This window comes from Astatotilapia calliptera, chromosome 5 (genome assembly GCF_964374335.1).
Source record: "Astatotilapia calliptera chromosome 5, fAstCal68.1, whole genome shotgun sequence".
Classification (NCBI taxonomy): Eukaryota; Metazoa; Chordata; class Actinopteri; order Cichliformes; family Cichlidae; genus Astatotilapia; species Astatotilapia calliptera.
In genome coordinates this window covers 26194715-26338893 of record NC_137426.1, presented here as the reverse complement: position 1 = coordinate 26338893, position 144179 = coordinate 26194715, and the positions used below count along the sequence as shown (strand labels likewise).

The following is a 144179-nucleotide window of genomic DNA, read 5'->3' as shown; positions in this document are numbered from 1 at the left end:
TATGATAAAAGCAGATTGTGATAAAACAACCATTTTCAGCAGTCTATTACACACACTGATTCTTTGACCAGATGTATAAATCCAGTTCATCAGTTTCATTCGACAGGCGTTAAGAAACTGTGGCTAATTTATTGCTTTCTCATTTATAGGGGGCGGCTTTGAAACACGTTTTCCCATGCCTCTCTGCTTTGATTTCTCTGACCTCTGACAGACTCACACCTTCCCTAAATGCACACATGCGCACACAGCCACACACACACGTACAAATAAAACACCCTTGCTTACCTTTGTTTATATGTACTACTTCTGTAATTCTCTCTCACACACGCATACACACACAGGGCCTGGAAGCAGCCTTATCGCCAGACTCTCATGCGCCCCCAGACTCCACTAATCAAGACAAACTCCAGCCATGCCCCCACCTCCCCCCGCCAAAACCCGCCCTATCATATCCTCCTCTCATTTCTGCCGCCACCCGCCTCTCCCCATCCGTCCTACTTGGCCCTCTGCGACTGCTGGGCCGCACAGGGTCCCACTGTAATTGGTTTAGACATAATTTACTGGCCACTTGGTAATGTAGCATTTCAGCATCTGATAAAAATCATATCAAGTCACAGCAATGGCCGCTACGGCTTGAAAGGGTCTCATTGTAATCATTTAGATACCAGAAGAGGTTCCTGCTCTCTCTCACTCCGCTCCGTTCTGTTACTCCCCCTGGTCTCTGTAGTCCTGTTTCTCCCTAGAATGATAAATACATAAAGTGATATATTTACATGCATGTGTATATTTTACACACATGTAAAAATCCCTCCCTTGGCATTTACCTCCCTCCTCCCCCACTTTTCCTTTTACTGCAAACCATTTTCAAGCCAAGGCACTGTAATCATTATAGTTCAAAAAACGTGGCTGCTGTTACTCGCTTGACTACTTGTGATAATATTCTTGTTTCCACTTATTCTTTTGAAAGAAGACAGAGCGAGGAAAAGAAACAGAGAGAGAGAGAGAGAGTGGGGAAAAAAGAAGAAAATTATTTCTGAGATGTAAAAGGCAAATCCAAACACTTGTTGAGTGAAACGGTGAAAGGTTGATTTAATTTGGGGCTTCATATGGATATGCAGGAAGCACAGCTGTCTTTTCTCTTCCTTCTTTCAATAATCTATCAAATGAGTTCTTGAGCTACTGTTGAACTATTGCACATGCATACAGAAATAATTACTCGATCTGCTGCTAAATTAAGAAATTAACATTGTCTGATTTTTTTATGGTGGTTTCATTTTAATGGAAAGTGATAGAATATCAACCAATAATCCAGAAAAAGAAAGTTATTCATTGATTTGCATGCCACTGAGTGAAATATGTATTTGATGCCCAAACAACGCATGACTTGGTACTTGGAAGACCTTGTTAGTGAGCACAGCAGTGCGATGTTTCTTGTAGTTTGTCACAAAGTTTGCACACATCTCAGGAGGGATTTTGATCGGCTTCTCTGCAGAAACTCTCTAAACCCTTTAATTTTCTTGATTGCTGCTTGGCAACTTAAAGCTTCAGAAAATCCACAGATTTTCTATGGGCCTGAATTCTGGAGACTGGCTAGGCCGCTCCATGACCTTAATATGCTTCTTTTTCAGCCATTCCTATGTTTTAGGTCACTGCCATGCTGGAAGACCCATCCATAACTCATCATCAGTTTTCTGAAGGAAGGTGGTTCTCATCCAGTATTTTACAGCATGTGTCTCCATCCATTGGCCCCCCAATGTGGTGAAGTCGTCCTGCACCCTTAACAGAAAACAGCTCCACAGCATAATGTTTCCACCTCTGTGCTTTGACTGTGGGTATGTTGTTCTTTGGGTCATACCCAGCATTTCTCATGACAGGCTGATGCCAAAACACTCAATTTTGGTTTCATCTGACCACAGCGCTTTCTCCCAAACCTTCTCTCAATCATTTAGATGTCTGCTGGCAAACTTGACAGGCCTGTATATGTGACTTCTTGAACAGGTGGGGCTTTTGGGGACTGCAATATTTCAGTCTATTGTAGGGATATTTTTAACTATTTAACTTTTCTTAAAAGGAGAAAGTAACTATTCATACTACTCATTAAATTACTTTCTTATTACTCTGAAACGTTGCTGAAACACACTGTCTCATAGTTACTATTTAACAATATAAACCTAAGGCTACAGCCAAGCACACCAACACAAATGCCTATCCTACTGAGGACATGAACACAAAGCCAGCAACATAAAGCAAAGATGAAAACCAGCGCAGAGAGACTTTGAAGCGATCGCCACAGTGATTCTACTGTAGAAACATGAACAGATACGCTGAAGCCTGACTGCTCGTCAGTTTGTTATCTTTTGCGGTTTATGGTGGGCTGCCGGGCTGCATTCACTCAGCCTTCACTCTGGGTTCTTGGTTAGTTTAGCATTAGCATGTCATCTGTGTAGATGCTTGCAAAGAGCTGAAGTTGTGTTAATGCATCTCTTTCTGTCATAGATGCAGTTTTCTCTTTGTCCTTGCACTCTTGTCTATTTGTGCTATAAAAATAAAGGTACTGACCATATCATGCTGTAGATTATGCTGATAGTTTTTCACCTCCAACACACAAACTGAAATCTCGCAAGTAGGTGTGAAACCAATAAGCAGGACTGGTAGACAAGCAGACGAAACCTTCGATTCCCATCCCTGGTTACCAATGGTGTTCTTGGTGACTGTGGTCCCAGCTGCCTTCAGCTGCCACTAACAAGCTCCTCCTGTGCAGTTCTGGGCTGATCCACCACCTTTCTCATAACCGCAGACCAAAGGCAATTGAGGCTCATTTTATGCTCATTTTACCAAAACTCGGTCCTTGACCACCTTCTCACCAAGGTTCTTGTAGGTGGTCTTGAACCCCATTCCAGGCTTGTGCAGGTCAACAATCTTCGACTGCTAAATAAGTAGAATATGAATTATAGTGTCGATTTTTTTAATTGATCTTTATGAAATTGTCACATTTTATTAACCTGCCTGCCACAGTTAACCTTTAGGATATGTAAATAACCTTTCACATAATTTCATGCTATAACTTTATTTTTAACAATTGTAGATTCAGATTTTTCCATTATGTAAAAGTTTTAATGCTGCATATAACCAGATATTGACATAACTGGTGTAATGCATAAGGATATGAACTTGAGGTTAAATTGTGTGTGAAAGGACTTTTTTTTCCAGACCTATGAAAGCGGAAAGCAGACTTATGAGCCAGCTAATCCAATGATAACACTTATTACTGCTTAGCTTGCAGATTTTGATCTTAAAGTATGTCAGTGTATTAAAGCCAATGGGGAATTTTTTTTAATAACAGAGATAATGTGGGACTCCTACAAAGATCAACATTATATTTTCAGTATTTTAAAAATGCACCAATAATAGAACTCTTTATGAGTCTATTTTCTTCTACAAACAAATACATTTAAAAAAGAGCTTAATATAGTTTATTGAGTAGAAGAATACGAAACTTCCTTCCACCTACATAATTAAAAGGGTAAAAAAATAAATCTCTGCTGGCACCGGTGTTTATGAAATTTATTTTCTATTACCAGGTTTTTAAGCAGATTGCTGTATGTTCACAATTTGCCTTGTGTTTTACAAGCAGCGTTAAACCTGTGTTAGAGTATTGAGGAATATTCTGATGTGCTTTGCAGGATTCATCAACATTTGGAGGATTCCCTAAAGTCGTCTCGATGTTTTACTTTTTTTCCTTTTACCATTCTGCTCTGTGCTCGGCCACGTGAAGGCAGAAGCACCTAACGCTAAACAGACGCCTCAAGCCAGATAAGTAAACAGGTGATCAGGCTGTGATCAAAGGCTCAAAGTTACTTTCAAAGAGATTCTTTTCTTCAAAATAACATAATGGATTGTGCTAATTATTGACTGGCAACTGCCATTCCACATGATAAGCACCTATTGGTATCTGCATGTTTGTGAGGGGAGGCAGAGAGTCGTCAGATGCCATCTACAGTGATTGGTAGTGACTATACAAACTGTAGCTACGCCACTTTCTGCAGACCTTAAATTCGTCATAACATAAGCTGATTTATGTTGAAATAGATTTGTCACTTAATAGGGTCGAGTACCATCTCTTTATTCAAATGTCTGTGGCATGAGTAGCATTTGCGCCAAGCTCAAAAATGTATATTTTGTTTGCTGAGTTTGTCCAATTTTTTTACTTGATCCATCACATAACCTTCGACTGTTTCTTTTAAGGCTCTGATTAGTCAGTTTCATGTCTCTGCACACTAAGCTTAAGCCATACTAGAAGTGACCGCAAACCACTACTTGGTTTACTGTTTAAAAGTTACCGTTAGGCTTGGTTGGGCGTTACAGTGGCCACCAGTGGCACATAAACAGCAGATGCAACAAGGAAAGGCCATTGTGCTTTGAGCTGAATCTGTGTCATCTGAGGTTGGCTGACTTGTCTGTTTGGCATTTGCGTGCAGCAAAGGAGGCCATCACAATGTAATTAATCTTACACCCCACAGGCTGCCATCCAAGGGAGAACCATTAGTACTTATTGTGAAAAGTGAGTTGTCGAATTGCTTACTAAATTAAAGGCAGACTTAAACCTTCTAGAGAAGAAGGGCTTGGAAGTAAATAGGTGGTTTTCCTGTTCGTTCCAAAGTAAATAAGATAGAAAACTGTTTCCATCCACTTTGGAGCTCAGTTGCCTGGCTCCTATTTACACCATAAGCTATTTAGTCATCATGCACCAGCACATTCATGACCATATGCACAGATGAAAGGTATTGTATGCATAAGGAAAAACCTTGAGAGGGCAAATCTTGTCTAGTTGAAATAACAAAAAAAAAAAAGGTTTAACAATGCGTGTGGCTATCCGGTTAAATGCCCAACCTCTGACTTGATAGCTTTAACAACTTAATAATATGTACAAAAGGGCAAAAGTGAGGTTCCAATTATGGTGGGACTGGAGAAAAATACAATCTGTTTGCAGGATTGTTACACGACTGGAAACAATTCCAGAAACCAAACAGCGAGTTAAGTGTTTGATTTTGCTTTGGTTCATTTAATGTGGCGCTTTGAAATCAGCTCAGGTGTCTCTGGCAGACGGAGTAATTGCATATTAATTCCACGTAATATCTTGCAAAACTGTGTAATGAAACAACGAATCCATGACGCTGCCTCTTAGTTCCTGCGCCTGCAAACTTTCATAATCCTCTCTCCGCAAATGAAAATGCACAAGAAACTGAAACCTTATATCACTTGGCACCATGATCCTGCCATCATCGTTTCACTTGTGTGTGGACTCACACTCGCGCACTCGACACGACTTGAGACCACTTAGCAAGCTTTTTAGTGGTTTTCAGCCCCTGTCAGGAGTCAAGTGCACTCCTTTGGTTTTGTAACCATGAAAGCTCCTCTCATTGAGCCAATCTTTAGCTGGTGCAGAACCACATAGCACAAATCTGCCAAAACTCACCCCAGTGTCAAGCCATGGGGGATTAACTTCCAACCAATAACATGCAATTAGATTTATTTTAGCCTCTTAAGCCTATTAAGCAACAGTCGAGCAGTCAGTGGTCTTTCTTTAACTGATTTTAATTGTGTTTCTTATGCCTAATGAAGTGTGTACTGCAGGGGGCGGAGGAGTCAAGGAGGCATTCGTGTTACACAAGCCACACCGTAAGGGCTGGGGTGATCTCAGCTCTAGGGCAGAGCTGAGCTTCCTCGCCTAGATTTAGGAACTCCTCAAAGTGAACTGACACTGCCCATAATCCGGCCACTTTGTGTGCCTTTCATGGGCTTGCTAATCCTGTTACGCAGAAATAAAGACATGGCCGTATCTTATACTCTGAGCCTTTGCGCTGTTCATTTACAGGCCTTTTTGTCTGTATAATCATGTAAGTTTATCCCCCACTGAGTGGCTCCCCTGCTGCACTAAACCAGAGAAAAGACAGAAATTTGAAGGTATAAGCTTACTTTCATCGTGAATATGGTACATTTTGCTATAGAGGATGGCACAGGAAATAGTTGTTGAGGCCAGATTGTGAGCTTTTTTATTTCATTTTATTTATTTGTTTATTAAATCTGCCGGGAAAATGCTTGGTCATGCTTAGAATTTGTTAACTTACATTATAGTACCAGTGTTGTGTTTTTACAAATTACAGACATCAACACACACGTTCCAAATGTTGTGCAGTACAGACATTTATTTCCATTTGAAAGTGCAATGCCATCATCAAACAGAACAGATGCTCTCATTTCTCACTAATGTGCTTGATACCACTGAGATTAAACCACTTTTCTGTGACTTTGTATGACTGTCTCTCTCTCAAATGTCGGAGAAAAACTTGCAGATTAACCCCTCACCTGTAAACTCGGGCTTCACATAAAGCCTAGATCTCTTTCAACATTTTCCGCCCACAAACAGTTCGACGTTCAGCTGCAAACCTTTAATGTGTAACTGTGCACTTTTGTGTAAATCTTCTTTATCCATGCAAAACTTTTTCATTTATTCAGCCAGAAGAAGATGTCATACGCAGGTAAAGATCATGTAGGCTCAAAAATGAAATCTAATTGTTCTGATGTGTTTATTTGATCATTTAATAAGTAGATACACCCAAACATTCAGAGCTAAATGGTCCCAGGTTGCTCTGATAAACCCTTAACTCTGAGACAAATATGCACTTATTAAATGACATTAACTTGTTAGATGACACATAGCTGCCCATTCATTTCAGTGTTTAGACATGTGTTTAATAACTTTTTAGCCCTCGCAGTGTGAATACTGTGTGTTAAATTAGCTACATCATAAATATGTCTACTAGCAGCTGTGATAGGCTCCAGACCCGCCACCACACTGAACTGAAGCGGAAGAAAATGGATCTAAGGACATACATGATTGAATGTGCTGAAGCAAACAGCTTGAAGAACAATAATACATTAGTGTCAAAATACTTAAATTCAACTGTACGACAGATCAATAGAGCAAATGAATAAAACACACATTTAATTTTTTGAATCATTTTTATGAAGGTGCAAATGCGTCGTGAAAGCAGAGTTAATGATTTCAGAGAGAGTGGGGCTCTTGGTGACAAAGAGACAAATCTTTTTCCACAAGACAATAGGCAGTGGTACCTATTCTTCTGATCATATTCACATTGAAACCAGGAGCTAAATCACCCTCAAAGAGCACTCTCTGTACGTAATTCCTCTTCTATTCCCCTGCCCCTTGCTCTCTCTTCAGTTACATATGTGATGACTGACTCCCACACAATTACAGAATTTGACAAATGAAATATCCATCCCTCTTTGTCAGGTGGATGAAACATCTTTGCCAGAAAATTTGAATGAACCCATAAGAAGAGCACTTAATCACCTCCTCATACATGTGAAAAGAGCGGCAGAGGCACCTCGGAGCAGAAAATCGCAACCGGAGAAAGGGAGAACAATCGCACACAAAGGCTCACGAGAGAGGAGACGTGACCTAGAGTTTACCACAAAGCTGGCAAAACACGGTTAATGTGCTACTTTGTTCAAAACTAAGCGTCTCTTTGTGATGCAGTGTACAGTCCATGACATCAGTCCTGGTAGACCCAACAAATTGCTGCCATTAAAAGTAGATTGCTACACCCAAGATGAAACCAGCGAGCACTCAAAGACACATCAAGCCTCACGCAATCCAATCAGAACAAAAACAAACATCTGAAGCTGCAAACTCTCATTATGCCATCCTCCCTCCTGACCTCTCCTTCAGTTTGAAACACTTCTTGATGACTGAACAAACAAATCCCATCATTTTGAGTGTTCAGTGTCTGGTGTGTGTGTGTGTGTGTGTGTGGGGGCAGATTAGTAATCATATCTCTGTCCTGTTATTCTATGTCTCAGCAGGGAGCACGAGGTGTGGGATGGGGGCCGGGATGAAAAGGGAAGGGGTTGGTGGGCTTTTGCTGAAAACATAATTGGCATGGCCTCGGTGACACTGTCCGTCAGATTGTGCCGTGCCTCTCTGTGTGCATTCACAGAGGCCCCTGCAATGTTTCATTAAACAAGGAGCCGAGGCCTCTGAGAAGATGTTTGTGCAGCCTCTGTGGCTCCGCCACACAGCAAGTAGCTAACCTCACCATCACAGCCCAGCACAGATATAATTAGCTGTGGAACCTCAGCTCATAATGAGCCTCCATTCATACGTCAAGTTTGTGTTTGCGTAATCCTTAAGATTTTCATAACAGGACTTCTTCTGGAGTATATATTTGGTCTAAATACATTTAGTATTTAGATTTTTATGGATCTGTAGTTAATGAAGGGTCCACTATGCCCGTGCTGTCCACATTGACTCAACCAGATCAGAGTTTTGTTAAAAGTAGGCCAAAATTAATCAAGCATGTTTCCAGTGCTATTTATCCAAACTGAGTGTTTTTGGTTTTATTTGGTTACTTTTAGAGTTACCAGCTGTATAGATGCCTACTTTTTCTTGTCTCGTTGTGCCAAAAAAACGGTACATTATAATCTGATCTCTCTGTAAATGAAAACAGTCAAATAAATCCATAATCTTTGCTGTGAACAATTTCATTAACCATTTTCTTTTTGCCAACCTTCACCAAATTGTTTTACCTGTACCAAAGACCGTATGAATGATGGACATAGTCACCGTGATATCACCCACTCTTTTTTTTAGCATAAGTTAAAATTAGCAACTGAGCTCATGCCCCCTTTCGAAAACTGTTTACTGAGAACATAGAGAAAGGGAGCTGAGAGATACATGATTTCCTGTTGGGGTCTGTAGTTCCAGCCATTGCTTATATACAGTCTATGCCCACAACTGCTTTTGTAGCATGACAGGAAGTGAACATTTATAGCATCCTCCACAGATGAGCTGTAGTGCTAATTAGCTAGAACTAGAAACAGATGACACATGCATTTTCTGACCCAACAGCTATTTGTAAAGTCACTGAATCGCTGATATTTCTGTGCACAAAAACATTTGGGTGGATTTAGGAGATGGTTAAGGTAAGGGAAATACAAACTTTTTTTTTTTTTTGTGTACGCTTTTGCTCAATTTGTCTGTAGTATTAGATTGTCAGTAACCACTGGTATAACAAATAGAAGGGAAATTAGAGAGAAGAGAGCAGACTTAATCCAATAAATTTTCTGGGTCAGAGCACTTGTGCTTGCTAACACCTATTAAAATGAACTCAAGGCCACGTGAGCTGCTTTCTATGATACTGGACTAAAAGCAGTTAACATATAAATGATTTTCATTGTCATCAACAGTCTTAATCTTGAAAACATGTCTTCCTGTAAAACATCTGCACTTGCTGAAAGAAAAATACAATAAATTGAACTAAATCTGTTTCCAAACAATCACTTCAGAGTCTGTAATGTTTCACAGCAACAGTGGACAACCATCTGTTGGAAACAAAACCAGTTACACAACTGTTACAGTATGACACACAAAAAGAACGAACCGTGATCCAGTTGTGCATAAAAGGGCCGAGGCTCCTGCACGGTCGTGGGCCTCAGCTTCACCAGAGATAATCATCAGAGATATTGAATAAGGGGGATGTGAAGATAATATGAAGCATACAAGCCAGAGGAATCTACGCTGCCTTATAAGGTCTCAACTGGTGCAGAGAGGGCAAAAGGGGTTAGTGAGGGCAAAACAATTGTGGACAGCACCAGCTAATCCATGAGGAAAACACTTCATCTGCACACGTGGAACAAAGTGAAAATTAATAAATAATATTACAGTCAAAACAAATTCCTTTGTTAGTAGATCACTGCTGTCTTAATGGATTTAATGACTCACCTTGGAGTTTTCTCCAACTTTTCCACCTTTTCTTTTTCTTTTTTTCTTTCTTCTTTTTTTGTAAAAAATGGCTCAGTAACCTCTGGCGAATGGTAAATGGCTCATTTTCCCACAAGACCATCCAGCTCTGTCCTTCTTCACTGTATTTAACAGTGAAGAAGTGATCCATCACTAAATACCACACATGTACTTCTCGCTGTGCTCATCTGTCCATCAAGTGAAATTTAATAATTACATTTGTACAACTCAACCTCATAATTTGCATACACTCAACAGAAGCTGAATATATATATATATATATATATATATATATATATATATATATATATATATATATATATATATATATATATATATATATATATAGCAGATCCCGGGAACAACATCGGAGATCTCTGTCCAGAAGAGCGCAGTGATACTGCGCAGGACCCTCAAGCTCCCAGGCCTCTGGTAGAGGACCCGAGCTTGAAGAATAAACCGCCCGCAGGGGCGTGCTGGGTGTTTTTTTTATATATACATATATATATATATATATATATATATATATATATATATATATACACACACACACAGAGAGAGAGAGATAGGTAAGTAGGCATGTGGAGCCATACATATATATATATATATATATATATATATATATATATATATATATATATATATATATATATGTATATATATGGCTCCACATGCCTACTTATATCTGCTAGCAATTAGTAGATCGGTTTGTGCAAGTCCATTGTTTGGACTGCTCGCCATTTAAAAAGATAATGATCCATAATCGCTGAGTGACGCTATAATTGCCAAGGTGTATGGTGACACGACAGCCGACGCAATTACCTTACTTTTGACATCAGTGCTCTCATTAAATGATGTCATTGAAACATGATGCTTTGCATACACACACACGCACAACCAGCCAGGACAGCTCTTTTTTTCACACATTTGCACACAGATATCAGAGTCTATGCAAAGGTTTACAGGTATGTTGCACTTGCAACAAAAGATTGTAGGTTATGTATTATTTTTTAATAATTTTGTTGTGCTTTGTGCACACATCATCATTGCAGTAAAGCTATAATCAGCAGTTATTTTTTGTGTGAAGTACAATCATGATTACTGCATATGCACATTTAAAATATTTCTGCAAACCATTAATATTTTTTCCAAAACTGTTAAAGGAGGGCCTGAAACTGTCTGGTTTGTTGTTGTATTTTGGGGTAGTAATAATTTATTATGATCATTACAGATTTTTTAAAAATTATTATTTTATTTATTGTATTTACCTAATTCGCAATGATCACAAAGTTTCTTTCGGCACTGCGAACAAAGGTTGACCTTTACTTCTTCACTGAGCTGTGTGAACCTTTACCCTTACAGAGTGACTGCAATATTCATTTCTGTTTTCACTTAAATATGGCTTAGAACTGCATTTACAAGGTGCCCGTGCAAAGCGTGCAAAAGCATTTCTTTATTAAGTGTTAGAAGCTACTGGCGTTTTATTCACCACTTAAATATACGCTGTAAAAATGTGTCAAGCAAATAGCTTGTTACAATTTTTATTGTCACACCTAACACCATTCATCCAACTCACTTTTCTCCACTGCACTCAAACAATATGAGAGGCACTAATAATCCCAGAGCCCTTCAATACATCCAACAGAAAAGATTATTTAATGATTAAAAGCATTTTCTTACATATGCTCACATATGCTGTGTCACTTTCACGCACACCTAGACCTCTTTGGAAACCTAAACTTACTCTTGTTTTCTTAGACCCCACCCACCCACACACACACACACACACACACACACACACACACACACACACACACACACACACACACACACACACACACACACACACACACACAAATACACAACCCTGCCTATAAAGTCCAAAAAGAACACAAATAAAAGGCCAAGACCATAAATAAACACAAGAATTTGTAAGGTTGACTTTTGCAATTAGGACTGCAAGGGAAAATATATCTCAGAGAAACATTTTAATGAGCTTCAGCTAAGTAGCTGTGCTTTCTGAAAAAAAAAAAGCAACCCAGTAATGCATCATCACTCAAAAGCTGGTGCAGAGAACATTCTTTAGAATGTGAGATATTTCTCCCGTGTCCAGTGATGGCTCAGTAAAAGAGCCTTGGGCGTCATAAAACCTGAAGGCAATTAAAAGCGGTGATTTTTCACCACCGTTTCTAAATTCTGTAGCAATTAATCTGCCCAATTTGATTAGGAAAGGCACAAATTAAACAATAAAGACCTGTCTAATGAGGGATTAATTATGGGTAGCAGGAGGGGAGTGAAACCGAAGCACCAGCCATGTGTCAGTGTCTCCTGCAGACAGCGCAGGGCCATAAGGAAGACAAAGAGGCTCCTCGTCCATGTGGTCCTGCACTGATAGGGCCCCCCTCATCACAGATCAGTAGATCCACAGCCCATGAAGCCCGTAAATGGCTGGGCCATAATTGAAAGTGCCAAAATCAATGTGTTGACAGGCCTTGATTAAATTAAATATGTCTCCCATAGGAGAGGGGTGGGCCTGTGGAAGGAGGTGGGTGCAAGCGCTGCCGCTCGAATGAGCTCACTCACTGAGAAGCTGTGACTCCAGGGGCATCATGGAGTATGTGACAACCTTATTTAGAAAGCTAACATGGTTTGACATCATAAAACAGACAGAAAGGCAGAGGCAATGGTGGTGCTCTGGTGGAGATGTCTTTTTTTTATAAACACCTTTTTAAAAAAAATCCTTTCAGAGCTCAATTTCCAAACATTAAAAAAAGAAAAATCTTAATATCCTTGATCTGTAATTTTTAAAAAATCACACAATGTTTGCAGTTATGCTACAATAATTGAACAGGATGAGCCATCTTTAAGACCTTTAGGAGGGATTTACTGTGTATTGCTGGTGTCAGTTATTCAGTATTTTACTGTAAAAAAAGCAACTTAATCTTAAATCTTCAGTGTGATTTTGGTGGCTTTAAAACACTGCTGAAGTTCAACATCTCAACAACAACTTGAACATACTATATTAAACTGTCTTGTATAGTTTATTCAAATATTTCCAACCAATCAGACCGCACTCTTGTACTTTTCTAAGTGTCCTTCATCCTTTTGCTTGCTTGTGACCTTATAGTGTGTTCAGTGTGAACAAGTCTGCCTAAAACTTCTGATTTGTCCATTCTTTTTCCTCCCTCGGGTCCATATTAGCTGAATTTGTAAAACATCCTCCTGCATTCCTGCAGCTCACATGGTCTTTTTGCTCCCCGCTACAACACACGGATCTGTTGTGTCTTTTGTTCTTTAATTTGAGCCTGCCGGCCACAGGAGAAGTCAGAGGCAAAGGACATCACCTGTATATAAAAAAAGCCAAACTCCTCATCATTTCAGGCTTTGCCCAAATTTAAAGGATTAGGCAGCCAGAGTCAGTAAAGGGTCACTGACAGTGTGTTCCTCTGGGTGGAGGCAAGCGGAAGGCTGGGGTGGGTTAGATGTGATGGTGATGGGGAGCTCCGAGAGGCTCAACCCCCTCTGGATAAACTTGAGTTTCAGACTGTTGAGACTTGTGAGATTAGGATGGAGCCAAGTCTGCTACGCTGTGATCTGAAGGACAGGGCACACAGCGGCTCGCCATCTACAGCACAACTTCCCAGACAAACCCCCTGCTCCTGCCCCCTCCTTTATTTGTTTAGGTTTGCTTTTCTTTGGTCAGCTCTATAAAGCGGCAGAGAACAACCCAAAATGATGGGCTTAAGGTTTTTGTGAGCATTGGTTTATGTACGTGGTGTCACTGGAAGGACAAGGCAGAGATTTTTGCAGTGATATTTTTAAAAAGGCCGAGCCACACACACCACTGTCTAAATCCCATGATTGCATTTCAAAACTGATTTGTATCTCATGTCAGTTCCCACAGAATTAATTTTCAAAACAAATAACTATGACCACTTTTCTTCCTTATTGTAACAGCGTAGCCCTTAGCGGCTGGAAACACAGTGAGACAGACCAAGGAAAGTGTAGTGGAACAAAGTATTTATTTGCTCTATGGCTCTCCTTACAACAATTAACTTGTCGAGCTTCTTCACAGCACAAAAAATCCCCCTCTAATGACAACTGGCAGCCTTAAATATGTTCAGCTGTCACAGACTTAACCATTATTCCACTCTCAGGTAAATTCTTAAATCCCAACCTTCCACCACAGTATACAATATATCAATAAGAATAAATAAATACATAAATACATTTTCACATTTACATATTAATAAATACTTCACACTTTAATGTTACACTAAACCCAATATTATAAAAACCCAGAAACCCAAGCACAAAAAGATTCACCACACTCTTTACCCATGGTCTCTCCCGGAACCTTTAAATGGTGTCTGGACCCCCGGGGAAACATTTGCCCAAACACCTTGAAGAGGACACAGGCAAGAAAGGTGAGTAATCATTAACTTACAAACACTTATTTGCACCACTTTTATCCCTAGATTTCACACACACATTTGCCTTAGTTTTCCTTATTGGTAAACCTTAATCACAATCTCAATCACCATTCTTCTCTCCTGACAGACAACCACCACATTCCTTGACGAGGAGCAGCTGTGCAGGATCTGAAATAAGGCCACCAACTGATTTTAAAATTCCCAATAAATAGTCAATAAATATTTAAACTTCTTGTGTGCAAATCCATGCTTAAAGTGCAATGCTACATAAAGTGCTTGATAAGGTGCTTTTAATAAAGTGAAAGGTGTGCTCCAAAGTGCTATACAGACAATACAATATAAATAAATGCAGTAAGGGAGTCCTCTTCCTTACACTTATCTTGATGAAAATTGAAAATGATTGTGATGTGATATGTGTTGGAGGAGCAAATTAGTGATGATGTCCACAGAGGAGATAATAATAAGTGCCATTAAAACAAAAACAGGAGTAAGTGAAACGAGTGATTAGATAATGATCACAGTGAGACAATTTGTTTATTTAAAATAGTGTAAAAAGATTACTAAAGATCATGTGTGGTTACCAAAAATAAATTACAAAAACAATTACTGTATTTATATTCTAGTATTATTATAATAAAAAGTGTAATAATAATAATAATAATAATAATAATAATAAATCAGTTTGTTTTGAGCGTTGTGAATTAAGGGTGACAGTGTTTAAATGCTCTACATCATTTACTTCATTATAAAGGTTTTTTTTTTCTTCATTTCCGATTACAGGAACGATTTGTTGCTTAAACTACTGCTTGTTATGCGCTTATTAAGCATTTCATTTAAGACTCTATTCACTTTCTAATCAACAAGAGGCTCGGCGTTTGAAAAGCCCAAATGACGGACTTATCAAAACAAATCCCACGATTTGCCATTAGTTAATCAATCCATATAGATATCATATTACCCAGGCCAGTGATTTGCAAATGATTTTTAGTATGCTTCCTGTTTAATGGCGTGAAAGAAATAAAGGGGCGATAATTCAATTTCACACCAGTACCTCGGGTAATTGAGATGTCTTTGACTGAACGATGAAACGCTGTAAATTTAAAAAGCCGCAGTTTTATCTAAGTTTTACAGAGCGATGAACGCCATGGACGGTCACTGATAGCGCCGTGCTATCAGTGTGATTTTAAAGTCATGCGGAGGTCATGGTGTGAGACACAGAGAGGCTATCTGCCCCAAGGCGTATGTATCAGTAATTGTCAGTGTGTGTGTATATATATATGATTATACTTATTATAAACGTTATAATATTTATAATATTTATAATATTATAGTTTATAATATTATAAACTAATAATAATAATAATGATAATGATACACATAGGCCCATGTTGGAATTTATCCCTTAAACTTCAGTATTGATTTTTTTAAAGAACAATCAAAAGTACTTAAAAATAAAAGTCAAACTCACTAAACAGTTCCAGAAGTAGGCTACGGTGAAATTAAGTCGATATTGCTGTCTGATAATCATCAATCAAAAGTTATCGTATTTAAATGTTAGCCCTAAATTCTGATACTCCATCACTGAAAAAAGTGTCCTAAGTCTAGTACCGTTCATTTTTTACAATCAAACTCATTAGTAAGCGTGTTACTCTAAACTGTGTTCTTCCCTGTGGGGCCCGCAGGTCTTAAATAACCTCAGTGACAGCGCCGTAGCGGTGCTGGTTTTTGATTAGCGCATGAATATTTTAACAGATCGTGACGCGGTCACAGGTGCGTTTAACTTAGTGCTGCTGCTGTGGTTTTAACACAAATAGGGCCGTTTGAGCCAAACACCCAAGCTGTTTTACAATCCACTGATATGCCTGTATGAGAAAAACAAGTGCCGAGCGAAGCGTGCCGTTTTTTTCTACATCATACGATCATATGAGAGGGAGGGGTGCGACTGTCATTTGCAGTAGGCTACTTGCAGTTTGGTTGCGGGGGTATCAGTGCTAAGCAGACAAGCTTGAATCATCATAAATCCTGATATTTCTTTTTAGAGAGTCTCCTTTAACAACATGCTTCCTCCTCCTCCCCGGGGATGGAGGCGACAACCGGGACTGAAAACCCCACTCTCCCTTTTTTTTGCCCCGAACCGCAAGAAGGTTTTCATCAACACCGCGGGGACGCATTCATCCTGCCTGTCAGCCGGGGAAAGGTGAGGGAGATGAATGGGGAAGAGAGTTCAGTAAGCTGTGCATCTGATGGACTCGGAGAAACAGGCATGTAACAGAAACAACAATTGTCTTTATTTCTTCTCCGTAACCCGCACGCAGTCGTTGAAATCGCTGCCAAGCTGCAAACGCACCTATCGCCGTCAGCTCGGCACGGCTTCACATTTGGATCTGATCTGATTTCTCTGTGCTCTCTTTTCCACGCTATTCCACGGGGCATGGCTGCTTTAAAGACGAGCCCTTTGTGATTCTCTGAGACACCAGCGCACGATGATTACAGGATATATAATCATCCTGTTTATTGTTTAATTTTTCACCCTGACTAACACTGTAAACACACACACACACACACACACACACACACTGAAATAACTAAAATACAATGACACGAAATGCATGACTATTCAACGTTCATGTTTTCCAAAATGCTGAATTTGCGTAATTTTTCCAAATGCATGTTTTGATGGGGACCACACTCTTCTTCTTACTTTTATTCAATTTTACTTTTTTAAAATCATGATCGAGACAGTCTTTGTTATGTTATTTATTTCCTGTTCAAAGTTATATAAGCTTACATGTTTAAGCTTAAAACATGTAAGCTTTAAGATTTAATCAGACTATTATGTTAGAAGCCTCGGCTTGGATGGGTGAGCGAGGTTTGACAGAATTAAAAACCGTCTTCAGAAAAAGGAGACTTGCAAACTTTGGATGAGTACACCTGCTAAAGCGACTGAACCACCAGTCTGCAGAGTGTCAATTGCATCTTAAGCTTAAATGGCCGTGAGGCATTGTTACTTAGCGGCAGCAAAGTGCCCCGATCCGCCTGATTGCGCTAATTGCTTTGAAATGGGATACATTACGTATCATTACGGAGACCTTGGGCGGGACTGCCGGCTGTTCCTTTCATCTCTCTTAGGTGCATCACGAAGTCGCCATCCAATTAACTCAAAGCCACTTAATGTTACAGGTCAGGCGTTCTGATAATATTTATCCGGACTTCATCGTCGCTGATGGAACCTGTTCGTTTCCAAAAAAATCAAGATTTTAGCAGTTATACTCACGCGCGCGATGTCACGATCCCCAGATGAAGGTCGAGCAAACTTTTTTTTGCCTCGAAATGCCTTTTGACGTGGACTCTGTCTTTTATGTCTTTACAGTCTAAACGGACAGACCTTGCATGAAAAGGGTTAAGACAACTTTCAGAGCGGGCAACAATAGGCCTTTGTCGGGAGTCCCTGCCTCCTCACTAGGAATCAGAGGTAGTTTATTAAGTTAAATAAAGGCCCGATGAGCCTTACAGTTTTTTGTAACTCAACGCGGCCCTCATTTGTTGCCTCGGGATTTAAATGAAACGCTATGGTAATCGTCTTCTCCACGGCATATCGGTCTTTCTTTCTTTTTTTCTTTTTTTAAGGTCACTGTTTGGGATGCTAATTGCATCAACATTGTTTGCCAGCACCGCCGGCCCTCTGTTCACAAGGCAAATTAATCGGAAACAATGACACTGCAGCGTTCAGGCACCGCGGGGGTTAATTGTGACTTTATTAAAATCATAGTTTTCTGAGATATGTGAGGAAATAGTGTCTGGTGTGCGAAGCGCGCAATTAGGCCCAATAGCTGATGGATATCAGAAGATCGTTATTATCGCGTGATTGTGGTCACTAAAGCAAAAAAACACACTCCCTGATCACAGACCTGTGTTATTAAAAGTAAAACAAAACATCCGTTACTTTCATAGTGGACATCACCGGGAAAAAAGCAGGTTGAACCTCAATGCTGTTCACTTTAACTTTATTGTGTGCCTATTTGTGTTTGCGCACACTCATTTGAGGACTCGCTGTTTAAGAGTGCGGGTTAAGTGTTTGAGCCCCAAGCAGAGGGGACCTCAGTCGGATATAGGAGACCCCGGTGTGACTTCAAAAGCTTCCAGAAACGATGCCACTCGCTTCAGGTGTGAGGTTTGAAGTGTTTCCAAACACACAACAGCTCCACGTGGAGACTCCTACCTGCACAGACACGCACACACTGACTGACACACAGGATGTGCAGCTGAGGTGATGATAAATGGTGACGTGCGCGTTACGCGTTTCCATTTTATATGCTCTAAACCCCAAAACAGCAACCAGGCTTTAAAAATGAAAGTGACAACCGGAAATCAGTCGAGACAGACCTGAAGTTTAACTGATCATTTGAATGATTTTATATTGTTTTTCAGGATCCATCATTTCTCTGAAACTATCATTCACACACAGCGTGGGCTCCTTGATATGTACTGACGGCAAGCCTCAGTGAACAGCAAATTATTAACTCATCGGCTTTACTTTGTCGTTAACAGCTGGCAAATCGCTGATGAATGTTATTTGCACCGTTCATGCGAAGGAAACATTTGCATTTTTAACCATGACTACAGCACAACATGGATTTTCCGGATTTCCCTCCCTGAGACTGTTTCGAGGTCTCAGCACCCTACACAGTCCCGCACCGAGTCATGACAACTCGTCTCCTCAGGGATCCGCGGTCTGACGCGTATCTTGGGAAACACTTGCACCATGGAATCCCTTTCAGCGAGGATACGCGCTCACAAGTAACCTTCCGTGGGCGCTGACCTTTTCTTCTGAGAAGCCTGCTATTACACGACTATAGCTCTCATTTGAATGGATGGAAATAGCGTGCGATCGGCTGAGAGAAAACTAATTTTTCAGGCTGAATGGCTCAGTGTCCCCGGGCTATAGGGCGGATAGAAGGAGGAGGCGGTGCCGCGCTCTCGGTGCGGGTTCAACTTTTTCAATAGTCTCCCTAAAACGTGGGGCGCTTTGATCCGCGCCGCTGCTGGCGCCTAAAAACAACATAAGTTGTCTGCCCATTAGGAAGACTGACAAATCGTGACAGATTGTTAATGCCTGGCAGTTAGCAACGCAGGAGCCATCACGAGAACTGACTGCGCTCAAAATCAATCACTAAATACATCAATTAAAAAAGGTAATCTCTTGCCTGTCTTTACTCCAAAGGTTTGTGAATTTCTGGGATTTCTTTTTGAATATTATATTTACAAATGCGTGCATCCAGTGAGGCAGGGCTGTGCTCCCCCCCCCCCCCCCCCTTTTTTTTTTTTTAAATGCAGGGGGAATAGATAGCTTTAGTGGGTTTATATAAAACCCCCTCTTCGTGGAGTGGCCAGAAAATGAGAGGGTATGCGAGCTACAGCTAGGCAAATCAATGACAGTTTAAAATATCTCTCCCTGGCTCCCACTGATCATCAGTTTTCAGGGTTTTTTTTTTTTTTACTTTAAGGGATGGAGTCAAAGATGGGGAAAAATCCCACTGACACCCCCCCTCAAGCCCGATAATTACCCCTAAATGACTGCGAAGGCCTGTGTGTTTCAATCTGATTAGAGCCCCCGCAGCCATCAATAAACTGCGCACTCCAAAAGGGGTGCGTGGCACAGAGGGAGGAAATTGTTGTGCAACAGTCAGGACTTACCTAAAGCACTGCGAGGCCAAAGTGGAAAATGGGTCGACCCAGTCAAAATGTTTGAGACTGTATATTTGTGTTATCAAACATGGCAAACGAGTAGGGGCAATAATAGAAGGAACCCACACGCCTTTAAACCACCCTTGGCTTTTCATGGTTGGAGCTTTACTCACTAGAATGGTAGTGGTGGTGGAGTGATTGGGGGCGAGGGGGTGGGGTGTGGGGTTGATGAAACCACACTCCATCAAGAGTTTTGTCGTGTTTATGTTTATCTGACATTGGTTGTTGCAAAAAAAAGAAGAAGAAAAAAAGAAACTTTCTTCAGCCCCCTTTCACTCCGGGTCCAGCCCACGTCTTCCCTGATTGGCTGCCTCTCTGTCCACGTCTGCCTTATTATAGGAGCTGCGCTCCAATTTGGCCACACAAACATGAGGATACCGTCACATTAGGGCAGCACCGCACCAACTCAATAGCATCTCTTCCCCACGACACTGCTTTGTAACGAGTCGTTTCAGCGGTGCCGGTCGGCCTTGTATGGCCCCATCGATATCCATGTCCGCTCTGGCTGCTGGTTTGAAGGCTGAAGATATTTCTCCCCGCTCGGTTCTCGTCAGCAGAGGCGAAATGCAGACCAGCTTGAGTCCCACGGGGGAGACCGGGAAGCCAAAAGTCCCTATTCTGCCCTTCAGCGTAGAGGCGCTGATGGCTGACAGGAAACCCAGCAAAGAGGTGCCATCGCCGGATCCTGCTTCTGTAGCCGGGACGTCCCAAGTGCTGGGAAAGGGGGCGCGGATGGGTTCTTTTGGTAGCCTGGATACACCAGTCTCGACTTTACCTATGAGCTCTACATTTTCAGTGGGCGAGATCATGAACATGCCCGAAGACGTGCTGATTAAACCCGAGAGCCCGGACAGTAAAGACAGGACTTCGTGGATACAGAGTCCACGCTTTTCTCCCACATCTCCAAGTAAGTTTAAGTTTCAGTTAAGTTACTAAATTAGAATTTAAAAATGTCTCTTAGCGATATAAGCATATGTAAGCGAGAATATCTAGTTTTTTTCTCTTGGTATTGTGTTTTACATGTCTGTAATACTTTCTGTTGGTCTTGTGTTGATCTGGCATTGCGCGTCGACACCAGAGTTTTGAATTAAATCGTTCTGTCTTCCCATAGGAAGGTTGAGTCCTCCTGCCTGTCCACTGCGAAAACACAAGACGAACAGAAAGCCCCGGACCCCCTTCACCACATCCCAGCTGCTCGCCCTAGAGAGGAAGTTCCGCCAGAAGCAGTACCTTTCTATCGCCGAGCGCGCAGAGTTCTCCAGTTCTCTCAACCTGACGGAGACCCAGGTTAAAATCTGGTTTCAGAACAGAAGAGCTAAGGCCAAACGCCTGCAAGAGGCAGAACTTGAAAAACTGAAAATGGCAGCAAAGCCTATGCTGCCTCCAGCTTTCGGGATTTCCTTTCCTCTCGGTACGCACGTCCCCGCGTCCTATGCAGGGTCGCATCCGTTCCAGAGGCACTCGCTGCCGGTTTCTCCGGTTGGACTGTACGCCGCTCACGTCGGATACAGTATGTATCACCTCGCTTGACAAGGACGGAGGACGAGCGCAACGAGCAGCGGGACGCAAAGGGGGGGTTAAGGATGTTTTGTGAGGGCCCCTATTCAGAGGGGACCCCTTTGGACCAGTGAGGTGACACTGCACCACATAAAGAAGCATCCTGGTGCCGAGGTCAGTGTCACACCTTGTCAGGTGAGGGCGAGGCTTCTTCACAGACCCCCCCCCCCCCCCCCCCCCTTCTGAGGCTCTTGAAGTTTAGGCACTTCTCTAGACCTCGCCAGTAAGTTCCCACACTGCACAAATAATCCAACTTTAATTCGTCATTTAATGTCAACTGTGTTGTACCGAAATGAATTTGAACGAAGGAGAACATAAACAATGTAAAATCTTATTTGAATAAATAGGATGAGACTTTAAATGACTTTAAGGTGGACATTTTTGCGGCGCGGAGGTAGAAAACAGCTTAAACCTGTAGCCCTATGGTATATCACTAATGGACTTTTAAGTATGGACTGTAGTGCTGTGGCCACACAGCTCACTCCTTCGCGAGTGCTTACAGCCAGGTGAAAAGGCGAAAGGGCTGCACATCAGAGACTATGCACCAAAAAAAACTTTAGGCTGGGCTTTTTTTAAATTGCATCTGTAGGCTGCTGCCACACCACAACATCCATACTTTTCATTTTCTTTCTTTCTTTTTATTGCATTCATATCAATGCGTAACTATAGTGGGTTACTAAATCCAGTATAGGTGAGTGCTCTTTTGTGAATTTTGAAAACCACAGCATTTTTTTTTATTGTTATTTTTATTATTTTCTTATGACAGCACTGTCTGTTGTCGGATTGATTCCCTTCGGAAGGGATAATTGTACTGTAAAATAATGTATATTTGAAGAATATCCTCATTTATATTATGAATATATTTGTGACATAACTTAACAATAAATTGTTTATTCTTTTTTCACTGAGAGGTTGCTCGTTTTGACTGACAGGATGCACACTGTTGCGCCGACGGTGAGGCAAATTACTGTAAGGAACTTTAGTCAGTATTTAATCTTTTTAACGCCTTAATGAACAGAAAAAAATATTTCTTCTACTTCAAAAAAATCTATCAGGTCTATTAAGGAGTAGAAATAAAAAAACAGGCTTCTAATGAGCTCGATGACTTCAACATTTAATTATTATTTTTATTTTAAAACGTCACAGGGACGATTAAAGGCTTCACGTGACCCATACTGACAGAGTGACAATAGAAAGTCCCACATTTGCTTTAGTTTTCCTTGCAGTTGAGCCTGTCACACTCACTGTGCGCTCCGGCTGGTGTGCGCTGTGAATTTAAACTTGTCACATGGTATTTGGTGGAATGTATTGCTACAGCTGTCGCCTCTCGCTTTGAAACAACTAACCTAGATTTTGTTGGCGCCAGAAGAGTTTAGAGGGGGTGGAGATTGCGGGAGAGGAAGAAAGAGAAAGAGAAGGGGGTGAGACAACCAGTTGTGCTGACTTCAAAACACGCCGATAAATATTGGGAGATTGCTTCTCCGGGGCTAAACTCCTCGTAAACTATCCGCTTGAGTGTCATTATGTGCATTTAGGGTGTAAAACGAGCCAGGTGACACCTCGTTTTGAGGGGGAAGACAGGGTGTCAGGAGCCATGTGGCACATAAAGAAAACATCTTAACCTGAATTTGAACACCGGAGTCATTTTCTGCCATTTTCTGCGGATCAGATAAAGGAGGAGGAGGTGGAGAAGGGGTGGGGGGGATTACAGGCCACTCCACAGCAGTTTTAAAGGCTTTCTTTTGACTTCCCTGCCATTCAAGCAGGGGTTAAACTCGAGTAAAATAATTGCTGTAATGAGCAAAGGCAATCTGCCACAGACAGAGGCCGGCTCCAGCGTGGCTGTAGCTCCAGGCAAGGCGGAACTTTTATCATTCCTAAAATGTCAACGGGGGACTGGGACGGGCAACACTCCTCAGTGCGCCGTGATTTCCTCCTCCTCAGCTCTGAAAGGTTTCTGTCCTGGAAAGTGTTCCCAAAGAGTTTCCCATTTATTCAGGCACTCTCAAAGACACGTTTCTCCTTCGGCTTCGAAGTTTTTGCAATATTACAGCTTTCAGTCTGAGTTTAAGGTAAAGTGTTTTTTTCTTTCGATTTGATTTATACCCGTTTTTTAAATTTCATCTATTTTTCTCAGATAATCTCCAGTCCGTCCATGAGGGATGAATTTATACATAATCCCCGACAATAGGTTCAAATCACACGGATGAACGCTCCATCTGAAAAAGAAGAGAAACTTGACACAAAAGAGCCTAAGGGGATCGGCCGATTCTTTGAAACTCTTTCATTCTTTTGTCTCCAGCACTCTATCTTGCCAGGAGCCAAACAGAAAACAAAAGTCACTTGTTTAGATCATCCAAAAGATCACAGGAGGCTGTTTGACTCCGTAGTAAAACCTCTTGATCCTCACGAAAGAAAAATGGGTTATTAGATGCCGTCAAAGCAGCCTGGATAAATGATTAAGGAATGGGCCCTTTACTCTGCATTACTTTTTCATGTGGGATAGGCCTGCGTTATGTGGCTCTTTGGGCTGAATTATTAAATGAAGTATCTCAGAAAAAAAAATTCATATCACACAATTCGTGTTAGTCCCGATCAATTACGACGATCAGTGTGAATTTGTAGTTTTAGGAAACAGCGAACTGAGAAAACGCCGACTGGCCTTTCGTTGAAGCGTATTAAGCCATGAATATGGGTTAAACTGGTTGTTCTCTTTATTTTCAAAACGATACAATTCATTATTTTACCCGTATGCTACTTGATCATTAAAGAAGCTTAGAGAATAAAACCAAGTAGAGATTATGAAAGCACTTACATTTGAGTTAAAGAAAGTTCGGAAATTTGTTACTGTAATTTGATGTTGTTTTCTAAATAAATACAATTATGGTACAACTGTGTAAATGATTTGAAAATGTCTGCACATTAAGGGTATCGATTTTTATTTTAAAAAAAGACCATATATTTTTAAATACAAAAAGTTAGAGTGTTACCAAGATATGCAATATTGCAAATGTTATAAACAACAAGTGTAAAGAACGATGCTCACAATAGGCTATTGTTATTACTTAAAAAATAAATAAATACGGAGACATTTTGACCTTACACCTTTTTAAAGCCAAAATCCATAAAATCTGAAACCCCCCCAACTTTTTTCAGGTACCACAACACCATCTACTGTTCGCAGAGTAACATAACACAGCCTGGTTTGTTCCAGTAATAATAATAATAACTGCAAAGTTTGACCTAACCAAAACCATCCATTTAAAACGCATGAATTACTACTTAATACACAATGCGATTATTCATATTTTGTTTCGTGGTAAGCCTTTGGTTCTTTTCAACTTAAACGTTTATTTTCTTAGTGAGCAAAATAAATTATTATTATTATTATTATTATTATTATTATTATTATTATTATTATTATTATGAATAACAATAATATATTAAAGCTATTTTCGAAATACTTCTGTTAAAACTGTTAAAAGAAACATTTCGTGGGCGCTTGTTGAGGATTGATTGTAGTAACAGATAAACTTTTAACGCATTTAACTCCCATATTAATAAGTTAATGTTATGTGATTTTTTTTTCTTAAAAATAATTAATTGAACTCCGAGTAATGTCAAATACGCATCCATGCTCTGTAACTAAAGGCAGGATTTAAAGTGGAATGTAACATGAAAGGAGATGGAACCCTAACATCCGCTCTGATGTGAGCGCCAGTAGATTTTTGTTTTTCTTTGTGCACAGACTGTGTTCAACTGTTTTCATGGATTTAGCCAACTGGAGTCTGCGATATATTAGCACCTATTATATGAGCTATCATACGATCATGACTGGGTTCCATTCCTTAACCAGTTTCAGTTCAGTATAAAGGCGGAATTTGGCAATAGAAACTATACAGAGCATCATCAGATTGCTACCTTCAACCTAATCTAATAGTGACCATGGACACCGCAGCCTGTCCTGCACCAGGAAAAATCACTGTAAACGGTACTGTAACTTAGCATGCTTTTCCTACTTTAAGTTAAAGTATTTAATTTCTTTAAAAAAAACAAAAACAAAAATAACTACAAATCCAGTGTCAAATAGGAAAAACAGAGAAAATAAATTTCATCTTTGGCAAATATCACTTGCTGATAAGTTCTTACATTTTGAAAACACTTTCTCTCTCCTGCCCTGTCTTTTTTTAACCTATTTCCCCATTAGAGTGAAGCTAACAAACATATAGCTATTAATTAACCCACGAATAAAGGCCTCAGCAATAGTGTGAAACCCTTCAGTGAAAACTAAAAGATTAGGACAATATTAATGTTAGAAAGCTCGTAAAAAAGACGACTATTCAACCCAAATTTGCGGGAATTTATGGGAATAAAATGAATTTACAAAAGAGAATATTTTTTTTAAAAGTTCAATAATCTCTCAGTAGTAGTTTGGCATATATGACGGTGGGCGTATATGCGCTCACAGGATCAGATTTTATATCAGTTTCATTTAAATATATTTATTTTAAACCAATAGTTTATCAATTAGTTTATCCACTGTCATCTGTTTGTCAAATATATATATGGTATTACAAATGTTGCATGCAGAATGTGTAGATTACTGGATTACTGTCCTTCTCGCGCTTACGTGGACGGTAAGGCCCACCGGAGGGGGCAGTACCGTTTTGGCTCCGTTACGTGTCACACAGGCCCTCAATGGCCTGTGCCCGTGACCTGACTTTGCACGTGGCTCAGGTCGTTAACCACGGGGACAACAAAGAGGCCATCAGGAGTGGAACTGTTAAATGATTCGTTTACAACCACGTTTGTTGAACTGCATCGGTGCCCTGCTGACCCGAGCGAGCGAGCTCATAATCTGAACTGTGCGTTTAAAAGGTGCCTTTACTGCAGGCGTGGGAGAAACGTGGCTCTGCAGTATGAGAGTTTTGAATCGCCATGCAGCCCGAACACTACACAGCCACATTTGCCAAACAGCGTAATTATTGTAACTATCGCGTTGAGTGCGCCAGTCATCTAGTGGAAAACAAGGGGGAAACATTTTCTTATGCGCTCTAATGAGGCAGCGTTTTCTTTTAAAGTGCAATAAAAGTGCTAAATGTGATGGAAAATTGCCTGAAAACCCCGTAAACCAAACGAAATCACAAACTGCATCAGAGATCCTTTCATGTAAATAAGTTTATGATCTGTCATTTATAAGGACATTTATTTTAGCAAGGCAGACAATGATTTCTGTCACCCTTCGGCAAAGTTGTGCTTTTATTGTGCAGCATTTAACATTTTTGGTGCAGTGTCACAGGACATAAAATTGTTTAATAACTTGGCCGCATGTGGTTTAAATGATCTGTTCTCGTTTGCCTTAAAAGAAGGTGGATTCTGAGGCCCTAGAATGATGATTAACAAGCTCAGCAATTAAGCTTTATTAGCGCACTGCAGGCGGATTTCTTAAAGAGCCGTTTGCTAACTTTTTCGCCTCTGCAGGGTAGGTTAATTAGCTGTGAAGAGTTCAGACCTGATGATTCCGAATGCAGAAAATTGATCAAATAAAATGCTTATGCAACATGATCCAAACTATAAAATATATAAATGTACGAGTCATTTATATATTTATTAAAAAGAGACTGAGTATTTTTGTTAGACCCAATATTTATGATGCACAGTATTCTAGCATTTTTCAATTTTTTTTGCTTAAATTGCTTATTGCTTATTGTGTATATATATGTGTGTGTGTGTGTGTGTGTGTGTGTGTGTGTGTGTGTGTGTGTGTGTGTGTGTGTGTGTGTGTGTGTGTGTGCACTGAACTTCAAATGGTCCAGCTGTACTATACTTGTGAAAGAGTTTAACCCGAGTTGGGTTAGGTGGATAAAGACATGTCTTTATCCACCTAATCCACCTAACCCACCTAACTTTTGTCCTGCAGGACAAAGACACACTGTGGAAGAGAACCAGAGATTAATAATAAAAAATAATTAAATGTAGAGAGGTGTATAAACACATAGCCAGTGACTGAGTGACTGAAGAAGAAACATTCAATGCAACATAGGAATCCCCCAGCAGCCTACACCTATTGCAGCGCAACTAAGGGTGTATTCAGGGTCACCTGATCCAACCCTATCAACATACCGTATCAAAAAGGAAAGTTTTAAGCCTAATCTTAAAAGCGGAAACAGAAGAAGAAGAGTGGCCTGAAATCTGAAGGCTCTGTCTCTCATTCTACTTTTAAATACTCTAGGAACCACAAGTAAACTTGCAGTCTGAGAGTGAAGAACTCTAATGGGGTGATGTGGTACTCTGATGTCATTAAGATACAATGAGACTGATTATTAAAGAACTTGTATTTGAGGAGCAGGATTTTAATTTCAATTCTAGATTTAATAGGGATCCAATCAAGGGAAGCCAATACAGGAGTAATATGCTCTATTTCTAGTCCCTGTCAGCACTCTTGCTGCAGCATTTTAGATTAACTGAAGGGTTTTCAGGGAGTTTTTAGTCCAGCCTAGAAGTAATAAATGCTGCACTGAACTAGTTTTTCAGCGCCACTCTAAAAGAATTTTATAGATATTGTGCAAATGGAAGAAAGCAGTCCTAGATATTTGTTCAAAATGTGCATTTAAGGACATGTCCTCATCAAAAAGGACTCTAAGATTCCTAACAGTGTTACTGGAGGCCAGAGTAATGCCATCCAGAGAAAGCATTTGGCTAGAAACTGCATTTCTAAGATTTTCAGGGCCTCAGTTTTATCTTAATTTAAAAGCAGAAAATTTGAGGTAATCCAGGTCTTTAAGACATTACTGTAGTTAACTAATTGGTGTGTGTTATCTGACTTCATGGACAGATAAAGTTGGGTGTCATCTGCATAGTTAATACTGATACTGCCTAAGGGAAGCATGTATAATGTAAACAGAGCTGGTCCTCGCACAGAACCCTGTGGAACTCCATAATTAATCTTAGTGTGTGAAGAGGACTCTCCGTTTACATGAGCAAACTGGAGTCTACTAAATAGATATGATTCAGACCACTGCAGCACAGTACCTTTAATATCTACAGCATGTTCTAATCGCAGTAATAAAATGTTATTGTCAACAGTATTGAACGCTGCACTGAAATCTACCAGGACAAGCACAGAGATGAGTCCACTGTCAGAGGCTGAAAGAAGATCACTTGTAACCTTCACTAAAGCTCTGAAACCAGATTGAAACTCTTCAAATAAACAATTCCACCGCATATGTTCAGTTAGCTGTTTTACAACTACTCTTTCAAGAATTTTTTAAATAAAAGCATGGATGGAAAAAGGCTTATAATTACCTAAGACGGATAGGTCAAGTGATGGCTTCTGAACAAAATGAATCAGAGGGTGATGATTGCTTAAAAAATACTGCAATTGAAAGATAAACAGTGTAAGACCCTTTAAAAGTGTTTTTTCTAGTATTACTTTCATTCAAAGGTTAGGTTTAAAATGCATTTCTGTTGCAGATGTACAACATGTAGAATGATATAAGATGTAGAATTATAGGTCAATCAGCACCACCTTGTGACAGATCAGAGCACTGTCAAAATCCTTCTAAAGCTGAGACTTGACTATGAAACAAATGAGAACTACCTATCAAGGATAAATCCAGTATCTGAATATTAAAACCAAAGTCCCTCCAAGTCTTAATGAATAGATTGACACTGTTAGGGGAATCTTTATAATGGAGAGGTTGACTTTCTTGCCAAACTCTAAAGGAGACACCTTTCTAAAGAAGTTGAAGAAATGGGTCGCCTTTATGTAAGCTGAGGAGCAAGCTACCTTTTTGTAAGAATGCAGTGCAATGCAGTATCCCACCTGTTCTGTTTTTCTTGATTTAAATTGCTGAATAAAAAGTGAAAAAAAAGAGAGAGACAACACAGTCTAGATGTACTTATGACCAGCTGTTTTAGAGCTCAACAATACACTGAACACATTAGGTAATCTCAGTCTGTAATGTTTAAAAATGCAAATCTAACAACAAGCTGGGGTGGCATCAGGCATCGGTAAACTTGGGACAAATTTAAAACATAATACTTTACACTTGCAACATCAGATACATCAATTACTCTAAAAAATAAACAAAAAAGCAAACCTAGATCAGAATTTCAGACTACTTTTGAATAGTATTGATGTATTGATGTCAAATGAAAAATTCAAGAGCTAAATAATTCACTAGAATTTTCAACTGGTTTCTTTCATGAAGCATGTTCCTGTTTTGGCCATTCTTTCTGTGACTTGACAGTGAAAGAAAAGAGCAACTTTGTCATGTAAAAATAATTAAGCCTCTTGTCTTTTGTCAAAAAATTTAAATGAGAATGTCTAATAGGTAATGCTGTACCTTACAGGTAATTTCAAGCACTCCATTTTATTTTTACACTGATATGAACGGAAACCAAGGACTTGCATCGCCACAGAGGCCGGCATTCAAAACACCATGACCTCATCCAAAATGACTCATAAAGCAGATCTATTCATAATTGTTTGAATGACATCCAAGCAGTAATATAGGGCGCTGAGAAAAGTGCTGTATACATAAAAAGCAAAATTTCAGCCTGTGATGAGAAAACAGTTTCACACTTTGAAAAATGTATGTGAAAAGAGGACAACTTTTTCTTGTACATTTTAGTTTTGAAAGGTCAACAAATCCCAGAATTCTTTTCTGTCTGTATAAATTAACAAAAGTAGGAGATTTTCCGTAGGTTGGTTGTGTGGTTTCAGCAACAGAGGGCAGCAAAGGCCACAACTCACATCTGGGAAGAACAGTCTTGAAAATCCAAGATTTCAGCATAATTATTTGTCCAAGTAACCTTGTGTGGCCAAAACGCCAAAATGAAATAAAAAGTCATTTTGTCTGTGGATTTCTTTCAGTCACAGTTAATGGGTCACATTTCAAAACACATTCACCGCTTACTGAAGAGACAAATGACACAGTGGTAACTCAATACAGAACAGCTTTAAATAAAAAACAAAAAGCTTTCTAATTAAGTTAAATTAATCAATAAGAGCTGAATGAAAAATAAGTTAAGAGTATGAATAATGTTTTCAGGGAGGGCTCCTCTGCTGACTCACCCTCCAGTTCTTTTCTTTTTGTTTTTATAATCCCTTCTTTCCAAAAACAACTGGTAGACATTTTTTTAATAACTCTGAAGAACAAATCAACAAGGGCATGAACTCTGACACATAAAGAGAGGGTTTATTGCATATGTGGGTAATCATGGGTAAGTACTCATAAAAGGCAGTGAGTTTCTCTCTCTGACAGTGATACATCTGTTATTTTACATTCAGTCTGCTTAATGCCGTTGATCCATGATATTCATTCAGCATGAGTACAAGCAGCAGAACTGACACAACTCTTTCAAACCCTATCAGAAGGAACATACTGTACAAGCATGGCTTAGATATCTATTTCTTGCATAACACTTTCCCCACCATGTTCAGGTCTTCAGATGTTTACAAAATGGGTTACAGTGCTCCCTCAAATACATGTTTGTCAGGCTACAGGTTGCGACAACAACGATATATTTCTCTTAATGACACGCGGAGCTTTGATCAGCCCTGGTAAGTAAGCAGCGGTTAAGGCTGGCTCCCTTGGTTTGTTATTTCAAGGTTTTCATCGGCATGGTTGGCATTCAGCAAATTTCCTGTGGAAAGTTCTGCACTCCTTGCTGGAATGTAGCCATGCATGTCCAATAACATGAGTGTGTACCCAACTGGGTACAGTGTGAAGCAGCACTGCGTGCACTACCAAAGCCTTATGATGTGTTTATGCTGCATCTGATACACTTTAGTATGTGGTGTTTATGGTGCATGTTCTACCATTCTACGTGTTGTTACTGTGGTATTTATATGAATGTAACAGCAGCGTATGCCCGGATATCTGTGTTTTTGTTGATCATCTGTCCTCTTGGAGCAGCTGAAGCCTGTCCTCTGCATAGTAAGGACTGGTGTTTCCAGTATCAATAGCCTGGCAGTCGTCTGTGAAAAACACCAAGTCCTGCCAAGAAACAAGAAACAAGAAACATGTGGTGTAGCTGCTCTACTTGAAAACATAAAAGCTCAAAAAGAAACCCACACACACTGCGGAGTGCTTACCCGATAACAGATTCTGGTGATGATGCTGTAAAGGTTCTGGATTTTGCGCTTCAGCAGAACCATTCTGGGTTTCTCTCTGCAGTACTGGTTGGGATGGTTCAACACCACGTAAAGAAAGTCACGGAGCTTGGTAGTGATGCAGGAGTTCTGGAGTCATGAAACAAGTATTTACATTCAATCTCCAAGAGAAATACTTTTTTTTTTCTCTTTTGCACAGCGCAGCTGTCAAACTGCAAACATTTGCACATCAGGTCAAATCAAAGCTTAAGATTTTGTGCCTCGGGCATTCTCAATGCACATATCCAAACTGTACAAATTTGCCACAGGAAATATTTGTCGTCTGCCAGTTTAACAGCTAAATTAGTCAGTTGATTTTGTATTAAATTGATACATTTAGCGCTTCATTTACTGGGAAATTATACAGTAAGAGAAAATTGAACATTTAAAAAATTAACAACTTACATGCACGTCCAGGAAGATGGCAGGCAGAATCTCAGCACATGTTTTCTGCAACCCAGCAAACATGAGCGTTGAGTTAAATAACTGGTGGCATCAAGATGCCAAAAGCGCCACAAACGTAGACTCTCTTACCGTGCGATGAGAAGTGTGTATTTTATCCAGCAGCATCATGATTTCTTTGCTCAGGTCGAGAGCTCTGGAGTAGCAGGTCGGAGGTGTGCACTCCGACAGCCACACGAGGCTGGAGAGGCACAGGAGAGCTGCGAGTCCCAGCTTCATGTCGGATAACGCTCTGCAGGACTGGACTGGTAGAGGCTGTCAAGTAGTACAGAGGAGGGCCGGCTGCTGTTTTAAGGATGGAGTGGAAGAAAAAAAACACGTAGGATGACGTGGAGGAGCAGCACAGCTCACACAAAAAAACCCCAAAAAGACATTTGGGATCTTCTGCGTTGTGGAGAGCAAATCAGCCATGTCTAAATAGCAGCGGTGACTGATTTCTCCCTGCTGACAATGGGCGGACGGATTTTGCGGTGTTTTCTGTCCTACTGCCCGTCATTACATAAAAGCAAGATATTAAGGAGAGCTATTAATCAAAGACTAAAGTCAGCCACTTTGTACGTTAAATCATCTGACCTGCAGTCACGAAGTTCATTAGTAGAAATCACAGGTGTGAGCGTGTTTGGAAACTTTGTATCCGTTTGTCCAATGTAGGGCTTTTAACACAGATGTTTGAAAGTAGCAGCTTTCTCATTAACACACAGCTACAAGGTTTCACTTTGGCATGTTTCTTTCTCCTATTATTGATTAGTGAAGTTTTGCCTTTTGGGAAGATGTTTAGGACAACATAACAATTTATTACTCAACCAGTCATTTCTGACCAGCTTATTAGCAATCTGAATTATTGAGAAGACAGGGAGAAATGACTGGAAACAACTTAAGCCAGCTGATTTTATTAAAAAATAAAACAAAGTCAGATCATATAAACACTTTGAAGTACCAGATTTTTTGGAGCATGATCATATATAAAATACCATCCTCATTAAAAAAAATAATACAAAAGGCAAGACAAATTTCAAGGTAGGTTTGTTGGGGCCACTGAACCTTTCTTCAGATTGAGGAAATTCCTCTTCCTTTTTCTATTTGGGACATCTACACTGTTACATGATTCAGGTGGATCCCGGAAAACAAACAGCTTTTCCCCGGTTGCTGGGCTCCCCGGCGCACAGCAAGCAGAGGCTGAAGGCGTGTGTTCCTCTGCTTCCTTTACCGTGTCCACAACTTCTTCTCTTCCACTGTCGCTCTGCTGCTCTTTAACAGGCAGCCCAGATTTATAAAGTGGCTGCTGTGCTTTGCTACAGCTGTTCTTCTTTCCCTTCTCCTTAGTCAGCAGCGGTGCAGTATCCCCTTGAAGCACAAGACCGGACCTGGGGAGCAGTTTTTCCATCAGACTTTGCCTCTTTTCCTGGAGTCTGTGAGATTTGGAGGACAAAGGAGCTTTTGTTAGCAGGACTAGAGTGTTAACGCGCTTACCTCATGCGTGTGGTCACCGCAGCCAAACCATGCAATCCGACAGGCACATTTCACTTCAATTTAAGGATCTGACAGTAATATCTGGTGACCACTAAACTACAAATTAGCCTTGGCTGTGGTGTAACATGAAGTCTTTATATGGTGGTTGGTAGAAGAACAAAGAAATGTGTTTAACTCACCCCTCTTTATCCAAAGCACAACTTGGAATATTCAGCATATTTTTATGCACCACATCTTCTCTCAGTTTCACAGGAAGAACTCTGTTCAGCTCCTCAGCACACCTAAACAAAAAGTCACCAACAGAATACAAAACTGTCAGCTGCTTTACAAAGTCTGCAGACAACTGGTTTAATAAAACAATTCCTAACTATTCACACACTGCAACAATTCATCAGTTTTGTAATCTCACATTTAGAGAAAAATGATTAAATATTTTATCTCCTTCGTAGTAGGGTACAACATGTTAAGCTGGGAAGTTTAATTAATAAATCCGGATAAGTCTAACTGAAAAAACCTTTAGGAGAATTACTATATTTTTAAGATTGCCTTCAAAACACAGAGTCGGTCTTAGGTAGGCAGTCTTTATTTTTATTTTTTTTGGCCTGTCCCGTTTGGCTCTTTTGCCATCAGAATTGTTGTCTAAAGGCAAAGAAAGATGCCCAACGGATTTACTTTACCAAACTGAATTGGAATGTTTACGTTTTGTTTCTGTTTTTTTTTTCTTCTCGTTTTTTTTTTTTCCTCCTCTCTTTTCCCCCTCTTGGTTTTATGCTGCTCACCCCTGTCCTTGGTTTCTTTCTTTATTCCTTTCACTGCCTCGATCACCTGCTTCGACACTCATCCACAAACATCCTTTATTTCGACACATACGCACCATGCGCTCAACGGCAGCACATTTACATCAGTCAGACAGCGCACACAGTCATATAAGATACACACACACTTAAGCCAAGCCTACTCATATTAGTAACTATGCATACACAAAGTCAGACTCAGGGAGCATCTCGCCACACATTTTTTCTCTCTCTCCTTCTCTTTATTTATGAACAAGTGACGTATTCTCTCCACCTGTCTAAGCAACGCACACAGCATACATCCCTAGTTATACACAAACATCTATGGGTACACTGAGGTTCATTACATGGAATATAAATGGAGCTGGCTCCAGAGAAAAGAGGTTAAAAATATTTAACCAACTCAAAAAACTACAGGCAGATGTTGTCCTATTACAAGAGACCCACAGACCTCTTAGAGGTTCGAATGAACTTAAAACACCTGAGTTTCCTAATGTGTTCTCAGCTTGTTATAATTCTAGACAAAGGGGAGCAGCAATTTTAATACATAAAAATATTAATTTCACAGTACTCGATACAGTTATAGATCCAGAGGGCAGATTCTTAATCATTAAACTATCTATACGTGATAAAAAGCTATGTATTGCAAGTGTATATGGTCCAAATGTTGATGATCCCTCATTCTTTCACGGTTTTTTCAGTGCACTCTCTGAACACTTAGATGGCAACACTTGTTCTTGGAGGTGACCTCAACCTTGGACTAAATGAAGACATGGATAGGCTCAATACAGCGGGAACTCAGCGTAATTGGCAGTCCACAAATATAATCAAACAGTATATGAGCGACTTTGGTCTTTGCGATGCATGGCGCTCTCTTCACCCCACCAGTAAGGAATATACTTTTTTCTCACATGTCCATCACTCTTACTCTCGTCTGGATTATTTTTTGGTCAGCAGCTCACTGCTGAACGACATTTCAGACACTGAGATTCATCCTATAGTTGTCAGCGATCATGGTCCTGTATCTTTAACACTAATGCACAAGAATAATACTACGCCAAGAAAAAACTGGAGATTTAATATATCACTACTTAAAGATGAAGACTTTATTAAATATTTTAAAAAAGAGTGGACTTCATATTTGAACTATAATGACACTCCCGAAACATCAGCTTCTGTTCTATGGGAAGCAGGGAAAGCTGTGATGAGAGGTAAAATAATTTCTTTCTCATCACATAAAAAGAAAAAAGAAAACAAAAATATTCAGGAATTAGAAAAAAACATCAAATCACTAGAAGAAGCCTACGCGTCCCACCAAGATCAGGAAACATTGAACAAAATACGCAAAACAAAACTAGAATTAAATGAGATAATTGATAAAAAAACAAAATTCTTAGTACAAAGACTACGCCTACAAAATTATGAACATGGTAATAAATCCGGTCAATTTCTAGCAAACCAGCTAAAAATAAATAAAGAAAAAACAACTATATGTGCTGTTCAAGATTCATCTGGGAACACAATATATGATCCGATACAAATAAACAACATTTTCAGGGATTTCTATAAAACGTTGTATTCACCACAAATAAACCCATCTAAAAAAGAAATTGATCAGTTTTTGGACAACATAACTCTTCCAAAATTATTGGACACTCAAGCAATGGCACTGGATTCACCACTGACACCAGGTGAACTCCAGGAAGCCCTGATAAGTATGCCCAATAATAAGGCTCCAGGTCCAGATGGCTTTCCTGCAGAATTCTACAAAGAATTCTGGTCGATTCTAGCACCAGTTTTCTACAGAACGTTGTTGGAAATTAAAGAAAAGGGCAGACTTCCATCAAATATGAATTCTGCAAACATTAATCTCCTGCTAAAACCAGGCAAAGACCCTGTATATCCCTCAGGCAGTCTTTATTTTGACAGTAAACAGTGCAAGTCTTCTGGTTTCTCTGTACTTGTGACACTTCATAGACAATATCTGTCAAAATGCAAATGAGTCATCAACAGGGTTTTGTAATGGGGGGACTATATGTGGTACATTAGCTATGCAGCGAGCAGATGGCATGGACAGAACCTCTGAACACCTACCTATGGATTTAATACAGCATGCTATGACAAGTCCTCAAATAATTCTCCTACACTGTAGGTATATTATGATGAATAAGGTGATTTTCAAGTTGCCAAAACTGCTGTTTCAACATGAAAGTCTAAAATCAACATGAACAGTGAAAAGCCAAGAAAACTCAAGACAGCCATTGAACCAAGCTGCCTCAGTATTTTGAGTTTTGTCAACATTTGCTTTTTTGCAGTGTATTAAAGCAAACTGTGGTATTGGATAGAGGGGAATTTAAAGCCTGACCACTTTGGAGCAACCTGATTGCTTTATATTAGTGTCCAAATTAGCAAAGGACACTGACAAATCAAGGGAGACATTTGTCCTCAGAACAGCAGACATAACTACCAACTCTTCAAAACAGGAGTTCACAGACTATATGTGTGTATAAATAATATTTAAATATGAGTCAAAAAATCAGATTTCAGATCATTTTTGGTACTCTGAATTATGTTAGTGCGAGCATATATTTCTAATATGGCTCTCAAGAACACAGTTTTGGCTTGGAGCACACAAGTCCCGCCTATCTGCCGTGTTTATGAGGGGCAGCCAATGGAAAGAGCGCTGGCTTCTTGGATGATGGTCTTAAAGGGAGAAGAGCTGAAAGGGCTCCTTTCAGACAGAGGGGCAGCACTAAAGGCCCAGCAAGAATTATTTTGAACTGTAAATCACGCAAAGCTACTGTAGCACAGTCCAGCGAATAAAATAGGGAGCTAAAAATGAATATAATAGTCACTGTTAAAATTAAACAATACTATATACATGAATTCTCTTTTCAATAAAACTAAAACAGCTGTTAAGAATTGGTGAACTCCATTCTCCAAACAAAAAGCAGAAACAAAAGAACTAATGAAAAGAAAAACACATGTCTTGCATATTGTTCCAAACTTTTCACTCCCTTGTCCTTTGGCCAGAAGCTCAGATCCAAAGCATGAGGCATCATTCATCAGTAAAACAATCCAGACTCAGCGGGGTGCACACAAAACTGTTCCAGTGCACCAGGACAAGAGGGGAAATTAAATGATGAGTAAAATCATTTATCTCTTTATCTTGGCTCAGGGAAAACAGCTTCTGTTATTTACATTTAAGACAATACGCAGAGATGGTTGTGTTTCACCTGGCTGCTGGGGAAACACAGAGTTTTGTTTCTTCTCAAATAAGAGACTTCAAATATATTTTCTTAAAAAAACAGAACTTGAACTGTTGAGACTGGCTGTGTACTAGCAGAAAGAAAAAAAGAAAAACAAAACATTATCATTTCCTTAGCAAGACTAGACCAACTTGTTGTTGCATGCAGGTTATGTATGCTGGAGACCCAACTTAAAAATGATGAGAAGTAATTTCATCTAACTTCATTTAACTTCATTAAATCACTCAGCTAAACAAGGAACAAACAATCTTTAGAGTTTCAGTAAAAGAGCATGACACACATTAAATACTGCACAGCTATAATAGATTAAGCCAAGAGTCAAACTAATAGCATTATGCTCCAATATGTCCAATTTAAATTTCCTCAAAGAACTTCACCGTCTAATGTTATTGCCCTGATAAAAAATTTATAAGTTTTATTGCTCAATCAAGATTAGTGGCTGCACTTGATATTCTGTTGCTTTCTTGTGAGTCATCTACTCCATTGGCCCTTGTGCTGGACTGAACCAGTGTCCCAGCCTCATGTGTGAATCAGACTGAATCTGTAATTTACTCACCTGCTTAAGAGAGCCCCCAGGCTCTTAGGATGTACTCATTATAGGTATCCTACAAAGCCTGAGCACGTTTGACCTCCAAAGTCCAGCTGTGTGCAGTGATTGCTGTGTACAGTGCCTGATAATGGTTAAGAGTAGCATGCCCTGATGCAGTATACCCATAGTGTGATCACTAACCATGCCCAGGCACAGAACTGCAACAAGTCAGTGAAGTATGACTTCATGAAAAATCGTATGAAGTAATGAATAAATCTATAAGGTTGCTGGAAAGACACCATTTCCAAAATCAATGAAAACACAAAAGTTCTTTCATTGTGTTTTCTGCTCCGTTTGTTCTTAGCATATGTATTAATTTCACTCATTAAAGATTGCAATTTTGTTGTCAACCATTTCTACCGGCTCATTTACATTACTTCCCTTTTCCCTAGCAAACTGTAGTGGTTATGTTATTCTGTTCAGATATTCCTTCAGGAAAAAAAAGTTGATTATCTCTTTGACAGAACTCTATTTACTGTTACAATATAATAAGATTCACTCTCATAAGTCAAACGCACTGAACACTGTTGACAGATGACGTATGAACCTCCAGATTCTTATAAAAGGATAGAAACTCAGAACCTGGTTCTTACCCTGGGTGTTCCTGTTCTGCAGACCCTGAGGGAGGGTGCTGCTTGGGGCACAGGGCATCACTGATTGAAAGGAGTTCACTTTCAGGCAGGGTTGGGAGAAGGAGACGTAGGGCCTCCAGGAGAACCTCGGTAGACACATGACACCGCTTGACCAGCTGAGATGCAAAGTCCAGATCCTGTAACGAAGAGCAGTGCAGAGTATTCGTTAGCCCACATTTTGTCTGAACTAACTGGTACAAAGTTTTGATTGCTTTTATTACACATATTATCCAAACACTTATCATGGGAAAAAAAACCTGAGACCTGGTCACAGTTTGCATACAGTCTCTTGAGCTCCATTTGTTCTTTTAAATCTTCCATGCTTTGACTCTTGGCAGTCATTAAGTGAAACCTGAAAACATCAGAATGGCTTATATCAATACCCCCAAAGTCCTCATTGCTCTCTAAATAATGCTGAATAATAGCTTACCTCTCAGCCATCAGTGAAGTAACCTGCTCACGCTTATAAAGTGCATCCTGAAGGATGGCCCCCATCCTGCAATCTGTCTGCAACTGAAACACGGTTTCTTGCTCACAGTTCTCATCTCCCACACCAGAGTCGTCCTGATGTGTTTTACTTGACTTTATAGTGGGCTGAGACATTTGCAGGCTGTCCAACGTTGTTCTTTCCTCCTGAAGCTGTTGCTCTGCTTCCTCTAGGCCCTGTGGCAAAAGTCAAAGTGACCTTCAAATAACCAAGTCTCAGAAGAAACCCAATAATTAAAGATAAAAATGAAAAATTTCACAGAATGAAAATTTATAGGCTTCAGGAGAGAAGCAGCTACCGCACACAAGTCAGATACTACCTACCAAGCAGTGGCTTTGTATACTCTGAGCCATGTCTTGTCTCTCCAAATGCTTCCTTTCTTTGAGCTGTTGAACAAGCAGGCTATGGAGAGTCAGCATTGCTCTGCAGGTCTCCAAAACTTTGGCTCGCCTCTCAGCCTTCTGGTAATGGACGATAGCCATTTGCACAGCCAGGCTGTCTGCCTGAGAGTGCAGATCATCTTCTCTCTCATGCTTCATCTCCTCCAACACCTGCCATATTGAGAATGGATGATTTTCAGTCATCTGGTATAAACTCAAAACCTACTGATGCACAATTGTGATGTTAAACTCAAACTGTCTTCAAGACTTCTGGTTTTCTTTGCTCTGTGAATTTCCTGGATCACTTTAACATGCTGTAAAAATACAGGATGATAATAAATAAACTTAAAAATAAATTATCAAGGTTTTAGGAAACAGCTATACCTTGCTCATTATACTGCTCTCCATCTCCTTCTCCCTCTCATATAGTTGAATCCTATCCTTAAGCTTTTTCTGGAAAAGTTGCAGGTCGGATGTGTCTGCTTTCTGTCTGGCCTCACTGGTTTTCCCCTTGGATTGTGGATTCATCTGCAAAAAGCCACAGTATCCGGAAGGTGGTTGGGAAAGAACTCCAAGCTAAATGTCATGACGTGATCAGAAATGAAGCCACTCTGTGGATCCCCTTTATAATTTCTCAATAACAATGTACACTCATCCAGCAGCCACACAATTGAGGATTACAGCAGTGTGGTTTTCCACTGGTCAGTTTCTTACTTTGAGTTACCTTAAGAATATTATAAAGAGATTCAAAAACAAGAAGATATTAATGCATACTGAATAAACATGGGAAAAAAATTTCCCATGGGAAAAATGCCACGAACTGACTCAAAAGAACTTATCAATACCAAAATGCATAAAGGCCTGGTGATGAAAATGAGATGAGTACTTGCTTTACCACCACATTACATGCCTCCATAAAACGATGCATGCTTTGATCAGCGTTTCCCAGGGAAATTTAATTCAGAGCATTGCCAGCAGTTGAAAAACTGCAGTGCAAAGAAGCTAAATTGTTTAGCCATACTGCTTTAGCTAATGCCTTTTAAAAGAAGAGGGGGAGAAATCTATGACGGCATTGTTGATTTAATTTTAAGTTTAGTGAATAAGGCAGGAAAAAGCCCCCCACCCAATCCATCCACTTTCCAATTCAGGGTAGCACGAACTTTTTTTCAAACTATGAAATGAATGACAATCAGTACAATATGCAATTCTATACAGCAACATTTTAAGAGCATTTAAAATGAGTAACATGTGATTATATATGCACCATCTGTTTCTCGCTCTCCTTCCTCCAAGCTGCCAGAGCACACAGAAGTTTAGTTCTGGCGACAGCGTGTGGCATCACCAGACAGCGATCTATCACAGAAAGACATTTCTGAAACTCCAGTTTCATCTTTAGCCTGTCATCTTCAGACAGAGTTAGCTGGGACAAACACAAACACCTATGATAGAAAGGAAAAGAGAAATGTGACAGGTGAACCAGCTTGACTCTTCTAAACTTACTGGGTAGCATTATCCAATGTATATATTATTTATAAAAGATAAAAAGTTCCTTGGAAGTAAACAGTGTGTGGCATCTGCTACCATTGCAGCTGCTTTAAGAATTCCCACCTGCTATCATCCTAAACCTGTGGAACCAGTTTGTTGTTTCTTTCTTTGATTTTCCATCTTCTACTGGGACCGCATAAACAATCTTTAGTTTCTGAAATCAGTAAAATTGCCTCACTGACCTGAAGAAATCTTTGCAGCGTGTCCTAAGTGCCTTCTGCTCCTGTAGCTCTTTCTCCATGTCTTCCTTCAGAGCCTCCCTGGTGGAGCTGAGGATACGCAAGGCTGCCTTGCCTTCCTGGTGCAGTCTTTCCTGACCCACCAGGAGAGCACTCGCTCCCTGTCCTGATCCTTGCCCTGGTTCCATCTGCAGTGGAAAGTCTTGCTCTCCTGGAGGCAAGAGGGCTAATACAGCCTGAGCTGCAGAAGGCTGGATGGCTTTGATGTCTGCTATGGCACCCTGGATCACACGCATGGTGACCTAAAGAACAGGTATGAGACCAACCTCACTTCATATTTATGCAACTTCATGTCTCACAGGAGAAAATTGACACACAAAGTGATGTGAAGTCTGAGTGTGGCACCTTGCGGATGTCTGCAGCAGCTTCCTCATCCAGGTTGTTGATAAGCTCTGCTAGCTCCAAGCTGTGAGCTGTCAGTAAATTCTGCCAACAGTGCAGATGCTGTCCTACCTCTATCCCTCCCTCCAGACCCTTGCACATGTTCGACAGGTCCTTCTGTCTCTGTTTGTGGACCGTCATCTGGACAAGGCAAAAAAAAGGATTTCATTTTTCAAACGGAAATACCTTGCAAAACATATTTTTGACATCAGTTACAATGAATAAATGCAGAGACCTGTGTATATCCACTTTTGCTCACCATGTCAGATATGAGCTCCCTCCTCTTCTTAATCAGTCCACAATGCATGGCTCTCCTCTCCTGCTTCAGTGCCTCATCCAGTCTCTGTCTCAGCATCACCAGCTCTTTCTGAGCCTTCTCCTGTAGGTGGTCGACCTGCACTGCAGGCAGTTTGCTCCCTCTGGTGGAGAAGGGAGCAGAGTACCACAGTGAAACAACTCTAGCATAGTGTACTTGTATTTGTAGATATCAACAAGATTTTTAAAAACACTAGAGCATTTATGTCCCTGAACTTTTAGATACTGCATATTTTGTTTTGTATATATCACATGATTACCAGACATGTTTCAGTTATTTTTTTATTAAGACGCAGGAACATTTGTGTTTTTTTTAAATTGGCACCAACCCCCTGATGTAAGTGAACCAGCTGTCCAAGTTGCTGGAGGTGCTGGAGAAAGTGTCAGAAATCAGGCTGTTAAGGCTGTGGAGGCTGTGCACCAGAAACTTCCTCTGTGCGCTGCGTTCAGCTAGCACATAGCGCAGATTGGCAAGGACTACATCCAGCACCTCCTCTAGCTGATCCTGGATAAAAACAAACAAAAACAAAACAACAACTTTATGAAGTCATCACTATTTACGTCCTTTGTGTTTCATGTTAATGTTTCACCACAAGTGTAGATGTATGCATATCACAACATTTTTCTTTAAACAGGCATGACAATTAAATGATAACCCAACTCAAAAGGCTCTGACTGTTCACCTGACAAGTAAAGTATTTGTGCTGAAGATTCTTGGCTGTGCTCTTCTCCAACTCTCCCATCCTGGTGGCCTCCTCCAGTTCCTCTGAGAAAATCTTGTGCAGCTCCACCCGTCGCCACTCAATGATCTGCCTCTGGAGCTTCGCTGAGGCCTCTTCATGACGAACCAATAAGATGCGTTGAAGCTGACTCTGGCTCAACTTGTGCAGCTTCTCCAGGAGGACACTACACTGAAGAAGTTCCTGAGATTTCAAGATTTCAAAATGAATCTTAAAGTTGTGAAAATGAAATCTTTCTTCTAACACATGTTTATATTTATTTTATTCATAGAAACCTTCATATTCCAAAACAGCTGTTGTACTTGCGGTGCCTCTGCCATAGTGGTTTAACGATTACATTTCAGTCAGCCCTTGATGGCTGGGGTCCCCCATCACAGCAGATAGCTCTACATGTTTAAGTTGGCAGTTTTACGGTAGATGCCCTACACCCTACTACACCACCAGCTGCCAGTGTGACTGAACTGTTAAAAACAAAACTAGTATACACACCTTGATTCAGAACAGATTTCTTCCTTTGTCCAATATCATAAACACTGACCTAGTAGTTTTTGTGTAATCCCATAATGCTAACATCCTTGGCAGAGTTAACAATGCAAAAACAGATTGTTACTACCTGTTGATCTGCATGTTGACACAGAAGCTCAGCCTGGGCCTTCTCAGCAGCCTCTCTGCAGTGCTCTGTTTCCATTTCTTCCCGAGTCTCCAGGTTACACTGACCAGCCAAGGCAACCATGCGAGCCCCTCGCTCCTCCTTGAGCCGTCCCTCCATGCCTAGCAGCTGCCCGTGAAGCACACTAAGCAGCCTCTCCTGGGCTTGAGCACTGGCCTGGCCCTGAAATTGAAGTCTGGCAAGCAAGGAGGACATCACGCCCTTGTAAATCTGAATCCGGATGGCTTCCAGGTTATTGGTGGCATGTAGCAGTGAAGACATTTCAAGACTAAAGAGATAAAACACACAATAAACAGAATAAGGTGCAGGTATTGATTTTGACATAATGTAGAAAAAGGAACAACTTTACAGTAACACAATTAACGATTCATTTTTGTACTAATTGTTTTTTGGTATTGTTCCATTAATGGAAATTAAGTCATGCTGGGCTGATCTACTCACTTTTCCAAAGCCCTGTACATGTTCTGTGGATCCTCCAGAACCATGGTGTCCACAATCTTGTCTTCAAATGTTGCCTCATCCTTGACTGTCTCACTCAAGTTGGAGTCTGCAAACTCAGGGTCTGAATCACTTCTGTTTCTCTGAAGCAAAAGAAACACCATACGGCAGAATGAAGATGAAGAACAAAACAAAAGAACATATACAGACATTACTATGCAAATGAAATATATTGCAATAAGCATTAAGCACTGTTATAGCAACTGCATTTAAATTGTTCATGGTCAATATTACACTTTATCCTTAGGTTTAAGAGATGAACTTGTGATACCCTTTTTTGAAGAAGATTCAGTCTAGTTCTGAGTCCTATCACGTTTATGGCCAGAAACCCCAGCAGCAGCAGCACCATGGTGACAAAGAACCCAGCAACAAATCCAGCAAAATGAACACCGTGGTTAGGATAGATCTAAAAGAGAGACCTATATGTCACACTTACAATTAAGTCCCTTTTATGAACATGCTAAATATAACACTGAAGAAATGACAACAATAAACAACTTATGCTGTCATGTAGATTTTGTTACAAATTAAGGTGCTGCCCCAAACTTACCCTGTCTGTGGAATTCATCCTCAGCGTTAGATTAGCCCTTAATGGGCCAAACATGCTGACATCATTCTGTGGAACCAAGAAAGAAATAAACAACCAGGCTAACAGGACTGGAAATGACCTTATTATCCTGCAAATTAGGATCTAGAAAGCTTTGGTTTGACAGTGTTGCCAATTAGGAAGATTGAAAAAAGTACCTGTGAGGCATTAGAGAAGGTGAGAAAAGCTGGAAGGTCAAGGACTTCGCTCTTTTGACTCCTTACGTGAGCAGTATAATTGAGAACAACTTGAGATCCAGCTAAGTGAGCAAAATAAACATATCAACTGCCGAAGCAGCATGCAGACATAGTCTGGCTAAAAATAATCTTCTTAAACATCCTCATTCCCAAACATACCCAACAACGACTCAATGGCAAATGTCTGGTAGCCTCTTTCCACAACCCTGCCTTCAGATTTTAGAGGTACTAATCCTGAAATCGAGTCCCGGATAGCCACCTGAGATAGGTTGGTGCCACCCACAGGGCCCACGTTGCGAACCAGCAGAAAGAACGTCAACTGAGGGGGATCAGTGTCAAGCTTCACCTTGGTCACATGATTGAAAAATAAATTTATATCAGGTTAATTGGTTCATTAAATGTGCATTTATTTTTAAATTCTTTCAATATTGTTGATGTACCTGTGCACACTTGTGAAATTTTACTCCAAATGCAGCTGGAGGCACTACACTCTGAACCTGCAGGATTATAAAAAAGAAAAAAAAACCCAAAACAATATATATTTAGTTTCTTCCAACACAATTTTTTTGGAATAGTTTAGTAATAATCATGTAGAAACATACCTGAGGCAGCGAGTGGCCCAGGTTATATCGGGTGAGGGTGCTTCTGCTGTTCCTGAGGTGCAAGCCATTTGATACATAGGAAAATGAAGAGTAAAAAGAGTGTCCCCACGGACCAGCAGGAGCTGAAGATGCGAGAGGTCCCCTCCCGAAAAAGGCTTTAGCCTCACCAATTTCCACTGTACCTGTCAGGTAAATGTGTACACATGGTGCTTGAACAGCTTGAAAAAAGCAGCTACAAAAGCTGAAAGAGAGCCTGTATATCACACATTCCCCAAGCAAAACTATTACAGCGTTCATTATGGAAATTTACACTCAAATGAACAACACAAGTGGGCAAAAAAAGCACAACCAAACATTATTTTTCACATCATGGAGTAATGTACAGTTGAATCAGCATATTATTTCATTATTTTAAAAGTTATTTTCTGTGTTATTGGCTAAGAAAAAGCACAAACCATCCTTTCTAAGTAATGGGTCTGCTGATTGTCTGCCTGGGTCATGTTGTATTGAATCCATACTGGCAAGGATCTGATGGGATAAGAGCATTAAGAGGTACACATCTATTATATTAAATATGTAATTATGTTATGGCCAGCAGTTATGGTCAGAGGTTGACATGCACTCATCATGATAGTGATTGTCATGGTAATTTTGAATTATTTATTTTCACCGCTCTTTTTAAAGGGTGGAATACTTGCATACATATTTAATGATTTGGTAGAATTCTCCTTTTCAGATCTTCACTGAGTTCCTTGGACTTTCCCATTGTTCTGAGCACTGATCAATCCATGAGTGGTATCAAACAAATCCTTTTTATGGTGTTAAAAAGAAACTAACAGTTGTAGTCAGTCATGATCACCAAGGAGAAGGATTAGAGAAAATCCAACATAAATTCAAACTTGTGCACACAGTTCTTGTTTTTTTAGAGCCATTGAAGATGGAGCGGTACCATCATTCCACCAGTTCATAGAAATCATTAAAAGCCCCCAAATTACCATGAAAGTCAAGCTCGTGATGAGTGGATGTAAACTTATGACTGCAACTGTAAAAACAACAACAACAAACAAACAAAAACAAGAGTTTGTTACGAAAGAACGGTTAATTTATTTAGATGATGTGAATCAATCTATTGGTTGCTAAATTTAATTTCTAGCTGACAGCTAAACAAATACCATTGGCTTTTTTTTTTTTTTACCACTGAGCAACTCACCCTATGTTTCACAGGGAAAGAAGATGTTGTGTGCCATGATGTACTCAGGGCAGTGCCGTTATAACAAGACTGGTTTCCAGTTGTGTCCTCCAAAACACCGGTGCGCCTTGTTACATCGGGACCGCAACGTGAATATAAAAAGGCTGGAGCAAAACACGATACTTCGATATTTAAGAAATATATACATATTGCGACCCTCTCCACGGTAAAGTGTACCCGAAGCATTCGTGACTTGGTGTGCTACCACCGAGGGAAGCCGCTAGCTAACTGTCTGCATTGTGTCTGCACTTCACTGTGCTGTGGCGACGAAAACATTTCTCTAGATTTTCTTGAGAAACACCTAATGTAACAGCGTCTCCGGTGCTCAAGACCGTCGTCCTTGAACTTTAACATATACGGAGAAACGGCTTACGCCGTTTCAACGATTTATAGACCTAAACAAAGTCAAGCTTCATAATAACCGCTACTGCGGAAAAACTTCGGAAAACATCTCCAAAACTTGGGAAGAACTGTTTAACTCCAAGAAAGTCAAGAGGAACAAAGTGCACTGGATAGTTTCCGGTCTGTGGTTTCAAAATAAAATATCAGCCTAAAATCAAATACTTTTATAGCGCTAGAAAAAACCCACATATGTTAAGAAACTCTAAGTTTGCTGGAAATCTTTTTTTCTCTTACTTGTGTCAGTGTTCTTATAGACATTGACTCCCTTATTTTTATGCAGAGATAATTCATCGTGCTTTAACATTGAAAGCAAACGTATTTCATTTCCGATCTAGCAGCACGGTATTGACTCACTCTGAAAATCTCCTTCCAGCCCTCTTTTTTTTTTAGTTAGTCGTTTTAGGACAAGGTTTTGGCTCAAATAAGTTGCTGGAAATCGTAGCTTGCTCAAGTTTAGAACCGTATTTTTTAACGAAACACGAAAACCTTTGAAATCATTCTCGAGCAGATAAGTTTGGTGTAGAGATTGTTTTTTTTTTTTGTTTTTTTTTAGCTAGCGTCAGATGTTATTGTTTACTCGATGAGTCCTACAAAATGCTCCGTATTATTTCTACAGTTTGAAGCAAAGCAAAGATGGAAGAGAGGGAAATGATGGCGGAATGCGCCACCGACGTTTTGGTCAGTTTCCCCGAGTCGCTGCATCTGTACACAGGACTGCTGACAGTAACTACAGTGTGCGGAGGGCTGTCGGGAATATTAGCTGCTGCTCTTTTGTATGTCTTCTGTCTGAAGCCTTTGCTGTTGACGAGACAAGTAAGCATAAATAGTCTCTTCCACATCCGCTGAATCCACTGTATTGATTCCTTACACTTTACATTCCATATTTGAGATGTTTGTTTTCTCTTTTGTCCCATCAGGGTTACAATGCAAGTAGACTGCTTGAACCTGATGATGCTGAATTAGACAACAACCAAAGGGACTATGTCAGCAAATGCAAGGAGGAGGCTCCAAGTGGAACCACTCATGACAAAGTATTACTCTAAGACTCAATTACTGAAAGTTAGTGTTGTTTTGCACAGGTACATGAATGAGGTAAATCAAGTCCAAAATTACCACAACATTCATGCCCATGATGACTGCTTGTAAACTTCTGACCAAAACTGTGCATACATAAACTTGGATTTTTATTCAGTGTCACAAAGTTTTTGATGGTTAAGACTTCTCTTTAATAGTTTACTCTGTTTACTTATTGAGCAGGAGAAGAAGCAGCCACCCGTGAACAGCGATGTGGCTGCTTTTGCATCCAGAGCAAAAGTGGTTTATCCCATCAACCAAAAATACAGAGTAAGTCCACCATCTCTAGAACATGTGGCAGAATTACACGTACACAACTAAACAGTGTTTTATTCCAGATATGCTAAAGTCTTTCCTTTTTTGGGGGGCTGAAGCTGTTAATTTTGTCTGTTTACCACAAATATCAGTAGAATGTGAATGAATTTACGTATGCAGACGAATCCATGTGATTAACTAACACTGCAGTTGAAAAATATTTTGCCAAATATACCCACAGTATTGTTAAGTGCATGTGATCAAAGTGGATTGAATATTAACTTGATGCAAATTAACTGATGGAAGTTTGGCTTCGATTGACATACACTAATAAGTAGTAGTTGCATTCTTCCATTAACTGCATATTTCATTAACTACAATATGCACAATGCTAGTTAGAAATACAATTGATATAAAGAATATGTACAAGTTGTGTTTTACAATGACAAGAAGGAAACATGGCCTACTTGGCTACTGATTCCGCTTTATGTTTCACTGTTCCTGTCAGCCTTTAGCAGATGGAGCATCCAATCCGTCTCTACATGAGCACTCAAAGTTGCCAGTGATGCCTAATGAAGAGTCGTCCTCCTTCATGGATGGAGAGTCTGTGAGCCAAGAGCAGGACAACGATGGCAGCAGTCAGTTCATTTTCTCTTCGCTGTTCCCCAAGAGCTTACAGAACCAGAGATTTAACAGGGTTTCCCACTATCCTCACACACTGACACAAACGGGGTAAAAAATAACTGTACACACACATTATAACCACCAATTAATCATGGCACATTGCACAGATCCAAGTAACAACACTCACCCATTTGTTTACACAGTTTTGGAAGTAGGATCAGCCTTTACTGTTTGGCCCTGCAGGACATACAACATCACTGCTCTCAGCTTCAAGACGAAAAATATCTGGTGAGCTTTAATCATCTGTCTTATAATGTACTAGATTTCTTGTAGATATCCTTTAAAGAATGTTGTCATACTAATATATATTTTTTATTCATATTTTAGATTTTTCTACAGATGGTGAAAATAATATTGAACTATCGGTTTCCAAAAGACAAAAATGATGCTTCCTTTTCCAAGAATATTCTTCAGATGCAAGAAAAGGTAGGAGTCAATTACTAGTACTCTATTTAGAATCACTGACTTTTAAAACTTTTAATGTAAGCATCAGTTTTTATCGTTTAAGGAACTGAATGAGTTGAGGAAACAGTTAACTGCAGGCCAAGCTGTGAGTGAGAAGAGTCAAGATGATCCGTGCACATTGGAAGAAATTGAGAGAAGTCAGAAAGATCTTCTTGAACGTGGCCTTCAAATGGTAAAAGTCGAGAGGAACAGCTGTTTCACATCTTTTAGACTCCATCTATTTATGCTGTCCTTCCATGAATAAACATGGCTGCACAATGTTTGTTTCTCTTCATAGTCCAAAAGTTTCAGCAAACAGGTGGAGGACTTGTGCAAACAGCTACTTAAGAAGACCAGCTCTTTCTCTCCAGATGAAGCTCAGAATGTGATTCAGACTCTGATTCAGACACTTCTGTTAGTAGAGAAGCATCTGCTGAAGGCTCAAGAAGTAGATCTAAAGGTTAACCAACACTCGTCATTTGGAGTAGCGTTTATTTTTATTCTCATCACTTTTGTCATCATTTTAAGACTGAAAAAATGCTTCTGAGTATTTCTGTTATTTTCCATTTCTTAGAAAATGCAACAGAAGTTGTTGTGGTGGGAGGAGCTGACAGGTCTCATTCAATCCCAGCCTGCCTTGCTAAGACAGGAGGTGACTCTAAGGCAAGGCTTGATGGCTACAACTCTGGAACAGCTGACAAGCGATAACATGTTGAAATTTAGCCAAATGGAAAAGATACTTTCAAAAATTCAGGCTACACTGATTGAAGGCCTTCAGCAGTGCACTGACGGTAAGACGAATAAACTGAAATAGTTTTAGTTGAATCTCATGAAATTATTGTGTGGTTCTACCAAATAAGAGAATTATATTTGACAGTAAGATGTATGTTTCTTAAGGCATATATTTACTAAACAGGAAAAAAAAATGTAATGACAGTTTTGCAGTGATTGACCAAATGTGTGTGGAGTTATCTTCTAATATACTCAAATGGTTCCCAGAGACAAATGGCAATCTGTAATATCTAGCCTAGTTCTTAAATTTAAGTGGTGGACTCTGAAAATAGGCCATTTTCTGGGAATCCTCTTTAGCTCCTTAAATAAGGTCAAGTTCTTTCAGGACAGCAGAGAGTATCATACTGTATGTATTAGTGCATCCCAGACTCTCAGCCTCTTTCTACATATCCCTCACTGTTGTCATAGACAACAAAAACAGGACAATGCTGTTTAGACGTTAACTGTGCCTACAATTTTCAGCCAAAGAATCTTTTCTTTTTGGACTTATTGGTACTTTTATTTCCTTTTGTGCTCGAGATTTTAATAATTGTGAGAAACCTAAGTAGACTATGGAGCTATGCAGTTAGGAGACATTGTTCTGTCACGACTACTTGCTAAATACACCAAGTAAAGCATATTACTTAACTTTTATTCTATATTCATCAAACTATCTTTGCACTGCAATAAAACAAATGCAGTTGTCTTGATAATCCTGAGCTTGACAGATTCCTCTATGCTGCAGATTGCATGAAAAAGACAAATGAGCTGGTGAATGAGAAGTGCAGCAAAAAGGTGTCCAAGAGGAAGAAGCTTCAGAGGAGTCACACCAAGGAGAAGAGCCGTGCCTTAGAACTGAAACAGAGTCCCAGTGACCTACAGGAGCTTACCAAGGTCAGGTCCAATACCTTAAGGATTACTGTTGAAATGGGATTGTGTGAAAGAGCTTTAAAGAATATGATTTTCTGTTGGTACTTGAGGAATTTTCCTCTTGTCAGTTTTAGTCACTGTAGTTACAATAACTAGGCAAAAGAGACCATGGAAAGTGTGCAAGTAAGTCTGAGCTTATGTGCCCTCCAGGTATATCATGAGTTGCTGATGAAGCACAGGCAACAGATTTGGGACTTGGAGCAGCAGCAGGACAGAAGGGTGGTTGACGGCCTCTGTGACCTCTGGAAGGTAAATGATCAATCGCTAAATTCTGTCTGCTTACAGAGCTCGTCTGTTTTTCTTATGTAGTTTCTGTGTCTTCAGAAACTTCGTACCTCTTGGTCCAAGAGGCTCGGGGAGCTGGCCAAGGATGTTTTTCTCTCCTCTGTTCCTGCTCAGACAAAGCTCTCTGCTGAACACTGTGAGAAACTGTGGCTGGATCTGGAGCAGGAGCTGTCTGCTCAGCTACAGCAGGTGGAGTGCACTACCAGGCAGCAACTGGATGACATTAGGGCTGAGCTGGATACATATGAACAGGTAGAAAACTTGTGTTGAATCTGTGTCATTGTTTCATTTCACATTTCAAATTTAATGAATTTTTTTTCCCTGTACCGTTTTTTCCACACTATAAGGCGCACTGTTGAAGAGTGGGTCTGTTTTCATACATAAGGCGCACCATATTATAAGGCGCATTAAGACAAACAAAACAGTCAGATAACTCGACCTTTATTAAGCTCATTCACAGTAACTCTTAACGTTGTTAAGCTGTAACACTACGCTGTAACTTTTTCAGTCCATTCAACTTCCACAATTCCATCAGATTCTTCACCTTCCATGTCTGAGTTAAACATCTGGGCAATTTCGGCATTAAGCATGCCCGGATCCCTCTCATCATTATCCGAATCAGTCTCGTTGCTGTTACTTAGCTGTTCAGTGATTATTCCAGCCTTTGTGAAAGCTCGGACAACACTTGACTGATACCTTAGCCCAAGCATCCACGATCCATTGACAGATAGTGGCGTAACTTGCTCGGCGTTGCCTCCCTGTCTTGGTGAATGTGTGTTCGCCTTCTGTCATCCAATGCTCCCACGCAGCTCATAATTTAACTTTGAACGACCTGTTGACACCAGTATCTACAGGGAGTGCAGAATTATTAGGCAAGTTGTATTTTTGAGGAATAATTTTATTATTGAACAACAACCATGTTCTCAATGAACCCAAAAAACTCATTAATATCAAAGCTGAATGTTTTTGGAAGTAGTTTTTAGTTTTAGCTATTTTAGGGGGATATCTGTGTGTGCAGGTGACTATTACTGTGCATAATTATTAGGCAACTTAACAAAAAACAAATATATACCCATTACAATTATTTATTTTTACCAGTGACACCAATATAACATCTCCACATTCACAAATATACATTTCTGACATTCAAAAACAAAACAAAAACAAATCCGCGACCAATATAGCCACCTTTCTTTGTAAGGACACTCAAAAGCCTGCCATCCATGGATTCTGTCAGTGTTTTGATCTGTTCACCATCAACATTGCGTGCAGCAGCAACCACAGCCTCCCAGACACTGTTCAGAGAGGTGTACTGTTTTCCCTCCTTGTAAATCTCACATTTGATGATGGACCACAGGTTCTCAATGGGGTTCAGATCAGGTGAACAAGGAGGCCATGTCATTAGTTTTTCTTCTTTTATACCCTTTCTTGCCAGCCACGCTGTGGAGTACTTGGACGCGTGTGATGGAGCATTGTCCTGCATGAAGATCATGTTTTTCTTGAAGGATGCAGACTTCTTCCTGTACCACTGCTTGAAGAAGGAGTCTTCCAGAAACTGGCAGTAGGACTGGGAGTTGAGCTTGACTCCATCCTCAACCCGAAAAGGCCCCACAAGCTCATCTTTGATGATACCAGCCCAAACCAGTACTCCACCTCCACCTTGCTGGCGTCTGAGTCGGACTGGAGCTCTCTGCCCTTTACCAATCCAGCCACGGGCCCATCCATCTGGCCCATCAAGACTCACTCTCATTTCATCAGTCCATAAAACCTTAGAAAAACCAGTCTTGAGATATTTCTTGGCCCAGTCTTGACGTTTCAGCTTGTGTGTCTTGTTCAGTGGTGGTCGTCTTTCAGCCTTTCTTACCTTGGCCATGTCTCTGAGTATTGCACACCTTGTGCTTTTGGGCGCTCCAGTGATGTTGCAGCTCTGAAATATGGCCAAACTGGTGGCAAGTGGCATCTTGGCAGCTGCACGCTTGACTTTTCTCAGTTCATGGGCAGTTATTTGGCACCTTGGTTTTTCCACACACTTCTTGCGACCCTGTTGACTATTTTGAATGAAACGCTTGATTGTTTGCAAAGCTTCTGAAGCGTGATCATCAATCTTGAGACTGCTGCATCCCTCTGCAAGATATCTCACTATTTTTGACTTTTCTGAGCCTGTCAAGTCCTTCTTTTGACCCATTTTGCCAAAGGAAAGGAAGTTGTCTAATAATTATGCACACCTGATATAGGGTGTTGATGTCATTAGACCACACCCCTTCTCATTACAGAGATGCACATCACCTAATATGCTTAATTGGTAGTAGGCTTTCGAGCCTATACAGCTTGGAGTAAGACAACATGCATGAAGAGGATGATGTGGACAAAATACTCATTTGCCTAATAATTCTGCACTCCCTGTAGTGGTGAGACGGGCACGCATGGAGTTGTAGATCAAAAGAGACAGAGATTTGTGGAAAAAGCCATCCGGTCTCTTGACATAAACTTCCCTCAGCCACTCGCTCATCTTCTCGTCCATCCATCCCTTTGAGTTAGCCTTGACGATGACGCCGGCCGGAAACTTTTCTTTTGGCAAAGTCTTCCTCTTGAAAATGACCATGGGTGGTAGTTTCTGGCCATTAGCTTGGCAGCCCAGAACTACAGTAAAGGATGACTTCTCCTTCTCTGCGGTGCATATAGATACCGTACTGGTCCCTGTTTTCTCGACAGTGCGGTTCACAGGGATGTCAAAGGTGAGGTGGACCTCGTCCATGTTAGTGATGAGTTCTGGCCGGGTCTTCTTTTCAGTGATCTTATTCTGGCAGTAGGTGCGGAAAATGGCCAGCTTTTCTTTGTAATCGTTTGGTAGTTGCTGTGAGATAGTAGTTCTTGTGCGGATTGAGAGATTATGCCTTTTCATAAAACGGAAGCACCAAGAGGGTCCCCCTCGAAAGTCGTTGATCTGCATGTCACGTGCTACCGCTGTTGCCTTGAGTCGAATAGAGACTGTAGAGACACTTCTACCTACTGTTCTCTGTTCAATAACTGTTCAATTTTGTCCTCTAACTGCGGCAATCGCGCCTTGTTCCCTTCGGAAACTCCTTTTGGTCTTCTTTATTAGTTTTAGGTCATCTTCTTGCTTCCTCCTCTTGCGCACCATGGACTCATTAATACCGAATTGTCTCGTAGCTGCTCTATTTCCATTTTTTACTGCATAACTGATTGCTCAGAGTTTAAAATCCACTTTGTAAGCATGTCTCTTCGAGGGGTGCCATTTTGGAGTCGTTATACACACACAACACGGTAATGTTATGTTGAAGCACAGTACGTATTACTCCGCGAGGCTCCTGGCAACGGTAACCGTAATGCTCCGAAAAGTGGTACTAAAAAATGTTTTTGACAGATTTTTGAGCATCGTGTACCACATAAAATCAGTTTGAGGTCAGTAAACACAAACCAAAATTCATACATAAGGCGCACTAGATTATAAGGCGCACTGTTGATTTTTGTGAAGATTTCAGGATTTTACATGCGTCTTATAGTGCGGAAAATACAGTAATTTCTTCCGATTTTTAAACCCTGCCCAGTGATCTAATTAAATGAGAATCTTACAAAATTGCTTTTCCTTGTTTTAAACTGAGCTTCTCTTTGTGTAGGTATGGACTGAAGGGATTGCTTTAGGGCAGTCCTGTCTGCAACACCTGAGGGAACAACAGATGAAGCTCATCCAAGACATGGTAGCCAAACAGAGCTACACACTCAACAGGTAAAATCGTAAAAAATATTTATGACATATTGAGTGTATAAAAAAACTAGGTCTGCACTGTGGCCAAATCCACTTATGAGTTAATAGGAAGTAATGGAATGTAATATTTCTCTTAGTGAAATGGGGAAGCTGATACAGAAGAAACATGAGCACTTTCTGCTGGTTGTGCAGAGGCACTTTGTGGTCAGGCACTTTTGTCTACATATGCTGAAAGAGATGAGGCTGTCCAAGCTGAAGGCACTATCTCAGACTGATTTCAGAGCTCTACTAATAGAAGATCCCAGTAAAAACCCGCTGTGTGTCAATTTAACTCTCAAGGTGGGAAAATTCACACATATAAACACAGTTGTTTTTAATTTGTTCAGTGTTTTAATAATTCTTCTGTTGAACACTGTTATCTGCTAACGGTCACAGAATGGCAGGCCCAGCCTAGCAGAGAGACATCTGGGCCCAGAGAGTCAGCTCTTGGGGAATAGCTTCCAGCAGGAGTTCCTGTCTGAACTGGAAACGGGAACAGAGCTCCTTCAGAGCCATGCACAGCTGGTACTAGGCAACACCCTAAGCTATGCCATTCAACAAATGAGGGAAGACCCGCCTACAGAGTTACAGACCGCTTCTAGCCTGAAGGTAAGACCTGGGTGAAAGTTATTTAATTTCACTTATTTTAATAAACTGAGAATTAGCTTCCAGTGGTTGGTTTTCATTAGGTTGCAGGCTAAAACCTTTTTATTCCACTAGCACCACATGACGGAAGCTGCTGCAGAGAGCGTTTACTTGACCAAAGATTCTCTTACTTCGCTGGTCCGAAGCTACTATTCCCACCTACAGGATATCACCAGAAAACTGCGCCAGGATGATTCAAAAATAAACCAGGGTGAGACAGACCCAGCACGAGTTTAGTTTTTAAACTAAAGTAACCAGAGTAACCCTGTATTCATTACTGAGTACTCAGAAATCTTGAAGGAGCTGCCTTCTTATTTGTAAAATAATTTTCTCATTTGTTACAAATGTCCCCTTCCAAATAATCCCAAAGGAGTTCTTTCGGTTTGAAATCTGGTGACTGGAGGACAATTAAGTACAATGAACTTATTGTCAACAAACCACTTTGAGCTATTTGATGTAAAATGGTTGAAGAGGAAGGATGGATTGGTGCCTTCATGTTGGTTACACTCGATTTGTATTTCCAATGTTTTGGTGAGCCTAGCCTCAGTTTCCTGTTCTTAGCTGACAGGTGTGCCACTCATTGTGGTCTTCTGCTGCTGTAGCCAATCTACTTCAAGGTTGATGTGTTGTGTGCTCAGAGATGCTCTTTGGTATACCTTAGTTGTAACAAGGTATGAAGAATAGGACTTGTTACCTATAAACTACTTCAAGGTGATAGGTAACTCATATATAAAGTGGTTATTTGATTTCCCTCAAAAGGAGGCAATACTCTAGGCATTTTCTCCCAGTACACAGCACTGACTGTGAACACTTAGCGAGTGTTACTGTAAGAGCTGTGATAGTACAGGGTTGAGATAAACTGTTAACAGAAGAGAGCAGATGATGCTAGTCAGATGTGTTGTTATTGCTTAAGCTATGAATGATTTCCTGTAAGGAGGAAGGAGAAGCTGAAATGACTTGCTTCAGAAGTGCTTGATCGAATAGAGTTCACCATTTTCCAATGTGAGATAACTGAAGCTTCTTTTGATCTGTGAATCAAGAAGAGGTGTTCTATTAGAGTCAGAAAATAACATAATAGAGCTGAAATGAGCATAATAAATGGCAAGTTTTACATTTAAAATTGTACGGCAGCTAGTAGTCAGTAGACAGAAAATCCACCTTACTCTATTTACTCTTGTAAACATTTCCTTCAATCCTTCAGAGGTGAATGAGGGGCAAGAGAGCAGCAGGGCCTTGCTGAGAGAGCTAATGAACTGGAGCAAGAAACCCGGATCTGCTGAATTCCAACAGAGGTACATAAAACTGGTAGAGCTGGTAATTTTTTTTTTTAAGTGGTACTTTATTGTAAATTAATTCTTACAAAACATGTACAGTGGTCCCTTGGTATAATACGGTTCACCTTTCGTACCCTCACTGTTTCGACGATTTTTTTTGGTGTGCAATCTTGCATGCTTTTTTAAATTTATTTATTTTTTTACAGCACATTGTGTTCTGTGTCCTGATCAGCTGGAGACCATTGTCAATCAATCTCCTCCGTGCTGTGTCTCCTGTACATTACAGAATTACAGATCGCTAGCATTGTGACTCGAAGTGCTGTACTGTATGTTTGTAAGTTTTCTCCCCAACAAACACAACAATGTCGACGAAACATTTTGCACTGTAAAAGGTACCTGCCCTAGCACCCAAAAGGCAGAGGAAGATGCTAACCATCGCACAAAAAGTTGGACTTCTGGACATGCTAAAGGAAGGCAGAAGTTACCGGGGGGGTTTTCAGACCATATGGCACAACGGATTATACAGGGTGGGCCATTTATATGGATACATCATAATAACATGGGAATGGTTGGTGATATTAAAGTCCTTATTGTGGCACATTAGTATATGTGAGGGGGCAAACTCCTCAACATGGGTGGTGACCATGGTGGCCATTTAGAAGTCGGCCATCTTAGATACAACTTTTGTTTTTTCAATAGGAAGAGGGCCATGTGACACATCAAACTTATTGGTAATGTCACAAGAAAAACAATGGTGTGCTTGGTTTCAACGTAACTTTATTCTTTTATGAGTTATTTACAAGTTTCTCACCACTTAAAAAATGTGTTCAATGTGCTGCCCATTGTGTTGGATTGTCAATGCAACCCTCTTCTCCCACTCTTCAAACACTGATAGCAACACCGCAGGAGAAATGCCAGCACAGCCATCCAGTATCCGTAGTTTCAGGTGCTGCACATCTCGTATCTTCACACCATAGACAATTGCCTTCAGATGACCCCAAAGATAAAAGTCTAAGGGGGTCAGACCGGGAGACCTTGGGGGCCATTCAACTGGCCCACGACGACCAATCCACTTTCCAGGAAACTGTTCATCTAGGAATGCTCGGACCTGGCACCCATAATGTGGTGGTGCACCATCTTGCTGGAAAAACTCAGGGAACGTGCCAGCTTCAGTGCATGAAGAGGGAAACACATCATCATGTAGCAATTTCAAATATCCAGTCGCCTTGAGGTTTCCATTGATAAAGAATGGACCCACTATCGTTGTAACCCATATACCACACCAAACCATCACTTTTGTTGTTCCAACAACTGTGTCACATGGCCCTCTTCCTATTGAAAAAGTTGTATCCAAGATAGCCGACTTCTCAATGGCCACCATGGTCACCACCCATCTTGAGGAGTTTGCCCCCTCACATATACTAATGTGCCACAAACAGGACTTTAATATTACCAACCATTCCGATGTTATTATGATGTATCCATATAAATGGCCCAGCGCGCTACTTCGCGGGTTATTTTTAGAACGTAACTCGCTCGATAAACGAGGGACCACTGTATATAATTTTCAATTTATCTTTGTTTTCAAATGTATTAGGGTTGAACTTCACAAAAGAAAGGTGCTGGAGCAATATGATCTGGATCAGGAGATGACTTGCGAGCAGCTTAGGCAAAAGAAAATAGCCCAGGATCAAACCATGCAAAGGGTCAAAGAAGAGTTACTGGTTAGTATGCTTCGTCTGCACTGTACTTTTTGCTAGTAGGTGTATTTACATCCTTTAGATGTGTTGTGTTAACATTGTGATGCTTTGTCCATTAGGAGGCAGAAGAAAGCTTCATAACTGAGCTTGCAGCTTTGGCCCGGATTTCTGTCCAGAGCCATGATCCAGAACACAGCAGTGAAGAGGACGACATTGGTAACCACCCTTACCCCAGACAATTAAATTGTGTATATTCCCATTTCACTCTTTCATGTCCTTTTTAATTTGTTTGCGTTTGAACAGGTGATCAGAGTGCCCCGATACTGGACCTGCTGGCCCTTAATCCAGCATTAGATCCAGCTTTGAACCCTTCACTCACCCCGACTGTAGTAACACCAGTGAAGAGTTCAAAACAGAAGAAGGAAAGAAAACGAGAATCTCATCAGAGTTGACATCATTTCACAGCGTTTACATTTTCCTGCAGTAATATTCTGTAAAAGGTTGACTCTTTTGTTGTTGTTATAGTTTTCCTCTTATAAAGCCAAAATGTCTCTGTTGATACTAGTATTGTCATAAAAAGGTTTTAAGTCAGAGTTTAAATACTGTTATTCTGAAATGTTTCCCTCAGTTTTTCTGTATTTTTAAGTGTATCATGACATAACAACTCACTGAAAGTGATGAATTGTGTCTTTCTTTCATACCCGACTATGAGAGCTGCTACTCAACTGGCCCTGTCAGTAAAGCATTTACTGCCTACACCCACACTGCTTTTCATACCACTGCTCATTCTCTGTATTGATTCCTGAGTACACAGGATGATGGATGCTTTTCTAGTGAGTTGTTGGATGAATTAGAGATGTCCATCCTCATTGTAGCAGAGTGCTACTACTCAGCGATGAAAGCCTCGCATCTCTCTTGGTCTAATGGGGTTTTAAGTACAACCCTTTATGGATGATAATGCAGAGTAATGGTGAAAACTCTGGGAGGGCTGGAGTCTGGCAGACACTTTTGTGTGTGCACAGCAATCCAGCAGGCAATTTAGCCTGCACCTTATGGTTCACTGTCGGTTTGAAGTTTAAGGAGTGTCAATTAGCAAACATCAATTTTTAATCTGCCCTTTATTTTCATGCTCATCTTGCACACATAGCCAATTATTGCCATGGCAGCCTGAGAAAATATGCTCCAGGTCCTGACCCACTCTTGCACATCACAGTGCCCTGCCAAGAGTGTTTCTCCTGCACTGTGTCAGTTAGAAATGTCGGTGTACTGTTGACTTTACAAGTGTCGTCGCTGATCTGTGGTGAGGGGAAACCGTTTGGATGTATTTTGAGGTCCCTTAGGGGACTGCAGGGACTTGTGGGAAGATGACCTGATTTCTAATTTTCTCCTCTCCTGCCTGGGCTGTGGGCTCGACACTGATTCAAACGCAGAGAAGCCCGTGAGAAGAATGACTAAAACGATGCTACACCAGACCTATTTGGAATACGGTTTCTCTGTCAGTGTAAATCTGGATGTTTGGTTGATGGATACAGGCGTGGCTGTAATTCTGCACTGGTAGATTCAGGTAAGTGGAAATACACTTAGGTTTGCCTTGGGATATGCTTCACTGTTACCGACGTGTTTACAACCTAAATTGCATATTTGCAGCATTTTTCTGTAATTGGTTTTATCCCATCTGACACACTAATCCAAAAGAGGTCATGGTCTTTTTTTTCTCTTTAAAAACAAAAGAAAGACAGCGGTCCATACTGTTTGTATATTTAGATCATTTACAAATGCAACAATTGGAGTTTCCAAATGCACGTCAGTATGTTCATCCATATGGTCTTCATTTGTTCAGTAAATGCCCTGAAGCTGTTAATAGAAAAGGTGGATTAAAAATGTCCAGTGAGGTAAGTGTGCGCAGTGTGACGCCGTCATCAGATCAGATGATCGTTTATTTTAGGACCCCAGAATAAGGTCGCTTTCCAAAACTGAAAAAAGTATCCTCTGTACAGGAAGGTGTCTGAATCACTTCTGTAACTAACAGAAACTTGTAAGCTAATATAAGAACCTCAGCATAATAAATGTGACTGTAAAATGAGTAAGACATCATTTAGAACCGGTAAACTATATTTTTATAATAATAATACAAAAGAAATGTGTAGTAGTAGTAATGCCTAGGCTACAATAACTTCACTTACATCACTATTGTTTTTTGTTATTTATACACAGCATGTGCATTATTCTGATTTAAGTAATTCAACAAACATGCTTTCCTGGGGAAACTATTTTATCTTCACTCACTTTTTGACTGGTCAAATATAGGACTTCAATTCCCTTTGCAATCATGTTTAAGTGGCTTTAATACTTAGTAGTTTTGTGGCATTGTCTTGCATTTGAGAATTGCTATATTTAAATTGTAGCAAACTTTGCCTATCCTAACTGCTTTCTTCTGCTTGTCAGGTGAGCAACCATGGCTAACCTGCAGCAGGAATACCCTGGAGTTCTTCTGGGGATCCTGGAGGAACTGGCCAATATGCGCCAGTGGCTTACGTTCCAGGATCTTTGTCGTATGGTCAGCAGCCGCTTTGACCTCGAGCACCTTATTGAGCTCAGGAGTTTGCTCTTTGCTGCAGCTAGCAGGGATCCCTGTTTCCCAGCCACTCTGTTCAGGGACAGAGTTTCTACCAGAGGCCAGGGGCTATCACCCATAGGTGTCGCTGCTGACATAGTAACTATCTTCAATCTTATTCAGATGACGGGTGGGGTCTCTGAAGGGAGCCAACCAATGAGAGCTCCCACTGTCCTGCCTGTTGACCAGTCCCCAGGCCCCAGTCTGCCTGGGATCCACCAGCTGAATATCCCTGGTCGAGAACGAGTACGCACCCACTCTGACTCCAGTGGCCAGCCAATTGACCAGCACTTGCTTTTTCCAAAATCAAATTACTCAGCGCGGAAACGAGCAAGTCTTCCCCCAGATCCTATCTCACTTGTGTCCTCCCCCCCAATAAGAGCGAGGGCTGTGTCTTTCGACTTGCCTCACACCACCCTTCTGTATCCTAGCAGTCAAATCTCTGACAACGCAATGAAGAATATCTACCTACCTTTGGAAACAGACAGTGAGTCTAGTGGAGATTCTGCCACCGTGGAGGTGTTTGAAGCTGAACAGGGAACATCGGTTGACCAGAAGAGAACCATCTTCAGGAAAGACTTCCACAACCAGCCACCTTTAATACCCCAGGTCACTGTTAGCAGTGAGTCTCCCAGTCCCAACAAAGGGCAGAAAGGATTCGACAATCTCAGCTTTGATATGATCCCTAATCCTTACCCATCACCAACAGCAGTTTACCAGACTCCAGAGCAGCGAGTTAAACATGAAAGCTTGGATGACCTACAGGACTCAACGTATTTCGGACCCGGCTCTATCCCGGAGCCATCCCCACGGCACCTTCAACCTCCTAGGACAAAAAAGCATGCATGGAGCAGTAAAAGTCACAGTCTAGAGGATCGGCTAGGCCTAGACAGCATTGGGATGGGCATAGAATCACAAGGGGGGCAACTTCCAAGACGTTCAACCCCTGCTATCAGTAGGGGCTTTGGGGGGTCTTCAGGAGGAGAGAGTGGAGATAGTGGATTGCCAGGTGGAGCTGATGGATTCAAAGCTCAGGCAACACAGACAGACCCACCGGACCCTCGGCGACTCCGTAGCCTTGTTCATGCTGATCGCCTCTCTTTTATGACCTCATTAGATGACCCTGAGTTTGGGGAAGATGACATCAGTGCAATCTTTCGTTTCTTAGATGACATTAGTATGTGTGGTTCCACAGGAGTCCTGCACCCCAGTGATAGCACCGCTAACCAGGACACCCCTGAGGCTAGACGTGGCCGGCTAGGTCAACTCCAGAGGCTCTTTCACTCTCTAGAAAGCAGTGACGATGGGCTGAAAGCCAGTGTCTGTAAGTTACTGCTTCGTATGAGCCAGATAGAAAGACAACTAGAATCGCTGAATGATGTGAAGTCTGAGATTTCCCAGGTACTTTCTGCTTTACAGCGATTAGATGAAAAGATCCAGCAGCCACCCGGAGGTGGCGGACAAGTTACAGGTGGGAGATGGCTTGAACCTCTTAGTGGTGTCTCCTCTTTCATGAGCCACCCTTTAACTCCTTCCGAATCATCAGAACCTCAACCTTTGTCTGCATCTGGACATCTGTTTCCCGCTACCAGCTCCAGTAGTCTGGACTGGAGCCGTTGGAATACTCCAGGAGATCAAACAGAAAGCAGCAAAGGTCAGGCAGATTCAAAGGGCGTGAAAGAAGGGAAGAAGGATGCATCATCTAGTCGTGCCTCTAAAACCCAGCCTGAAGAGAAAAGTGTCTCTGACTCCAAACAACTGAATGTGTCTAACTCTGCAAGAGACTGGACTGTGTCATTCTCGAAAAGTAAAGATGGCAAAGCTTCACAAAGAAAAACCGGGCAGGTAGAGTAATTCCACATAGTATTTGATCCTATATTTTCTATGATACAAAAAATAAATGTTAGATTAGAGATTAGTTCATAAGCATATAATTAATCGCCCTTAAATGTACACAACAGTTTCAGCCATGAGTATAAACATGATGTTCAGCCTCAAAAAGGCATGTTTTTAACTCTGTATTTTGCCGACTAGACATCTGTGATTATGTGGTTGTTTGACAAGTGAGCTATTGGTTTAAACTTTTAGGATGACTAAGATTTGGTCAAGACTGAAAAGAAGTATATTGAAATGTGTATACATTGTGGTATTTAGCATAACTAACATTGTCGACTTACGGAATTTTAAATACTTTAAAGATGTGTTGTCATCTAAACAGCATACATAAAATCTGTGTTTGGTGCATATTTATTCTAGGCAGATCAGTCGGGCAGCACCACTAACCTACTCTCCCAAAAGCCTGCCAGCCTGGTGGAACAAGTGTTTAACTCATCCCTGTTCCACCACAAAGACAGCAGTCTCACAGGGGGGCTAAGCTCTGGAAAGGTCCTGGACCCCAGATTGGCCGAGGGAAGGGGAAGACCAATATGGACTGTAGATGACAGAGAAGCACGAATCTCACCATTGGACTTACAGGCAAGAATTTCTGACTTTTAAAGCGACACAAGCAGTGTGGAAATGACACAAGCAAATATGTTGTATGATTTTTTTTTTTTTTGATTGCCTAATATCAGTGCCTAATGCAGAGTCAGCTGACATCCATATCGATCAGTCAAACTTTATTTATATTTATGTGTTGCACATTTAATGTCTTAGTGCAAAAGGAAATGAATGGTCAGCCAATAAAAACATGGAACAAGTGTGAAATAATAAATATATATCTACTTGGTATAGAAACTAAATGGAATTATGTCCCTCAGGCTCCCGAGTCTCTGAACCCGAACAACATGGAGTTCTGGATGGACGACATCTACAATCCAGGCTACGATGCTCTACTCAGGCGTAAAGAAGCTGATCTCCGCCGGGCCAAGATCTGCAAGCTGATTGCACTTATAGCCACTGCAGTGACTATCATTCTCATCATCGTCATTCCCATTTGCACCATGGGCCAGTGAAGCCTCTTCCAGAAAACTCACTTTCTTGCCTGATTTCATTTAATTTGTTAATATATTTATTTTCAGCAGCTATGAGCTGTGCCTAGGACCATATATGGGATTCTTATTGAGATTAGTGGAGGAGAGACTGTGACTCTTGAGCGGGTTTGATGATCTGCGAATGATCAATACCTCCTTTTATTTCTCTGCATGCACCATCATTATTTATTACTTCAGAAATACAGGAGGATTTTAACTGTTACTGGAAATTACATATAGCCATTCCCTCGTACAGTTACATACACACTGTAAATCATCTCCCGTGCCATTTTTTTCTCCCATTTGCTATGATTTATTTCATGACTTATGTTCCTACTAAACTGAAGCGACTGCAAAGGAAGTAACTAACTTTAAAGGTTTTAAACAGTTCTACAGTAACTGATAGCATATGTTGAAACTAGTAATACTGAGCCAATGCAAAAGGGACTTTTTTTTTTCCCCTCCTTTCGTCTGCACTTTTCTGAGAAACAGCACTGTTAAAAAATGCATTGTGAATATGCTTGAGCACTGAACACTGCCTGACTTGTTCTTGCTGTTCGCCTGAGAACAAACTAGGGCTTATTTCACCTCTATGTAAGATAATTGTTTCATTAGTAAATCAGAGTTTAACATCTGTAATTTATAAATAGAGTTGGATTTCTTTTTATAATTAAGTTTAGTTTCAACATTTCTTCTTGTACTTTAAAAGATATACTGCTCATAAAATGTTAAGTTATTAAAAAAATAATATTTTTATAGAGTTTTCGCCCATTTTCAAACTGTCTAATCCATTTTTGAATGTGTCTGACTTGTGGAGCAGAGTGTTTACCAAGCGTCAGGTTTCACGAAATGAAAGTTGTTGTTGTTTTTGTTGTCGTTCGTGATGCTTTGGCTCTGGAGCAGTGAAAAAAGGAGGGAGCCCTTTCCAGTAACCACTCTCTGAGTGGATGATTCCACTTGTAATTTAATTGATGGGATGTTTTGGAGTCCACCTATGCACATTATCTTTTCACAGTACTCACTTGCCAATAGCTTTTCCACATTTTTGCAGACTCACTTAGCAGATTCCTCTGCTGTCCTTTGAAAACGTCCTGTGAACTAAGTATGCTAACTTTTTGTCCCTGACTAAAGAATACATTGCGGCTGATGTCAAATCTGTTCATCTATAGTGGGATACAACAATATATCTCTGCAACAAAACTACCTGTGTAAAGCTTCTATCTTTCAGCTTTTGCTGTCAGAGTGCTGTTGCTTGAACTCCAAAGTAAGGCTGTGATGTAATGTGCAGAGTTCCCTTTATTGTGGTTAAAATATAAAGCACACTTACAGTAGACTGTAATCTAATACATCCTCATCGGAAACCACAGCCTTTCAATGACCAGATAATTGAATTAAATACACCACCTCAACAAAAATGTAACATTGTAAGCTGCTCAACTTCAGTATTTTTCAGGACTAATTGGATTGCATTGCATCTTTTAGGTGCACATCTTCCTCTGATGTGGATTGGACAGTTGTCATGCCATAAAAACTTCACTTTACACAGGATGTATAGAGAGAGTGGGTCGTGCTTCAGTGTATGGGCCTAAGTAGATGCACTATATACCTGCCAAGTGCTCCCCATGAGGCTGTTTGTGGATCCATTACCTTTCCAATGGTGCCAGTGAGAAGACTTAACTCAGCACAATCTGCAGGGTGCTTCCTTTCAAACTTCTGTGCATTAGACCATCCTCATACTTTTTTAGTCTTGAAATGCACATAACACTTTTGTTTGTAATGTCGATCTTGTTTTTGTAGTATCCACGCAACTTTTAGACAGACAGAGGAAATCTGTAAACTTGTTATTCGAGTAAACAATGCCTAAAAAAGAAAACTTGATCGCGAATGTAAGAAAAACATGTCACCATACAGTTTTCTGGTGTGCAATGCTTCAATGATGCAAGGATGTTTGTTGACTTGCCTGTCTGCATAAACTCATTAAAAGGGGTGTGTGCCTTTTACAGCAGTTTGTCTGATTTAATAAACTCTAAATGCAAACCTAAATGTAATATATCATAATCATGCACTTATAGCAACACAGAGAATGGGGGAAATCCTGCAGAAAAGAACTGCACTGCAAATTTAATTATGTCTCATTTTTCCTCAAGTGTGTGGTTACACTTGCAGACAGAACAAGTCCATCCATTTTAAGAAAGAGCTGCTGATTAGAGGGGAAAAGAGATATTCTGGCAGTCAAATGATCCATGACTAGAGGAAATGTACAAATAAAGATGAATAATTGATAAAGACATAAAGGACGCATCGACTGACAAATCTGATTATCTCAAATCAGCTATAGTGGACTTGAAGTACTCAGACAGTTCTGAAGTAATGCTCATTTAAAAAAATAAACCAGCTAAAACCTTTTTTTGAATTGTAAACTGTTCTAATATGGACACTTACATGTAAGTTCTGCAGTTGAAAGCGTGTGTGTGTGTTGTTGTCATTAAATCTTGCACAAAGAGCTCCTGCTACACCCAGATATGCCATCCGCTGCTGATTAATGATGCTGTTGGTTGCATCCCAGTTGGCACGATGATGGCAACGAGACACAAGGCACAATTACTCACTGTTTCACAACTTTATAATTTCACACATAATTTCCCATTGCTGTATTGCATTCAATAATATACACAGAAAGAGCAGGAAGTATATATATTGTGGTGGCTTACTCTGAATAAAACTTATAGTGAAAACTGCATAGTCTATATATAAAAGTTACTGATATCACTGACTAATATTTACTCACAGTCAGTAAGGTAGGCATGTCAAACTAAGTGGCCTCATGTGAAAATCTTAAAAAAAATAAAAACATTTAATACTTTTGTTCTATACATTTCAGGAATATTAAAAATGCCCATGATGATTATTTGTTTGTTTAAATAAATAGATAGATAGATAAATATATACTTTATTGATACCACAAGTGAAACTGTTGTGTTGCAACAGCATGATAAAGAATAAAAAATAGTACAGTCTACAATAAATAACAAAGAAACAGCACTTTGTAGTGCCACAGCCGCCTTATACTCAGGGGCGGATCAACAAGGGTGTTATGTGCCACCCTAAAATAATCTCTTGCCACCCGTAGTGCCACCCTAGGTTTTTGCATATGCCAATGTTGTTTTTTAAAATAAGCTAGCATTAACACTTTGAGCCTAGCTACAGTTAACACTGAATACCTAAAACTGAGTATATTGCATACTGTTACCCTCCCTCCCCACTACTAAAAAATGGTTATTTCTTGTTGTCAGTAGTAACCAATGCCTTTGATTGTGCCGAGCAATGATATTTTTAAAAGTGATGAAAATCCTAGGCAAGACTCCACTCTGTGAGGAAACATCTGAACCGTTATCTGTGTAAGTATGTTTTTCTAACATAATATGTAAAGTTGGTAACAGTATGTTTTTAGAGGCTTGGTGGAGGACAAGAGGTGGTTGCTGTGGTGATGGGTGAAGTGGCGTGTCCACAGAAGGAGATGCTCAGAAAGCTGCAGAAGAAGACGTGTGCTGAAGTGCTGAATCTCAGCCAAATACAGACAACTGTGTGTATGCTCAATCATCTAGTGGGCTGGTTTCAGTCATTGTGCGAATGTACTGTTTATAAGTTTGGGGAAACCTGCAGTCAGCTGAGACTAAAGAAGTCACTTGGTTGAGTGACGAAACGTTTCTCCCACTACGTCCAGATGGACAGAATCAACCTTTTGGGAAGGACAACTGTGGCTTTTCTCCAACTTTTGGCCAATCATGTTAGTGTCCTGTTTATCACACATAATAAAAAGCATTTACTCTCTGTGTGTGATGTTAATGTGCAAATGTCATTTGTTACTATAGAGAATATGCACAGGACTACTGATATAGGGCTGTGTTTTTGTGGCACTTAAGTTTAAATTGGTCATGGACAGACATTCTTCCATAGCATGAAGAACAGCAAAGGTCTAAGGCAGTTTTGAACTAGTAATATTCGTTTTCGAAATGATTCTTAGTTTAGCCACAGGTTTGCTTTATGTGTTATTACAGGACATGTTTTTTTGAAACGCATCTCCAAGCTTGAAAGCTGTGCAGGCACAAGTCCATTTATTTTGTTATGAGTTTGAGTAAATGAATGAATGAATTTGTTCGCAGCTGGAAGAGGGTGCTGTTAAAACAACCCTATTATTTTTTTCTGTTGACTGCTTCTCTTAGCTTCCACCAACATTATTACCAAACATACTCATGGGCAAATAAATAAATCGCTCTTGTACAAATGATCGGTGAAAGCCTCAGACTATCGTCGGTGGTCGATATATTCGTCCAATCGCCTAACCTTATCCTATATCATATTGTTGGGGTCCACAGAACACTTTTTTTTACATTTTACTTTGTAATTATTAAATGTTTGCAGGTGTAAGCAGAGTTTGCCTGCACCACCACTGTCCCACTGACATCCAAATTCATGCAGCAGCTAGATCACCATTCCTTGCTGCTAATGAAAGTCTTCCAAAGGAAAGGAGGAGCTCTGCGATAAAAAACAATTAAGAACATAATTTTGAGTTGTTTTTGCAGCACATTTTGGGTCCTTATGGAGTTCCACTGTTAAAAGCAGTCCAATCAACCGACGTCAGACAAATTTGAGGAGAGATTATAGTACTGCACTGCGCAGTTATGAATTCATCCTGCTGCTTCTATCAGCAGTGGCATTATCTGAAGGGAACCAGTGTCCTGATTCCACTGCCCTGAGAATGGAGGCTTGACCCAGCAGGGAGCACCATCATACCAGCTGGTGAGTCTGGTGAGGCGGTGGAATGGTGTTCTCCCTCGGACTCTGCAGCACGTAAAAGGTGTCGTCAGCTGCAGTGGGTCTGGGGTCAATGAATCCCCTGAATGCAATATAAGGAAACTCCTTGGACCCTGTAACCAGGTCATGGTATAGCAAGAGGATTCTGGTACATCTTGGTGTTTTTGGTTAATGTCACAGCTGTATCGATTTTATGAGGCTATACTGTGTAAAAAAGGCTGGTGCGGTGTAGAGATTTACTTTAATTTGCCAGTTTTATTTGACTTTACAACATTTACGGAGAGATATTTTCAATAAAAAATGACAAATGCAGCAGCTTATTTAGTTTAAATTCTAACCTTCATAGGCTATTGTAAAAGCGTAACGGATAGCTATTTTTTAAATTTGAAATTTGCGTTTGTAAAATAGTTTAAAGTTAAAAGTTGGGCATAAATCATTATAAACAGGCGTTTGTTATACATTTCAGGTAAATTTTATTCTGTAGGGAAAAAGGGCGAAACGTCTTTATCAAAGGCGCAGTTAAACGCTCGGACAATATTTCACAGTACACCAATTTTATTGTACACGGGTTTTTTTTGTTTATTTTATTTATTTTTTCCGCACGAAGATGATTTATTTTCTTTAAATATTTTGTGATGAATCGATGATTAAAATACATTACATATTGCAATATTACAATTATTAAAATACTTATCGAAACTGTGAAACTAAATGAGATTTTTTTTTTTTTTAAATATGATAACTATGGGAAACTTATTCTGAATAAATAAAGCCGACATGTTTATCCCTTCACCTCGCTTGGGTGACACTGGGAGTCAAGGTGCTAAGGTTTACGTGTTGAGGGGGCAGGAGCCAACAATCGAATTTGGTTTTCACGTGTGAGCGCTACCAGGAGCTTTTTCTACAAGTGCTGTGAAAACTGTACATCTAATGAACAAATTATTTTTAACTAATGTTGAGGGAGATGTGGCCAAATTTGATCTTTTAAGCATAGTGTGCAAAATAAGTTATGGCTACTGCGAGATGCTGATCTAAATAAATATATCATAATTATGTGAGATTTACTTTACAGGTGTCCAGATGTATGTTATGGGTGATAAATTTAAATTGTGTGCATACAATAAGCAGGCTTGAGGTTTCTCACCTGACTTTAGCTGTTTTATTTTCAATAGACTGATATTTAACCGAAATACAAATATGAAAACCTAAGTCCTGAACACGAATTCATTATTAAACATCACTGAAACTCTATGCAAGCTTAATGGCAATGTGTTCATGATTCACAAATATTATAGATTGCATTCATTTATCACAAAACTTTGTTCACAGTCACCAAGAACATGCAAAGTTGTTCTTTACTATGATCTGTACATGTCTTGAGATTTAAACCCTTAATTTCTCTGATTATGTCATGATTAACATAGGTGACCTTTTTGTTTTCTTGTAGCTGAGTTGGTCAGTCCAGTCAGTTTATGTCAAATGATCATCACAAACCTGAGGAACCGTCCTGATTGATTCAATTTCTTTCATCACATCTCCTCCTGTTTCATGCAGGCGTCTTTCGTACACCATCATCACTTTCTCCACTTCAGCTTGAGGTAAACTTGTTTATTTGCAAAGAGAAGCAGAGGCATGGCAGTATATGGATTGTTGTTGACTAAAAACACACAGTGGTAAGAACTAAATTTGAACAGGTTTTCTGCATTTTTGTTTGTGAGCTTGTTTTTTTTTTTTTTTTGCAAAGGATAACAATGTTTCCATACACATAGTGAATTTTTCATAGAAAAACTGGATCTTCTTAGTTCTGCCTGTATTTTCTTCACATTGCTACACTGATATGAATGCACAATTTTAAGGGTTTAACCAGACATAGAGGGAATGGGTCAAGGTTGGAAGGAAATCAGACATAGAGGGAATGTGCCACTCCATCTTGGAAGATGAGGGCCAGTTCAAACTATTTTGTGTTTATTGGTTCTTGGAACATTCATAGAACACCCAGACCACATTATTAAGGTTTACAGATAGAACAGCATGCATTTTTGCAGTATTTTCACTATACACATTTACAATGAGATACAGAGGAAATTGAGGTTTAGCTGTGACTTCATGGCTTGATTTTTGTCCATATGCAATGTGACATCTGTATGTGTGGATGTGGTCCAGTGCAGTTATGTGGAGCTTCAGCAAAGATGAATACTGTCAGAAACCCCAGTTTTATTGTTTCACTGTATTTTTTATTTATGTATTTAACACAACTAAAAATGAACGGGAAACCTATAACAGATGATGCAACACATTAACACATAGAGTAATAATAACATAATAAACAATCGTACTGGCAACGATTGCTTGCACTAAGTCAGTAAAAATCCATCAAGAATGCAGTGTTTATTTAAGGTTTTGTTTCTTTCATTACACTCTGAGTTGGCATGTGCTTTTCAAACATTACCTTTAAACTGTTTAATATAGCGGTCATTCAATCCACTCACCTTTAATCTTTAATAGTTTTTGAGATGTTGGTGAAAAATGTGTTCATGACTGCAGATTTCTGGCATTTTGTGTAAATTTAAGCATGTAAGCATTGATTGTTTTTGTTTTTGTTTTTCTAAGAAAATAAGGGTGTGAAACTAAGTTAGACTTGTGTTTGTAAATGAACCCCCCCTATGTTGTGTAGCTTTCTGGATTTTATACCTATTGGACTACATACTTATTATATAGGCTATACAGTACATAAAATCAAAATTTGCATGTTTTATGTAACTGAAATGTTTAATTATGTGGGCTAAAGAAAATAAGAAATTTATAGAGTATATTTATATGAAACATGTGTCTATGTACTGCATTTGATGTATTTTAACGATATATATAATGGATATTACAGATTGTAACACCTGCATATGTGTATCGGACATAAAGAGCCGCACATTTATGGTGCAGTTACAACTCCGGTTCCATGGGGGTGCCAGGGCGCACAAACTTCCGGTTTCAATAGACGAGTAAGAAAAGCGGCGCTGATTTTGAACTTTGGAGAAGAATGTGTAAACTTAATCGGGCAGGTGTGGCTTTGTTGTTACTGTGGGGATAAGCGTCCCTCTTAGCATCGGATTGTGTTACATTACATTGCCCGTCACACTGTTACAACATCTTTATTGCATAGGTACGTTGTTTTTGTTGTTTCAGTGTTCTTTCGGTTACTTTAACGATAGGCTGCACAGTCAGCTGACCTCAAGCCTGCTAAAGTTAGCGCTAGCATGCCAGTGACTTCATCGTAATGATAAACCTAGCATGGAGTTAGCTTAGCCGCTTGCGAGTGTTTGAATAAACTGACGATAATGCCAATATTAGTGCTTAAACAACAAGGAAACAAACTTAGTATTTATTTGTCATACGATAAACCTTTTGTCTAACGTGACTGCCCATTTTGACTTGATTCATTACTGAGAGTGTGAAGTGTAATTAAAGTGAAAGGAACATTGTCTCACTAATCTTCAGCTAACACATCTACAGAAAGACACCATGGAGCTGTCAGCATTGAACCTGTACAACCAGTTTGAGAGTCTCAGAGCCCAGGTCGACGGCCTGAATGAGAGCATTGAACCACGTAAGTTAATTTCTTACGTAGCTTTGGTATTAGTCACCTTTGTAGAAGCCTTTCAGTGAAACTGCAGTGTTTGTAAGCATTAAGTAACAGCATTAAGCGCGTCTGCTCTGGAATTGTGTTATATTTGGTAGCTGTACTAAGGTGGATGTATTTCAGCCAACTTATTAACACCAACCTGCTCCTCCCATCCGAGTACTTGTTAGAGGGTGTGATGAATTGTATGGACACAGAAGCAGCACTGATTATAGAGCCTCTGCATTAGTAATTTAAAGGTTCACTCAGTCAGGGTTATAGAAAGCTAGTGAATATTGATAACGCACCTGATGATACAAATAGAAATTGAAATAACTATTTGGAGTCTAGTAAAATAAATAGAAAGTCACAATCATCTCCATTTATTTTTTATTTATTCACTTACTACAAACAATCTTATGTTTTTGTCCTCTTTCTAAATAGTATAGATTATAAATAACAGATCTAAATCTCAATTAGGAGCCATCATTAGAAGCAATTGAACATGATTTATTGTAACAGAGAATTCAGTTATGCTATTTGACGATTACAATCCAATGATCCATCACAACAGAACAAAATCCCAGCAGTGATGGGAATTAAGACATGATCCCCTTGAGTGTAGATGCTGATTGTGGCGTTGAAGATAAGATGGAGGCTTGGATGAAGCAAGGATGGGGAGGAGGTGGGTTGCACAAAGGAGTCTGGAAGAGAGAATGAAAGATAAGCAGTACTATTTAAAGAAGAGTTGAGGGTAATTGGTTTGAAGAAAGATGATTGGACTACAGCAATGGTGTTAGCATTGAGCTTTGCAGCGTGGGAAAGTAGAAGTGATGTAATAAATAGACTAACAGCCAAACACTGTAAAAATGGACAGATGAGGAGATACAGATCTTCCTTGTTGAACTTATACATAAATTTTGTAATAAAAATAATGAACTGTATAGTGTGCACAGCAGCAATACAGCAATCCCCTTGTCTTGTTTTCCAGAGTTCCTCCAGATGGCAGTGAACTTTGAGGATTGCCGCAAGAAATGGCTGCAGGCAGGCGAGGAGTTAGTTTCCAGTAAGGAGATGCTGGCTAAAGCAGAGACGGAGAGGGGAGCCTTGGAGGTCAAACTAAAACACGCTCGAAACCAGGTGGACGTGGAGATCCGCCGGCGGCAGAAAGCTGAGGCCGTATATGAGAAGCTAGTCAGTGCTACTCTGGTTTTTTTTTCTTTCTACTCTTTCTTTATGTAACCAGCAGGATTGCTGATGTGAAATTAGATGGAGAAAGAATAGATGAAGATTCATATTCAGATAATGACGATGCCCATTTCACTGTGAAGATTACAATATTAATTTGTTGCTGACTGACAGTTATGTTTCTTTCAACCTTGCGTATAAAAGGAGCGGCAGCTACAGCTGATCCGAGAGCTGCTGGTTTCAGAGAACAACGGTGGCAGCGTCCTCCTCAGTGAGGAACAACGTTCAGCCCTGGCCTTCCTCAGTGCCCACTCCCAGGCAGCACAAGCTGCAAATAGCAACCTCAACTCCAGCCGAAGGTCAGAAGGAGACACTTCTGTTTCTTTCTTCTTCTTCTTCTCCTTTTTTTCTTTGCATGGGAGAGGGACAAAAACAAGCTGAGAAGAAATGGCTATACTCTGAGCAAAGACAAGCTAAACTTTTATTGCGTGTAGCAGGTTAGCACATATGCATGAACATTTTAAGGGAGAGAATTTCATATGCGTGATTAAAACCGTGTTATTCTTAAACTTGGCATATACACAGACAACTAACTTGATCTGTCTTACAGACTGACTACTATTGATGAATCAGCTTCTTTGGTGTCAGACATCAGCTACGACCATACGGATGACTCTTTGGTAAAATGATCCTTAAAGGTTTATCTTATGAGAACTGCTGATCAAATGGTGTGACAGCATAGTTGTTTTTTTTTTTTCTTTGTTTGTTTTTGAGAAACATTGATAGTAAATTGGCCAAGTGAATGTAAAATGCTGTGGTTTTCTGCAGGACTGGGATTCATCTGTGATGAAGAATGTTAGATTGCGCAGACGACAGAAACGAGTGAGTCATGCCTTAAATCACATTTTGCACACATGAATCTTTTCTTGCATTGATTTTTTTTATTTTCTGTCATCTTGACATGTTTCAGTGTCAGAAGGGACATCAGATGTCTCTTGATATTTACTTTGGTTCTGAAAATTCAATTTCAATCCACAGCGTTCCTCCAGAAAACCTTCAGAAGGTCACTTGCAGGCAGTGAAGAAGCCTCGCTCTACTGGATGCCCATCAGATAGGGTAATACTGACCTCTGCAGCTGGATGTGCTAAATAACATTAAAAAAAGTCTGGATCTGAAAGCCTAAGTTTAGGTGATTGTATCTATGAATTAGTATGAAATATCTCCTTCCTTACACTTCAGATGAATGAATCCATTGTGGCCAAAACAACCATCACTGTACCTGTAAATGGTGGCGCTGTTGAGGCCGTCTCCACCATTGAGACCGTGCCCTACTGGACGCGCAGCAGAAAGAAGAGCGGTAAGAATTTTCTTCATCTTTTATTTATAGCCTCTTACGAACACACTTGAAAGCAACATGATCATACCAAACAACCAATGTACGCTTGAAATAAGTGATTTGGACTGGTGAGTTTCCTCAGTGTTTTGGGGTTTGATTTACATGTGCAGTTGCTCCATCTTGGATTGATACACCAACTACTGACAACTCTGAAACTGTCAGCGAGGCTCCCAGAACACCTGTCTCAGAATTTCCAGCCCAACTCCAGACTCCCAAAACTAATGAAGGAGGAAAGAAACATCACTTCATCTCCAAAACAGTACGGCTAAATTCTTGACTAAAATGAATTCACTGTAAATAACTGAGATTATATTTCTATCTTCTTAATCCCTACTGGCCTGTTTAATTGAGTTGTGTTCCCTCTATCACTAAGGTGATCCGGTCAGAGTTTTGTGTGTCATGTGGAAGAAGAACAAAGTTTGGCAAGCTGTATCTTCGCTGCCAGGATTGCAGGGCTGTGGCCCATCCTGAGTGTCGTGACCTGTGTCCCATGCCCTGTAATCCTACTGCTCTTAATACTCCTGTCAAGAACACAGAGGTACATTGTTCTTATTGGTCTCATCGCTTCTATTCCATATATTTTGCATGATTTGTTTTTTTTTTCACACCTACATAGTAATTAATTGATATAATTCTTGTGTAGTCTACTCTGGCTGACTTTGCTCCACTCACTGCTCCAATGATCCCTGCTTTGGTTATCTACTGCATTAAGGAGATTGAAAAAAGAGGCCTACATGAGGTGGGAAAGGCATTATTGAAGCCCTGTTTACTTGTTGTTTGCATGTTAACAGTTCAATCCTTTCCGTTAAGTGATTACAGTAGATTGTTTCCATCTAATTAGGTATTTTACTTCAAAGTAAAGCAGAGTCACAGTAAGGCTGGACAGTGAGAGCTGAGCTCTAGTTTCTTTTTTCCTCCTTACCCCAGGTTGGCCTGTACAGAGTCTCTGGCCATGAGCGTGTGGTGAAAGAGCTGAAGGAAAAGCTCATTAGAGGAAAGACTCTACCTCCTCTTAACAAAGTCGAAGACATCAATGTCATTGCAGGCGTCCTCAAAGACTTCCTCAGAAACCTTCCAGAGCCACTGCTCACCTTCCACCTCAACAAAGCCTTCATGGAAGCAGCGGGTGAGTTCGTGAGACTGCAGGACCTGCAGGAATTCGTATGTGTTTGAATGTTTGACGCTTTTATTTTAAGAGAGCTGAATTTGCACTGAGTGGTTGAATTTCCTGCCTGGGATAAGAGGGAAGAGTATCCATGAATATAAAATATCTTATGTACTTATTATTTATTAATTTATTTTTTTGGATGTTGTAGAAATCCAGGATGATGACAACAGTCTTGCTATGTTGTATCAGACGATGAGTGAGCTGCCTCAACCAAACCGAGACACACTGGCATGTGTGATGATCCATCTGCAGAAGTAATTTTCATTCCTTTCTTTAGTCGTGTTAAGAATCCTTTTATCTTATTTTTTAATTTACTCTGCTTAACACACAAGATTTACAGTTTGTAATTATGAAATATCTTGAATCTGCATTATAAGGTCAGCTCAAGAAGACTGAATTTCTTTCTATTATCAGGGTGTCTCGAAGTGTGGACACCAAGATGGATGTAAATAACCTGGCCAGGGTGTTTGGCCCCACCCTTGTAGGTCATGCTGTTCCTAACCCAGACCCTATGACCATCCTGCACGACACCAACAGGCAACCAAGGGTAAAGTGAAGAATAAGGACTGGCTTCTCAGAATAGGCATTATGTTTAGAACTCTAATGCATGTCTTATAAAGTAGCACATAGTGTGTGTTTGTGGGTGTATATGGTTGTACCTCAGTGATCAGTGTTTGTCCTTCAGTGTGTTCGACTATAAATAATGGATTTATTTCCTGTCTTCTTAGGTTATAGAGCGCTTGCTCAGTATTCCAGACAGCTATTGGAGCCAGTTTGCTTATCCAGATAATGCAAGCATTGACAATGCTCACAACACTGACACTCCAAACCACAAAGGTAAATCAATGAAAGGTACATTAAGGCTCCTCTAAAATGAATACCCCGATAAAAGTGGGTTTGATTAGATTTTAGAACTGGTGGAGCAAATGGGCATACGATAAAAATCGAATCAAATCAACCAACCTTAATCCTTTTTTTCAGCATTTATACTCAACAGATTTGATAATATTGTCTTGTTAAATTGAGGTTCTGTTGATTTATGGGTTTATCTGTAGTGAGCATACTGGGGCCAGTAACTACTCCAGAGCACCAGATGATGGCCAAAACACCTTCCTCCAGTTCACTGTCTCAGCGCATGAAGCACACCCTCTCCAGTACCACCTTGTGAGTTCACTCTCTTTTTCCAATTCTTTTCACAGTAAACAAGATCGAACATACATCTTATCCAGACTGAAATGTTATCAGTTTAAATCAGTCAAATTTACATCTGATGGTTTAGTTTTTTCACATCTCTGCCCTTAACATAACAAGCTTCAGGAAGTTCCAAAACACACACTTTAATTCTGAGCTAAAGACAGACAAATTTTACATTTCCAGTTTATTTTTCTGTATACTATTACAAAGACCCTGAGGTGGATAAGCAATCAAGAAAATACATAAGTAAAAAGATTCTGGCTATAATTTATTTGGTACTGTATATGATGCATCAACTGGCAAAACGACAGAATATTGGACATATTTGACCTCACATCTCATCCTGTGAGCAACATCATGTAGAGACTTCAGGATTTTGGAACTTCAGCATTCAAAATCCACATACTTGTCTAAAAAAAGTGAAGCTGTTTCTTCCCTCATAGGTTCCAAGAGACATGACACATTTCAATTTGTCACATTGTAAAAAGTACGACAACATGCTGTGCCACTAGCAGTACTTACTGAGACTCTGGACTAGAGCAGATCCATTGCTGTTCTTGTCATTTAATCAGCGGGAAATAAAACATCTTGTGGATATTCCTATGCATTTATGATATTAACTAAAGGCTTCAGATTGGATATGCAGAAATTTGTCTCTCAATATTTTAGGTAGAGAGAATTGGAAAATGTTGGATTGTGAAAGTTTTTCAGGGCGCTAAAAGCCACGTGTAGGTAACATGACTGCCTGCATAGAGAGCAGTCAATAATCAAATTAAGTTAACTCAGTTGTCCACATATAAAGAATTGATTCCTGGTTTTCCCTGAAAACAATAATCTTAATAGTGATTCAGTTGTTTGTCTGAAATGACTTTTACTAACCTTGTAATTCTGTGTGCTCCCTTCAACCCCGACCTCTTCATCCTTAGATTTGGGAGCAAGAGCAAAGCGACATCTGCCTGTAATCGCCAAGGAAGCTTCTTTGCTTCCCCCCAGCTGAAGTAATGGTAACGAAAGAAAAACCCCTCACTACATTATGCTTCTAGGTTACTTACTGCAGTAAATGAATATATATGTATATTTATATAATCATGTTGGAATATGACTATGCAAATTTAGCACAATAACTTTACCAATTTAATTACTGAAGATATTTTTTAAGAAAGCTTTCTAACAAGATTTTTGTTCTTTTTAAAAGATGAGAGAATGTAGGATTTGTGGTTTGTTTTTTTGTATCTTTAATCACTAATGTTTTATTATCGGCTCCGTCTCTGATTATAAGAGTTTTTAATGACCGAGCAACCATACTCACACTAATTTAGGGATTGAGATTTCCTACTTCATGTGATGTTTAATGCTGTTTTCAATGCTGCCCCCCCCTCCCTGAACATGTGGTTGTAACCACAGTTACATGGATGCATCATAGACCATAAGAAAGTCATTGGTATGCATCAGCACACATGAAAAGCACAAAGAGCTAGAATGAACAAAGAGGTGAGAATCACTAATATTGGCTTGTTGAGAGCATTGGTTGCCGTATCATTTAAACATTTGTTTTAATGATTTTATGTTTTGTTTTATATATTCATGTTGACACGCTCTGATCTTTACCAATCATGGCATTTTTTTGAGAAAAACTTTCAAATACTTAAAAAATATATTCTGTGTAAACACTGATACCCACTGGGAAATTAGAATGCTTTTTGCACACTGTAAAAACCAAAGTGTATTTTCTACATGGTAACATTTACCACTAGAGGCTGCTGTTGCACCACTTTCCATATGCAATCGTAACCTATAAAGACACCATACTGTATACTATGTACGTAATCAGTCAGAAATCCTGGCACTCCTTTCATTTAATATATCAGCAGATATTTAGAAGTTACTCTATTAATGTGGGATGGTTAAGTCAAGAGATCTGTGACTCACATTTATGCGGTCATAACAAAATAAAGCTTCAGCTGTTTTATTGTATTACTGTGAAAACTCATTTGCATGTATGCACAGTGAAGTATTTGTAGTTTTCTTGCACCATTAGACTAACGATAAGAAAAGTCAGTCTTCTGCTCTCATCATCACCTGTAGCAAATCTCTGTGTGATGGTACCGGTTCAAATAAAGGCATTTGGGGATATTCATTTGGATAAAAACTGAAACATTTTGACTTATGAAAACTACATCCTGCTGTTTGTGGTTGTAAGAATCCTGTAATACTGCATTATTTTATGCATATTTGATACATCCTTGTACATGTATTCCTTCATGTGGTTCTTTTTCTCTAATGAAATAACGTGTAAACGATTGTCATTCATCAGAGAGCCTGTGAATCTTAACATTTATCCCTTTGTCTTTGCTCATATAACGTGGAAGTCAATGCCTGAACTAAAAATAAAACGCAAAGAGTGTTTCTTTTGTGTTGGTAGGTGGTATTTGTGCAAGAGGTTAGACATGTGGGTTGAGGAACCCGGCTGAAAGAAGACTGTAGAGCATGTAAGACCAGACGTGTAGGATATGATTTTGTTACTGGTAATTCAGTCTAAACAAAACCCTCTTATACTTGAACATGGATTAGTATTACCCTATTAAATCAGCAGGTTATTAATGCACAGCCTAAAACCTTTCATGTTTAATGCTTAATTTTTCCTGGTGTAAATTGAATGCTGGCCATTGCTATTGAAGATCTTCAGTGAAAGTGCAAAAGCACCGTACCAGCTATTCCAAAGCTGACGTGGCACTGAATGATAATGCAATTTGGCTCATTGTTCCAATAGTCATTACAGCTATTTCCATAATCTGTTGGGCTGAATGGGCAGGCGATGAGGTCCAACATTATTATGAATTAAAGCAGTGATCATTTATACATCTTATAGTTATTCCATTAACAGTTGCTGTGGAGAGTGCTAAGCCAGGCTGAACCCATTGACATAGATTTTCTATGGCCTCATTTAATACAGAGCTTCAGCAACGCATCAGCCCCTCAGAGATCTAAGCCCAGCTGTGTCGAGTGTGTGTGTGCGTGCGTGTGAAAATAGTGTGCGCATAGTTCATCCAAATTGGTTTGTTCTCTCTTCCTTTCATTCTCTGTCTCACACACAGCGAGCCTCGAATGACTGCAAAAAAAAAAGACCCTCCAAAAATGTTTGAATTTCAAATCAGCATTAATAGTTCATTAGCCTGAAATAAGGTCTCCTGTGTGTCGATCTGTCCTCTCATCGGGGGATTGTGTGTTTATTTATGCTGTACGGTGCAGCATACGCTCTACAGTTGCAGACATCAAACAGCTGGCTGTGTGCAGTGTGTCTCTGTAGCTCCATATTCCAGCATGCCCCAGTGTGCAGTGATAGAGCTCCGTTCTGCTATGGGACCAGCGAGGGCCAAATGAGTAAGTAGTCCAATTAAGAGCTCTTAAATAAATTACAGTGTAAGCTGGTAAACACATAACAACAACACTGTTTAATTCCTCTATTTATACAGTGAATTGCAGGCAGTGATGGCAAAGGGAACAACAATACTACCACCACCGTCTCTGGAAACTGAATGTAATCAATAAATTACCCAATTCACAAGGTTTACTTATTGCCATTATTGAGTGAAAATAAAGTGTACGTGTCAACCTTTCGGCCGTGTGGCATGTACACGCCGTCTACACCATTTTCTGCTTAAGGTCAGGTTGATGTCAAAGAAATGGATGACTGTCAAATCCGAACATCTAATAACGCATCTAATCAATACATCTCTGAAGGAAAAAAAGTCAATTAAAGCACCAGAGAAATGCTCTGTACACGTTAATTCTGTGTTTTGAGAACTTGATCTTCAGAGTGGAAAACCTGTTTGTGAATTAGGCAAGGCATCATTGAGGTATACTTTTAAAATCATATCAAGAAAAGGAGCTGGGCTGAACCAGCTGTTAATTCAGGTTTTTTGCCGAGCAAAGGTACGGTCGTGCATATTCGTAAACGGGGCCAATAAACTGCTTCTTTAGCAGGCTAAGCATGTGCTTGAAAAGTGGTCCTCCAGATTTGTTTTTGACACTCTTTTCAATGAATTATGTGACAGATTGTGTGATCAATATGCTTTCCATTTGGCGGATTAAATGCACAGCACTGCGAACAGCTGAAATACCAAACTATGTTCTGCCTTTAAAAAGCCTGAAAACAGGACAAGAATCATTGTCCAATTTACACCCACCCGTGTTTGCTTAACTGCAAATAATTGTGTGGCTTTTTGACTTTCAGAACTCTTGCGCTCTCGTCTTCAGCTCCATCCCTTGTTCTCTCTTTTTTTTTTAAACTCCACTCCCTCTCCACCCCTCCTTTGAATCGAACCGCTGTCTTAGCTGGCTACCATTTGTGGTCGATACCTTGTTACCACAGAGAAATCAATTATCTCAACCAAGCAGCAGGGGAAAGAGGCAATAATGAAAGAATGCACCTCCTTCCCAGACGATGGCAATGGTCATTAAATATGAATTTATCATTGGTTGAGGAGATTTATGTTGCGTGATGTGGGCACAGAGTTCGTGCTCGCTTTGCCGCAGAAGTTCTGGTTACAAGTGTTAATGGAAACGTTCGCAGACTGATGTTCAACCAAATATTTGATTATTATAAGCCGGCCTGCGCGTTTTGATGACATTTTTCAACGAAATAAGCGGGAGACGTGCTGGAAAATGAAACACAAGTATTATATAGCATTTGCATGCCGCAATATTATCATGGCATTCATGAAAACTCCAGGTTCTTTCCAGTGATGTCTCAGTGCTACTCACTCAGGTGACAGTGGAGATGGTGGTGATGGCTGACTTATGGGTGGGCATGCCTACAATACCTGCCTGTTTGGGTCTGTAATGAGCCGTTCTGACTTGTCTGACAGGTGGTGCAAGAATTGGAGGCACTGCCATCACCACAGCCGGAGAAAAAAAGTGCAAATGAGAGAGAAAGAAGAACGAAGCAGAGAGGGAAAAATGTGTAATTCGGGCTTGCTCTTAAGGCAGCAATAAATTCCATTTTAATGGGGCACCACAAGCAGTAGCAAGCACTCAGCAGTCTGTTGTGTTTGATGCCAAATTGTGCAGAATAAACAGATTTGCTGTGCAGCTGGTCCAAACACACACTTTCTCTCTGTCTCTGTCTCTCTGACTCGCTCTGTGCCCATCTTTTCCACCTTACATTCTCACAAATCTCCATGCCACACGCACACACACCACCTCTTCTTCCTCATTCCCTTGCTACCTCTCCATCTCTTCTCCTCCCCTCCCCTGCGTGGACGCACAAGAATTAGACAAATCATCACAAAAAGATGGCAACTGTGCTTTGATTTATTTTCTTCCACTTAACTGAGTACTCATCTCCAGCTGTCACGCACATGTTCAAGGCAGAATATTTGTTTTAAGAGGGAAAGGAGTGAGCTGCACGCCACTAATGAGAAACAACATGTCACATCAGGCTCGTTTCTTTCGCAGAAGACGAATTGTCGGTCATCCTGACCGATTTTATGGTAGACAAAGTTGCACATGATATACGCACACTCTGTATTTGAAGTCTGCATTGCACACTAACCAAATTGTAGGCGATGGTTTGCAAAAAATAGAGCTGGTTGCCAAGAGTGCTTTGAAAACCCTGAGAAACATTTTACGCTAAATAATATTAAATATACTGAGGCATCTGTTTAGTATGCTGGCTAAAAGCAGTCCCTCAAATACCTGCTACGTTGATATATGTGGTTCCTGCCAGCTGAATGACAGTGTAAGCACTAGTGGATACATCCAGACACACACACCTGCACACCTATGACTTCTGTTTCTATTGTTTCCACGATAAATGTATTGTTTTTCAAAAACCAGCTCTGTGTGCAAACACACACTAAAATAACTGTACGTGTGCTGCTGGATCCTTCTGCGTGCCCTCCTGCACCAGTGCATCTGAATACATTTAACTGAATGTGAAAGTGTGTGTGCACAGGTGCATGATATGAAATATTGGGAGACGGCGGTATGCATGAAAGGCTCAGTGTTTGCTAGTGAATGTGTGCAGTGACCATGTGTGCAGTGTGTGTGCCTCTGCCTCTGATTTTGGGATTGTTTTTTTCTGCATGGATGGACACAGCTATAAATACCGTATGATATACTTGTATCTTTCAAAGCCACACAGCCCAAAATCATCTTTTATTTATTTTTTTGGTAGTGCTCTCACTCTAGTCATGAGTGAGAGCACTACCAATCACCAATTGGTTTTGCCAGGTTAGTTAAAGTTGAGCCTTAGCAGCATGACGGTATGATTTTTTGATTAAAAAGGAAACCTGTAAACATGTAATATCAAAAATACAAAGACATTGGATCACTGTTTTAGTCATTTGAAAAGCGTCTTTTCCCCAAAATTCTGGCACTAACTACAACCCAATGCAACTTATGTTCCTCTTGGCCACTAGAATGCACTGTTGCCTCCTGTAATCCACTTGCATGTCACGAAGCAGTGCTGCTCTGTCTGAACACACCCATTAATTTCACCCATCTCCACATCTCTATCATGTAGGACTCCCATGTGGTTGTTAGGAGGATATGGGAGTGGTACAGCATTGTCAGTATTTGTATCATTTGCAGCACTCAAGCTTTAATTTGAAATGATAAAGTATTGCTTTGACAGTGGCAGTCTACTCAGGTGACATATATTAGCATTTTCCTCCCAAGCATTTCACCTCTGGGGAAAATTAAATTGGCTGGATCAGAGTTCATACATAAATGTAAGCTTAACAGGCGTCAATGTATGTAGGAGCCCCATCACATGTGTAATTCACATGTACCTTGTTACAGCTTCGCCCTGAGGTTGACAGGCGGTGGCTGATCCTGCATATGATGACACAAGTTTTTGCATACCACTACATTTTGGGTAGAAGGTTATGCCAGTCAAATGTGCAATCTTTGTTATGTAAGCTTAAAAACACTGAGATAGCATTTCCACATTTTGAAAGACAAAATATAAGAGTGCTATGATTAGTCATGGTTAGATGACAACATGGATAATGCTATACTCAGCCACATCTTTTCCACTGGTATACCTGGAGGTTTGATATGAACTAAGTTTGTACAATAGGACACCAGATGTGCTTTTACTTACAAAAGTGTTACCTGTCTAACGCCTACTTAGTTTTTTTACCGTTAAAAAATTAACTGTCAGCAATTAAAATCGGAGACATCACAGACTTTAACAGCAGAACAGGTTGTGTCTAATGTAATCGTGTTTTCCTCTTTGGCTCCCTGTATTTTCTTGCTGCTGAGGCAGTTCAGTAGTACAAACCCGTACAAAACTGTACACTCAACTTATCTCCATTGGTGCTGATACTAGCTTGTTCATCCCAAACTGCAGCATGTATGACAAAGAATACCAAACAGACTGCTTTGGAGCCTCGGGGCTTATAGAGAGACAGACAGTAAAGTCAGTGCTTGTTAGCTTGTTAACTGGTTAGTCTGTGGATATTACTGTGGATGTTGCATGGGTGAGTCACACACTCTTTAGGGCCTGTTAGTGCCAATAATGGTTTCGAATTTTCAGCATTTTAATGATGTAAAACATACTGTATACAAGTCAGTGCGTAGTTTGTTTTATACAGTTATTTAAACAGTATAGAATAGATCATACAACCTATAGACCATAGGTGTCAAACTCTGGCCCGTGGGCCAAATTTGGCCCGCAGCCTAATTACATTTGGCCCGCGAAGCCATACCAAATTACTATTAGAGCTGGCCTACTGGTATTATACAGCTAATATATATATTGTTTAGTATAAAGCTTTGCTTGTTCCATATTCAGTTTTCCAGCAAAACGTATTTGAGTCCATAAGAAAAGATTCATTCTTATATCTGGAGGAAAAATTTTTTTTTCAATAAATATTAATGTTAGCCCGCGACTTTGTTCCAGTTTTGAATTTTGACCCACTGTGTATTTGAGTTTGACACCCCTGCTGTAGACTCACTACGATAGCCAGGTGCCCTGACTCTGGTAGCTCTGAAGATGCTGATTGGTCAGAAGCTGCCTTCTCCTTTTAAACAAAATAAACTTTGGGTGGAAAAATGATTGAAAATTCTTTAAAGCTGCATATTCAACAGACAGTTGTCTATTGTCAGTTTTTTGTGGGATTTCCTGTGTGTGTGTTTTACACAGACTATTCTATGTTGTAACACTCAACAAATGCATAATTCCTTTTAATTAAAACATATCTATGAAATGCATCTTCGATTTAGTTTCAGCTTGTAGTAATATGTTAGCACGTATTTAATTTCATTTCACAGTCCCTAATTTCCAAGAGCTGTTACTGTTGCCACAGCTTTATTTCATTTTACTATTACATTATAACAGGCTTATTCTTCTCTGTGTAAAGGACTTAGGTAAAATATGTCTCATGGGAAATTTATCTTTCTATCCATTATTTAGTGCTGTTTGTGATTTTTTAAAAAAAAGTTTTCCATATTCACCTGGTGTTGTTAGGAAACTGTATACTGTACGTTCAAAGAGAATGACCGTGAAACACCAGCTACACTGTCTGTCAGCTGTGCAGCCTAACACTGGGTGTTGAAACACAATGAACAAAACACTTCTGTGCTCCATCTCTTCTCTCAAAGAGTTTCATGTGTTTACATGGAAATCACTGCCATTGAGAATGCAACCCATCAGTTGGTTTCTCACATGGGCAAACATCTGTTGCTTTTCAATTGGCAATCAAGTCTTTGGGAATAAAAGCACCAGTTCAATTTTTTTTCTTTTCCATACCCTTTTCATTTTTTCTTTATTTTAACTGTACATGCGATGGATGGAGGTGTATTTGGTGACAAAGCTGCTGAAGGATATCAAGGCTGGGTTCTTAATGCCAGGTGATACTGCATACTGCTCTGCAAAAACTTTTGCCTGAATCTTGCCATCGCATTGCAGACAGATTATAACAATAGGATGGGCAAAGTCTATATTCCCTCTTTCTACTACCCACTATGAAGCATGCGCACCCTCTTCAAATTGTTGACTTATGTAGCGAGTGTGTTTACCTCAGTGACAGGACAAGATTTTTTTCATTGAAGACATTTTTTTGTTGCAAAAAGTGCTGGTTTCGGTTTGATATTGTATATTTATATAGAGCAGTAATACTACTGCATTACTCTGCTACAGTCACACGTTATTTATTCAAAGGTAAGTCAGTTGTCTTTAAAGCCATGAAGGAGTCTTTTGAACACAACTAGCTTTGAATGCAGTAATGAAGATATGTCTGGATTTGCATGCAAGCATACTTTTAAGAATTGCATGCAAGTGATTGCAGAAGGAAAACAAAAATCCCTTAAGGCTGCAGCATTATAGCTGTATTAGTATAAAACTAATTTTGTATTTTTAGAGCTTTTCAAAACTGTGAAATATTAAATCTGTTCCATCAGTGATATAAATGGCAACATTTCAATAATAAAATGAAAATGACATCTTGGCTTGAGGCTGGAACTTGGAGAAAGTATATTGAGTACTCAAATTAAAAGGATTTGTGCTGTAGGGGAGTATAAGTAAATGTGCTCAATAAATCTGTTGAATTCTTTTGATCAAGATCATTCTTGCGTGATGTGTTTCTTTTTTCTTCTTTTCGCTGATGGTTCCAGTAGATGAGAAGTAGGTGATCAGTCAAATCATTATGACTCTTCCCCATGGCCCTTGGCTTTCCATTCCCAATTTCATTGCTGAGATATGTGGGTATTTGTTGATAAAGTCTTAGTTTGGATCACAGTCCAGAAGGAGAAGCTGACCAAATGACTGAACGGCAAAAGTCTCTGCAACCAGAACAGTGTGTCATGGATCGCTGTGTGGCAGGCAGGAGGACCCAAATTGCAAAACTCACAGACTCGGGGATGAACTCAAAAATCACAGCTTTAATGCTGGAGAGGCAGAACGTAGGAAATACAAAACTAAACTGGGAAAACTAAATACAAAGCTCGCCAAGGAACAGGGAGGAACACACACACAACATGAGGGAGAATGTGACACAGAACCGAGGGAGACGCAGACATAAATACACAGAGGGTTAACGAGGGAAGTGGGAGCACACGGGGAACACAGGTGACACTGATAGTCATAACAAGACACGGCAGGAGTGAACGCAACACTGACGGGAGACGGGCAAAGTAAAACAGGAAGTACAGAGGTTCAGACAGGAGGAGAGAGAGCACGGGGAAAACACAGACATAACGGGCTGGGGAAAACAGAATAAAACACAAGGAGAGACGAGGGCTCACAGATACACAGGGGCACACAGGAGGTAACCAAATAAGGAACATTTTAACTAAATAATCCTAGGAACCAAGGCATAACTAGGGAATAAAATACAAACCACACAAAAACTGAGAATACTGGGCCCACATGGCCCAGGACCATGACATGACCCCCCCCCCCCCCCCCCCCCCCCCCCAAGGGCTGGCAGCCCGACAGCCCAAACCCGCGAACAAAACAAGAAAAACAGAAAACAACCCACCCGGGGCGGGACCAGGACGGAGGGACCAGAACAGGGAACAAAACAATCGACAGAAAACACAGGAGCACAAGACAATAGTCCAAAGAAAGTTCAGGGGGTCGGCCTGGAGGGCGGCAACACAACAGGCCACGTCCTCTCGTATCTGGAGGCCGGTCGTGCAGAAGGCAGCAGTGGTGCAGTTCAGGAGGCCGACCCGGAGCCTGCGGGCACAAGAGTTCAAGGGTCACACGGTCGGGGGGCCAACCAGGCGGGCGACACAGGTGATAGAGCCGGTCAGGAGGCCAGCCGTGCGAAAGGCAACTGCGGCGGCGAAGGAGACGACGGAGCAGTTCAGGGGGCCGACCGCGCGGAAGGCAGTGGCGGCGGCGAAGGAGACGGAGCAGTTCAGGGGGCCGGCCGCGCGGAAGGCAGCGGCGGCTCTCCAGTGTCAGGCGTACTGGCCGAGGCCCGGTGGGCACAGGACCAGACGAGGTGGGACCAGGCGAAGGCGATGCGGGGACCGGACCAGGCGTAGCAGAAGCAGATGCAGAGGCTGGACCAGGCGTAGCAGAAGCAGATGCTAGAGCTGGACCAGGCGAAGACGAGGCTGAGGCTGAGGCTGAGGCTGGACCAGGCGAAGGCGATGCCGAAGCCGGACCAGGCGATGGCAAGGATGCAGCAGAGGCCGGACCAGGCGACGGCGAGGATGCAGACTCTGATGAAGCTGGACTAGGCAACTGCGTGGGCGGAGACACGGCGGCCGCAGCTGGTGTGGATGAGGCTGCTGGTGGCTGAACGGGCCCCTCGGACCCTCCAGCGGAGACAGGCGGCTGGACGGGCCCCTCGGACCCTCCAGCGGAGACGGAGACAGGCGGCTCTGGACGGGCCCCTCGGACCCTCCAGCGGAGACAGGCGGCTGGACGGGCCCCTCGGACCCTCCAGCGGAGACGAGGAGGTGCTGGCCGGGCTGACCAGAGCCGCCAGCGGAGACGAGGAAAGGCTGGAGAGGTTCTCCTGAACCCCCAGCGGAAACTGATGCAGAGCCAGCAGGTGCGGGGACCTCTGGCTCAGCGGATGCTAACTGTAGCGGCACAGGGCACGCAGTCGGCTTAGGATGCAACGGCTGGGGCTGTGCAGGGCAAACAGTCTGTCCAAAGTGTGTCAGCACCACGCAGTCCCCAGCTGGCGGAGAAAGCTCACCAAAGCTTCCAGCTGAGGTGGGCAGTGTCTGAACGGGTTGCTGAGCAATGAACTGAGCTGATGACTGTGCTATCGATTGAAGTGCAAGTTGTAGTTGTGGTTGTAGTGATGGTGGGACAGCAGGTAGTTGAACCGGTGACTGAACAGGTGACTGACTCTTGGCTGCTCTCCTCCGAGGAACAGGAACGGGTGCTGGGCCTGGCCGAACACCAGTCATCCCCACCCGAGAAACAGATACGGGTGCAGGGACAAGCTGGGCTCTGGCTGCCTTTACCCTGGGGGCCGGTGTAGGTGCAGGAGCTAGCTGGACCTCTGCTGCTCCCACCCGAGGGACTGAGACGGGTGCAGGAGTCGGCAGGGTCACAGTAGACCTCGCCCAGGGAACCGGAACTGGCGCAGGCATAGGCTGGGCGTCCATCAACCCCACCCGAGGGGCAGGTACGGGTGCCGGGATGAACGGCGCCTCTGCCAGGCTGGGGACAGAAGCAGGGACCAGCTGGACCTCAGCCACCCTCTCCAGAGGAACTGATACGGGAGCAAGGGAAAGCCGGGCCCGCGCTGCTCTGGTTACAGGAACTGGAGGCGGAGAGCGAAGCACAGGAACAGTAACAGTCACTGGGTGAACCAAGTTAGTGGAGCCAAACACAGTTTCAGTAAACAGAGACTTATGGTGGGCTGGTTCTAGCAACTCTGCTGTACTTAAGTTGTCCATGTCATAATTAGCAGTCTTAGAAAGAGTGAGTTTAGGAGCAGCCACAGGTACAGGAGAACTCACACAAGCAGCGTCTAGATAAGCTGGATGTGAAACAACACTACACACAGTCGTACAGGATGTAGTCCGAGACGTAGTGCACACAGAGTCCATGAAACCTGGCCGAAAAGCATGGCGCACAGAGTTAAACTGACATGACCGGGGACACAGTGTGAGATCATAACATCACAAGTATGTGTAAGTGATATTACCTGTGTAACGGCGGATATGTAAAGCTAGCGCATATTCACGTAATATAACATTTGTGCTTTTATTTTGGTAACTTCTTGTGTGACCGGAAGTGAATGGTTTAATGGTAAACAACTTGATGTACAAAAAGACGGAAGAAAACGGAAAACTAATGCTAACGGAGAAAAGGGAGAGAAGAATATGGTTAAATTGTACAAAGACGAATGGTTCTAGCTACAGTCGACAGGGGAACAAGGTTTGTAATGTATATGATTTAATTTGAGCAATCTGAAATGCATAATATGTATTATATAGTTTAATAGAAAACGGTTAGACCAGCGTAATGAGCAGTTTAGATGGTGCTACATGAATAATATGGTAATTGTTTTATTTGTTTGTCTAGCTCTTACGTTGGTTCGTTGTCTGATACACGGCAAGGAATAATAAAGGTCATTCAACAACCATCAGTTCTGGCCTTCTCAGTTCGACTGGATGCTACAACCTTAATATCAAAATTCTTGCAATAAACATTTTTACCTTTGTCCTTTACAAAATCACAACTGTAGACTGAAATCTGCTGACAACATTGATTGACAAACAAAATGAACTTCTTGCTGTTGCAGATCAATTTATAGCAAATTTGACCAGCCTGGTTCAAGACCTTAACAAATTGGTTCTCTGTTGAGTTTGTGACCATTTTAAACTGCATAAAGAATGAAGTCTTTAAAAGGCGGGTGGGTATTTATGCAAATGGATTATAAATTAAGTAAAAAGATAAATGTGATTAATCAACTATGTACAGAAACATATTTCAAAACTAAAATTAAATCTGAATTTAATCTTTCCAGAGGCTGACTCATCAACATAAAACCACAATGAAAACACTTCCTCAAATCAAGAGCAGCTTTTTCTTTAGAAAATAACGTCAAGGCAACTCGTCACATTTGAGAAACAACAGATGCCAGGGCACAGAAACTGAGGCACGACTAACCCATCTCACTGTAAGTTAACCTCATGGCAGAAGAATTAGAGCTTTCTGAGTATTCCACCATACATGACCTTGGGGGGAAAAAGGTCAAAACTGGAACAAGCAGCATCAACTCTGCTCAATCAGGTAAGAATATGAGAAAAATGCAAACTAAAAGAGAAACAGTCACGATTTTGAAGTAATCAGAAAGCTGTCTCACTATTGTGAATGTACTATGTATTTATCTGTTTTTGTGTTTACAGAAAGAAGACTCCTGAGGATGGGGATTGTAACTTTAGGAGTATTGTGTATCTTACAAGCCATCCTCAATATCTCCCTGCACCTTGCCGGTAAGTTGTGAACACAAATATATATTTATAATGGAAAATAAATGTATCATAAGTACTGTAACATGTTTTCTGATGGAAAGTATAAAACAAATATGACCCCAAAATTATGTTTATTTCCAGTTTATTCAAAAGAGGATATCAATCAGTTTCCTTGCAACACCTCTGTGATAGAAGACATGTGCCAGACCGAGCAATTTCAGTCGAATTCAACCCACTTATGTTCCTGCTGCAACAACCTGCTGCAAAGCCTACTGAGAGAAAGAGACCTCTTGCAAGACAAAATCAGTCAGTTTAGCAGAGGTAAACCTGGAGATGTTGACGATATGCAGATCTTTGGATCTGGTTCCAATTCTTTAGATTTCTTGTTAGTTTGAAGATGAACGCAGACAACATTCAGGAATTTGAAACAAGTCATTTAAGTCAGACGACTGCATCCATTTACACACTTTGAAATCTCTGGTACAAAAACAACAGCCAACCACATTTTAATTAGATATATATTTTGAAAGAGTCAAGCAGTGATTAACAGTTGCACTCAGGTAAATACTTTTATTATATTGTTGCATATTTAATGCAAAATTTATTATGTACATATATTAATACTTTGCTAATGGATAAAAAAAATGACATGCCATTTTAGTAATATGATAAAATGTATTGAATGGTTGTGTATGTGAAAGATGACGTTTTTAGTGACAACATGTGCTCAGTTTAGGTTTTGGCTGGTGGTGTATTCAGAAACCCAAAGAACAGATGCTTCTACCAGTAGGTGGTAGAGACCCGACCCAAGCTGTGTTAAAGAATATTGGATTTGCATGTATGTGTGGCCAACAAACACACTAAATAACAGCAAAAAACAATGTTGACTATTTTGTACTAGCAGAATTTAGAAAGTGTTTTTAATGGAACTTGCTATATCAACTTTAAATGTTATTGTTACTCTGAATGATGATAATTAATTTTTTTTTGTTTTCACATAACTGAAATTTTGTATAATAATGAGTTTTCAATGGCCGCTCAATTGACAACAGTCTTATATTTGATATAATTTAGCTTATATTTAGCTTGATTTTATGTTTATCTCTGAGACATGGCAGCATGAAGTCTCACATCTTTTAGAGCTATGCACTGCAGACTGTTCATTTTTCTGTGAACTTCAGATCTCTGGACGAGAAGGTGGAACAGCTGTGATTTTTAAAAAGACATTTTTATGCCAGATGATCTCTTCGAGCTGTTACAGCTCTTTTGAGATAATTATGATCAAAACTGGAAGAGATCAACCGATGTATGGTATTTCAATTTATGGTCCACCTGGGTCTGCAGCATCTTTTCTGTCAGACTTCTGCTATTAAGTTGGGCAAGGTCATCATTGTTGGGGACTTCAACATTCGTGCAGAGGACCCATCAAATAGTACCACTAGGAATTTCCTGAGCATTATGGACTCTTAAACTTTTAAACTTTTTCCCAAGTTTGTATTAGGTACAGGCGCTTTATTGATAGCTATCGTTTCTAAGTTTTCTTTTTAATTTCATAACTTTTTGTGACCATGTTGAGCTCCTTGTTAAGTCTTGTATTGAACCCTGATAGCCACTTTTATTCAGATCGCTCCTCACAAAACCAGAGTAGTCATTGCTCTGTCAGTTCCTGCACACCCTGGTTAGATAATCAAACTTGTGATCTTCGACATTCCCGTCAAAGAGCAGAACATTTGTGGAAGCACGGGTCTAAGTTTCCATCACAAATACTTTGTAGAGCTTCTTCACATATATAATGAGTCAGTGAAAGAGGCTAGATCCTCTTATTTCAATAATCTCATACATTTCCATAAGAATAATCCAAGGGTATTATTTGAGACTATCAACAGGATTGTTTCCCCTCCAACACAGCATGCTATGTTCTTTTCTGACGATGATTGCAATACATTTCTCAATCACTTTGTAAATAAGGTGATGGGCTTAAGATCCAAAATCTCCTCAAGTAGCTTCCCTTATGATGGTCCTCAGTGCCCTGGGTCATTTACTTTTCTTTCCCTCCAATTACACTTAATGACTTAACTACAGTAATAGGTAAAATGAAATTCTTGTCATGCTCCTTAGATACATTACCTGCTTTTCTCCTGTCTGGGACTCACCAGCATTGGTCCCACATTGCTGTCTATCATGTGGAACTGAGGCAAAGTTATGTTCCATCATATTTTAAATATGTCGAATGTTCATCCCAACTTTACTGGTAATTATTGGCCTATTTTCAAAATTGTCACTTATAAGCAAATTATTAGAAAAACTTGTAGAAAATCAGTTCAGATCTTTACTATGCAAATTAAAGATTTGTTACCTTTTTCAATCTGGCTTTCAAAAGCAGCGCTCCACTGAGATCGCCCTCTTGAAGGTTTATAATAATCTTTTAATGGCTTCTGATGCAGGGAATTGTTCTGTAATCATATTGCTTGATCTCAGTGCAGCCTTTGATACAATTGATCATAAAATCCTACTTAATATGCTGAATGTTCTGGCTGGTGTATCTGGCTCTGCCTTAGACTGGTTTTCTTCTTACTTATCTGACAGGACCTTCTCTGTTAGAACAAACAAGTTCACCTCTATCATAGCCTCCCTAACCTGCAGGGTTCCACAGGGTTCAGGTTTGCATACATTATTTTCTTTCTAGGTGCTTCTTCTTTCTCGCTGGCATTTTTCAATCTTTTAGTGACATTTCTTATCATTTCTGTGCCGATGACAGTCTTTTAAGCCTCATTAGCTGGATAGGCTGTCGAGCTTAGTCCACTGGGTAACTCAGGTTACTGATTGGCTCTCTAGCAATTACCTTGTTTCAAACACTAACAAACCTTAGACCATGATTATAGCTCCTCCTGAACTACATTCTTAAATCAGTCGGGTTCTTGCTTCTTTTTGTTCAACTACTAACACCAACATTCAAAATCTTGGAGTAATATTTGAGTCTTCTTTGGGCCTTGACTTGCATATAAAATCTTTGTCTTGTTCCTGTTTCTTTCATTTAAGGAACATTTCAAAATTGCGACATATTGTCGCCTCAGCTGAGCTGGAAAAAATAGTTCTTGCATTTGTGTCATCGCATTTAGATTATTTTAATGCTCTGTTTACCAGCTTGGACAGATCCTCTCTGTCATGAGATTTTTAACATATATAAGTTTATTTACTACTGTTTACTATAAGCTCATATTGATGTGTTCATATATTTCACAAATATGCTGTACTTTTCATTTTTGTGCACACTGACATTTTAACTCTGTATGTTGATGAAGGCCAGAGACAGCGACCTAACCACAAGAGATTAAATCTCTAACAGCAGTTCCCGAAATTAGAGTACACTCATATGACCCCATACAAACGTACACACACTCAGTCACAGGAAGTTTTTAACAGAACATGTATTAAAGGAAGATGAAGGTATTTGCATATGCGATGTGTCTTATAAATAAAGAGCTATCGCCTGCACTCGGTGTGAGTGTCTCCTGAGAGCCGCTCACCCGTGCACGTTGCTATTTTAACAGAACTTGTCTGAGTGTCATTATTTCACCTGAATAATGTCTTGTTAATAAATAAAGTTAACCACGGACACTCTCTTTCACACCTCAAAGCTATTCAAAATGCTGCAGTCAGACTACTAACAAGTTCTAGCTAACAAGTTCAAATTACTCCTATTTTATATTCTTTATTGGCTCCCAGTAGATTTTAGGATTCGTTTAAAAATTCTTGTTTTAACATACAGAGCACTAAATGGCCAGGTCACAGATTATTTATCTCAGATTTTTACAAAATACACTGCTTCTTGTCGTCTCCATTCACAGACTCTGAATTTGTTGTTCCCCATACCTGACTAAAAACTAAGGGTGACAGACCCTTTGAGCTTGTGGCACCAAAGCTGTGGCACACTTTACCATCAAAACTACAATTAGTTGACTCTGTGCATTATTTTAAAAAGCAGTTAAAACTTTTTTCAAACAGGCCTTTTCCTGAGAATTTTTTATTGAATTATGTTTTACTTATTTTGAAACTAACAGTTTATTTTATTATATCTTATTTCATTTTTTTCACACTTAACCTCCTAAGACCCAAACTCTTTCATGGCATGCATTTTTAATTTTCTTGGCTATTTGGGCTGATTAGGACCTGATGAATGTAAAAACCAAAAATTACATGTTTGTTTTTTTTAACCTGATTTTTGTTTCCATATATGAGGACATTCGCTTTACATTTTGATAGAACAGTGGAAGTACAACACCCTCGTAAGTGGATATCAGGCCCTTGTAGAGCAAAATTAGTATTTTGGTCTAGACAACCCAAAATGTGATGTCCACATATGTGGACGCCAGGTCCTGGGAGTTTAATGTTCATGTTTATTTTAGCCTTTTGTGTACACCACTTTGTGATTGCTTGTCTGATTGCTTGCGCTTAATAAACACACTTTACATACTTGTGAAGTATGTAAAGTGTGTTTTTGATGGGTTTTTTGTGAATAAAATTTGGGGTTGTGAGATTTGCAAATCTTTAAATTCAGCTTTTATTTACATTTTACTCGGCATCCCTTTTTTTCAGAATAGGGTTGATAATCTTCTTTTGTGTTGCCAACAAACCTTGAAATCATCAAGTCTTTCTTTGATGATAATTTGGTCAAAGTTAAACTGACAGCAATGAGAACTACAGAGCATTCACTAATCACTTTTCATTAACACTGTTGGCTTTGTTTTAATTAGCTGTTCTGAATGACACCAGTGTTTCTGTCACACTGTGTTCCTGGCTTACACTATCCAACTGTTGTGTTTACCTTATACTGTACATCTGTTTTACATTTAGTTGTTAAGAATATTTTAAATGAGGACTTTTTTTTGCACAGGGTTATGTTAAAAGTTTTACATTTATTTATAAAACATATTTAGAGTATGTTAATTTGAATCATTTGCATATGTAAATACAATTTGCATGCATGTATACCTTTAAGAATTGCATGCAATCATGAGAGAAATCTGTGTTATGGCTATAAAAAGAATAAAAGAATATTGAAAAAAATAGTATGAAACTAATTTTTTTTAGAGCTTTTCAAAACTATGAAATGTTAAATCTGTTCCATCAGTGATATAAATGGCAACATTTCAATGATAAAATGACATCTTGGCTTGAGGCTGGAACTTGGAGAAAGTATATTGAGTACTCAAATTAAAAGGATTTGTGCTGTAGGGGAGTATAAGTAAATGTGCTCAATAAATCTGTTGAATTCTTTTGATCAAGATCATTCTTGCGTGATGCGTTTCTTTTCTTTCTTCTTTTCGCTGATGGTTCCAGTAGATGAGAAGTAGGTGATCAGTCAAATCATTATGACTCTTCCCCATGGCCCTTGGCTTTCCATTCCCAATTTCATTGCTGAGATATGTGGGTATTTGTTGATAAAGTCTTAGTTTGGATCACAGTCCAGAAGGAGAAGCTGACCAAATGACTGAACGGCAAAAGTCTCTGCAACCAGAACAGTGTGAGATCATAACATCACAAGTATGTGTAAGTCTCTGTGACCGTCTCACAAGGTTCTCATCCTGGTCACATGCTGTCGGTGCCATAGCACGTCTCAAACGTTTCCTACTCAGAGACAAATCAAAGTCACTCAGCACTGTAACTGAAAGACAAAATGCTGAAATGATGATTATCAAAAACTTACAAGGACTAACATTTTCAGATGAGATAAAGAGATTAAGCAAAGGAAAGGCACTACATGAGAGCAACAAAATGTACAACTTGGATCCTTTCTTGGACGAAGACAATGTGCTCAAGGTGGGAGGAAGGCTACAACACTCATTGCTTCCTAACACATTCAAACATCCAACTGTCATTCCAAGAGACCATCATATTACAAAACTCATAATCGCTCACTGTCACGAAAGAATAAATCATCAAGGAAAGAGCTTCACAATGAACGAAATACGGTCCAGCGGTTATTGGATTCCCAAGCTAAGTCAAACAGTATCAGACTACATCCGTCAGTGTGTGACATGTCGGAGACTAAGGAGAGCTGTGGAAGGACAAAAAATGAAAGATCTCCCCACAGAAAGAGTCGAACGCTCTCCGCCTTTCACATACTGTGGTATGGATGTTTTCGGCCCGTTCCTAACCAAACAAGCAAGAAAAGAAAAGAAAAGCCACGCAGGTGGAGTATGGGAACGACAAATTCGGACTGTGAGAAACGTCCTCAACGCCACACTTGCTCTCGCAAAGAGACGACTCACCGATTCATCACTCAGAACCTTTCTCTATGAAGCAGCTGCAATAGTAAACAGCCGCCCGTTGACGACAGACAATCTCAATGATCCAAACAGTTTGAAACCAATAACTCCAAATCATCTCCTAACTATGAAAACCACAACAGCTTTGCCTCCTCCAGGACAGTTTGTTAAAGAGGATCTGTACGCTCGGAAGCAATGGCGTCAGGTACAATACCTAACGGAGCAATTTTGGAGCAGATGGAAGAGAGAATATCTTCACAACATCAGGGTTCGGCAGAGATGGCATGCTGCTAAAAGGAATATGCAAGTAGGTGACATAGTGATGGACAAGGAAGAAATACTGCCACGATCCCAATGGAGACTTGGTAGGGTTGTGGACACCATAACAGACGAAGATGGACTTGTGAGAAAGGTCAAAGTAACCTTTGCAGACAGAAACCTTAGTAAAAGGGGTGAACGTTTGCATAAGATGTCTACAGTGGAACGCCCAGTTCATAAGTTGGTTCTACTGTTAGAAAGTTGTGAAAAGCAAGATGCACTAAGCAGTTAAAATGCAATGAAAATTTGTTGTTGCATATACAAAGGTATTATCATTGTTACGTTACCTGTTTAGAAATTATTTGTGTTTTATTTTGTTTGTAACAGCAAATAATTTGGTGGGAGTGTAACGGCGGATATGTAAAGCTAGCGCATATTCACGTAATATAACATTTGTGCTTTTATTTTGGTAACTTCCTGTGTGACCGAAAGTGAATGGTTTAATGGTAAACAACTTGATGTACAAAAAGACGGAAGAAAACGGAAAACTAATGCTAACGGAGAAAAGGGAGAGAAGAATATGGTTAAATTGTACAAAGACGAATGGTTCTAGCTACAGTCGACAGGGGAACAAGGTTTGTAATGTATATGATTTAATTTGAGCAATCTGAAATGCATAATATGTATTATATAGTTTAATAGAAAACGGTTAGACCAGCGTAATGAGCAGTTTAGATGGTGTTACATGAATAATATGGCAATTGTTTTATTTGTTTGTCTAGCTCTTACGTTGGTTCGTTGTCTGATACACGGCAAGGAATAATAAAGGTCATTCAACAACCATCAGTTCTGGCCTTCTCAGTTCGACTGGATGCTACAACCTGAATATCAAAATTCTTGCAATAAACATTTTTACCTTTGTCCTTTACAAAATCACAACTGTAGACTGAAATCTGCTGACAACATTGATTGACAAACAAAATGAACTGCTTGCTGTTGCAGATCAATTTATAGCAAATTTGACCAGCCTGGTTCAAGACCTTAACAAATTGGTTCTCTGTTGAGTTTGTGACCATTTTAAACTGCATAAAGAATGAAGTCTTTAAAAGGCGGGTGGGTATTTATGCAAATGGATTATAAATTAAGTAAAAAGATAAATGTGATTAATCAACTATGTACAGAAACATATTTCAAAACTAAAATTAAATCTGAATTTAATCTTTCCAGAGGCTGACTCATCAACATAAAACCACAATGAAAACACTTCCTCAAATCAAGAGCAGCTTTTTCTTTAGAAAATAACGTCAAGGCAACTCGTCACATTTGAGAAACAACAGATGCCAGGGCACAGAAACTGAGGCACGACTAACCCATCTCACTGTAAGTTAACCTCATGGCGGAAGAATTAGAGCTTTCTGAGTATTCCACCATACATGACCTTGGGGGGAAAAAGGTCAAAACTGGAACAAGCAGCATCAACTCTGCTCAATCAGGTAAGAATATGAGAAAAATGCAAACTAAAAAAGAAACAGTCACGATTTTGAAGTAATCAGAAAGCTGTCTCACTATTGTGAATGTACTATGTACAGGGAGTGCAGAATTATTAGGCAAGTTGTATTTTTGAGGAATAATTTTATTATTGAACAACAACCATGTTCTCAATGAACCCAAAAAACTCATTAATATCAAAGCTGAATGTTTTTGGAAGTAGTTTTTAGTTTGTTTTTAGTTTTAGCTATTTTAGGGGGATATCTGTGTGTGCAGGTGACTATTACTGTGCATAATTATTAGGAAACTTAACAAAAAACAAATATATACCCATTTCAATTATTTATTTTTACCAGTGACACCAATATAACATCTCCACATTCACAAATATACATTTCTGACATTCAAAAACAAAACAAAAACAAATCAGCGACCAATATAGCCACCTTTCTTTGCAAGGACACTCAAAAGCCTGCCATCCATGGATTCTGTCAGTGTTTTGATCTGTTCACCATCAACATTGCGTGCAGCAGCGACCACAGCCTCCCAGACACTGTTCAGAGAGGTGTACTGTTTTCCCTCCTTGTAAATCTCACATTTGATGATGGACCACAGGTTCTCAATGGGGTTCAGATCAGGTGAACAAGGAGGCCATGTCATTAGTTTTTCTTCTTTTATACCCTTTCTTGCCAGCCACGCTGTGGAGTACTTGGACGCGTGTGATGGAGCATTGTCCTGCATGAAAATCATGTTTTTCTTGAAGGATGCAGACTTCTTCCTGTACCACTGCTTGAAGAAGGTGTCTTCCAGAAACTGGCAGTAGGACTGGGAGTTGAGCTCGACTCCATCCTCAACCCGAAAAGGCCCCACAAGCTCATCTTTGATGATACCAGCCCAAACCAGTACTCCACCTCCACCTTGCTGGCGTCTGAGTCGGACTGGAGCTCTCTGCCCTTTACCAATCCAGCCACGGGCCCATCCATCTGGCCCATCAAGACTCACTCTCATTTCATCAGTCCATAAAACCTTAGAAAAACCAGTCTTGAGATATTTCTTGGCCCAGTCTTGACGTTTCAGCTTGTGTGTCTTGTTCAGTGGTGGTCGTCTTTCAGCCTTTCTTACCTTGGCCATGTCTCTGAGTATTGCACACCTTGTGCTTTTGGGCACTCCAGTGATGTTGCAGCTCTGAAATATGGCCGAACTGGTGGCAAGTGGCATCTTGGCAGCTGCACGCTTGACTTTTCTCAGTTCATGGGCAGTTATTTTGCGCCTTGGTTTTTCCACACGCTTCTTGCGACCCTGTTGACTATTTTGAATGAAACGCTTGATTGTTCGATGATCACGCTTCAGAAGCTTTGCAATCTTGAGACTGCTGCATCCCTCTGCAAGATATCTCACTATTTTTGACTTTTCTGAGCCTGTCAAGTCCTTCTTTTGACCCATTTTGCCAAAGGAAAGGATGTTGCCTAATAATTATGCACACCTGATATAGGGTGTTGATGTCATTAGACCACACCCCTTCTCATTACAGAGATGCACATCACCTAATATGCTTAATTGGTAGTAGGCTTTCGGGCCTATACAGCTTGGAGTAAGACAACATGCATGAAGAGGATGATGTGGACAAAATACTCATTTGCCTAATAATTCTGCACTCCCTGTATTTATCTGTATGTTTACAGAAAGAAGACTCCTGAGGATGGGGATTGTAACTTTAGGAGTATTATGTATCTTACAAGCCATCCTCAATATCTCCCTGCACCTTGCTGGTAAGTTGTGAACACAAATATATATTTATAATGGAAAATAAATGTATCATAAGTACTGTAACATGTTTTCTGATGGAAAGTTAAAAACAAATATGACCCCAAAATTATGTTTATTTCCAGTTTATTCAAAAGAGGATATCAATCAGTTTCCTTGCAACACCTCTGTGATAGAAGACATGTGCCAGACCGAGCAATTTCAGTCGAATTCAACCCACTTATGTTCCTGCTGCAACAACCTGCTGCAAAGCCTACTGAGAGAAAGAGACCTCTTGCAAGACAAAATCAGTCAGTTTAGCAGAGGTTTTGAAGATATGGAGATCTCTGGATCTGGTTCCTTTTTCTAAGAGGAAAATACATAAAAATTCTGCTAATTTTGACATGTTACCTGATATGATAAAACGTATTGAATGACTGTGTATGTGAAAGATGACACTTTTAGTGACAACAGGTGCTATCTATCTATCTATATACAAATACATATGCTTTATATACATACAAGAAATATATCTATTTATTTATACTATGTATTAAAAGGAATTCATAAAAAGTCGTACAAAATTTGTTTTTGTTTCATTTATGAGAAATATTGGGCCATGTCTTTACCACAACCCGAAGAGACAGAAAAAAAAGCTAGCTAAGATATTTTCTGGTGTTTTCGGTTGACTCACATCCTCTTATTTCAGTGGCTTTAATCCAACATGTTGTATGCGTAGGTTTTAGAAATGTTCTACTGTCAATGGTACAATGTATATTTATGGGCTTCCTATATTTCCTTTCATTGCATGTGAGAGTCTAATCCATAATAGTTTCTAAGTTTCTATAAGCCATGCTCTTCCTGCTAGCTCCTGCATAAACAATTGAAAGAGAATTTGTTACTGTGCTTTAATTGCTTAATTTGAATTATAAAATGAGGGTTTGTGCTTCTGTTCATATATTAAAGGCAACCTGAACACTTGGGAAATAGCATGAGTGGAGTGGAGAGAAACTTTAATTTTAAAAAAGCACGTCCTTTGTTGTTGTCCAAGCCAAATACATGCATATAAATGAGGAGGGAAATAAAAATCATGACTTTTTAAATTATTATTTTTTTATTTTTAGGTAAACTGGCCACTCTGTAGACAATAGTCGGAATAAGAATGAGAATACTTTCTTTTATGATGCAATTTTAAACCCAATTTGCAAAAATATATAACTAAACAAATTACATTTACAGTTTCTCAATTTAAACATCTGAATATATTTTACTGTTTTATTGTGAATAACATATGAGGTTATGCAAACATTCTGTTTTTGTTTACATTTTACTGAGCTTTTCAAATTCGGGTTGGCAAGCCTCTTTCGTCAACAAACTTTCTCGAGATCATCAAGTCTTTCTTTGATGATAACTTTGTCAAAGTTAAACTGACAGGAATGAGAGCTGCCGAGCATTCACCAATCATTTCTCATTAACACTGCTGGCTTTGTTTTAATTAGCTGTTCTGAATGACACCAGTCTTCCTGTGACGCTGTATTCCAGGCTTACATTATCCTCCCTTCCAGCTGCTACTTGTCAGTCATCCCAAAGTTGTCTCTTGTCTCTGTCTCAAAATAGAACCACATGTATAAAGCGTTGCATGTGGTAGCAAGCAACACATGTTTTATTTTCTTTTTTTCCCAGCATTTTTTTTCACCTTTGAATGCACTTCATTGACAACAAACACTGAAAATTATTACTTAAGGAAGCAATACTTTGTCCCTGTGTTATTTAAATGATGACAGTTCCGGTATATTTAAATTTCAGGGTAACAAACATAAAATTAGCTGGGAATCGCAAAATGTTGTTTCCAACTTAAATCGATATCTAAAAGTGAATGTGAGAATACCTAAAAGACTTTTTAAATGTAGCTCATCAATTAAAACAAACAAACAAGTAACTTCATGTGGGAATTGCAAAATATTAATTACCAGTTAGTTCATGTTGTATAGGCCCCATTTTCTGTGTGCCTGAAATTAAAATGATTTATTCATTTTAAGAGTTCCTTTTGTGCTTGAATGGTTTCTGTCAGCTTCTTAGATTTGAAGTGTGGGCAAAATGAGACACTGTGTGGTGTGAGGTTTGATAGCTGTACCACCTGCTCACACAGCAGTTGTTTTTGGTCCAGTAAACACCTGACTCACCTTCACTTATGTGACTGCAAGAAAAATATTTCCTAAAGTATTTAACATGCAGCTATATAGCATTACTGTTAGATATATCGATTTAATATTGGAAATTTGGGTATAAACATCATTTTGAAGAAGTTAAGTGATTTTTTTTTCCATTGCGTCTTTTTCTTTTTCTTTTTAAATTACTAACCAATAATTTATGTTTTTATCTTAATTTCCATCTCATTATCTCATCTAATTGATATTCATCTTATTATTAATTATTAATTTTCATCTTAATGTGAACTGAATTTCCATATTATGTTTTTGTTTTGTATGAGGACAAATTAAAATAACTAAGGGAAAACGACGAAGTATAAACAGAGAGCATGAAAGATTTCGAACAGTTTACCTGTGCAAACACAGCAGACTGACTGTTAGCCACTGCCATGCTGTACGAGTCCCACTTGTGTTGTTGAGAATTCCTGCAGATGGCTAAAATATTTGAAAATGACGCAACCAGTTCAAATTTAAAAGCCTCTGCTGCATATGTGAGCTGTTAAGAGCAGAATTAAACACAAAATAAAGATATGTGTAGGCAAGGAGAAGGTGCAGAAGGGGAACGACATTTCAGTGTCAAAAGTATACTATATGGACAAACGTACTGGGCCACCTACAGGAGCTGCGCTGCCAAGGAAAGTAAAGTCATGAAGTTTTGAGCACACAGTTTTTGTGCTGATGTTAATGCCAGTAAAGGTTTGTAAGTGCCCGTTACTGAGTCAGTAGAACGTTGGCGACTTTTACATACTGTGCTCTGTACCATTACATGGTCTGCTACTTTGTGGCCGAGTTGCTGTGGTTTCCAACACAGAAGAAAGAAGAACACAGAAGAAATGTCATAAACTGACTTGCTGCAATAACAGTTTCCTATTACAGTAGCAGTAGAGTTTTTTTAGAATGACTTATTGTTCTGTAAAGTGAGTCTGCATGGGTAGGTGCTTGATTTTATACACCTATGGCAATAGGACTGAAAACATCTTAATTTAATTCAATTTTGATTAAATTTGATTTTATTTATATATATATGAACAGCACCAAATCACAACAAAAGTTGGTTTAATGTGCTTTGCATTGTAAGGTAAAGACCCTACAATATACAAAGAAAAAAGAACCTTTGTCGATATAGCATATGTTTGACCCCTTTTCATCAATCTGTTGTACAACCAATGATATTTCATCAAATAACTTGACTCTAATAACAGGGAATCCAGCTAATCATGTATTTTTATGTCTATTACATGGATTATTTGCTGGTGATTATTCAGCTGCCTTGTTGTGCCTTCTTCAAATAGAACATTTGGTGTTAACTTTACGTGGTTTAGCCACCCTTCCTGAGATTAGATGACTTGTCTGCTAACACTGTACATGCTCATCAAACGGTCATCCTGCTGAACCAAAACCCTGCTGGCTTTGTCCACTGACATTGTCAATAAACCAAGGCTATATTTAGGGGAAACAGACACTTGCATGAGATTCACAGTGATTCCAAATTTCCGTGCACATCAGCAAATTCGGACAGGGCTGTCTTTTTTTTCTCACTTTGAGACAGATGGACTTTTTTTTTTAAGTGGGTTTTAGTTTCAATTCCCCATCTCCTTTCTGATGTTAAAGAGAAGAATTTGAAGGTAGGGGACGGTAAAAGTTTTCCTCATTTTCAAAGTTTGCATTCTAATAAAATAACATCATTCTTCCTGACTTCCTGTCTTCTTGTTCACTCTGAAAAACTCACAGCAATAGCTTCTGCAAATTTACCTGAATCTCCAAGTCAGAGCATAATAATTTAGCTAAGGCCATACTACAAAAACAAGCAGTGATCAATAAAACAGTCCATGTATCGGTAGCACATTATAAAAATGTTAAACTATTAACTCATTCACTGCCAGCCATTGGCAGTGAATGAGTTAAACCCATTGACTCATACACTGCAATTGACGGCTATAGACGTCAATGGCAGTGAATGAGTTAAGAATTAGTAAGGCATTACTAAGGTATTAGCAAGTGCTTAATTCATCATTTATATATATATATATATCATTACTTCTCCTTTTATAAATATAGATATGCTTATCCATCTGTTACTGTTGCACCATGTACAGCTATCACTGTTGCTACATCACTGCTAGTAATAATCGTAGTCTGTATTCATACATTTCTTTCTGATAGGCCTAGGAATAATGTTATATAAATAATGAAGTAAGCATTTGCTAATACCTTACTAATACCTTAAGCCTAGTGGTCAGTACAGTGGACAGCTATTCAAAGACTGTTTTCTTGTATTTGTGTCAGTGTTGATGGTATACTTGCACATAACCACTAAATTGGACACTGATGTGTCACTCCATACCCTGCCACCCACTGGTTGTTTAATGTTACTATAGATGTACAATGTGTTTCATCATAAATATTGTTATTTAACCCTGTCATGCATGAATTATGACAACCTCAATCAGGATTTTTTTCTCAAGTATTTTTTTTATTAATCTTTTCATGCGTAAAGATGAATAAAAAATACTTATATTAAATAATTCATGCATGAAAGGGTTAATAATGCTTAATAGTGTGACATTATTATAAAGTGGAGTATAAGACACCTTCTGTGCATACCTAGAGCGGTTATGTTGCTATTATGTTACAGTTAAGCTGTGATTAAGGCATGTATAGAAAGTTAGAAAGTCTATATACTTTGTTTTTGGGGTTACCTGCAGTTCTACACAGCTATAACACAAACCCATCAACTGACAAGCTGAATTCAAGTCAATTTTAGCGAAACAATATGCTAAAAAAAAACTGTTCCCAAATCACAAAATCCCATATTCTCCAAAAACAAAACAAAACAAAACTGTAAATTCTGCAACATATCAATGTCATGATGACTAAGTGCAGATAGACCTTGCCCTGCCTCTGATTCTTGTGTAATTGTAAGCTGTAGAATGAAGAGAATATACCACACCCGGCTTAATGAACAAAATGAGATGTCTCTGCAGAATAAAACTACAGCAATCAGGGTCAGAGTTCAACTCCAGCCTTTCAGCTGCTAATTGGCTGAGCTTGTGATCTCATGTCCAGTCAGTGTCTTTCTTTTAGCCCTCTCATTTTGACAGCTCAGAGGCAGCAGCTGACCCCGATCAACAGTTCTGTACAGCTGGTAAAAAGTGAACTTTACGCCGAACTTATTTCCCTGTCTTGTATTTTTTATTAGAGTCTGACATCAGGAATCCAAGTTGAATCTACATTTAGGAGGGCCCGATCATCATCTGAACAGAAAGCAGGTGTATAGAAAAGTAGCACATATTCCCAAGAAAGCTTTCCGTCTAGTCTCTATGTAATTACCTGGTGAAAGTGAAGGCTTAAACTAAACAGTTTTAACCTTTAAACTACCCACCTGAGCTCTGAAAGACTCACAGGAAAACACAGTTAGCACACCCATAGTACCAGCTTAATCTTGGCTTATGTTGGGTTCTTTTCTGTTTTCTCTGAAGAAAAAATCGGGAGCTGACAAGAGGCAAGGAGCTAATCTTCCTACAGTCAGGTTGCAGGGACAAGTTCGAGATAAGACGGGGCTACCGATAAGACAGGAGACCCCTGCAGCAGAACTACCAGCTCTGAGGGGGAAGATACTTGGACCTGATATAAAACGAGAGAAAGCGGCTCTGGAGCTCAGGGGCCAAGGCTCCCAGGAAATTAATTATACTGATGCCCTCATACACCCGTCTTCAACACATGTTGACTTTCTGCTCGCCTTTGTTGGCTGCCTTGGTTGGAAACCAAAACAAGCTGTGGTAAAGGATTGTGTGTCAACAGCCAGAGTTAAGTAGAAATCATATGCATGCGGACTTAAGTCACTGGAAACTTGCACAGCAGGATGTAGAAGCAAATTGCACCTCAGTGACTCAGCTTTCTCACGGCTCTTCTTCTAAAGACAACTTTGTTCCTGGCATTCTGTGATTCATCAATTATACTTGAATAATAATTTAATGCTAAAAATAAAAAGGCACTCAATCTCAGCAACACGCCGTACATGCAATATACCAGGAGACTAAAGTCAGTCATTGATGAAACCTCTGATGAAGTGGACTGCTCTGTCAAGCCAGTGGAAAAGTTGTCTTAAATCCTTTTTAACTTAAATTAGAGAACATTTCCCCAGCAGCTGAATGAAGCTTTGCACTAGACCAGCATCTTCCCTAATATTACCACATTAGACATTCAAATCTCCTCACTCCAGCTATTGTGGAAGGCAACATTTTATACTGCACTGAGTGCTGAACCATCATCGAATCTGACATCTTATTGTAACCTCGCTGCGTTTGGCTATAACCTGTCAGAGAGCAGAGAGTGATATTAGGTCATTATTCTATAAGCGTGAATGTTCACACTTGCCTCGCTAAGCGTCCCCCTAAAAGTAGCTGGTGTTCTCACTTCACAGACGGCTCGCACGTACTTGCAGCTGTGTTCCTGTAGGTCCCAGGGGGGCTTATTAGAGGGAATGGTAGGGCTTTTCACAACCTCTGCACACGCTCACTGCTTCCCCTCACAACAGCCAGCAGAGAGAAGAGAAGAGAGGTTCACAATTACCAAACTCCCATCACCCAGACTTCAGACACTTACTGCATTGGCTCTGCAGCATTAAGCAGAAAGGTCACTAGCGTGCTTGAAATTCTGCTTTTAGAGATTCTAATCATACAGCAGGTACACATTCATGGCCTCCATTCTCTTAACTGTGTAAGGCTATATGGAGAGAGAACTATCTGTCAGTCACAACTAAAAACTATGGATGTCTGTCATGGTTAAAAAAGGAGATCAGTAATAGAACAGATTTCAAGGGAATTTTGGCATCAAATGACAATAAAGACTGACAGGAAATGGCTGACAGGGTGAGACTAGACAAGTGGGATGACATGAAAAAAGGTCCCACAAAGAAAGGCCACAGGGATGGTAAAAGTATTGGCTTATAGCCCTAATGTGTAAAATTGATCTCTGTCAGCAAACATTAAAAGAACAATTACTTGTCATTGGCCCTTTTTGTGTGAAACACTTGTTTTCAGTACATTATAAACATTTTCTGAAAAAGAAAATTTATACAAGACTCTCTGCAGTCCTGCAAAAAACTAAGCACACTAATCTAAGCACACATGTACTGCTTCTGTAGGACTTAAGAGGGTAAGTAACAGCTAATAACTTGATGAATTCATCATCAAGTTATTGATGATGCGAGCACTCCTTTGGAACCAGTAGCTTTAGCAGTTTTCTGGTCCGGAGCATTCGTGCTAACACAATAACACAATCTTTCCAAGAATGGGCATCCCAAATTCTTAGTGCTCACAGAAACAATTCTTAGAAAAACCACAGAAAACTCAAGACACACTCAACAGGCCTCACTTACCATGTTAAATGTGAAATTTTACAGTACAGTGAAAAAAAGACAGATAGTATAGGATGTTTGGCTGAGTTTTCAGGAGAAAGCCTCTTCTCTATAAAAGCATCAATAACATGCCTTAGATTTGTAAAGTCGCATCTGAACAAACCACAAGACTTCTGGATCAAGAATTTCGGTCAATGGAACTGTGTGACCATATCACACAGCGCCACCTTTAGAGAAAACAAACCACAGCATATCAGCACGAATACCTCATACCAGCTGTCAACAATGGTAGTTGAGCGGAGGTGATGATTTCGGCATGTTTTGCATTCACAGGATGTGGGCAACTCACGATCATTGAATCGACCATGAACACCTCGGTATAAGAAAAGTATTCTACAGGGAGTGCAGAATTATTAGGCAAATGAGTATTTTGTCCACATCATCCTCTTCATGCATGTTGTCTTACTCCAAGCTGTATAGGCTCGAAAGCCTACTACCAATTAAGCATATTAGGTGATGTGCATCTCTGTAATGAGAAGGGGTGTGGTCTAATGACATCAACACCCTATATCAGGTGTGCATAATTATTAGGCAACATCCTTTCCTTTGGCAAAATGGGTCAAAAGAAGGACTTGACAGGCTCAGAAAAGTGAAAAATAGTGAGATATCTTGCAGAGGGATGCAGCAGTCTCAAAATTGCAAAGCTTCTGAAGCGTGATCATCGAACAATCAAGCGTTTCATTCAAAATAGTCAACAGGGTCGCAAGAAGCGTGTGGAAAAACCAAGGCGCAAAATAACTGCCCATGAACTGAGAAAAGTCAAGCGTGCAGCTGCCAAGATGCCACTTGCCACCAGTTTGGCCATATTTCAGAGCTGCAACATCACTGGAGTGCCCAAAAGCACAAGGTGTGCAATACTCAGAGACATGGCCAAGGTAAGAAAGGCTGAAAGACGACCACCACTGAACAAGACACACAAGCTGAAACGTCAAGACTGGGCCAAGAAATATCTCAAGACTGATTTTTCTAAGGTTTTATGGACTGATGAAATGAGAGTGAGTCTTGATGGGCCAGATGGATGGGCCCGTGGCTGGATTGGTAAAGGGCAGAGAGCTCCAGTCCGACTCAGACGCCAGCAAGGTGGAGGTGGAGTACTGGTTTGGGCTGGTATCATCAAAGATGAGCTTGTGGGACCTTGTCAGGTTGAGGATGGAGTCAAGCTCAACTCCCAGTCCTACTGCCAGTTTCTGGAAGACACCTTCTTCAAGCAGTGGTACAGGAAGAAGTCTGCATCCTTCAAGAAAAACATGATTTCCATGCAGGACAATGCTCCATCACACGCGTCCAAGTACTCCACAGCGTGGCTGGCAAGAAAGGGTATAAAAGAAGAAAAACTAATGACATGGCCTCCTTGTTCACATGATCTGAACCCCATTGAGAACCTGTGGTCCATCATCAAATGTGAGATTTACAAGGAGGGAAAACAGTACACCTCTCTGAACAGTGTCTGGGAGGCTGTGGTTGCTGCTGCACGCAATGTTGATGGTGAACAGATCAAAACACTGACAGAATCCATGGATGGCAGGCTTTTGAGTGTCCTTGCAAAGAAAGGTGGCTATATTGGTCGCTGATTTGTTTTTGTTTTGTTTTTGAATGTCAGAAATGTATATTTGTGAATGTGGAGATGTTATATTGGTTTCACTGGTGAAAATAAATAATTGAAATGGGTATATATTTGTTTTTTGTTAAGTTTCCTAATAATTATGCACAGTAATAGTCACCTGCACACACAGATATCCCCCTAAAATAGCTAAAACTAAAAACTACTTCCAAAAACATTCAGCTTTGATATTAATGAGTTTTTTGGGTTCATTGAGAACATGGTTGTTGTTCAATAATGAAATTATTCCTCAAAAATACAACTTGCCTAATAATTCTGCACTCCCTATAAATGTGAGGTCATCTGGCTGAAATCTGGCTGAAACTGAGTCATGCGACACAACAATGATCTCAAGCACAGAAGCATATCTGGAACAGAATGATTGAAAAAGAAAAGAAAAGAAACAAGGTTGCAACTGCCCAGTTGAAGTCCAGACCTCAACCCGATTTAACTGCTTTGATTTGACCTCAAGAGTGCTGTGCATAAAGAATGCCTGTGAACCACAATGACTTGAAGCAATCAGGAAAAGTTGGTCAAAATTGTTCCACAACAAGACTGATGATGTTTCTCAAGGTTCACAAGGTTGTATGCATAGCTCATGAAACATGTTTGTTAAATTTTCTTTCTTTGTACAATATACCACTAAATCAGCCCTTATCATCTAAATAGTTTGTGTTCACTGACTCTAATTAGGGATGTCATGAATTTGGGATAATGAGCTGTGAAGCCTGAGTTCAATCTGTTGATTGGTAAATTTATACTGCAACTGGCAGCATCATTGTCCTTCCTTACTGCTTGCCTTTATCTCTTCCTTTAGTCTGGAAATAGCTGGCATCATTGGAAATGCAGAACATGGGCATTTTGACAGGAGACTCTGAGGTAGCTGTGAGCATTTCCCTTGTCTAGATAATGGGGTTTAAATGGGATATTCAGTTGTGTGCATTCTGGTTAATTGGACATCAAACACAGCATGTACGTGAGAGATTAGACTTCTGAGGATATGTCAGAATAGAGGGGACTACGTATTTGCTCTCTATCAGATACTTTGTTCTAAATCTGTATTATTGGACAAGAAAAGCCTCTAATTCAATTTCTCACTTTAATTTAGTAGGAGGGGATTAAAAGGAACTCCTGAGAGATGTTGCAGGATTATGTTATGGCACTTTCCTGCTGGTAAGTTTTCACTTTGGAATGGGCCATGGTGGTGGTGCTTACAGATGTAGAGGAGGCTTGGCAAGCGTGTTAATACACACTTTATATATGGGCTGTATATATATATATATGCATATGCAACTTCATGAGTGCCTAAAGTGAGCAGATTTCTTTGTAAAGAATGGGAGTTTTAATAAAGGTTTACTGATAATACTAGCTCATGCATTGTGTGAGGTCAAATGCTTGAGATGAGTTATTTCACTAGGCACCTTCTAGCCATCAAACTAAATGGAGGTGGTGTATAGGGATCTGATACACTAAAGATGTAAGAAAGACAGGATGTGAGAAGAAGATGAGGTTATTTTTAAAGGTAAGGACTGCTCAGTGACCTTTGACCAACAAGAAATTAAAAGCCTACTTGGAATGTAATAATTTATTTTTTAGTTTTTTTGAAAAGATATTGGATCTGCTATATACACGATGTGAAACTCATGTTATGTTTCTTTCATATTGTAAAATGTCTTGCAAAATAAATTCAAATATACTTACATTTTGTTCAAAAATACATAAAAATGCTAGATAGTTTAGTACAGTTTAGAGGAGGCTACAGAGGTTACTTTGCAACATTGTGCTAAAGTTTATACTTTATGGACTGATACAGAGCAGATGTGGTGTTCATGGTCAGCAGTGATGGTCAAGTTACTTGAAAAAGGTCATTAGTTACTAATTACTGATTATTTCTCCAAAAAAGTAATCCTATTACCTTACTGATTACTTATTTTCAAAAGTAATTAGTTACTTAGTTGCTTAAAAAAATAAATAGATACTCAACCTGAATACATAATAAAGCAATAGACCTTTCAGCCCAATTCTATTTTTTCTGCATAATCCATCATATAAAATGTAATCAAATGGAAAGCCTCTTTTTAAAATTTTTTTATGAGTTTTAATCTTTTAATTTTATGCAAATTGCATTAAGCAAAAATTAAATTATATGAAACTGTCTTTAACTTGAAGAAATTCTTTAACATTTAAACTTATTTTCAGCATATAAAATATAGTAATGTTTTGTGTTTACACTTACTCTTTCAAATGCAGGGAGTGCAGAATTATTAGGCAAGTTGTATTTTTGAGGAATAATTTTATTATTGAACAACAACCATGTTCTCAATGAACCCAAAAAACTCATTAATATCAAAGCTGAATGTTTTTGGAAGTAGTTTTTAGTTTGTTTTTAGTTTTAGCTATTTTAGGGGGATATCTGTGTGTGCAGGTGACTATTACTGTGCATAATTATTAGGAAACTTAACAAAAAACAAATATATACCCATTTCAATTATTTATTTTTACCAGTGACACCAATATAACATCTCCACATTCACAAATATACATTTCTGACATTCAAAAACAAAACAAAAACAAATCAGCGACCAATATAGCCACCTTTCTTTGCAAGGACACTCAAAAGCCTGCCATCCATGGATTCTGTCAGTGTTTTGATCTGTTCACCATCAACATTGCGTGCAGCAGCAACCACAGCCTCCCAGACACTGTTCAGAGAGGTGTACTGTTTTCCCTCCTTGTAAATCTCACATTTGATGATGGACCACAGGTTCTCAATGGGGTTCAGATCATGTGAACAAGGAGGCCATGTCATTAGTTTTTCTTCTTTTATACCCTTTCTTGCCAGCCACGCTGTGGAGTACTTGGACGCGTGTGATGGAGCATTGTCCTGCATGAAAATCATGTTTTTCTTGAAGGATGCAGACTTCTTCCTGTACCACTGCTTGAAGAAGGTGTCTTCCAGAAACTGGCAGTGGGACTGGGAGTTGAGCTTGACTCCATCTTCAACCTGAAAAGGCCCCACAAGCTCATCTTTGATGATACCAGCCCAAACCAGTACTCCACCTCCACCTTGCTGGCGTCTGAGTCGGACTGGAGCTCTCTGCCCTTTACCAATCCAGCCACGGGCCCATCCATCTGGCCCATCAAGACTCACTCTCATTTCATCAGTCCATAAAACCTTAGAAAAACCAGTCTTGAGATATTTCTTGGCCCAGTCTTGACGTTTCAGCTTGTGTGTCTTGTTCAGTGGTGGTCGTCTTTCAGCCTTTCTTACCTTGGCCATGTCTCTGAGTATTGCACACCTTGTGCTTTTGGGCGCTCCAGTGATGTTGCAGCTCTGAAATATGGCCGAACTGGTGGCAAGTGGCATCTTGGCAGCTGCATGCTTGACTTTTCTCAGTTCATGGGCAGTTATTTTGCGCCTTGGTTTTTCCACACGCTTCTTGCGACCCTGTTGACTATTTTGAATGAAACGCTTGATTGTTCGAGGATCACGCTTCAGAAGCTTTGCAATCTTGAGACTGCTGCATCCCTCTGCAAGATATTTCACTATTTTTGACTTTTCTGAGCCTGTCAAGTCCTTCTTTTGACCCATTTTGCCAAAGGAAAGGATGTTGCCTAATAATTATGCACACCTGATATAGGGTGTTGATGTCATTGGACCACACCCCTTCTCATTACAGAGATGCACATCACCTAATATGTTTAATTGGTAGTAGGCTTTCGAGCCTATACAGCTTGGAGTAAGACAACATGCATGAAGAGGATGATGTGGACAAAATACTCATTTGCCTAATAATTCTGCACTCCCTGTAGATGACAGTTAAACACAGCAAAAAAGTAAATAAAATCAAAGACTCAGCAGCACTAAATCCTGTCGCTCTTAAATCTATTTTCACCTGTTTAGCAGGAGTGGGGCTGGTGGAGGTTTGCCCGGTGCAGCAGCGGTCATGTCACTGAGGGCATCCGGGGGTTTCTCTGTGAATTTCACATTCTCGCGGCGGCTTGCTAGATGCTCACTTAGATTTGAAGTTTAATTTTTCGCTGTAGAAAGAAGTTTTCTTCCCACGCAGAGTGTACAGCGGACGCTAATGGTAACTAAAGCTTAAAGTAATGTAAGTACGTCCACGCTTTAAACGCTGCATACTCTCTCCCGCACTCCATGTTATCCATTGTTGATCTGCACACGTTGGTTGCTGCCACGCACGTCGCACATTGTCATGAGGCACTCTCACATACTGATTACAGTAACGCCTTACTGCCAATCTCTGATGGTCAGAGATTAGTTACATTAAGGGTAGCAGACAGAAATATAAATTTAAATTGATGCGTACTCACTGAATTCTACCTTTACACCGTAAGGTTTCAAAATCAGATATGATAGCTTGTGTAATACCTGCTTATATTATGTTGAATTCAATTGTGTAAATCTATCAAAGGGGCATTGTGACTTAAATTATGATGATGACTCTTTTCCCCACTGCACCCACTACAAAATACTTTGTCCATAAAGTAAAAACCTGCCTCACCTTCTCACTATCTTTATTATAACTACAAAAAAGTCACATTGAAGCAGTTGTCACTGTTGGCATTTTTTCTAGCATGCTAATATTTGCATTTAATTGTGCTTAACTATAGCCTCATAGAGCCAGTAATGTGGTGATTCTTAATCTTTTTAGGGTTCAAACTGTTCAAACTGACAGTAGAGCTACTGTGCAGGGGCGATCGTGGCTCAAGAGTTGGGAGTTCGCCTTGTAATCGGAAGGTTGCCGGTTCGAGCAGTCTCGGTCGTTGTGTCCTTGGGCAAGATACTTCACCCGTTGCCTACTGGTGGTGGTCAGAGGGCCCGGTGGTGCCAGTGTCCGGCAGCCTCGCCTCTGTCAGTGCGCCCCAGGGTGGCTGTGGCTACAATGTAGCTTGCCATCACCAGTGTGTGAATGTGTGCGTGAATGGGTGGATGACTGGATATCTAAAGCGCTTTGGGGTCCTTAGGGACTAGTAAAGCGCTATATAAATACAGGCCATTTACCATTTAATGTAAAAACCTTAACAAACATAACATGATACCATCAGAAAATACCACAGTTTAATCAGCATCTCTCACTTGCCTGAAAGTTTCCTGAATATTATATGACAAACTGATGACAAACGATATAATATGAAAGTTTAGGAGGAGATATTTTATATATTATATAATATATAATTGCTCATCCCCTGTACATGCATGCTTTTATTAACACTTTGCTAATAATGCGTAAATATCGTGTCCCTTACTTCTACAGTGTATTGCTCAATAATCCATAACAAGGACACACACACACACACACACACACACACACACACACACACACACACACACACACACACACACACACAAACACACACACACACACACACTTTCCTTAGCTGATCTGTTCTAAAAAACTGTCTAAACTTTCCCATTCCCATTTCCACAGGGCCCCATATCTCACTATGGGAAGGGAGAGAAATAAGCAGAAGCGTGCTGCCTCTGCCAGCCTGTCGGATTTGAAGTTTATTAAGTATATCAAACTGGGGCCGGCCCCCTCAGGGAACATTTGCAATCCAAAGCTCTGCTTGCTGTTGCTTCCGCCAGCATCAAGCTGTCACAAACACTCCACTTAATTTGCAAAGCAGTGCACAGAGGGGGGAAAAATAAGAAAATAGGAAACAAGTGTCATTTTCTACCATGTGTGAGTACACCATTTGCATCTAAATCAATCTGATGAAAGTTGTTGGTTTTTTGCTCTTGGGGAGAGGTGATGAACTGGGTTGTTAACAGTACTAGATTTTGTAGTTTATTGTGCTGCATAAAATAGCCTCAGTAAGATTTCTGTACATTTCTAAAAGAGCTGTTTACTTGTAGGTTACATTTACCACCGAATTGCACAATTCTAGGCTTATCCATGCTCTACGGCAGCATAATATACAGAATGTCTAATATCTGTTATCAGTAGAGGAAAGGATATATTTCATTCCTTTTAGTTTACTGAGCTTTATTGATTGGTGTTGAGCAACACAAGTGAATCAGTGAATTTTCAGCTGGTATGTCCACAGCCACCACCAATAGCATCACGGCGATCCTACACACTCACCAGCTGAGTGCCTCACAACTCAAAAAACTGATGGACCGTCCCGGCTCCACACACCTAGACCAGATATGCAATTTATCAGTTGGAAAACATGCAGGAGGGCTAAAGGTGGGAGAACCTCCTGTCTTGTCTCGCTACACCAGCCACTGCTCAGTATGCTCTGCCTGGGCTCATTTCACCCTCCAGCAGACAGAAGAGTCTATATGGGCCCCTTGGTAAAAGACCCGAGGCACTCCCACCCAGAGTCCTTCCATTCTGCCCCCTCTTCTTCTCGCCTGAGGGGGAGATCAGACAGACAGGCCCAACAAGACAGGGAGTTATGATGCTATCTTCTGTATGTGTGTATTTGTGCATGATTGTGTGACTGTTATTACCACGGTGTGCTTATGTGTTAATATAGGATTTGTCCTTCATACTGGGCACTACAAATACCTCCAGTGTTCAACAAGTAAGTATTTCCTCTAAGAGAGGATGTGTTACAATGAGATATTAGAACTTAGCGGGAAAACGGATTACTCTGGTTCCAGAATTAAACAATTCATTACCGCAATTCTTTTTATAACTATAGACTAATTACATTAGCCATTATGGTTATGTCATAAGTCTGCCATGCTGCTTGCATAGTGCAAATGAATAGACTTACCAGGGGGAGATCTGGGCCATTTTTAAATTGGTTCTGGGAACCTATAGAGCAAAAGTTATGCTTTGGCTTGAGGTTATAGACCTGACACAAGCAATGATCATACAGACCGGTCCTGCTGTGAGGACATTAGTTATGAGAGCAAATTAATGTCTAACAAGCTAATTTCTGGTGCAGTTTATCAAATGCTACTTCGGTGTCTGTCTCTGCCTCTTCTTTTGCAGCATCACATTAAGATACTCAAGCTTTTTCAATGGTTTTTCCTCAGCTGCTACAGCCTTCATCTATGAAAAGACAAATTGTGACTACTGTCTCTGATAATGTGTAGCACAAAAATAATTTACTCTCTTTTAGTAGCACTATATGCTTTTTTGTTGATCTGATGTTGATGTTTTGTTGATCTATCATTTGACATATCTCAACAACCATGGATAGGGAAACCTAAATTGTACTGTACATTTGTTATCTGTAGAAGAATTCATCTGGTTTCATTGGTCCCCGAAGTTCCTTTCACTGCTAAAATGAGGCTGACATTTGACTGAGGTATATATGAGTGTATATATATGATGCTAGTCATGAAATAAGGTGCAGGAATCATGACCTCCAGTGGAACAATTGTTCATGATTCTCCAGTGTTTTAACTTGTCAGTTCACCCGACTCATACACAGTAAGGACTGACAAATTGATAGCTCTTTCTCGATTCTGTGGGTGGCTCCCCTGAATGGCCGTTCTTAGTTGGTGGAGCAATTTGTCTGGTTAATTCCGATAATGAATGAAATTGTGACATGCTAACTAGTTACTCGACCCTGTGCGGTCCAAGTCAATCGTTTTAGAGGGATAAGTGGCGTTCTGCCACAGAAGATGGGTTGGCTATGGCTCAGGAGGTAGAGTGGGTCGTCTACCAATCAGAAAGTTAGTGTCAAATGTCAAAGCGTGTCAAAGTATCCTCGGGCAAGATACTGAACCCTGAGTTTCCCCTGATGCATCCATTGGAATGTGTATGTGTGTGTTAGACAAGGTGCTGGGTATAGAATAAAACACTTGCATGAATGTGTGTGATTGTCTGAATGATGGTTTGAGTGCTCAGTTAGAGTAGAGCTCAGAGCTTTGCAAGTATCAGTTCATTTACCATTTACATTACTCTCAGCCACAATTATCAACTATGCATTAAACTCATATGATCAGGAATGATGGACTCAGACAATGACTCAAAAAATAAAAACTCTGTGTTTGATGTAGAATTGTTGGTAGAATCTGTAAATATCTCTCAATCAAAACTGCTTTATACAGCTTCTCCTTTATTACTTTAAGGGATCCAAAGGCTGCTGCACACATGCATCTGTCACAGTGCAGGCAACATTTTCATAAATATGCAAATGACTAGCTATCCAGTTTACATGCATTAAACTGGATAGCTAAAAATCTTTTTGTGTTTGTGTTTTCTTTACCAAATCTTAAATTATTTTGTGGCTGTTGACAATGTGAGATACCTAGAACAAGTTTATTAAAAGCCGGTCTCTTTTACTTAAAGGCCAGCTATTCTGGCAGAAATGGCAAGGACTGCAGTTTCTCTTGGTGCCACTTGAGACTGACTCATAAACTCGCGGATTAGAATGCCGAACTGTGAACCATTAAAAATGTACTCTGGTACCAAAACAGTTTTGGCTTTCATGAATAGCTTCCCCCATCATAACAAATCTGACTGAGATGAATTTTTGAAACTTATCCATCTGGATGCTGGAGATAAGGGTCCTAACACAGGGAGCTGCTTGGCCTCACCTTCACTATTTCAAGTCATTAAAGTGGACCTCTTCACTGTGTGTGTGTGTGTGTGTGTGTGTGTGTGTGTGTGTGTGTGTGTGTGTGTGTGTGTGTGTGTGTGTGTGTGTAGGTGTGTGTGTGTGTAGGTGTGTGTGTATGTGTGTTGTTATTGTTGGTTGTGGTGCCTTTTAGAGCACTTTAGTGGATTATCTCACTAAAATTATGGCTGACTGCAGGGTGCTGATTATCTAAGAAGTTTGTGCCCCAGCGTTAGTGTTTTATTAGTCTCTTACATTAGCACTAATTAGCAGATATGAGTGTCAGAGCTTTCCACCTGCACATTTTATGGCTCCAGCGTCGTAGCAAGCTTACCAGCATGGGCTGATAACTTAACACTCCACACTCTCATCCAGTTAAGATGATTTTGGACATAAAAAGCCGACATGGTGGAGTATATTATATATAACCGTATATTATCCTGGAGAAGCCTCTTTCCACTTGTTGCTCTGTTGTAATGCATTACCGTTATTGGCACATCTGTTTTAGAACAATGTGACCACCATGTTTCGTGTATGCCAGAGAACCAGATAGTGATTTTGGACATGCCGAACTTGTACGAGAATATAAACTTTTGCTCTCTGAAGAATCCAGTTGATGATTTCTTCTTCTTTAAAGCATGCTCGCTCCCACATGCAAAACACACAATTTTTGTAGCGCTTTAAGAAGCACTCAAAAGCCCGCAGCTTCCAGCAGAACAGAGATGTAAGAATTCACAATGACAAGTCTGCCTTTGATCTTTCCATAACAAAAGTCTATTCTCCATGTCTTACAATGTCAGACCCTTAACCAGGTTCTGAAACACACACACTCACACAAAAGACCTTTTGAAAGTGTACAAAGTCTCATTGGAGCTATACATGTCATCAAGATATGCCCGAAACCACAACCACTACTGCATAAAAAAGGGGGAAAAAGGACACTGTCAACTTCATTGGATATCCCTATGGTTTAACTTTATTTCAGTAATGCTGAATTGGAAAGTGCATAGTGGAAAATCTGGATAAATGCACAAATACACCAGAAATGAAATATGGTTGTGTAGTAGTGATTTTTAATGGTTATGTCAGCCACTGCATGCTTCTGGGGTAACAATGAAGGTGGACATAATTTACATTGGTCAATAAGATGAAAAATAAGTATATTCTGAATGTATTTAGTTGCCTAAGGTTCAGATGTTATTCTCAAAGAATGGGCAATTTAGGGTTCACTAGTCAACCAAAGCATTATATAACACACTCATCACGTTAAACATTTTTAAATTCATATATTAAGCAGTGCTATCCCAGTCGATCTGCAAAGCAAGATGAGAGGAGCTATTTGCATAAGGGCAAAATCTGTGTACAGCACTCATACATAAGTAAGTGCAAGCTGTGACTGTTGCTTTTCTTTCAGTTTGAAACCTAAGGCTAGGGTTAGCAGACTTATGCATGCAGATGAATGCTAATGCTTTTGAAGTGAAATTATGCATTACTTTAAAAATTTAACACCTACAAAGTTAACAACATACGGTATGCGGCAACATGTGCTGGAGTGTCGACAGTGCTGCTCCTTGGTTCGAGGATAGGCTTTGCACAGCTGGGACTGGCAGAGGTTAATTAAGCTCTGGTGAGCAACATTCACTTTGTGACACATTTACTTTCATATTTCTCCCAGCAATCAAAAATAGAAGAGCTACGCATCTGTTTATGATAGGGTGTTTTGAATTCATTCCGTGTTGCTATAATGATCACATAAATAATGATAATGATGATTGTTGGACTGTGAGTTAATGTACTTACATAGTTACTATTAACATTTGAATATTTACTTATGAAGCATAATTTGAGCTTATAAAAATGTGTGCATATTTTAAGCTTCACACATCTGCATATTACTTCACTGATAGTAATCATGTTACACAAGAACATAAACAGAGTGCTGATCTATTTATGCTTTTCCTTTTGATAGTTCAGTATATTTTACTGGTGTTACTTAGGTAAAATTTTTACTGTAGTATTTTTTGTAGCAAACTTTATCAGAGTATTCTGACATAAACAGAAATTTTAGACCATGGGAAATAAACCTTAAGTGCAATTTGGCTAATCACTACCATCAGGACAAGATGTGCTCTATTACAGTAGATTTTTGTTCCCTGTTCACACATCATCAGCATAACTGACCTACACTGATGTGACTCCATCCTCATTACAAGTCAAATTCCCTTAACTAGTATGCACCACTGAAAAACCTTTGACCACTCCTTAGCTAATAAAAGAAAAAAAAATTGCATCAACTTCAAAGATGAGAGATCTCTCACCACTATGTTGTTTGGAGTGCCAAGCCAAGCTTGCTGCTTGAAGCCGAAGCTTGCACTGGCAACGCCACCGCTTGTATTAATGCACAACCATCACTCTCCCCTGCATCTAAATGTTTCATTACAGCCAAGGCGCAGACACAATTTCGCGGCCTATATGGGGCCGTTCACCAGCAAGCATGCCCTCTTAAGGGAAAAGTAAAGCATGACAAATTGAAATAAATGAGAGAGGGAGAGAGGAGAAGAGAACGTGGAGGGCAACGATGACAACGACAGGCCCTTTCTCCATATGGCCTCACAATGAGAATAACTCCTGTTTTTCTAATATCTCTGAGCTTCTCCCTGAAGTCTCTCTGCTCCTACAATTTTTCCATCTGCAGGTATAGCAGTGAAAGGGAGCCAACTGTCTTTAATAATAAAGTGATACTTTTGACAAAATTGAAGGCTAAAAAGCGAAAATGATTCAAGAGATGAAGTTTTTAATACTTAAGTTTCAAAAGCCTTTCTAGTTATCTTGCTCCATACTTTGAGTATAATACATTTTTTTGATAGGTGATTTCATCTTTGATTCACTACATATATGATACAATTGTAAAGGCAAATTGAAAAATACACTTGGTAAAAAGCCAGACAGATACATAATATCCTTATCAGTTTTGAAACACATAGGATTTACAGTAAGATAAGTAGTATTATTTATCGTTGATCAGCACTATCTATGTTTTTTATCTACTAAAGACCTGTGACCCATAGAGCATCAAGGAAATGACAACTCAATTCAGAAAATCTGAACGATTTTTTCACAGGCTAAGACTGTAGAAGAACAGTCTGAGCCCTCAGGTCAGTCCTTAGAGATGGGTGGATAAAGCTAACTTCCGAAACTATGATGATTACTTAATGTATATTAAGAACATAATGTATGTTATACGTATATACACATAACACATACACCTACATTACACACACACACACACACACACACACACACACACACACACACACACACACACACACACGTGTGATAGATTATCGTTTCAGTTTGTAATCCGTCTGTAGTCAGTTTGTAGTCTGATTAATATTGACCGGTCGTGTTGAAATAAGGCTTTGCCTGCATGCAGAAAAAGTCATCAGAGTGTAGAGTGAAACTAATACAGTTGTTTTTGTGAATGCAAGCCAGTATGTGTTAGGTTGTCTGCACACGTGTTCCATTACTCAAGTGTGCTACACAATCACACACAGACACACACACAAACATCTGAGCTTTCACCTCCAAACCATCCCCTAACACCAGCCTCCATGCCCTAAAACCCTATAGTCCCTATATCATTGAAGCAGCACTGATATTCTACCACAGCAGGTGTGTTGCCATAGCAACATGGGGCTTTCATCTCCTGATTCCTAATTGAGCATGCATATTTTCTTTTGTATCCCCCAACAACCTCTAACATCCCCCCCACCTCCAAGCCAGTCAATCATTCTTTTCGTCTCATCTCTCTCCTCTGATTGGCTTGCTTCTCTCATGCTCTCCTTCAAAGTATTGACCTTCATACACGGCTGACTGCCGAATGACAATGAGGAGAAAATCACCTGTACTGCTGTCACTGCAGGAGAAAGCCGGAGAAGGACTGAAAGAGAAAGAACACCTGTTGCATGTTTGAGCAGCAAACCACTGAGCTCAGGAGGCACTTGAAGATATGGTTCTTGAAAATAATGTCATGAGTGAAACAGACAGAAAAAAAGAGGATTGTGGATTTTTCTTTGTCTACAAGTCCATTTCTTGTGCTCGATAAAAAAAAAAAAAAGCATAAGAATAAAGGCTGACAGAGAAACAGTGGCAAAACATAAGAAGAGAAATGGTCAAGTGATATTTTTACAGTTTGTACTCTGCAAGATGTTTTTAAAAATGATCAATAGTTATCTTATACTGTCCTATAGTCTAACTTTATGCATGTCTCACAGAGTAAAACTGTACGTTTCTGCAGGTTTTCCCTATTCTGTTCTGCTTCTTTAAGAATATCAGAGCAGTCACAGGTATTGACTTTATCTTCTTTCTCCTCTCTACCTGTGAGCTCACATTGTCTGCTCCACTAAGCTCCAAAGGGCGACGGTGGCAGTGTGGGAGGGGAAATGCGGAAAACTAAGTCCTCATTATCCGGTCAGTTAGCACCTCTTATCTCCCCACTCGTTTCATCGCTGGCATCAACACTGGCGCGTTAAGAATAAGGTGGAAGATCTTTTAGCTGCCACTACTGGAGTTTCCTCTGCTGTGTGCTTTGATGGCAACTAGTTACATTGGGAGATCTAAACGTATTCTACGCTAGATTCGACGCAGCGAACACCATGAGACCGGACAGTGTGCGCACCGCGGATGACGTCAGTGCGCACACTGTGTCTGAGGAGGATGTGCGGAGGTGCTTCAGGAAGGTGAACGCACGCAAAGCTACTGGTCCGGACGGGATTCCCAGCCGCGTCCTCAAGTCATGCGCGGCTCAGCTGGCTGGAGTGTTCACGCACATCTTAAACCTTTCCCTCTCTCTGTCTGTAGTCCCAGCCTGCTTCAAAATGGCCACCATCGTCCCTGTACCCAAATCCTCCACCATCTCCTCATTGAACGACTGGCGACCTGTAGCCCTGACCCCCATCGTAAGCAAATGCTTCGAGAAGCTGGTCAGGGATTTCATCTGCTCTGCACTACCCGACTCACTGGACCCTCTACAGTTCGCATACCGCCACAACAGGTCCACTGATGATGCCATAGCCCTGACACTACACACTGCCCTGTCACACCTGGAGAAGAGAGACACGTATGTGAGAATGCTGTTTGTAGATTACAGCTCAGCATTCAATACCATCGTTCCCTCGAAGCTGGACAGGAAACTGCAGGATCTAGGACTGAGCAGCTCCCTCTGCAGCTGGATCCTTAGCTTCCTGTCTGACAGACGCCAGGTGGTCAGACTGGGCAGCATCACCTCATCCCCCATCACACTGAACACTGGTGCTCCACAGGGGTGTGTACTGAGCCCTCTCCTGTACTCACTCTACACCTACGACTGCACAGCCACTAACAGCTCCAACATCATTGTGAAGTTTGCGGACGACACTACAGTGGTGGGTCTTATCACCAACGGTGATGAGACGGCTTACAGGGAGGAGGTCAGCGCCCTGACCCACTGGTGTCAAGACAACCATCTCACCCTCAACGTCGCAAAGACAAAGGAGTTGATAGTGGACTTCCGGAGGTGCAGAGAAGTACACACCCCCATCACCATCAACGGCGCTGCTGTGGAGAGAGTGAGCAGCTTCCGGTTCCTTGGAGTACATCTGGCTGAGGATCTTACGTGGTCAGTACACACAAACAAAACAGTGAAGAAGGCGCAGCAGCGCCTCTTCTTTCTCAGGAGACTGAAAAGATTCGGCATGAGCCCCCGCATCCTCAGGACCTTCTATCACTGTGCCATTGAGAGCATCCTCACTGGATGCATCACCACCTGGTATGGCAACAGCACCGCCTACAACTGCAAAGCTCTCCAGCGAGTAGTGCGGTGCTCTGAACGGATAATTGGAGGTGAGCTTCCCTCCCTCCAAGACATCTACAGGAAGCGCTGCCTGAGGAAAGCGGGGAGGATCATCAAGGACTCCAGTCACCCCAGCCATAAACTGTTCAGACTACTTCCATCAGGAAGGAGGTTCTGCAGCATCCGGTCCCGTACCAGCAGACTGAGAGACAGCTTTTTCCATCAGGCCATCAGACTGCTGAACACGTCATAGACACCTCACCTCCACTACTGGAACTTCAACATTATGCACTCCACACTGTATATAAATGCCACTTGTTTTGCACATATTCAACTCTGTATATTTTATATATTTTATTATTATTATTATTATTATTTTTTTTTTTTTACTATTTAATTTGTAAAAATGTGTATACACACACACACACACACACACACACACACACACACACACACACACACACACACACACACACACACACACGTAGGAAAATATTTAGTATACACATCCAGAAATGCATACACTATTATATATTGTACATATATTTATTAGTTTCAGGATGGCCATTCTTGTATTTTGCTCGTTTGTGTTGTTGTGTTTGCACATCTCTGTTGCTTGTGGGGCTCGCACACAAGAATTTCACTCGCATGTGCTGTGCCAGTGTGCCTACACATGTGATGTGACAATAAAAGTGATTTGATTTGATTTGATTTGCACAATTTCCAGAAAAATGTGGGTCTTTTTTTAATGTTGCTGTTTCACTGCTAGTTATTTATAAACCTCAAATGTGCCCATTTTGTAACTTGAAGGATTTACTTAATTTTTTTCCACTGTGTAGATATTTTTTTAAAAATTGTTTCCGCTTCTATTAATGTCCAAAAACAAACACAAAACCCCTCTTAGTGATAGGCTATGTTGATGTCATCATGAAGAGGGGTCGTTCACTGTGACAGATATCCACAGGTCCTATTCCACTATCTGTCTCATTTCTAATCACAGCAAGACTGTGGCTCGTGGCTCAAGAGTTGGGAGTTCGTCTTGTAATCGGAAGGTTGCCGGTTCGAGCCCCGGCTTGGACAGTCTCGGTCGTTGTGTCCTTGGGCAAGACACTTCACCAGTTGCCTACTGGTGGTGGTCAGAGGGCCCGGTGGCGCCAGTGTCCGGCAGCCTCGCCTCTGTCAGTGCGCCCCAGGGTGGCTGTGGCTACAATGTAGCTTGCCATCACCAGTGTGTGAATGTGTGTGTGAATGGGTGGATGACTGGATATGTAAAGCACTTTGGGGTCCTTAGGGACTAGTAAAGCGCTATATAAATACAGGCCATTTTCCACAAAACCAACTGACTCTGCCCATCAGCTGTCTAATGAACACAGTAAACCATTTAACCAACCAACTAAAATCTGGGCTATTTTGCTGAGATCTGTTGGAGATCAAAGCATAGATAAAAGATTGACACGGACACAATGCCAAATAAATGCTGATGTTGCACCCTCTGCTGGATGTGCAAATATGCCACTGTGATAGTATGTCAGTGCTTGGGGTGGCACAGTGGTGGAGTGATAAGCACTGTCACCTCCCAGCATGAAGGTTCTAGCTGGGAGGAACCTGCTGGTTGGCTGGTGCTTCTCTGTGTGTGCTTTGCAGGTTGGCCCTTTGTCTGTGTGGGCTTTCTCCATTAGTTCTCCAAAGGTCCAAACAGGATAGATGGTTGTCTGTCTCCCTTGACGTGTCTGCTGTGTTACCCTGGCACTCGCCTGGGCAATGAAAATCAGTTAAAGCAGCTTCTATTGTTGATCTATAATATTCACAGGTGATTATTGAAAACAAAGTACTGAATACCTCGTTGTTGAATTTATGCGTTTACACACCACATCTGCATTTGATCATTAGTAATTATTACACATTTTGTCCTGTTTCTCTGCCCCTTCCAGAGCCTCGTTCTGCAGGTTTCTTCCTGTTAACAGGGGTTTTTTCCTCCCCACTGTTGCCTAGTGCTTGCTCATACGTGGTTGTCTGACTATTGGAATATTCTCTCTGTTATTGTCGGGTCTTTGCCTTGAGGTAACTGTTATAGTTTGGTGCTATTTAAATGAAATGGAATTGAACTGAATAGCAAGCTGGCCCTGACAAGTTGTATATCTATGTTGTTATATTGCAGTGTAATGCTAAAATATCTTGGTTTTGGGGATCTAACTGTGTAAATATTTTTGTATCTTCAGTTGCCAGTGTGTGCATACATATTTCAGAGTCCTTGCAAGTGTGATAGATTTGAATTTAACTATGGCACATACAATCCCATTATCCTGCTGGTGACAGCAAGCTTATATATGGATGCAACTACTGTCTGTATTTACTGCCCCCCAAAGATGCTGAACAGCACAGACTAATAATTTATCTGTTTCATCTGTGGCTTGTGTTCTCATTATGTTGTAAGATAGCCACATTGTAAAAGAATTCAATCAGCAGAGAAATATTTATCTGGAAGCCTGCCTTGGCTTTGATATAAAGTCTGATAAAAGTTGTTTTTACATTATGAGTCAACATGCTTTCATTACTGATGTTTGACCACGACTATTTAAACTTAATATTTTCTCATATCTGTCTTCATAAAACCTTAACAGTGCTGTTATCTCTGTCCACATTCCCTTCATGTTTACCCAATCCATTACCAAAAGAGAAGGAACCTCAAGCACCTCTCTCTACCCACAATCCCCTCTCTCTGATGTGACTACAGATGTATCTGGGTTGGATCACAGAGGGACAAAAATGAATTTGTTGGCATACCAGCTCTGGCATTTTGAGACAAGAAGAGACAAAGACACATCATAAACAGGCAGGAGTGCTTTGTAGCACCTGTCTCTGGTCCGAATAATCTGATCAAAAGAGCACAACAGAGAGGAAGCCTGTTGGTTCTGTCACGGAGGAGCTAAATTTGATTCACAGCAGGGTTTCTGGAAGTACAGACAAAAATACAGATAATTTTCTTAAGCTAAGAGTGTGCATGTGAAACATTAGCATAAAAAATTCAAAGTGTATTTAAAACTTCAAAAGCCACACTAAGACTTTTTCAGTCAAATGTTATTTTACTTTGTTATTTCTAAACCTCTAATTAATTCCTCTCCTTAAGTGACTTATCTCCTTTTTTTTTCTTGCTCCGTGTCTTTTTTCTGTCCTTTCCAAGTCTTTGTCTCTTCTTGCACCACCTGGTTGTTGGTTGATGGACGGGCCAATGTGACCAAAACCCTACTAAAACACAACATGTTACTCCATTTCTATGAGGTCTCAAGTATTATCTACACCAATCCCAACCACCAACAACACTGACCCAAAGAAGAGTACATGAGGCTATATAAGGCATGCATCGCCCTCATATACACAGGGTGTATAGCTCTCCTGCAGCTTACAAGTGCAAAAACGGTTGATGAGAATAAAAAATACCATTCTCTTTTCTCCATTGTCACTCCCTCAGTTCTGCTGAATCGCCTTGTAGCCTAATTTAACAGAGTAGTTCTTTAAACTGGCTCATGCATTTTCAGACCATAATATCCACACATTTCAAGTACTTTCTGTTTGGAGCAACATGTAAATCCAAGAGTCCAGCGGCTGAGTCAAATTGGTTATGTTGTCATTTTCCTGATTTGCAGAGAGAGCTGTGGAATTGCTTCTTTTCCCCCGGCACAGAGTCAGTTCAAATGGTCAAAACATACATACCAGCTGAATGCAAAGCAGAATGCGTCAATAACGTTCTGCAGTTTTCAGGCATCATTACAAGAAAATTCAGATATTACATAACCTGTGTCTTATAGTTGCATTTCTGGCTAGTGGAATTTTATTTCAGCGAGATTAAGGTGAACACTCTGCTGATTAATAAAAAAGAGGCCTTTTTTTTTTCAACTTTAAGGACATTTTAAGAAACATAACCAATGCAAAGAGTGAGATGAGATGAAGAATGTCTGCACCATGACTGTATGTTCAATTTTGAGCTAAAACAGGTGGAGGTTAGCGCTTTTTTTCATCCATCAACGTGAACTCCTGACATTGTGCGTGAAGAGAATGTCAATAGAGTGATTTTCTTTAAATGGACTTGCAATATTTTTAAAAGTTTCGTTTTCATTTAATTGTGTTTTCTTGTATTTTTGAATAGCCTGTAACTCTAGTTAGTTTTTATGTCTGTTTGTGGATAACAGATGAGCTTCACCTGGATAATTAGTGAGCTTTAGAAGTGTTCTTAGGGAACGATCACCTTTAGGGATTATCAGGGTAGCTGATTGTGGTTGTTTCCAGTCTTTTTACAACACAAGGCTTCCTTAATCGAAATTATTATGCAGTACTGTGCTGATAGTTAGCGAGACTTGTCTAAGTAATTCTAAAGTCTAAGTAATTGCTTGTCGTTGATGTTGTGCTAGTCCACTTTTAAAGGATATTTAAGCATCTACACTGCAGTCTGCAGTTTCATTTTATTTTTAAATAAAAGTTTAGTTCTGCCCCTTCTATTACTGACACATTTTCTCTTCTACTCCTGTTGGAGTTATTAGGATGTCCATAAAAAAGTCTCGGAGATGCAAAGAAAGAGAAGAGAGATTTGATACATTTACTCACGCTGGGTACCATGGTAACAATTTGATTATAATTTAATGTCTTTGTTGCGTAGCTGCTGAATAGAAAGAGGAACTTGCTGCTGAAAGGCTGTTCATTGCACCGTTGGGTGAATTCTAATAATCTCTCGTTGCTTTTTCTGTGTTCTTTATCCTGGATCCTTCAAAGCCCCTTCCACTTGGCTCTCTGGCGTTCAAGCAGCTTTGTATCAAGGGTCAAAGAGCAGCCTCATCAAAGGGTCGTTTGTGAGTCTCAATGGGGAAGTAGGCTTGCTCCTTTCCTTAATAGGGCTTGGCTCAACAGAAGCATTTTAGAGGGACTATTGAGAGGGTTTTATTCCTAAATAAAGCTTTATAAAAGGGAAGTATGGAATCAAGGAACTTTGTTTCCTATTGGTGGGTGGTGCATGCGGAGGTTATTAAATGATGTGGATCACCACAAGAGTGTGCTAAGAGGTCCTTAAGACTAGGGGAAAGAAATGCATTCAATAACATGTGTAAACAAGAGGAAAATAGCAGGAAGGATTGATCTTACAATGAATATGCACTGCTGATATTTGCCGCTAATTAAAATATTGGCTTAACAGTACATGCATATCGGTTTTACAAAGATATATTACAAGTAAGATGCTTTTACTCTGCTATGCAGGAATACATGATCTTAGCAATCACTGCACTGATAAAGTTTCTTACTTTATATAATTACCACAAAGTCACTTACTCGTTTACAAAAATACACACGCGCACAAAGGCACACCCGCTCACACCAACACCACCTCAGGCAACAATAATCAATTAGAATATCCTGGCAAAGGCTGGCTGCACCATGTAAATGATATGATACAAATGAGCTTTTCCTAATTAAACGGTCTAATTTGCTAAAAGGGGTGTGAGAGGGAGGCTTGCGCTGGAGCCAGCTGAAATGTGCAACAACAACAAAATGCCCCAGGTGCTGTTGAAGATGATAAATGGGAGTAAAGCTGTGTGTTTTTTGAAATGAGCTGTTATAGTGAACATGACATGTGTATTTGTGTTTTTATAGGGATGATTTATTTCCCGCAAACTCTATTATAAGGCTGAAAGAGATGCTTTCACTAGTCCGTACAAAACCTTGTGCTGACAGTTCAAACAGCGTGTTTGAGACCAGTAGGATTTGTGCTTAGCAAAGCCTCGGAGATAAACAGTTCCAAATGACTTGCTTCCACGAGTGCAATTTTCATCCGTGTGTTAAATATTTGAGATACTAGCTTGCAGTTTTAGCTCTTTGAGGTTTCTTTTGCTTGAAAGCTTTCATGCCAGGTGTTTCATTTCCACTTTCAGGCTTGGAGCTATAAGCTATGCACATATGTCCTAAACCTACACACGGATCACACATCTGTCAGGATTCTACCGAGACGTAACACATCTGCTAAATTGTGATCACAAACTGTAACATGAAAAGTTTTCAATTTGCCTGTAAATTCAGACGATCTTACAAATGAGGTTATTCATTTGTGGAATCCTTTGTCACCAGTGAAATGTTACTCAGGGCAAGCAAGTTTAAAATTTAAGCCTTAGACTAAAATCATTGAATCTTTAATTTGATTTCTAGTCATTTGAAACCTTGAACCACAGTGAGATAAACAATTCTGAGAATTAGTGGCACTCTCTGATGTTTCTTATGTTTCACTTTGTTTTTTATTTGAAACAGGCTGATCACATTTAATTCCACCTAAAACAGACACCGTAGCACAAGCTACTAGCAGGCATGAAGTGGGCAGTAGTCCCCCCCAACCCCACGCGCTTTTAGCAACTGTATGTTTTAGAAAAATCAGTCAGCAGGAGAGAAAAAAAAGCTGTACATATGTCCAGTTTAATACAAAGAAGACACAAGCAGAGAGAGAGCGAGACAGAGAATGGTATATTACTCTGACTAATGACAGCTAGGAACCACATCAGGGATGCGAGGGTGGGGGCTGCCAGGTGATGTGATGGAGAAGTGCCTAGAGGGCACTGCAAGACATTTTAATAATAAAGAGCTCCCCACTGAGAATGATGTGTATGTATCATTGCATGTGTGGTTGGGTGCCTGTGTGTGTGTGTGTGTGTGTGTGTGTGTGTGTGTGTGTGTGTGTGTTCTTTCTCCTTAGAGCTGTAATGATAACCTATCACCTTCAGAAAATAAATACTTGCTGCATAATTACATGATAGCTGTGATCGCTATTTGTTAATATTTTCTTTCCTCCATCTCTTGTCATTCTTTATGTTGCACAACCAGCTTTGCGTTGCATTTGTTTTCTAAATTACAGATTCTGATTAATGTTCACATTAACCATTAACATTTACTTTTGACACTGACTTGTCTACCAGCCAAAACTGCAGCACAGTAACCCTGTGATAATCTGTCTATGCAACTTTGAAAACTGAGCTTTTCGCTGCACTCCACAAACCTTCAATTGTCGCCTATATCACACCAACCACTTGTCTCAGAATCTCTGTCTGACATGCTTTAAAGGCCTGTCACCAGCTCTACACATTAAGGTCAGCCGTCAGAAGTCAGAATGGCGGGATGAGGCCCTGAGAGGTATATGCAGTGCACCTTCTCGTGCTCTATTCATCCACCCCCATCATCCCTCTCCTGCTCTGTTCACCCTGCAAGGTGCACTGAATGATGGGTAATACGGTATATTTATGACAGATCTGGGTTGCTCTTTTAGCTGTTTTACAAGATATTTCTCTTTATGTCTCTCTCACACAGATGCACCTGGAGCAATGTTTCCCACAGAATGAGATCTTGTCTGTGTCGGTAGCTGACTGGAGGCAGCAGGTATATCAGGTGCTCCACCACAAATATCTTAATTGCCAAGTATTGTGACAATAAATAACGGAACAATGCACTGAGGAATGACTCCACAAACTCCACCTTCTTGCGCTGCAGTCGGCTATTCCACGGGTGCACTTTAATGTTTCCTCGTTCAAATCAGCAGCATCTGTGAACTTCGCAAAGCAGCCTACAAACAGGTTTTTTCAACTGCTGCAGATTCTGATTGGAGAGGGGCTTGAAGGATTATATCGTCAGTTGACCAAAAGCCGAACATACAGGCACGTGTAGGAGAGACATATGGGACACACTGACCACGCTTTTCTGTTTTCCGCTCTCTATCTTTCTCTATATCCTCTGCGTCCCACTTTCTCTTCTTATCCCCTCAACTTCCCACAGTATCAATAAATCATTCTTGGGCAGCTCCAGCAGACTAAATCAGTCACTATGTAAACATGGCTGCTAATCCATCGGCAGCCTGCCTAACTCCCACTCCCTTACATCCTCCTCTTCACTTTATCTAGCAGCACCCACTAGGGACTTTCTGAGCTGCGAGAAGAGCAGTCTCTATGCGTTTTCACTGCCTGCGGTCTCCCGTAACCTGCGACGCACAGAGACACACGTGAGACGCACAGGGACCGGGGAAGACACAGGCACAAGATGGACGCCTGTCTCGAACACCTATTTTACACATGAGTCGTGTCTGCTAGGCACTGGATGAAGAACTTGAATTTTTCATAATCAGGGAGGGTACATTTACACCTACACAGCAGATCTGGGTATTACACTAGAAAACAGTTCTGGAAAGTAGCTCCAGTATGTTTACCAAAGAACAGTACAAAAATGCTTTTCTCCAACTACCTGTAGGTTATGTGGATATTTTAATTTCATGCTACGCCAGTGTTACATTTATATGTGTAACCAAAGGTTAACAGTTACTCAGCGGTTTATGGAAACCTGTATGCTGATGATATTACAGTAAATAGAAAGACACAGTACTGATACACTTCTCTTCAGCTTTAAAAAAGCCAACTGCCCACTAAGAATGCATTAAAAATAACTCTAGACTCTAATATGATACGTACATCATCGGAATTTGCTTTCGTGTGTGTTGTGATAGTCGTAATCAAATCACTTTTATTGTCACATCACATGTGCTGGTACACTGGTACAGCACATGCATTGTGGAATTTATTTTGGAAGGAAGGAAATCACATTGATGATGTAAAAGTCTCAAAAACTTACAAAAAGCTGCAGCTGTATCAGAGATGATACATCATCTGATGCTGCTGCAGTCAGTTTTTGCCAAGGTGACTTAAGTACCTTTCATTTAACCAGCTAAAAAGACTCATTGACTTTTAAAATATTTTTAAAAATATTTTGCGACCTGAACCAGAAACTGCAACAAATGTAACATAATAGTCCAATGAAGATATGTTAAGACCAAAAAGGACTGGATAAATTATAATGTAGGTACAATAATGTAGAGTTATAGAAGAAAAGTAGAACTCTTTTTTATTTATATATAACCCCTTCATAAGTCCTATTGACTACAGTCTGTTTACCAGTACAGGCAGGTGATCACAGCAGTGGCTCACATAATTATGAGATGAGACTGACTATGCTGTGTCTGGGAGGGAGGCACATTAAGTACTTGTGCTTTTTGTGTGTAAAACCTTATATTCAGTCATGTATTTTAAAAATTACCACAAGTCTTTTGAAATTGGATCATTCTTTTTGATACACCCTGTATTTTGCTTCCAAGGGGAGCAGGGCATGAGATCATCCTGACAGAGGACAGAAAAAAAGGCAGCCAGCATCCAAAGAAGAGCTTTGAAGGTCCTTCAAAAAGCCTGAGGAACTATTTCTGAAGACTACTTGAAGAAATGACAAGAAAGCTGCCTAAGAGATTTCTGGCTGTGTGGATGAATAAAGGTACCCTTACCAAATATTAATTTTCAAGCTCATTAGAATCCTACAATGTCTTTTTTTGCCTTAAATATTTTATTTAAATTTACAATTGCGCAGTAAATCATTGCACCTGTTTCTGTTTTTCCTAGAAAATATAAAGAAGTGAGGGATGGCTCAAGACTTTTGCACAGTAATGTATTAGCTTGATATTGTGGTTCTGTGATATTTGGAGTAAATATAATATTAAGTGTGAATATCCCTGGAGCCTTCTTTTTTCAGTAACTACATGAACTACATGGGTTTGACTCAGCTGGCTGTTTGGAGACCTTCTGTGTTGAGTTTGCATTTTCTCCCTGTGCCCACGTGGCTTTTCCTCAAGTACTTCGACTTCCTCCCACAGTCCAAACATATCCTCATTGTTGATTCTACTGTCAGTATGCGTCAGCACTGTGATAGACTGTCGGCCTGTCCAGGGTGTACCCTGCTCCTCACGCCATGACAGCTGGGGTGGTCTCCAGCCCTCCAGTAACCCTAAAATGGAATTCATTTACATTCTTCTGTGTTAATATATGCACCAAGATTAGTGATGTTGTGGACAGGAAATGATCAGACAAGCTTTGAGTTAATGTTTTGTTAAAAATTAATTGTCAGTACTTCTGGGTTTCAGAATCACGAAACATCTGAGCCACATTTGAGACACGTTGATGGAAATGAGGAAGTCATTATTATCTACTGAACCATTCGTTGCCTAATATATGAGTGTAATGTGCAGAAGGCTTTGTGCAAACACATACCTACCTTTGAAATTATTCCTTGTTGCCAATTTTTCACTCTGTCCTAAGACTGCAACGCTTTACTTGAAAGCTTCCTCAGGGCATGTATTGGTTTTCCACACTCTATAGCTTAACCAGATCCACTGGACAATACAAAAAGAGCAGCATGACGTAAAGTTCAACATGGATAGACACCCATAGCTGTACAAGCTGCACCATACCCGTGAACTCATACACATGCAGTCTGAGCCTATAATGACATGGTGAATCAAACCTATTAAACTGCATTAGTTGCAGTGTGGAAAGGACAGAGGAAAGAGGGTCAAAGGACACCACTTTAATTTTTCTGCCTCTATTCTTCCTCTGTATTAAGAGGGAGGGGTAGATGAATTAAAAGGAGCGAAGCAGTACACTGTAGGTGCTAGAGCAGAAGAAAAGCAATTAAAAGACAATTGCCTTATTTTCAGGGGACTCATCTTCAGCAGCCGCCTTCTTTGAAAACATGTTTTTGTCTAAAGAAACGGTAACAATTGCATATCTGATTGCACAGTGGGATCAGCAGTGAGAGATAAAGTGAAAGGACAGAAATGAGAGGGGAGATTCATGCTGAGAAACAAAACTGAGCTCTATTCACACGACAACATCCTCTTCAGAGAGATGGGGAGCTTTGCAACTGTGACAATTATAGCATAATATTCTCTGTTCCATTCGGTGTACTGTTGCCTTCAACTTGCTTTGAGCTGTTGCTCGAGTGCAGATTTTTTGCATTTTTACATAACTCAGTTGTATTCTCGTTAAAATTATTTTACATTTAGCAAGCAATTTAGGCCACTAATTACAGGAGCAGTCACATTATTGTAGTTTGTGGCTTTTACCTGTATAGATTTGAATACTTTCAAAAAACAGAAGCTCTAGCTGAACAGATAGCTAGGAGAGATTAGGCAGAATGATCAGATGTCTCTGGCTGCGCAGCCTGCTCTCATATTTGTCACGATCCCTGGGTTTGAGCTTGTTTTGGTGATTTTAGTTTAGATTTTGCCTTCATATGCTGCCGAGTTCCTGATTTCCTATTTTTCTTCACTGTGTTGGTTATAGTTTAGTCTTTATATTGTCATATTTTTTAATCTCTGGCGTTTTGAGTTCTGGTGCAGAGTTAGTTTGTGTTTCCTTGGAACAATACTATAATCAACTGTTTTGCAATAGCATGTAGGTTTTAAAGAGCCCTTAATGCCACCCAAATTCTAGTTTTTAGCAATCTAATTTGAAGCATGTTAAAGATAGATAGGTTCTCATTAACCGAGCTGCAAATGACACATCAAATACAACCAGAGCCAATATAGAGATATTTCCTGAGAGAAGCCACTAAAATGAGCAGGTGCAATGAAAATATGAGATGGCTTCTAGGCAAATGTTTGCATGTGTTTAAAGCAATAAAGCATCTTTCTACATTATAAAGTTTAAACTGGAGACCTGAGGAATGCATCTCCTTTTCATTAGCTGACTGTTTTGTAGCTTTCATATCCTCTGGCTTGGAGCCAGTCCAGACTCTCCCTCTGTCTCCAACGCTAAATAATCAAATGCATTATTCAACGATGCCCCCGTGCTCTCTCTTCTCTTAAATATTAAACTTTGAAAATTGATTTGTCTTTCAGAAGTCATCACAATCACAGAAGTCATGCCTGTGCAAACACTGATTACTCACACAGATGAAGGGGCCACAGAGGAGGCGACTGAGAGGAAGAAGAACCTGAGGGCAGATGTAGGGCATTTTTAAGGGCTGATATTATAACAGGAAGGCTGCATTAGTGGCAAGAAGTGTAAGCTGACGAGTGTTGGAAACAAATATTCCTTTGCATAATTAGAGAGGGAACGTGCATATTAACCTCAAATATCTGACAGTAGAGACAGGATGTAGACCGGCCTGTGTGTCAGCACTGCAGGGTAGAACAGTTAAAGCTTCCTGGAGTGCCCATGCAGCCATGTTTGTTTCTGCCCATCAATTCAATTCAATTCAATTTTATTTATATAGCGCCAAATCACAACAAAAGTCGCCTCAAGGCGCTTCATAGATACAGAGAAAAACCCAACAATCATATGACCCCTATGAGCAAGCACTTTGGCGACAGTGGGAAGGAAAAACTCCCTTTTAACAGGAAGAAACCTCCGGCAGAACCAGGCTCAGGGAGGGGCGGCCATCTGCTGCGACCGGTTGGGGTGAGAGAAGGAAGACAGGATAAAAGACATGCTGTGGAAGAGAGACAGAGGTTAATAACAGATATGATTCAATGCAGAGAGGTCTGTTAATACATAGTGAGTAAGAAAGGTGACTGGAAAGGAAAAACTCAATGCATCATGGGAATCCCCCGGCAGCCTACATCTATTGCAGCATAACTAAGGGAGGATTCAGGGTCACCTGGTCCAGCCCTAACTATATGCTTTAGCAAAAAGGAAAGTTTTAAGCCTAATCTTAAAAGTAGAGATAGTGTCTGTCTCCCGAATCCAAACTGGAAGCTGGTTCCACAGAAGAGGGGCCTGAAAACCGAAGGCTCTCCCTCCCATTCTACTTTTAAATACTCTAGGAACAACAAGTAGGCCTGCAGAGCAAGAGCGAAGTGCTCTAATAGGGTGATATGGTACTACAAGGTCATTAAGATATGATGGGGCCTGATTATTTAAGACCTTGTATGTGAGGAGCAGGATTTTGACTTCAACTCTGGATTTAACAGGAAGCCAATGAAGGGAAGCCAAAACAGGAGAAATCTGCTTTCTCTTTCTAGTCCCTGTCCCTGTCCTCTTGCTGCAGCATTTTGGATTAGCTGAAGGCTTTTCAGTGAGTTTTTTAGACATCCTGATAATAATGAATTGCAGTAGTCCAGCCTGGAAGTAATAAATGCATGAACTAGTTTTTCAGCGTCACTCTGAGACAGGATATTTCTAATTTTAGAGATGTTGCGCAAATGGAAGAACGCATTCTTACATATTTGTTTAATATGTGCGTTGAAGGACATATCCTGGTCAAAAATGACTCCAAGGTTCCTCACAGCGTTACTGGAGGCCAAGGTAATGCCATCCAGAGTAAGAATCTGGTTAGATACCATATTTCTAGGCTTTTCAGGGCCGAGTACAATAACCTCAGTTTTATCTGAATTAAGAAGCAAAAAGTTAGCGGCCATCCAGGTCTTTATGTCTTTAAGACATTCCTGCAGTTTAACTAATTGGTGTGTGTTATCTGGCTTCATGGACAGATAGAGCTGGGTGTCATCTGCATAACAGTGAAAATGTATGCTATGTCTTCTTTTTTTTTTTTTTCTTTTTTTTTTCTTTTTGGAAGTGACATCAGAAACAGCAGCATGTGACATCACGTGATGGCGGAGCTTCAGTTCATCCTTTGTCATCCTTTTTTTTTTTTTTTTCTTTTTTTTTTTAATGGACAGGAGGAAAGAATGAAAGAAAGAGGGGGAGAGGAAGAAAGAAAACCAAAGGGGAGAAGAGACGGTGAGAAGGGGGGGAAGAGAGAAAAAAAAAAAAAAAAAACTCCTGGGTCACCTGTATGGAGAGAAAGAAAAACAAAAAAAAACAGGGGAGACAGCAAACAACAAAGAGCAACATAATAAAAAAAAAAAAAGCACCATCACAATAAACTAGCTAGTCATAGATATCAATAGTTACTAAATAGTAAACGATATTGTGCAGCACGCAAGATAGACAGCGCACAGTGTGCTTTGAGGCAGCAGCCAAGAAAGCTGTAGTCCGCATCTGTGAATACCCATGTGTACACCTGTGTGCATACCTGTGTGGATCAGCATGCTTGCATTCCAAAGGTTTCTCCATGTAATGATCTGCTAGAGAGTGTGGGGAGCCACAGCCCTGTCCTCTATGGTATCAAGCAGGTATGGAGGAGATCAAAACTCCAGACATCCAGAGGCCCCCAGAACACAAGAGACCAAGGAAGACCCACAGAGGGGCAGCCGCGCCACTGTCCCAGTAAGAGCTAAGGAGAGTCCCAGATGAGAGCTCATTCAGCAGCCGCGGAGCAGAAGCCAGGGGGAGTTGCAGTGACGCGCCCGTGAGCTCCGCCGGCAGCCAGCTGTGCCTGAGTGACCGAGCCCCAGGCCGAGAGGCCGGGGGCACCCCACCTCCAAAGTGGCCCGAGCGAGCCCCAATAAGCGGCCGCCAAGGAGTATGCTATGTCTTCTAATGATGCTGCCTAAGGGAAGCATGTATAATGTAAACAGAATTGGTCCTAGCACTGAACCCTGTGGAACTCCATAATTAACCTCAGTGTGTGAAGAGGACTCTCCATTTACATGTACAAATTGGAGTCTATTAGATAGATATGATACAAACCACTGCAGTGCAGTACCTGTAATACCTACAGCATGTTCTAATCGCTCTAATAGGATATTATGGTCAACAGTATCGAACACTGCACTAAGGTCTAGCAGGACAAGCACAGAGATGAGTCCACTGTCAGAGGCCATAAGAAGATCATTTGTAACCTTCACTAAAGCAGGCAGGCATTTTTATCTTAAAGACTTCTACTACTCATGAATGCCATTTCTTAATGACATTTTGCAAACTGCAATATGTAACTACTTTAATGTTTATTTATAACCTTTTCCTCCTTTGTTCACATTAGCTTCCTGACTCAGGTGCTGGGAGGAGGAGAGGTTGTTATCACAGGGTTTGATAAAATTCATCAGGTGATAGGTCCTATGAAGAGTTGACTTCTCATATGAATCAGTTTATAACATTTTAACAATCTTAAATGTCCAGGGATGCCAAGATGTTTGTGTGTACAGTACTGTGCAAAAGTCTTACTATTCATATTTATTATCATTTTTAAACAGGCTTAAAATAGTAACCGGCAGGCATAAAATGGTATTTTTGCACCAGCCAAGGAATTCCCAATGTGCAATTAGCTGACACTTTCCATATTGCAGCATGGTATGCAGTGTGTCCTTAAAAAAATTGAGGAAACTGCATAAATGGAGGATTTAAAAAAAAAAAGGTGCAGCAGGGCTAAAAACCTTGTTACAGCAGATGAACAGTATCTGAAAATTATGTTCTTAAGTTGGTGTGAAAAATAACCGAAAATCAGAAATGGCCTCAGTGGCAAACAGGAAACAGGAAAAAAAGGCAGAGGTATGCCAAATTACACAAATTACGCAGGTCTGATGGAATGACAAATGTGAATCCAGTTCCAATTGTCGTCAACATGCATGGAGGAGGTCAGAAAAGAGGAACAGTGAGTGCTACAGCAATCTAGAAAAAAAAAAAAGTTTAAAAGATGTGGAGGCTTTGTTGTGGTTTGGTGCTGAAGTATCAGTCAGTGGTGTAGGTGATAGATGGATCTATGAACACAGAAAAGTATCAGATTTTGATCAACCATGCAACACCATCTGGAAAGCATCTAATTGGAAACAGCTTCACTTTTCAGCATGACAATAATTCCAAACACGCTGTCAATGCAGTAACATCATACCTGGGCATAAAAAAAACAAAACACAAATGATCACTGTCGGTCATAGACGGGCCTCCTCAGAGCCTGGTCATCAACATTATTGAAGCAGCGTGGGATCATCTTGACAGAGACAAAAGGCAGCCAACATCCAAAGAGGAGCTTTGAATGTCTTTCAAAGAAGCCTGGAGAACTATTACTGAAAACTACTTAAAGAAATTATTTGCATAAGAGTGTTCAGATTTTATAATAATAATAAAGGCAGCAAATATTGACTCTCTGTCATGTTCCTGGGTCTCAGGCTCAGTGTTTGAGTTTCGGAAGGCTAAGGTTCTCTCTGGTTTTGTATTTTTGATTGTCCCTGCCTTTTCTGTTGTTGACATTCAGTCTTCTGTTTATTATGATGCCTTTTGTGATCCTTTTCTTGGTCTTGGTGTCTGTGTTAGTTCCTCTTTTATTATGACTTTCCCTTGTCTCATATGGGTCTTGTACATTTTTGCTTCCTGTGCCTCATCAGTTGCTCAGGTGTGTTCTCGCTGCCCTGATTCTCTCCTGTGTAAATATTATTCCAGCCTCCCCATGGTCTTTTCATGCCATTGTTTTGCATTTCCCCCATGCTGTGTGCTCTGTGTTTGTGCTTCATTGCTCCAGCAAAAAGTTGGGTTCAAATTCAAATTCATGTTTCGTTTCCCGAGTTTCCCGGGTCCTCACTCTGCCTGCAACGCAGCGCTCTCCATAAGGTAATGCAGACTTTCTCTTACATTGCTAGGACCAGAGTAAATCTCCTTCAGATTTAGCTGACAGAAGTTATGTTTGCATAGTTGACCAAGCTGAAATTACAGAAACATGCATGAACAGTCATGTATGTTAGTGCTGAATCTTTTTACACGTTCTTAATGTGCACTTACTAAAGTGTAGATAAGGATGCATTTGAGGTCATTTATTTCTACATTTTAGAGGAAAATGATCCTTCATAAAAACCCGACACATCACACTGCAACCGCTAACCTTATAGTAAAAACCCATAGACATCAAATATGTGCCAAAATGGAGACATCACAGAAAGTTGGCACATCTCATTACATGTTGCTTTTTATATGTATCTTGTTCTTCGAAAATCTAATTGGGCAAGCTTTACAGACCAGACAATAACATAACAGACCAGGAAATTGAGAGGAGACAAAGGATATTACTGTTCTTTCAATAAGAGCTATCAAGAGAACAAAAGATGGCTTGTTAGCGAAGCTGTGTAATCTCAACTTGATGAGACTTTACAACATAACAGACAACCGCAGGTCTGAAAGAGAGCACCAGATTTGTCTTGTTTTCTGTCTCTCTCCACAAAATGGAAATGACTCCGTCAACTCCCGCCAGAGTTGCAATCATTGTCTCTGCATAAATGTGGTTTCAAATTTGCCTCTGTATTTTTGCCTCTTTCTTCTGAGTTGTCAAGAATTATGATAACAACACTTTGACAGGAAAAACACTCATCTCGAAGTAGAAGGTAGGTAATGTAAGCGGTATTAAACAGTGAAACATTACTTAAGGCTGAGAAAAGAGTGTCTTAACATCTAAACCTCACGATGACTAAAATGAGAAATGATTCACATATATTCGTGTCTCTCTGGTGCTTTTAGCTGAGTCTTGAAACAAATTCCCCTTTAAATCCTTAAAGAGAAACTGTAGCTAAAGCATAATTCCATTTGTGTTCAATTCACGATGTTCACAAAGAAAATCAGTCGTTGCAGTGTACTGCACCTGACATGACAGAGCATAAAAAGAAAATGCTGTATTATCCATGGTCACTCTACCATGGCAGCATTAATCTTCCTTTCTTTATTTCGAGTTGGTGTAAATAATGACCAAAATACCCATGGTCCTCTTTCTTCATTTCCTCTGTCTCTCTCCGCCTCCCTCGCCAGCTTTCTCTATCTGATTCAATGCGCCGATGATGATAGCGAGATTAGCTTTTCCTATTGTCTGCTTCCTCACTCAGACAAATGCACTCATCAGCTTAGACCTTGGGGTCAGGCTCAGTAAGCTGCTATTTATTAAGCGCATTGATTCCAGAGCAGCTGGTATTAAGAATACTTGGTCAAACTGAAAGTCCCGCATCCACATTTCTAATGAAATACTTAGTATGAGCTCATCTATTTGTGTCGGCAAGGATAAATACTGTATAGCTTAGTAGGCTATGGTCAAACTAGAATCAATACTATCCCCCAGGTATGTCTGTAATAAAGGTGCAATCATTTAAACTGGTATCGTGGATAAGTAATGTCGTGTGGTAGCTCCTTTGAACAATGTGGTGGCATGAGGAATGCAGGTGAGTTTTCTTCCTGTGCTGGACTTCACTTTGGTAAAATCAGGGATATCTGAAATTCAATCAGGCCCGCATCAAATATTAACCCCTGTGCATCATATCTACAACCATGTTTAAGCTGGATTGATCAATATTTTTGCAACAACTGGCTCAAATCTCAAGCCAACAGAGTATTATCTCAGTCTTTCTTCTCTTCCTGTAAGCAAAAGGGTTGATCAGCTCATTGTTTTGGTATTATGTCTTTCAACTTTAGTGGTTTGAATCATTCTTTCATCGTGACCATTTCCAACACAGCAGGCCACAAAAACCTCAGATAATATCTTTGTGCACTACCTTTCCAACTCCAAACAGCAAAGTTATTAGCAGATGACTACAGTGTGTCATTTGGCCGTTTATCTATCTTTATTAAGTAAAAACCGCAAAGAATTATAAATTCAATTAAATTCAATTTCAATTAAATTAAGTTTTATTTATACAGTGCCAAATCACAACAAGTCGCCTCAAAGCGCTTTATGTTGTAAGGTAGACCCTACAGTAATACATACAGAGAAAAACCCAACACTTCAGGAATGAGAACGGTCTTGTTAAAGCTAGCATTGTCCCATCTCTTCTCTGTGCAGAAATAGACAACTGTTCACCAAGTCATATAAACTTTATTAGACACTAATGATGCATTTGTGATGTTCTTCACTGGCTAAACATAAAGAAATATTTAAGGTTTGTTACTTCATTTTCAGGCAACCATCAGTGAAATGCTAAAATCTAGTAGTACCACAAATGCAGAGGTGGGAAGTACACTAAGTACAGCAATGAAGTACAAATACTATATTACTTAGGTAGAATTTTCAGGTATTTCTGCTTTACTTCGGTTTTTATTTTACTGATGACTTTCTACTTTTACTCCATCCATGTTTAAACAAATATCTGTACTCTCTACTCCTTCCATTTTCAGAACAGGCTCATTACTTTTGGTTTAACACATTTGAGAGGATTTATTGTTTCACTTCACTGCAGGCCTTCAAACATCAAACAGATTTT

General features: G+C 40.2%; 6 protein-coding genes and 2 long non-coding RNA genes across 15 annotated transcripts; 6 read left to right on the top strand and 2 right to left on the bottom strand.

Annotated features, from left to right (window-relative positions):
• Positions 1-19487: 19487 nt before the first annotated feature.
• Positions 19488-22466, top strand: msx1a (muscle segment homeobox 1a). Its single transcript, XM_026168478.2, has 2 exons — positions 19488-20908; positions 21113-22466. Exons 1-2 carry the CDS (start codon positions 20476-20478, stop codon positions 21529-21531), a joined length of 852 nt encoding a protein of 283 aa, XP_026024263.1. The 5' UTR covers positions 19488-20475; the 3' UTR covers positions 21532-22466.
• An 8274-nt stretch (positions 22467-30740) lies between these two features.
• Positions 30741-32584, bottom strand: LOC113021725 (cytokine-like protein 1). Its single transcript, XM_026166439.2, has 4 exons — positions 32252-32584; positions 32123-32167; positions 31661-31807; positions 30741-31562 (listed from the first exon to the last, which is right to left on the bottom strand). Exons 1-4 carry the CDS (start codon positions 32396-32398, stop codon positions 31461-31463), a joined length of 441 nt encoding a protein of 146 aa, XP_026022224.1. The 5' UTR covers positions 32399-32584; the 3' UTR covers positions 30741-31460.
• Positions 32585-33053: 469 nt separating this feature from the next.
• LOC113022739 (limbin) lies at positions 33054-47271 on the bottom strand. 2 transcript variants are annotated; one of them, XM_026168476.2, is made up of 23 exons: positions 46784-47271; positions 46029-46101; positions 45574-45755; positions 45412-45468; positions 45131-45317; positions 44933-45033; positions 44739-44804; positions 44460-44594; positions 44132-44271; positions 43634-43958; positions 42964-43203; positions 42610-42785; positions 42225-42384; positions 41930-42106; positions 41528-41826; positions 41065-41239; positions 40185-40328; positions 39744-39971; positions 39364-39596; positions 39198-39285; positions 38895-39070; positions 33829-33930; positions 33054-33588 (listed from the first exon to the last, which is right to left on the bottom strand). In XM_026168476.2, exons 1-23 carry the CDS (start codon positions 47006-47008, stop codon positions 33192-33194), a joined length of 4086 nt encoding a protein of 1361 aa, XP_026024261.2. In that variant the 5' UTR covers positions 47009-47271; the 3' UTR covers positions 33054-33191. The 2 variants fall into 2 exon arrangements, with proteins under 2 accessions (XP_026024261.2, XP_026024262.2); XM_026168477.2 differs by lacking the exon at positions 44460-44594 and having other exon boundaries at positions 46784-47153.
• Positions 47272-47550: 279 nt separating this feature from the next.
• Positions 47551-59730, top strand: evc (EvC ciliary complex subunit 1). 2 transcript variants are annotated; one of them, XM_026168474.2, is made up of 20 exons: positions 47551-48037; positions 48142-48255; positions 48482-48568; positions 49062-49285; positions 49381-49465; positions 49565-49663; positions 49746-49874; positions 49980-50141; positions 50256-50472; positions 51198-51346; positions 51533-51631; positions 51707-51919; positions 55306-55415; positions 55532-55733; positions 55830-56042; positions 56154-56289; positions 57280-57370; positions 58950-59076; positions 59172-59268; positions 59356-59730. In XM_026168474.2, exons 1-20 carry the CDS (start codon positions 47858-47860, stop codon positions 59502-59504), a joined length of 2883 nt encoding a protein of 960 aa, XP_026024259.2. In that variant the 5' UTR covers positions 47551-47857; the 3' UTR covers positions 59505-59730. The 2 variants fall into 2 exon arrangements, with proteins under 2 accessions (XP_026024259.2, XP_080157514.1); XM_080301388.1 differs by lacking the exons at positions 47551-48037; positions 48142-48255 and adding an exon at positions 48270-48316.
• A 1777-nt stretch (positions 59731-61507) lies between these two features.
• Positions 61508-67029, top strand: LOC113022738 (major intrinsically disordered Notch2-binding receptor 1-like). Its single transcript, XM_026168475.2, has 3 exons — positions 61508-63511; positions 63923-64141; positions 64426-67029. The coding sequence occupies exons 1-3, from the start codon at positions 61508-61510 to the stop codon at positions 64618-64620; spliced, it is 2418 nt and encodes an 805-aa protein (XP_026024260.1). The 3' UTR covers positions 64621-67029.
• Positions 67030-72441: 5412 nt separating this feature from the next.
• LOC113022736 (rac GTPase-activating protein 1-like) lies at positions 72442-80418 on the top strand. 2 transcript variants are annotated; one of them, XM_026168471.2, is made up of 17 exons: positions 72442-72610; positions 72946-73054; positions 74058-74260; positions 74459-74613; positions 74865-74934; positions 75083-75136; positions 75293-75370; positions 75494-75611; positions 75761-75909; positions 76024-76188; positions 76294-76389; positions 76578-76776; positions 76967-77072; positions 77233-77365; positions 77547-77655; positions 77874-77982; positions 78939-80418. In XM_026168471.2, exons 2-17 carry the CDS (start codon positions 72970-72972, stop codon positions 79012-79014), a joined length of 1905 nt encoding a protein of 634 aa, XP_026024256.1. In that variant the 5' UTR covers positions 72442-72610; positions 72946-72969; the 3' UTR covers positions 79015-80418. The 2 variants fall into 2 exon arrangements, with proteins under 2 accessions (XP_026024256.1, XP_026024257.1); XM_026168472.2 differs by having other exon boundaries at positions 72472-72610; positions 72961-73054.
• Positions 80419-90656: 10238 nt separating this feature from the next.
• On the top strand, positions 90657-95467 carry LOC145428936 (uncharacterized). Of its 3 annotated transcripts, XR_013909291.1 has the most exons (6): positions 90657-90874; positions 91022-91067; positions 91242-91352; positions 91467-91732; positions 91849-91935; positions 92056-95467. It is a non-coding gene; the product is annotated as an uncharacterized LOC145428936 (long non-coding RNA). The 3 variants fall into 3 exon arrangements; XR_013909289.1 differs by having other exon boundaries at positions 90658-91067; XR_013909290.1 differs by lacking the exons at positions 91022-91067; positions 91242-91352 and having other exon boundaries at positions 90687-90874.
• Positions 95468-98946: 3479 nt separating this feature from the next.
• Positions 98947-102256, top strand: LOC113022735 (uncharacterized). Of its 3 annotated transcripts, XR_013909056.1 has the most exons (6): positions 98947-99076; positions 99224-99269; positions 99444-99554; positions 99669-99934; positions 101612-101698; positions 101819-102256. It is a non-coding gene; the product is annotated as an uncharacterized LOC113022735 (long non-coding RNA). The 3 variants fall into 3 exon arrangements; XR_013909057.1 differs by lacking the exon at positions 99224-99269 and having other exon boundaries at positions 98967-99076; XR_013909055.1 differs by lacking the exons at positions 99224-99269; positions 99444-99554 and having other exon boundaries at positions 98952-99076.
• The last annotated feature ends 41923 nt before the right edge of the window (positions 102257-144179 follow it).

Excerpts from the sequence above, each read along its gene's own strand:
- msx1a (XM_026168478.2), top strand. The coding sequence starts at position 20,476 with ATGGCCCCATCGATATCCATGTCCGCTCTGGCTGCTGGTTTGAAGGCT. Across the intron at positions 20,909-21,112 it reads CTTTTCTCCCACATCTCCAA|GAAGGTTGAGTCCTCCTGCC; the intron begins GTAAGTTTAAGT and ends GTCTTCCCATAG.
- LOC113021725 (XM_026166439.2), bottom strand. The coding sequence starts at position 32,398 with ATGAAGCTGGGACTCGCAGCTCTCCTGTGCCTCTCCAGCCTCGTGTGG. Across the intron at positions 31,808-32,122 it reads CCATCTTCCTGGACGTGCAT|AACTCCTGCATCACTACCAA; the intron begins GTAAGTTGTTAA and ends TCATGACTCCAG. Across the intron at positions 31,563-31,660 it reads TCACCAGAATCTGTTATCGG|GACTTGGTGTTTTTCACAGA; the intron begins GTAAGCACTCCG and ends GTTTCTTGGCAG.
- LOC113022739 (XM_026168476.2), bottom strand. The coding sequence starts at position 47,008 with ATGCTTCGGGTACACTTTACCGTGGAGAGGGTCGCAATATGTATATAT. Across the intron at positions 45,469-45,573 it reads TGGGCCACTCGCTGCCTCAG|GTTCAGAGTGTAGTGCCTCC; the intron begins GTATGTTTCTAC and ends ATAATCCTGCAG. Across the intron at positions 44,595-44,738 it reads GGATGAATTCCACAGACAGG|ATCTATCCTAACCACGGTGT; the intron begins GTAAGTTTGGGG and ends TCTCTCTTTTAG.
- evc (XM_026168474.2), top strand. The coding sequence starts at position 47,858 with ATGGAAGAGAGGGAAATGATGGCGGAATGCGCCACCGACGTTTTGGTC. Across the intron at positions 55,416-55,531 it reads CAGAGCTACACACTCAACAG|TGAAATGGGGAAGCTGATAC; the intron begins GTAAAATCGTAA and ends TATTTCTCTTAG. Across the intron at positions 59,077-59,171 it reads GGGTCAAAGAAGAGTTACTG|GAGGCAGAAGAAAGCTTCAT; the intron begins GTTAGTATGCTT and ends TTTGTCCATTAG.
- LOC113022738 (XM_026168475.2), top strand. The coding sequence starts at position 61,508 with ATGGCTAACCTGCAGCAGGAATACCCTGGAGTTCTTCTGGGGATCCTG. Across the intron at positions 63,512-63,922 it reads CACAAAGAAAAACCGGGCAG|GCAGATCAGTCGGGCAGCAC; the intron begins GTAGAGTAATTC and ends TATTTATTCTAG. Across the intron at positions 64,142-64,425 it reads TCTCACCATTGGACTTACAG|GCTCCCGAGTCTCTGAACCC; the intron begins GCAAGAATTTCT and ends TATGTCCCTCAG.
- LOC113022736 (XM_026168471.2), top strand. The coding sequence starts at position 72,970 with ATGGAGCTGTCAGCATTGAACCTGTACAACCAGTTTGAGAGTCTCAGA. Across the intron at positions 74,614-74,864 it reads AACCTCAACTCCAGCCGAAG|ACTGACTACTATTGATGAAT; the intron begins GTCAGAAGGAGA and ends TCTGTCTTACAG. Across the intron at positions 75,371-75,493 it reads CTGGATGCCCATCAGATAGG|ATGAATGAATCCATTGTGGC; the intron begins GTAATACTGACC and ends CTTACACTTCAG.